The sequence below is a fragment of the Coregonus lavaretus genome (assembly GCF_964263955.1).
Source record: "Coregonus lavaretus genome assembly, chromosome: 3".
Lineage (NCBI taxonomy): Eukaryota > Metazoa > Chordata > Actinopteri > Salmoniformes > Salmonidae > Coregonus > Coregonus lavaretus.
Window position 1 is genome coordinate 22854192 of NC_139990.1, and position 115456 is coordinate 22969647.

Here is a 115456-nt window from a genome sequence, read left to right on the forward strand (position 1 = left end):
AGTCCTTCACAGCGTAGTGTGTTACCAATTGTTTTCTTGGTGACTATGGTCCCAGCTGCCGTGAGATCATTGACAAGATCCTCCCATGTAGTTCTGGGCTGATTCCTCACCGTTCTCATGATCATTGCAACTCCACGAGGTGAGATCTTGCATGGAGCCCCAGGCTGAGGGAGATTGACAGTTCTTTTGTGTTTCTTCCATTTGCGAATAATCGCACCAACTGTTGTCACCTTCTCACCAAGCTGCTTGGAGATGGTCTTGTAGCCCATTCCAGCCTTGTGTAGGTCTACAATCTTGTCCCTGACATCCTTGGAGAGCTCTTTGGTCTTGGCCATGGTGGAGACTTTGGAATTTGATTGATTGATTGCTTCTGTGGACAGGTGTCTTTTATACAGGTGTTCAAACTGAGATTAGGAGCACTCCCTTTAAGAGTGTGCTCCTAATCTCAGCTCGTTACCTGTATAAAAGACACCTGGGAGCCAGAAATCTTTCTGATTGAGAGGGGGTCAAATACTTATTTCCCTCATTAAAATGCAAATCAATTTATAACATTTTTGACATGCATTTTTCTGGATTTTTTTGTTTTTATTCTGTCTCTCACTGTTCAAATAAACCTACCATTAAAATTATAGACTGATCATTTCTTTGTCAGTGGGCAAACATACAAAATCAGCAGGGGATCAAATACTTTTTTCCCTCACTGTACCATAGAAGAAGTAGTAGTATTGATAACTGGTCTCCCGATTTGCTATCAACAACATTGAGTCAATATCAGTCGATACTTATAAATATGTACATTCTGAAAAGGCTTACCTGTACCTATGTTTGTCCTGTACAACTGCAGTCCTGGGTTCGTAGCCAGATGCGATCAGAGGTAAGTTGCACTTTAAATACCTTCTGCCTTTGTAATATTATATTTTTCTGGTATAAAATAAGTATTTCTCAGATATAATTATACTGTTGAAATTGTGTTTGAGGGGAAGTGCAAATCAAATGGCCAAGTAGTGCACTGTGGGGGCTGAAATTCTTACTTTTAATAAAAACTTTTATTGAATACAACCACCGACTTTTTCCTCATTTGTGTTATTCAACTAGCAGCCTTGACATACTAGCTAGCTACATAAGCTGAGATTCAATTTGCACAAACACGTTCGCGTTGAGTTGAGCAACACAAATGTGGAAAAAGTCGGTGGTTAAAAGTATGAATTTCAGCACCCCGCGGAAGGGCCGTAATTGTACAAGACAAACATAGATACAGGTAAACATTTTCAACTGATGGTGATTCAATGTTGTTGCTAGCAAATCGCGCGACCAGTTATTAATACTCAACTCTATATAAAATAACAGAGTTGAGTGGTCCTCAGCTAACACGAATGAGAAAGCAATGGAGTGGGAGGATGCTGGGCTGGACTGACCGGTTGACCTAGCTAACTTTAACTAACTACATGGTTTACACTGCAGCTAGCTAGCTTAGCCAGTTTATCCAGTGGCAAACTAATGTGATAGCTAGTTAACTATTGCCAAACACATCTGATTAATCTGGTCATTCTTTATGCCAATGACAAGGTGGCTATTTAGCCAACAAGCAGAGATCATATGGGGAGCTAAAAACAGGAGATTCAACTTTGTCAGATTCTGGGTTAGCCAAAGCTAGTTAGCTACCTAGCCATTTGATTTGCACTCACCCTCAAACACATTTTCAACAGCAAAATTGTATCTGAGAAATACTTATCTTACTCTAGAAATATGATATTACAAAGGCAGAAGGTTATTAAAGTGCAACTTACCTCTGATCACGTCTGGCTATGAACCCACAAACAAAAATGTCCTCAGGAGTGATGATGTGCACTTCACTTCAAGAGCCGTGGTGGAGATACGGAGTTCGACAGACAACTTTGAGAGCCAATGGACTTAAGAGTTTTGATGACAAGTTATTTTGAATACATTTAATAGGTCAAGGGGTCGTGAAATGTTCATACAGACGTAATGGGGAAACAATAGTATCGATTCATGTACAAAAAAACTAACACCAAATTTGGAGTTATGTTTTCATCCAACAATGACGATATAATAATATAAATCTATGTAACTGAAGTGATTTGTAAAACATATCGGAGTAAAAAGTAAGTTAGTTCCTTCAGAAATTACTTGAGTAAGAGTACAAGTACAGCCCATGTTGACTCTGGCAGCTGTAACCGTTGTACCACAGGCACTGACGCACCAATAAGTTATTTGGCTTATTGCTTGCCTTGAACATAAAATCAAACAATTGATAAAATAAAGTTTTTCCCTAACAAAGTATACATCAACCCCCTACAAATATAAGACTTCACACAAGACGTGCAGGCGTAGCCTAGGATACTTGAACTGACGCCCAATGGACCTAAAGTCCAAGTTATTGGATAGCACAGATTATCCATTATATTGAGCAGATACTCAAGTGGCCACTCTAACAATGAAAATAAATGTCTTAAAAATGGAAGTCAGGAGGCAAGATCAGGTGGGACCATTCTAGTCAATGAGAGTGCAGATACACGTGTGAACAACTCTGATATCTGTAAGTCGCTCTGGATAAGAGCGTCTGCTAAATGACTAAAATGTAAATGTAAATATAAAGTGGGTTTATCACGTGTCTATTACAAAACTTCTATTCGATCAAATAAGCCACACGTACCAAATATTGTTAACCAAATTCGACACCCTCCTTACAAAAACTCCTCGCTTGGTGAGCGGAAAAAATTAAATGTGCCACCTGCTTGACAAGACAGATTTTGGGCCCAGTTATTCCTCTCGCTTCGCCTCTGTGTTCTGTGTATAGCCTACAAACACCGCTTCCAGCTGCCCCCTGGTGGCGATTATGAATATTTAATATTCATTAAACTCCTCCTGCTGCAGGATTATTATCCTCCTGCAACGAAAGGGGTCAAATTAAGATCCAACATCTGTAAATCTAAGCCTCTAGATGGCGATATCTACTAAACTAACATATGGAATTGTTTTAATTTGGTCATAAGATGGACCATTTAGCTATTTACTTTTGAGTTTTAGGACCCGTGTAGTTACCCCCACAAAGAATATTTGATGAAACATTGAATTAGGCCATACTCTTATTAGTCCATAGAAACACATTGAATAATACATTCATCTATGGCAAAAAAGGAAGTATGGTTTGAGGTGTCTGAAATGAATCAAGATTTTTACATCACAGTCACAGATAAGCTTCTCACGATACCTGTGAAAATTGTGGGTGTTGTAGAGCCAAACGGAGAATGGAGACTCAACAGACGTTTTCGTGAGAAGACAGATTTTTGGGATGTCTTCTGGTCTGATAAACACCACTGTAGTTCTACCTCCTTCCACCGCAGATGCAGAAGGCCGACATCCACCCATTCCATTCACTGCAATAAAATACACTTTATATTAATTTGGTGTTGGCTTTAGAGAAAAAAAATTGTGCCAAAGTAAAAGTGGGGTTGGGAGTACTTAGTAGGGTCTGTAGAATATATATATGGTGTTATTTCATGGGGGACTGAATAGTATTGAGTGTTGCTCGCCTTTTACTCCACCCACTCCATTGACTTCAATTCAAATCACTGAATATGAATTACATATTGGCTTATAGACAGGGTTGGGGAGTAACTGATTACACTAATTAATCAGTTACTTGTAATCTGATTACCAAAAAATCAGTTACGTTACCAGCAAAAAATATTGTAATCAGATTAGATACTTTTGAAAAACTTTATTTACTTCTTGGATTACTTTTAAATTCAGAAAGGATGTTTGTGGGGAAAAAACTACATTATGACACCTTTCTGTTTTCTCAATTACATTAAATTCAGCATTGAAAAATGCAAGTTTAAGTTTGTTCCACCTGAGCAAGTCTGACCACAAGTCAGAGACCACTATGAAGACTAAATGTGTTTGATGGATCCTGTTTGTCTTATTCTTTTTTATTATTAATTTATTTACCCCCTTTTTCTCCCCAATTTCGATCTTGTCTCAACGCTGCAACTCCCCAACTGGCTCGGGAGGTGAAGGCCGAGTCATGCGTCCTCCGAAACATGACCTGCCAAACCACGCTTCTTAACACCTGCCCGCTTAACCCAGAAGCACCAATGTGTCAGAGGAAACACTGTTCACCCCTGGGCGCCCAGCCTGCCACAAGGAGTCGTTAGTGTGCGATGAGCCAAGTAAAGCCCCCCCCACCAGCCAAACCCTCCCCTAACCCAGGTAACGTTGGGCCAATTGTGCAGCCGCCCTAAGGGACTCCCGATCACGGCCAGTTGTGATACAGCCCGGGATCAAACCCGGTTCTGTAGTGACGCCTCTAGCAGTGCCTTAGACCGCTGCACCACTCGGGAGGCCCTTTGTTTGTCTTATTCTAAAGCCTATTAAGGGGAAAGTAATCCGAAAGTAACTGAAAGTACAGGTAACTATAACTATAATGGATTACATTTAGAAAATAACCTACCCAACCCTGCTTATAGAGAAAAAACTATTATTTGTGCCGATGTAAAAGTGGGGTTGGGAGTACTCAGCAGGGTCTGTAGAATCTGATTGTCATTTAATGGGGAACTGTGGTCTAAATACCCAGCAGCACTTTCTTCTCTACCCCCTCCATGCACTGCAATGCACTGATTACACTGTATTTGAAACCACAAAGACATTTTGGGCTGTAGATAAAATTAATGTGGGTCTGAAATTAATAAAAATTAAGAACAGTGGTGAAAAAGTACTAAATTGTGATACTTGAGTAAAAGCAAAAAGTAAAAGTAAATGCTATACATCAAATTACATACATTAAGCAAACCAGATTGTTTATTATAAATTAAATATACAGACCGCCAGGGGCACACTCCAACACTCAGACATGATTTACAAGTGCAGTATTTGTGTTTATTGAGTCCACCAGATCAGAGGCAGTAGCGATGACAACGCATTATACTGATAGGTGCATGATTTGGACCATATTGCTGTCTGGCTTGAGCATTCGAAATGTAAGGACTTTTGGTGTCAGGGAAATCTATGGTAGTAAAAAGTACATGTTTTCTTTAGGAATGTCGTGGAGTAAAGTAAAGTAAAGCATAAGTTGTCAAACATATAAATAGTAGAGTAAATTACAGATACCCCAAAAAATTACTTAAGTAGTAGTTCAAAGTATTTTTACTTTACACCACTGCTGAGGACACACGGACACACACGTGTAACAGTATTGCTTCTGTCCCTCTCCCTCGAAGCACCGTTACCCGTCGCCCCACAAAAGCCGGTGCCCTTGCAGAGCAAAGGAAACAACTACTTCAAGGTCTCAGAGCGAGTGACGTCACCGATTGAAACGCTACTAGTGCGCACCGCTAACTAGCTAGCCATTTCACACCGGTTACACATGCACACACACAACAAGCGTGTGTGTATTACTGTGAGGTAGTAACAGCTGAGCATTGGTATTGTGATTTATGTTTATTTGTTCAGAATTTATATTGGTTACCATGGGATTAATACTGGTATGCAGAATAACAACTTTTGCTCCACAGCGCTGCACATCCATCCCCATACAAATGAAAAATGTTATGAATGCAAAACTGGTCAATAAAACACAAATTAGTAGACGTGAGTGTGGTTGTGTGTTTCGCGATGAACAGGACAAACTGGACTTAAACTTTATATTTCTGCAGTGTAGCGAATCCTTGATTGGGCTGAATAAAAACATCTGAGACACACACCAGGGTTGAATTAAGAATGCCTCATAAATTCCAATTCAATTCTTGAATTTTAATTGTAGTGAACAGGTTAAAGAATTGCGATTTGAATTAAAAGGAAATATAATTGAATTCAGTGAAATTCAATGAAATTCAAATACCTCTTCTATTATAATAGGTGTAGTCTATAAAAAATATATACATCTTGTACATAAAACGTCATTATTTACAGTACATGTATATACAATATTGTCAGAAACAATTGATTTTCAGGACAAACGCTTAAAATGAATGATCAAGGAAAATAAACCTGTATGTGAATATTCTAAGCTATTATATTTCATTATTCACTTACATTTAGTTCAATATGGGGAAAATACTCAATATCCCAGAATACAATAGTTTAACCCTCAAGCTGACCCTGAGGCCTCCAAAAAGATGCCAAACAAATGACATGGTTGGTGGAAATATAATTGGCTAGTCTAATGCCGCGTTCACGTGCTATCGGTGTTAAAGGGAGCTCTTAGTTCCCAGTGGGAAACCCTCCAATTCGGAATTACAAGTGGGAGACAGACAAAATGTTGTTACCCAAGTTGCCGAGTTGTGACGTTTCACCACTGACCTTTTACCTTCAACCAAAGGATGACAACAAATCAGTTTTTGACAATTACAACCTTATAATTATGGAGAATGTAGATAGTTTGACCATATATAATAATAATATGACATTTAGCAGACGCTTTTATCCAAAGCGACTTACATACATTGCATTAATTTTTTTTGTGTATGGGTGGTCCCGTGGATCGAACCCTCTACCTTGGCGTTACAAGCGCCGTGCTCTACAAGCTGAGCTACAGAGGACCATGTTAAGCAAGCTAGCTAACTTTACTATTAGCAATGTTAGCTAGCTTATCAAGCTAGCTAAAATCTTATTGATTGAAAAACATTTCTGACTTCAAAGGCACGTGAACACATTCATGTCGGACTTGCTGTCTTCCCTTTTCCTAGTTTCCCATTTCCCACGAGCGCTTGAAGCCACACTAAGGTTAAAATAGTATATGAACATTGTTTCCAGAGAATAGTGATATATTCTTATCTGGAAGTGTGATCTGTCAGATTCATTAAAAAATATGTTCTATGACAGTTGAATTTCTTTGAATTGCACTAAATCACAGATTATCCATTATACTGACCAGATACTCAAGCGGCCGCTCTAACAATGAAAATAAATGCCTTAAAAAATGCAAGGCAGTCGGGAGGAGGCAAGAGCAGGTGGGACCATTCTAGCCAATGAGAGGGCAGATATGCGCGTGAACAACAGGCACAACTCCGATATAAAGTGTTTTTTCTCAAAGTTGCCAGGATGTCAAATGTCCTACTTATATCAGTACACTCGTAACAACTTAATCATTAGGAAACTTCTATTCGATCAAATAAGCCACACGTAGCAAATAAACCATTCCATTTTTTGTTGACCAAATATGACACTCATTGACCTGCAAAAAAAAAAAAGTCCTGGCTTGGTGAGCGAACAAAAACTAACAACCACCACCTGCTGGAGAAGACAGATGTTGGGCCCAGTTATCCCTCTCGCTTTGCCTGTTCCTCTTTGACTGAATTAAATTCCACTTCCTGTCACTCAAACTCAAATTCTACATCCTGTGGGGTGTGGCATTTTAAATTTGAATTTCAACTCATGAGTTGAATGAGAGTCATTTCCAAAATGCAATATTAAGCCCAACCCTGACACACACACACAGGGAGCATCACAATTGCATACTCCATGTCCTCGCTCCCTTCTCAAAATCCATTGGAGGAGAAGGTCAGAGGGGCAGGACCTCTGGCTTTCTCATCCAATGGGTTTTGTGAAGGACGCGAGGCGAGAGAGGACGCGAGGAGTATGCAATTGAGATTTGGTCAGTGCTAATTGGGATCCTAAGGACGTTCATACCCTAAACCCTAACCATTTAAAATGTCAACTTCAATGGGGGGTAGGGACGTCCCAAGGACCCCGGATAGCACAGACCATTGAGATTCTCCCACAGACACACCTCTCTTCCTTTCCCCTCCCTGATGGACAGATAGTGTAGTTGTCGCGCTTTCATTCAGTCTGTGACCTGTTGTAACAATGTGTTACCTGGTAATATTCATTCTCCTCTGCTCCGGAACTCTCCTGTCTATTACACTCATAGACTACTACCAACACCAAAGGTACGTTTGTAATGCTGTGTGTGTGTTTCAACCCAAAAAGTCAATTTAATAATGTATTGTGCTTTTATGTTTTTGGACAGACATCGGTTAATTGATAATTGACAGCCCTCCCATCCATTTGGCCTGCTAATTATGTGCAGGTGATTAAAGGTGTGGGAGAGGCACATGGGGAAGATCTCAATTGCATACTCCTAGTGTCCTCTCTTCTCCTGCTCAAAACCCATTGGAAGAGAAGGTCAGGGGGCAGGAACCTCTGGCTTTCTCATCCAATGGATTTTGAGGAAGAGACGAGGACACGAGGAGTATGCAATTAGATCTTACCAACTAACAATTTTAGGGAGAGAGAATTTTTATTACGTTATCCGTAATGTTCCCTTGATGTTTGAGTGTCCAGTGTTCCATTAGTTAGGGGAAAATTCCATGTATGTTAGCAAAAACTTAATGAGAACCTATTTAGCATGTTTGCCATTAGTTAAGAGAACATTCCGTTAATGTCAAAAATAACTTACCCAGAAAGTGGTTACCATGTTCTCAAAATATCCAATATTAAGGTTCTAGACACGTTTCATGGAACGTTGCAAGAACATTAATGTGTCCAGTTTTCTGATGGTTAGGAGAATATTCCATCAACGTCCCACCAAACATACACAGAACATGATTGCCATGTTCTCAGAATATAAGATATGAATGTGCTAGACACGTTTCATGACCGGGAGACCCATGGGGCGGCGCACAATTGGCCCAGCGTCGTCCAGGGTAGGGGAGGGAATGGCCGGCAGGAGAAGTAGCTCAGTTGGTAGAGCATGGCGTTTGCAATGCCAGGGTTGTGGGTTCGATAAAATAATGTATGCGCTAACTGTAAGTCGCTCTGAATAAGAGCGTCTGCTAAATGACTAAAATGTAAAATGTAAATGTAATGAAACGTTGCGGGAACATTTCTGTGTATCAGTTGTCAAAATGTCACCTGATGGTCCCGAAGAAACATTCTCCCCCTCCAGAGTTTTTTAAAATTACACATCACGACTTGTTACAGAGCCCATCAAGGCCCTGATTGGTGAACCACTGATCCATTCACAGTTCTTTGTCTGTTGGCAAGGTTAGGGAAAACACACAGTGCTTTTAACATAGTGTTTTCAACTTACATATTTGACATACATGATTACATTGTGCATGTTCATTTATACAGTCGTTATTATTCAGCATGTCCTCACCAGGAATTTCAACTCGCTCTGAAAAAGATCTGATGTAATTGGTCAAAAGACCAGGTGCGTTTCTAGGATTTGAAGACATTGTGGGCTTAGCCCAATGCCAGTAGGGGGGTCTGGGGGCCTCCTACCCCGGCAAAAAAAAAAAAGAATTTCAACAGCTAAATGCATGAATTTGGTGCACTTTGAGATGAACACTGAGAGAGTAGATCTTTTTCAGGTAACTTGCACTTTCCACAGCACACACTTCCAGTACTCAATTACAGTAACTACTGTGGGTCTCTCTACTCTGGAACACATATCTACAGTAGAGGTCTTCACGGATCCACCTGTACCTGAATACCCAATTCGGGACCCAAGCGGGTCCATATCCAGAATTCTAAATAATGTCAAGGGTCTGGGTCAGATCTGATATGATGGTCTCGGATATATGTAATTTTAACTGACTTGTCCAGAACGGCCTGCACAGATCCGAACATGACTGCTGCAGTAGAGAGAGATATTTTAGAATTTATGCTGCTGCTCTTGCTTTTCACAAGAGGGAGAGACCAATCATAAGTCATCAAAGCGGCAATAGGCTACAGTCATAGAGCCTCACTGTGTGGCAAAAGTTAGGAGATATCAAATCAATGGAAGATGGAATTAAAATGATGGAGTTAAATGAGAAGGATAGAATACAACGACCAAGAGCCAACAGGTAGGCTGCTGCTTAATATTCTGAATGGAGATGTCGTTATTTGTAACTGTAGGATGAGAGTGCATGCACTGCAGCCTCAATTAGCCTAGCTAGCTAATGTTAGCTAGCTTGACTAGCTTCTCCCGGTTTGATGCAGTCAAGACAGGTATTACGTAATCATTTTTGATGATAAATAACCTAGCTATGACAGCTAATATTCTACTATTGCGCAAGTCGGCTTTGTTGGTTGCTGTCTCTGGTCTCTCCCTCTCTGCTCCCCATTTCACTCGTTCACAGTATGGCCCCTCCCCCGCCCACTAGAGCGGCACCTCAACCTCCCTCTCGCACTTTGTCAGCTCTGGTTAATAAAGTAGCTTAAAAAATGACTTTTCTGCTGCTTCCCTCACTCGGATCAGATCGGACCGGGTCTGGATCCGACCAGGTCTATACGGAACGGGTCTAGTTGTCCTCAGGTCCGTTCGGAACAGGTCTCTATTAAAAAAGCTTGTTTATGCATATTGGGTCCGGGTGGGAAGGCCCCAGGTCCCTTTCCAACTATTTGGACCTGTAAAGACCTCTAATTCACACTGTATTGCCAAAAACCTCCACACCACCCAACAACTTCAAACAGACTCTGACCTGTCCAATGAGACAAACTGATTAAAGGATCCAACAGCACCCAAACACTCTCTCTCTCTCTCTCACTCACACACACACTGTGCAGTAATTAGAATCCATAGAGCAGCTTTAAGTTATATTCTACTGTGTGCTCACCCTTCCTCTGCCTCTCTCCATCATCTCTCTTGTCTACCCCCCCCCCCCATGTTTTACCTTTTTACTGTATTTCACCTGTTTATAATTTGTGCAAATAAATACAACTAATTAGTCTATAGAGCAGCTTCAAGTCATACAGTCTACTGTGTGCTCAACCCACCTCTTCTATCTCTCCCCGTCTGCCCTCTTTTTACTTTCTTTGTGTGTTTGTTGCCGTCTCAGGTTCTTGTCTCCTTTTTCTATCCTCTTCTGTTATATTCTGTTCTTATTGTGTCACTCTCCATCTTATCCTATTATTCTGTTGCTGTCTCTGTGTTTTGTCTGGTGTGTCTCTCTCCATCACTTATTATTCTGTTGCGGTCTCTGTTTCTTGACTGGTGTGTCTCCATCATATCCTCCTATTCTGTTGCTGTCTCTGTCTTGTCGGGTGTCTCTCTACATGATCTACTCTTCTGTTGCTGTCTCTGTCTTGTCTGGTGTCTCACTACATGATCTACTCTTCTGTTGCTGTCTCTGTCTTGTCTGGTTTCTCTCCATCATATCCTCCTATTCTGTTGTCTCTGTCTGGTGTCTCTCTACGTGATCTACTCTTCTGTTGCTGCCTCTGTGTCTTGTCTGGTGTGTCTCTTTGCAATCTAAAACAGTCAAGGGGATGCTGGGGTTGCATAACTTGTTTTGGGCCTTTGTCTGAGTGACCTAAATCATCAACTTCCCTACCAGTTGCCCCTGGCAGCTGCTGTTCTAAGTGCTCCACTGGCCTGCTGTTCTCATCTGTCCTCCTCCTTGGCTCATATGCAAGGTAGCAAGGTAGCAAGGCAACATGTCATTAGTTGGTTTTAAAGGGTGATTGAACTTCCTGATTTGGCATCGTCTTTAGATTTGGTTTATTGAGAAATGCTAGCGGCCATGACTGAATTCAAATGTGAGTTGGTTTCGGGGTGTGGTTTGATGTGAGTGTCTCGTGTGTGGGTGTGTGTTCGCAGGTGGGAAGAGTCAGCCAAATTATTTCAACAATACGTTTTAGCCGGCTGGTGTGCGACCAGACTTTTAATTTGGATGGCCTATCTCGGGGGCTAGTTAGGGGACAAAAATAAATTATACAATGTAAAAGAGATACTATTTTCATGTTGCACACCTTTTAGTTTTCTCATTAAATGCTTTCAATATTTGTATATTAATTTCTACAATTTAGAGTTGGTTGGAGGTTTTTAAGTCATTGAAATTTGGAGCTATTGGAATTTTATCACATTGTCCCGTACATTGTTTAATTTACAGATGGTCCCTAACTAGCCCCATAGGGATATCCAAAGTCAACCCAAATGTACCACATGCATTACAATCGGTTCACGTGCAGCTGCACTTTGAATTGATGATATCTTGTGTGCTGCCAGCTGTGGACATGTGGGTAGGACTGAAATTAACCCAACCTTAATTTACATTGTGATGCAATCACGACCACAAGTCTCACAAAACTCAGTGTTTGACGAGACTGACCTCATGACAAATGTATCCTTTGTAGTCAATTTTGACAGTAGAATAAATGTTTCTGACTCTTATCAATGCCACGGGCTGTTTTCTAAATGGGAAGTTGTTTTTTAGGGGTAGTTGCTCTTTAAAGTTACTGTATACAGGCACGACCAGGGCAACTCAACTGTAAAGAAAAATTCAGATGTCCGCATAACCGAGCAACACAACTCCAAACATGATAGATAAGAAGCTACATAGCCCCTAGGCTATATGAATATAAAGAGACATGAGCCAAAACATTTTACCTGTAGAATGGAATAAGACCGTGACCAGATTTCTATCCAACCTTTTTATGCCTTTTCTGTCTGGCTTCCCCTTTTCTGGCTGCCCTCCCCCTTCACTTCTAAATTCAAGTTTGTTTACTTGTCATATACACATGATATACAGTGCATTCGGAAAGTATACAGACCCCATCCCTTTTTTCACATTTTGCTACGTTACAGCCTTACTCTAAAATTGATTAAATTAAACGTTTTTCTCAACAATCTACACACAATACCCCATAATGACGAAGTGAAAACAGGTTTTTAGAAATGTTTGCACATTTATTAAAAATAAAAAAACATACCTTATTTAGATAAGTATTCAGACCCTTTGCTATGAGACTCAACATTGTGCTCAGGTGCATCCTGTTTCCATTGAGATGTTTCTACAACTTGATTGGAGTCTACCTGTGGTAAATTCAATTAATTGGACATTATTTGGAAAGGCACACACCTGTCTATATAGGGTCCCACAGTTGACAGTGCATGTCAGAGCCAAAACAAAGCCATGAGGTGAAAGGAATTGTCCGTAGAGCTCCGAGACAGGATTGTGTCGAGGCACAGATCTGGGGAGGGTCCGAAAAAATTTCTGTAGCGTTCAAGGTCCCCAAGAACACAGTGGCCTCCATCATTCTTAAATGGAAGAAGTTTGAAACCACCAAGACTTCCTAGAGCTGGACCCCCGGCCAAACTGTGCAATCGAGGGAAAAGGGCCTTGGTCAGGGAGGTGACCAAGAACCCACTGGTCACTTTGACAGAGCTCCAGAGTTCCTCTGTGGAGATGGGAGAACCTTCCAGAAGGACAACCATCTCTGCAGCACTCCACCAATCAGGCCTTTATGGTAGAGTGGCCAGACGGAAGCCACTCCTCAGTAAAAGGCAGATGATAGCCCGCATGGAGATTGCCAAAAGGCACCTAAAGGACTCTCAGACCATGAGAAACAAGATTCTCTGGTCTGATGAAACCAAGATTGAACTCTTTGGCCTGAATGCCAAGCGTCACGTCTGGAGGAAACCTGGCACCATCCCTAGGTGAAGCATGGTGGTGGCAGCGTCATGCTGTGGGGATGGTTTTCAGCTGCAGGGACTGGGAGTCTAGTCAGGATCGAGGGAAAGATGAATGGAGCAAAGTACAGAGAGTTCCTTGACGAAAACCTGCTCCAGAGCGCTCAGGACCTCAGAATGGGGCAAAGGTTCACCTTCCAACAGGACAACGACCCTAAGCACACAGCCAAGACAACGCAGGAGTGGCTTCGGGACAAGTCTCTGAATGACCTTGAGTGGCCCAGCCAGAGCCCGGACTTGAACCCTGTCGAACATCTCTGCAGAGACCTGAAAATAGCTGTGCAGCAACGCTCCCCATTCAACCTGACAGAGCTTGAGAGGATCTGCAGAGAAGAAAGGGAGAAACTCCCCAGATACAGGTGTGACAAGCTTGTAGCGTCATACCAAAGAAGACGCAAGGCTGTAATCTTTGCCAAAGGTGCTTCTACAAAGTACTGAGTAAAGGGTCTGAATACTTCTGTAAATGTGATATTTCTGTTTTTATTTTTAATACATTTTCAAAAATTTCTAAACCTGTTTTTGCTTTGTCATTTTGGGGTATTGTGTATTGATGAGAAAAAACATTTAATCAATTTTAGAATAAGGCTGTAAAGTAACAAAATGTGGAGAAAGTCAAGGGGTCTGAACTTTCCGAATGCACTGTACATGGAGTACACAGTGCAATGAAATGCTTAATTGCAGGTTAACCTGTTGACATGCAACACCAATAGAACAAGTAAGTAGCTAAGTGAAAAAAATGAGTTGTATTTGTTTTCATATATATCAATTTTTTACAAATAGTTACATAGCCTATATGATAATAACAGTCATGAGCCAAGCATGTTTACCTGTAGAATGCAATAGGTTATAAGCCCTCTATGATTAATTTCATTTTGTCAGTTCTACCGCCTCAACATTACCAATTTTTAAACAGGGTTAAATGTCTAGTTGTAGTAAAGTTCAGCTTCCTTCCACAGGGGGGCACTGTGTCACTGTCAGAAGATTGACTGAAGCACATCAAATCAAATCAAATTTTATTGGTCACATGCGCCGAATACAACAGGTGCAGACATTACAGTGAAATGCTTACTTACAGCCCTTAACCAACAGTGCATTTATTTTTTACAAAAAAAGTAAAAATAAAACAACAACAAAAAAAGTGTTGAGAAAAAAAAGAGCAGAAGTAAAATAAAGTGACAGTAGGGAGGCTATATATACAGGGGGGTACCGGCTAGTTGAGGTAGTTGAGGTAATATGTACATGTGGGTAGAGTTAAAGTGACTATGCATAAATGATTAACAGAGTAGCAGCAGCGTAAAAAGGATGGGGTGGGGGGGCAGTGCAAATAGTCCGGGTAGCCATGATTAGCTGTTCAGGAGTCTTATGGCTTGGGGGTAGAAGCTGTTGAGAAGTCTTTTGGACCTAGACTTGGCACTCCGGTACCGCTTGCCATGCGGTAGCAGAGAGAACAGTCTATGACTAGGGTGGCTGGAGTCTTTGACAATTTTGAGGGCCTTCCTCTGACACCGCCTGGTATAGAGGTCCTGGATGGCAGGAAGCTTGGCCCCAGTGATGTATTGGGCCGTACGCACTACCCTCTGTAGTGCCTTGCGGTCGGAGGCCAAGCAGTTGCCATACCAGGCGGTGATGCAACCAGTCAGGATGCTCTCGATGGTGCAGCTGTAGAATTTTTTGAGGATCTGAGGACCCATGCCAAATCTTTTCAGTCTCCTGAGGGGGAATAGGCTTTGTCGTGCCCTCTTCACGACTGTCTTGGTGTGTTTGTACCATGATAGTTAGTTGGTGATGTGGACACCAAGGAACTTGAAGCTCTCAACCTGTTCCACTACAGCCCCGTCGATGAGAATGGGGGCGTGCTCAGTCCTCTTTTTTTTCCTGTAGTCCACAATCAAGTGGTCGTCTGTAGCTCAATTGGTAGAGCATGGCGCTTGTAACGCCAGGGTAGTGGGTTCGATCCCCGGGACCACCCATACGTAAAAATGTATGCACACTTGACTGTAAGTCACTTTGGATAAAAGCGTCAGCTAAATGGCATTATTTATTATTATCAGCCTTTCAAAGCACTTCATGGCTACAGACGTCAGTGCTACGGGTCGGTAGTCATTTGGGCAGGTTATCTTAGAGTCCTTGGGCACGGGGACTATGGTGGTCTGCTTGAAACATGTTGGTATTACAGACTCAGTCAGGGACATGTTGAAAATGTCAGTGAAGACACTTGCCAGTTGGTCAGCACATGCTCGGAGTACACGTCCTGGTAATCCGTCTGGCCCTGCGGCCTTGTGAATGTTGACCTGCTTAAAAGTCTTACTCACATCGGCTACGGAGAGCGTGATCACGTAGTCATCCGGAACAGCTGGTGCTCTCATGCATGCTTCAGTGTTGCTTGCCTCGAAGCGAGCATAGAAGTGGTTTAGCTCATCTGGTAGGCTTATGTCACTGGGCAGCTCACGGCTGTGCTTCCCTTTGTAGTCTGTAATAGTTTTCAAGCCCTGCCACATCCGACGAGCCTCAGAGCCAGTGTAGTACGATTCAATCTTAGTCCTGTATTGACTCTTTGCCTGTTTGATGGTTCGTCGGAGGTCATAGCGGGATTTCTTATAAGCGTCCGGGTTAGAGTCCCGTTCCTTGAAAGCGGCAGCTTTACCCTTTAGCTCAGTGCGGATGTTTCCTGTAATCCATGGCTTCTGGTTGGGGTATGTACATACGGTCACTGTGGGGACGACATCATCGATGCACTTATTGATGAAGCCAGTGACTGATGTGGTGTACTCCTCAATGCTGTCTGAAGAATCCCGGAACATGTTCCAGTCTGTGCTAGCAAAACAGTCCTGTAGCTTAGCATCTGCGAGTAGCCAGCCAGTAGCTACAGAAACAAAACCCATCAAATACACTTTTCTTAATATCATGACTTATATCAACATCCTTAGCTTGCCCATTCACTAAATATACTGTTAAATAGCTCTGACTGACAACCAATAGCTTAAGGATGCTGAATGCTAATGCTAGCTTATTAGCATTAGCCAACCCTTCTGCTGAGGGAGACTAGCTACTTGGCTACCACCAACCCTGCACAATCCTGTGGCTAACGCTGCTGCTGCACTTAGATTTTCTGGCTGAACTGCCCACTCCACCTCATTCGCTGTTGCCTGCTCATGCACAACCTGCTAGCCTTTCAATCAATCAATCAATCAATCAATTTTATTTTATATAGCCCTTCGTACATCAGCTAATATCTCGAAGTGCTGTACAGAAACCCAGCCTAAAACCCCAAACAGCTAGTAATGCAGGTGTAGAAGCACGGTGGCTAGGAAAAACTCCCTAGAAAGGCCAAAACCTAGGAAGAAACCTAGAGAGGAACCAGGCTATGAGGGGTGGCCAGTCCTCTTCTGGCTGTGCCGGGTGGAGATTATAACAGAACCATGCCAAGATGTTCAAAAATGTTCATAAGTGACAAGCATGGTCAAATAATAATCAGGAATAAATCTCAGTTGGCTTTTCATAGCCGATCATTAAGAGTTGAAAACAGCAGGTCTGGGACAGGTAGGGGTTCCATAACCGCAGGCAGAACAGTTGAAACTGGAATAGCAGCAAGGCCAGGCGGACTGGGGACAGCAAGGAGTCACCACGGCCGGTAGTCCCGACGTATGGTCCTAGGGCTCAGGTCTCTCAGTTGGCTTTTCATAGCCGATCATTAAGAGTTGAAAACAGCAGGTCTGGGACAGGTAGGGGTTTCGTAACCGCAGGCAGAACAGTTGAAACTGGAATAGCAGCAAGGCCAGGCGGACTGGGGACAGCAAGGTGTCAGCATGCCCGGTAGTCCTGACGTATGGTCCTAGGGCTCAGGTTCTCAGAGAGAAAGAGAGAACGAGAGAATTAGAGAGAGCATACTTAAATTCACACAGGACACTGGATAAGACAGGAGAAGTACTCCAGGTATAACCAACTAACCCCAGCCCCCCGATACATAAACTACTGCAGCATAAATACTGGAGGCTGAGACAGGAGCGGTCCGGAGACACTGTGGCCCCATCCGAAGAAACCCCCGGACAGGGCCAAACAGGAAGGATATAACCCCACCCACTCTGCCAAAGCACAGCCCCCGCACCACTAGAGGGATATCCTCAACCACCAACTTACAATCCTGAGACAAGGCCGAGTATAGCCCACAGAGGTCTCCACCACAGCACAAACCAAGGGGGTTTTTCTTTCCTTTGCCTTTCTTTCGGGAAGAAGTTCCGAATGTCAATATTTGCTCTGTGTTATACTGCAGGCTCTGACTGAAATTAGAGAGTGAACATTATTTACAATAAGGGTTGCATGGAGAAAATCTGACCTCTTTGTAATGAAAATGGATGGCCTTCCCTTCAGCAAAGTATATATTTACCTAAACGCTTGAAAAAACAAAAATGACCCTCCACTAAACCCAAAATAATAATTAAAACACAAAGTGGATAGCAGAGAACATCCATACCGTTTAACCTCACTTATTTGACAGACCAGAGCCTTATATGCCGTTTTAGAAACTGTTCTTCGTCCTGTAAGCATTACATGGAATTTGAAAAGGGCACAGGGCTGCGGGCCATAAGGTTGTGGGTTCACAGACCACTGTGGACAAGAGTAGGGGTAGAAAGATCTGCTTCTAGTAAAAGCATTGCATGAATCTATCATCGTATTTGCAGGTGCAAGGAAAAAATTGCCTTTTTAAATATATTTCATGCAATTCTGTCATTTTACATATTAGCAGAATATTTTTTAACACCACACAAATTACTGAAATTACAGGCTAAGAATGGACAGAGATAGGCTTATGTGCTCATCTTATCATGTTTCTCCAATGCCAAATCAGTGTGTCGTGTTTGCAAATGATTTAATCTAAGACATCATTAGGAATCTGAGCGTGGTACTTTCAAAAGTTAGGCCTACCTTTCCACCCCAGACAGTAGGACTACTAACACAGAAAAATTTAAGCTTTAACTGCTACTCTTCTTCCGTGGCTTAACCCAAAGAGAGAAGGTCACAAGTGTTTCCCTAAAAGCGGTCTAGGTTTAAACATCTTCTATTGTACAGAAAGTGAATATCTTAATCAATTGCAGCCGGCCGCGACCGGGAGACTCATGGGCAGCGCACAATTGGCCCAGCGTCGTCCAGGGTAGGGGATGGAATGGCCGGCAGGGATGTAGCTCAGTTGAGAGCATGGCGTTTGCAACGCCAGGGTTGTGGGTTCGATTCCCACGGGGGGCCAGTATAAAAAAAATATGTATTCACTAACTGTAAGTCGCTCTGGATAAGAGCGTCTGCTAAATGACTAAAATGTAAATGTAATTGATAGTGACAGATATAGATTACTTCTCATGCAAAGTCCATTTGTTTATCTCCTCGGCTATAGAAGGTTGTAGCTCAGCCTCTGGATGTCAAAGAAATGAAACAATGAAATCCCATATGCATCGGAGTCCTGGATAATTGACAGCTTGATTCTAGCAGAAAGCATTGCGGACCAATAGTCCGGGTGGCCATTTGATTAATTGTTCAGTAGTCTTATGGCTTGGGAAGCTGTTTGTTAAGGAGCCTTTCGGACCTAGACTTTTTGAGTATCTGGGGACCAATGCCAAATATTTTCAGTCTCCTGAGGGGGAAAAGGCATTGTCATGCCCTCTTCATGACTTTCTTGGTGTGTTTGGACCATGATAGTTTTTTGGTGATGTGGACACCAAGGAACTTAACTCTCGACCCTCTCACTACAGCCCCTTCGATGTAAATGGGGGCGTTAACCTAAGAAGAAACCTAGAGAGGAACTAGGCTCTGAGTCGTGGCCAGTCCTCTTCTGGCTGTGCCGGTGGAGATTATAAGAGTACATGGCCATTAAGGCTAGATTGATCTTCAACATGTTCATAGATAACCAGCAGGGTCAAATAATAATCACAGTGGCTTTAGAGGGTGCAAGAAAAAAATGTTTTGATCAGCAAGAGCATGGCAGGGCTCAGGGATGGAATATCCATTGCTGTGTGTAATGCAGCCTAGTTTTATTTACACCATCCCAGTAGCTATCTTAGAAATATACTGTAATCTTGCTCTGTGCGTCTCTGAGCATGCACTTCGTAACCTATAGGCTATGGATCATTTGATTGAGACCACACTAAATAGCCTATAGGCACAGTTCTAGCTTTTTGACTTACTGTATGTTCGTCCAACTCAATCTGCTTAACTAAATCACAATTAAATTGCTTTTGTTTCGATCAGCCTAATGCTTTCGGTCGGTTTCTGTAGGTACAGATGTAGGATCTTAATTTGAGCCAGTTTGCTACAGCAGGAAAATAGTCCTGCAGCAACAGGAAATGTGAATTATTATGTGGATTATAATTAATGGACATTTTTGTAGGGGTTGATAAATTTTTTTGTTAGGACAAATCAAGTCTGAAATTTCAAAGTGGAAATCACAAACTCTAGAAGCCTTTTTAAAACTCAAATGCACTCACTACAAGTTTGCATTTCTTGAAAATTCTGGTGGACTCACTAAACACATACTGTGTGCCCCTGGCAGTCCGTAAATAAATAAACAAGAAATTTGTGTCATCTGGTTTTCTTAATATAAGGAATTTGATGTATAGCTTTTACTTTCTACTTTTACTAAAGTATGACAATTGACCCTTCGCTAAACCCTGCCCCCCTTGGTTACTGTTGCAACCTCGGACAACGCATTCCCTGGAAGCCCATTTCCCCAATACGAACCACTGGCGAAATCCCCTCACAATGATCTCAAACTGTTTTTAGTATTCAATGAAATTAAACACAGACAACCCCTTGCTAATTAGGAGACTCTCAGGTATGTTTTGGTAGACTGTCATGACAATTGCTTCACGGGAATAGTATCCTGATGTTGACAGCAGATGATAGTTGTATTCATAACATGGCTAGCTTAGCTAGCTAACATACATTAAGAAAAAAATAGTTATATTAATTAGCTAGCTAGCATTAGCCACTTTGGGCGGTCAATGAGCTAGCAAACAATGTAACAAAAGTAGAATTTCGGATTCAAAAAATACTCCAGCAGGCTACATTTCAAGAATCACAGTAGCAGCCAAACCTGGTGCACTGTTAAATTATTTAGCCATTTAAACTATTTGTTTTGGATGAAAACTTTGTTATTGCAACGCCCTCAATGGCTTCCATGCATTTAAAACGTGTGCGTGTCCAAGGTGTTGGACTCGACAACGGTTGCTATCCATTGGAGTGCTGCGATTGGTTATCTCAAATTCTGGGGCGGGCTTAGCGAAGGGTCAATTGAGTACTTTTTCCACCACTGTACTTAAGTACATTTAAAACCAGATACTTTTAAACTAAAGTAGTATTTTACTGGGTGACTTTTACTTACTTGAGTCATTTTCTATTAAGGTATCTTTACTTTTACTCAAGTATGACAATTTAGTACTTTTTCCACCAATGTTCCCATGAAACATGTCTAGGACATATCTTATATTCTGAGAACATGGCAACCATCATGGCAACCAATGATCTTTTGGAAACAGTCCTTGTACATCACTGGAATATTCCTATGAAAACCTTAGGCAATGACCTAATGAGACTCTTAAGAGAACATTCTCTAAAGTTGTGGGAACATTTGTTTTTCGCTGGATTCCCATGGTTGTCAGTTTTTAACTTGACCTGTTTTTACGTCTGTATTTATTATATTTATGGAAAATAAAATTCATATTTTGGAGTAAATCCTGTTCCAGTCATATTTCAAACATTGTTTAATGTGAGAAGCATCAATCAGCTTCATTACTGTGGGTGTTTCTCAAAATGCATACTACCGTGCTCCGAGCACGCAAATTGGAGCACGGGAGGGTCGGAGTATGAGTCCAAATCAAAGTATGCGAAACGGAGCACAAAGGGCACTTCTCGAATGCATACTCCGTTTGTACATATTTTGAAGCATGCATCGATGCAAGCTTCATCGTAAAGTATGCAAAGAAATATAATGCAACCACTTAAAAAAGGAATGACAATTTATTGAAATCAATGGCGGCCATTATTTGAGCTGAAGCGAGAGAAAATACAATCAGAATGAAATGTTGCCTATTCACATCTCACATGTTGCCTGACTACAATATTTTATCTTGATACGTAAATGAATACATGCTGTGTTAATTTTGGAATGTTTACCTGCCAACGTAACATAGATCGCAAGCCCATAATAAGTAAATAGGGCTAGCTATTAGTAATGTTAGCTAGCCACAAAGAACTGTTAGCTAGCTACACACAAATAATTGATATCTATCTGGTTAGCTAGAATATTACGATTCACATATCTAGCTGATAATGATGAAGTAAAACATTTGCGTTTTGTATATCTTTTTTCATCTGTTGTTGCCATTGTCCTGGTTGGAAGAAGGTTCAGTGAATGGGGAGGTGAAGCGTGAGGTAATACAGTAGGGGGAGTGCGAGTGCTTCTCAAATGTATTGTTTTATGCATTCGTCACACTCTCATCCTCACAAGAATGTACTCAAGAGAACATGGTCAGAGAATGCACTCGGAGCATTAGTGTGGAGCACGGTAGTATGCATATTGAGAAACACCCTGTGTGTAATGGGGAAATTTAAGAGTGATTTAGTTTAGTGATCAACGCAATGCTTAGCATATTTTGAGTTTCTGTAAAACACATCCTTCTGTTTCACATGTTCACATGTTCTGTTTGTGACACTCAAAGTGCGGGTGTATGGTCACTAGACTTGAAGCTGAATGTTATGGATTATTCTCATATCGTTGATATTGATAGTGATTGATGCAAGACTGGTGGTACAAGGACCGAGGACACACGGATTATTCACTGTTGTATTGATGACATTCTATGAACACTGTGATTCTGTAGCAGCTGACAAAGTCACTACCTTTTCATTTGGGTTTCATACAAGCCTTTCTGGCTGGTGTTTACAGAACATTTGGTGCTGTCTGATTAAGAGGCCATTTTTATACTTTTTTTCTCTGTGCTTGTTTTTTCCTTCTGCTTCTACTTCTCCTTGTTGCAACTTGTATTCAACCGGATTGATTGTCCCCCACGATGAAATCGAGGAGGGGACTGTGGATCTGTCTCCGTCCGTTAGTACATTCGTAGGTTCATTCGTCACACACGATATCTCAGACAGCACTGGCCCGATTTGGACGAAACTTGGGCGAATGATGTGTCCTGACATAGAGATCCGGAATTAAAAAAATACATGGATTGGCCACCTGGTGGCGCTATAACAAGCAATTGAAAATGCTAAGTTTAAAGGTCATGCGCCTCACCCCTAAAGTCCTAAAGTCATGAAATTCTGTACATGAATCTTTCTCCTCACAAGGAACACATTTGCCTCAGGGACACGTAAGGTTCATGGATTTTCCGCTATTTCGAATTTTGTGAAAACTTCAAACGCTATTCCTCTGGCACCAAATGACCGATCTGCACGAAACTTGATATGTGGCATCTACGGACAAAGGTCTCTCAATGCAATATTTTCCAGATTAGTACCTAAAACAACATGGCCGCTATTGACCAATAAACAATTGCGTGGTCTGGTACATAAATGCATATAAATCAGTCCCAGATATTTGTATTGTAACATTTGGTACAGATGTTGCAAACACTGTCAATTCAACATATGCAAGAACATTCATGGTGCTATAACGGGCATATGTTTTTTTTTTTTTTTACTATCAGTATAGTCTAGTTTTAATTGGCCCCAGGGAGGTGGCGCAGCATCATTCGTGGATGACATGTTTACTGTTGCTTTGTTTTTAATTAGCTTCACCAACGACTGCTCTCCTTTGTTCATGGCGCTTGTAACGCCAAGGTAGTGGGTTCGATCCCCGGGACCACCCATACACAAAAAAAAAATGTATGCACGCATGACTGTAAGTCGCTTTGGATAAAAGCGTCTGCTAAATGGCATATTATTATTATTATTATATTATTCATGTGTGTGTGTTTTCATGCTTGCGTGTTGCAGAGATGGGTTCCTGGACTCTGTTCAGAAGAGGTTGCAGTGCAGGAGACTGAGAGAGAGACTGGTGACCATGACTACTATGAAAAAGTAGGTGGAGTTTTGAATTTGAATATTATTAGGATCCCGATTAGCTGACACCATGATGTCAGCTAATCTTCCTGGGGTCAGTGAGTGAGTGAAAGAGTTTCTCCCTTGCCTGACTTGCTTTTACTATGGTTTATGCTCATTCTAGTACATACAGTATAGTTCTGATCAGATCAACATGACAATCCAACTTCCATCCTGATCCAACAAGTTCTCCTCCATCTATATGTCTATGTACATTATGAGTTCTGTGTGTGTGTGTGTGTGTGTGTGTGTGTGTGTCAGAGTGGACATTGCCCTGTTCTCTCAGGAGGTGAGAGAGCTGATGGACTGTCCTTGGAGAATCAACCTCACACACAGAGAACTACACAGGTGAGATACACACCTTGCTCAGTCTTGCGATCTTCTCCAACAAACGTCCTGCCCCCCCCCCCCCCCCCAGGACAGAGTTGTGGTCGTGCTGTAATGCATCTGATAGGCTGATGGTGACCAGACAGAACACCGATCTGAACCAGAGTCTGTCCTACGAGATACAGAGGTGGAGGAAGAGAAAGGTGGACCAAGCACTATGGGAGATGCTGCCTCAGGTGTGTGTGTGCAAGTCTTCAGTTCTCAGACAAAGTTAGTCATTACACGATTGTGGTTTACCAGCATGGTGTGTGTGTATGTCTGTCTGTAGACCGTACCCTGGAGTAAAGGTTCGTTGAGTCGTTGTGCCGTGGTGGGAAGTGGAGGAATCCTGCAGAACAGCAGCTGTGGAGCAGAAATAGACAATGCTGATTATGTCATCAGGTATCAGCAACAACATCAATCAATCAATCAATCAATCAATCAAGCAAGCAAGCATAGATCAATCAATATGTTATTGGTAGTAAACTATTGTAATGTAGTGCTATTGTGTAGTGTTTAATGTTGATATGATGTGGAATGTGTTTGTAATATTGTTTGAATGTCTGAATGTTGTTTTATCCTATTGAAACTGGCACCTCTTTCTGAGTATATCACCCGTTTGTACATGGCGTTCTTTTTCAGTTAATTGTAATGTGAATGTTGTTGTGTCGTGTATTATTGAAGTAATGTCATGTGAATGTTGTGTGAATGTTGAATTAATATTGTGTGAATGTTATTTATAATCTTGTGTGGACGTCGTTGTTTCTAATTTGTGGTGTTTTTGTTGTTGACAGGTTTAACCTGGCTCCTATCAACAAGAGTTGTGATGTGGGAGTGAAGACAGACCTCATAACAGCCAACCCTAGCCAGATCATTAAAGGGTATATACACTACCAACAGGGTGGGGAGTAATTGATTACTTGTAATCAGTTAGATGTAATCTGATTACAAAAAACGTTAATCAGTTACGTTACCATCAAAAATATTGTAATCAGATTACAGATACTTTTGAAAAAGTAGATTACTTCTTGGATTACTTTTAAATTCAGAAAGGATGTTTTGTGGGAGCAAAAAAAAAAGACAACTTTGTTTTCTCAATTACATTCAATTCAGCATTGCAAAAAGCAGCATTCGCGCAAAACTGAAAGCGTGAACCACCGCATTTAACCATGGCAAGGTGACTGGGAACATGGGCCTGTACAAACAGACCAGCTATGCCCTACGTAAGGCAATCAAAGAGGCAAAATGACAGTACAGGGACAAAGTGGATTCGCAATTCAACGGCTCAGACACAAGACGTACAGTGGGGAGAACAAGTATTTGATACAATGCCGATTTTGCAGGTTTTCTTACTTACAAAGCATGTAATTTTTATCATAGGTACACTTCAACTGTGAGAAACATAATCTAAAACAAAAATCCAGAAAATCACATTGTATGATTTTTAAGTAATTAATTTGCATTTTATTGCATGACATAAGTATTTGATCACCTACCAACCAGTAAGAATTCCGGCTCTCACAGACCTGTTAGTTTTTCTTTAAGAAGCCCTCCTGTTCTCCACTCATTACCGGTATTAACTGCACCTGTTTGAACTCGTTACCTGTATAAAAGACACCTGTCCACACACTCAATCAAACAGACTCCAACCTCTCCACAATGGCCAAGACCAGAGAGCTGTGTAAGGACATCAGGGATAAAATTGTAGACCTGCACAAGGCTGGGATGGGCTACAGGACAATAGGCAAGCAGCTTGGTGAGAATGCAACAACTGTTGGCGCAATTATTAGAAAATGGAAGAAGTTCAAGATGACGGTCAATCACCCTCGGTCTGGGGCTCCATGCAAGATCTCACCTCGTGGGGCATCAATGATCATGAGGAAGGTGAGGGATCAGCCCAGAACTACACGGGACCACAGTCTCAAAGAAAACCATTAGTAACACACTATGCCGTCATGGATTAATGTCCTGCAGCGCACGCAAGGTCCCCCTGCTCAAGCCAGCACATGTCCAGGCCCGTCTGAAGTTTGCCAATGACCATCTGGATGATCCAGAGGAGGAATGGGAGAAGGTCATGTGGTCTGATGAGACAAAAATAGAGCTTTTTGGTCTAAACTCCACTCGCCGTGTTTGGAGGAAGAAGAAGGATGAGTACAACCCCAAGAACACCATCCCAACTGTGAAGCATGGAGGTGGAAACATAATTCTTTGGGGATGCTTTTCTGCAAAGGGGACAGGACGACTGCGCCGTATTGAGGGGAGGATGGATGGGGCCATGTATCGCGAGATCTTGGCCATCAACCTCCTTCCCTCAGTAAGAGCATTGAAGATGGGTCGTGGCTGCGTCTTCCAGCATGACAACGACCCGAAACACACAGCCAGGGCAACTAAGGAGTGGCTCCGTAAGAAGCATCTCAAGGTCCTGGAGTGGCCTAGCCAGTCTCCAGACCTGAACCCAATAGAAAATCTTTGGAGGGAGCTGAAAGTCCGTATTGCCCAGCAACAGCCCCGAAACCTGAAGGATCTGGAGAAGGTCTGTATGGAGGAGTGGGCCAAAATTCCTGCTGCAATGTGTGCAAACCTGGTCAAGACCTACAGGAAACGTATGATCTCTGTAATTGCAAACAAAGGTTTCTGCACCAAATAGTAAGTTCTGCTTTTCTGATGTATCAAATACTTATGTCATGCAATAAAATGCAAATTAATTACTTAAAAATCATACAATGTGATTTTCTGGATTTTTGTTTTAGATTATGTATCTCACAGTTGAAGTGTACCTATGATAAAAATTACAGACCTCTACATGCTTTGTAAGTAGGAAAACCTGCAAAATCGGCAGTGTATCAAATACTTGTTCTCCCCACTGTATGTGGCAGGGACTCCAGACAATCACAGATTATAATGGGAAAGCCAGACACGTCGCGGACTAAACACCTCCTTCGCCCGCTTCAAGTAAAACACAGAGCCGCCGCCGCTCACGAGGACTGTGAGCTCTCGTTCTCCGTGGCCGACGTGAGTAAGACTTTTAAGCGTGTTAACCCTCACAAGGCTGCCGGCCAGACTGCATCCCAAGCTGCGTTCTCAGGGTATGTGCAGATCCACAGATGATGCAATCGCCACTACCCTATCCCATCTGGACAAGAGGAATACCTATGTAAGGATGCTGTTCATTGACTACAACTCTGCTTTCAACATCATAGTGCCCTCCAAGCTCATTGCTAAGCTTGGGCCCCTGGGTCAGAACCCAGCCCCGTGCAACTTGGTCCTGGACTTCCTGATGGGCAGACCCCAGGTGGTGAAGGTAGGCAACAACACCTCCGCTACGCTGATCCTTAACATGGGGGCCACAATGGAGAGGTTGAAAATCTTAAAGTTCCTTGGCATGCACATCACTGACAACCTGAAATGGTCCATTCACACAGACCGTGATGAAGAAGGGACAACCTCAGGAGGCTGAAACATTAGGCTTGGCCCCTACGACCCTCACAAACTTCTACAGATGCACCATAGAGAGCATCCTGTCGGGTTGTTGCAACTGCACCGTCCACAACCGCAGGTGTCTTTGCCCCCATGTCACAGGAAGGCTAAGAAGATCATCAAGGACCTCAGCCATCAAGGACCTCAGCCACCTGAGCCATGACCTGTTCACCCCTCTACCATCTAGAAGGCAGAGACAGTACATGTGCATCAAAGCTGGGACAAAGAGACTGAAAAACAGCTTTTATCTCCAGGCTATCAGACTGTTAAATAGTCACCACCAGCCAGCCTCCTCCCAGTACCCTGCCCTAATCTTTAGTCATTGTTACTAGCCGGCTACCACCCGGTACTCTGTCCTGCCCTTAAAGCCCTTGTTTACAGTGAGGGGAAAAAAGTATTTGATCCCTGCTGATTTTGTGCGTTTGCCCACTGACAAAGAAATGATCAGTCTATAATTTTAATGGTAGGTTTATTTGAACAGTGAGAGACAGAATAACAACAAAAAAATCCAGAAAAACGCATGTCAAAAATGTTATAAATTGATTCGAATTTTAATGAGGGAAATAAGTATTTGATCCCTCTGCAAAACATGACTTAGTACTTGGTGGCAAAACCCTTGTTGGCAATCACAGAGGTCAGACGTTTCTTGTAGTTGGCCACCAGGTTTGCACACATCTCAGGAGGGATTTTGTCCCACTCCTCTTTGCAGATCTTCTCCAAGTCATTAAGGTTTCGAGGCTGACGTTTGGCATCTCGAACCTTCAGCTCCCTCCACAGATTCTCTATGGGATTAACGTCTGGAGACTGGCTAGGCCACTCCAGGACCTTAATGTGCTTCTTCTTGAGCCACTCCTTTGTTGCCTTGGCCGTGTTTTTTGGGTCATTGTCATGCTGGAATACCCATCCACGACCCATTTTCAATGCCCTGGCTGAGGGAAGGAGGTTCTCACCCAAGATTTGATGGTACATGGGCCCCGTCCATCGTCCCTTTGATGCGGTGAAGTTGTCCTGTCCCCTTAGTAGAAAACCACCCCCAAAGCATAATGTTTCCACCTCCATGTTTGACGGTGGGGTTGGTGTTCTTGGGGTCATAGGCAGCATTCCTCCTCCTCCAAACACGGCGAGTTGAGTTAATGCCAAAGAGCTCCATTTTGGTCTCATCTGACCACAACACTTTCACCCAGTTCTCCTCTGAATCATTCAGATGTTCATTGGCAAACTTCAGACGGGCATGTATATGTGTTTTCTTGAGCAGGGGGACCTTGCGGGCGCTGCAGGATTTCAGTCCTTCACGGCGTAATGTGTTACCAATTGTTTTCTTGGTGACTATGGTCCCAGCTGCCTTGAGATCATTGACAAGATCCTCCCGTGTAGTTCTGGGCTGATTCCTCACCGTTCTCATGATCATTGCAACTCCACGAGGTGAGATCTTGCATGGAGCCCCAGGCCGAGGGAGATTGACAGTTATTTTGTGTTTCTTCCATTTGCGAATAATCGCACCAACTGTTGTCACCTTCTCACCAAGCTGCTTGGCAATGGTCTTGTAGCCCATTCCAGCATTGTGTAGGTCTACAATCTTGTCCCTGACATCCTTGGAGAGCTCTTTGGTCTTGGCCATGGTGGAGAGTTTGGAATCTGATTGATTGCTTCTGTGGACTGGTGTCTTTTATACAGGTAACAAGCTGAGATTAGGAGCACTCCCTTTAAGAGTGTGCTCCGATTCTCAGCTCGTTACCTGTATAAAAGACACCTGGGAGCCAGAAATCTTTCTGTTTTGAGAGGGGGTCAAATACTTATTTCCCTCATTAAAATGCAAATTAATTTATAACATATTTAACATGCGTTTCTCTGGATTTTTGTTGTTATTCTGTCTCTCACTGTTCAAGTAAACCTACCATTAAAATTATAGACTGATCATTTCTTTGTCAGTGGGCAAACGTACAAAATCAGCAGGGGATCAAATACTTTTTTGCCTCAATGTACATACTGTTTTAACCACTTCATATACTGTATTCTAGTCAAGGCTCATCCTATATAACTACTGCTGTACACACCTTTTCTATTCATAACTGTCCATACTGTCTTTCACACCATTATACAGTGGACACCACTTCAAATTAGTGGATTTGGCTATTTCAGCCACACCCGTTGCTGACAGGTGTATACAGTCGCGCACACAGCCATAGACAAACATTGGCAGTAGAATGGCCTTACTGAAGAGCTTAGTGACTTACAATGTGGCACTGTCATAGGATGCCACCTTTCCAACAAGTCAGTTCGTCAAATTTCTGCCCTGCTAGAGCTGCCCCGGTCAACTGTAAGTGCTGTTATTGTGAAGTGGAAACGTCTAGGCGCAACAACGGCTCAGCCGCGAAGTGGTAGGCCACACAAGCACACAAAACGGGACTGCCGAGTGCTGAAGCGCATAAAAATTGTCTGTCATCGGTTGCACCACTCACTACCGAGTTCCAAACCGCCTCTGTCAGCACAAGAGCTGTTCGTCGGGAGCTTCATGAAATGGGTTTCCATGGCCGAGCAGCCGCGCACACAAGCCTAAAATCACCATGCGCAATGCCAAGTGTCAGCTGAAGGGGTGTAAAGCTCGCCACCATTGGACTCCGGAGCAGTGGAAACACGTTCTCTGGAGTGATGAATCACTCTTCACTATCTGGCAGTCCGACGGACGAATCTGGGTTTGGCAGATGCCAGGAGAATGCTACCTGCACTAATGCATAGTGTAAACTGTAACGTTTCGTGGAGGAGGAAAAATGGTCTGGGGCTGTTTTTCACAGTTCGGGCTAGGCCCCCAAGTGAAGGGAAATCTTAACTCTACAGCATACAATGACATTTTAGAAGATTCTGTGCTTCCAACTTTGTGGCAACAGTTTAGGGAAGGCCCTTTCCTGTTTCAGCATGACAATGCCCCCGTGCACAAAGCGATGGTCCATACAGAAATGGTTTGTCGAGATCGGTGTGGAAGAACTTGACTGGCCTGCAGAGAGCCCTGACCTCAACCCCATCGAACACCGTTGGGATGAATTGGAACACCGACTGCGAGCCAGGCCTAATCGGCCAACATCAGTGCCCGACCTCACAAATGCTGTTGTGGCTGAATGGAAGCAAGTCCTTGCAGCAATGTCCCAACATCTAGTGGAAAGCCTTCCCAGAAGAGTGGAGGTTGTTATAGCAGCAAAGGGGGGACCAACTCCATATTAATGCCCATGATTTTGGAATGAGATGTTTGACGAGCAGATGTCCACATACTTTTGGTCATGTAGTGTACATACATTAGTACAAAACATTAGGAACACCTTCCTGAAATTGAGTTGCTCCTCCTTTTTGCCCTCCGATCAGCCTCAATTCGCCGGGGCATGGACTCTACAAGGTGATGAAAGCATTCCACAGGGATGCTGGCCCATGTTGACTCCCATGCTTCCCACAATTGTCAAGTTGGCTGGATGTCCTTTGGGTGGTGGTCCATTCTTGATACACTCGGGAAACTGTTGAGCATGAAAAAACCAGCAGCGTTGCAGTTCTTCACACACTCAAACCCCACCCACTTGGGAGCCAGGCCCACCCACCTGAGAGCCAGACCCAACCAATCAGAATATGTTTTCTGCCATAAAAGGGATTATGACAGACAGAAATACTACTCAGTTTCTTCAGCTGTCCGGGTGGCTGGTCTCAGACGATCTCGCAGTTGAAGAAGTCGTATGTGGAGGTCCTGGGCTGGCACGGTTACACGTGGTCCATGGTTGTGAGGCCGGTTGGACAGACTTCCAAATTCTCTAAAACAACGTTGGATGCAGCTTATGGTAGGGAAAGGAACATTCAATTATCTGACAACAGCACTGGTGGACATTCCTGCAGTCAGCATGCAAATTGCACGCTCTCTCAAAACTTGAGACATAGTTGGCATTGTGTTGTGTGATAGAACTGCACATTTTAGAGTGGCCTTTTATTGTCCCAAACACAAGGTTATGATCATGCTGTTTAATCAGCTTCTTGATATGCGCACCTGTCAGGTGGATGGATTATCTTGGCAAAGGAGAAATGCTCACTTACAGGGATGTAAACAAATGTGTGCACAAAATGTAAGAGAAATAAGCTTTTTGTGCTTATGGAAAATTTCTGGGATCTTTTAATTCAGCTCATGAAACATGGGACATACACTTTACATGTTGCGTTTATATTTTTGTTCAGTGGGTATATATATTCCTGACTCTGACAATGATCGTTCTGGAATTTCTTGATTTCTGTTTTTATTTTTTGGATTTGTGTGTATTGTTAGCTATTACTGCACCGTTGGAGCTAGAAACATGAGCAAAATATGTGAACGCAACCAATACAATTTGATTTGAAATAGAATTAAAGTGAAATATACCCGACAAGTGTGAGTGGTTTAGGTTAATTTCCCATCCTTTGTGGGCTCTACCTGTCATTCAGCAGAAGGGCGCATTTGCCAATGTACTATTAGCTGATAATGTTTACTTTGCAAGCTACCGATGGAAACTTTTTACAGTTGGCTAAACATAGTTGAAGTAGACTTAATGTACTTTTCTCCAACCAACATAGGCCTACCTAGCGAAGTTAGCTATCTCCTTTTCAACATTGTTTTAAGTCTTTAATCACGATTGCTGCTTACAGACATGATATACAGTGGGGGAAAAAAGTATTTAGTCAGCCACCAATTGTGCAAGTTCTCCCACTTAAAAAGATGAGAGAGGCCTGTAATTTTCATCATAGGTACACACACTATGACAAACAAATTGAGAAAAAAAAATCCAGAAAATCACATTGTAGGATTTGTAATGAATTTATTTGCAAATTATGGTGGAAAATAAGTATTTGGTCAGTAAAAAAAGTTTCTCAATACTTTGTTATACACCCTTTGTTGGCAATGACACAGGTCAAACGTTTTCTGTAAGTCTTCACAAGGTTTTCACACACTGTTGCTGGTATTTTGGCCCATTCCTCCATGCAGATCTCCTCTAGAGCAGTGATGTTTTGGGGCTGTCGCTGGGCAACATGGACTTTCAACTCCCTCCAAAGATTTTCTATGGGGTTGAGATCTGGAGACTGGCTAGGCCACTCCAGGAACTTGAAATGCTTCTTACGAAGCCACTCCTTCGTTGCCCGGGCGGTGTGTTTGGGATCATTGTCATGCTGAAAGACCCAGCCACGTTTCATCTTCAATGCCCTTGCTGATGGAAGGAGGTTTTCACTCAAAATCTCACGATACATGGCCCCATTTATTCTTTCCTTTACACGGATCAGTCGTCCTGGTCCCTTTGCAGAAAAACAGCCCCAAAGCATGATGTTTCCACCCCCATGCTTCACAGTAGGTATGTTGTTCTTTGAATGCAACTCAGCATTCTTTGTCCTCCAAACACGACGAGTTGAGTTTTTACCAAAAAGTTATATTTTGGTTTCATCTGACCATATCACATTCTCCCAATCCTCTTCTGGATCATCCAAATGCACTCTAGCAAACTTCAGACAGGCCTGGACATGTACTGGCTTAAGCAGGGGGACACGTCTGGCACTGCAGGATTTGAGTCCCTGGCGGCGTAGTGTGTTACTGATGGTAGGCTTTGTTACTTTGGTCCCAGCTCTCTGCAGGTCATTCACTAGGTCCCCCCGTGTGGTTCTGGGATTTTTGCTCACCATTCTTGTGATCATTTTGACCCCACGAGGTGAGATCTTGCGTGGAGCCCCAGATCGAGGGAGATTATCAGTGGTCTTGTATGTCTTCCATTTACTAATAATTGCTCCCACAGTTGATTTCTTCAAACCAAGCTGCTTACCTATTGCAGATTCAGTCTTCCCAGCCTGGTGCAGGTCTACAATTTTGTTTCTGGTGTCCTTTGACAGCTCTTTGGTCTTGGCCATAGTGGAGTTTGGAGTGTGACTGTTTGAGGTTGTGGACAGGTGCCTTTTATACTGATAACAAGTTCAAACAGGTGCCATTAATACAGGTAACGAGTGGAGGACAGAGGAGCCTCTTAAAGAAGAAGTTACAGGTCTGTGAGAGCCAGAAATCTTGCTTGTTTGTAGGTGACCAAATACTTATTTTCCACCATAATTTGCAAATAAATTCATAAAAATTCCTACAATGTGATTTTCTGGATTTTTCTTTCTCAATTTGTCTGTCATAGTTGACGTGTACCTATGATGAAAATTACAGGCCTCTCTCATCTTTTTAAGTGGGAGAACTTGCACAATTGGTGGCTGACTAAATACTTTTTTTCCCCACTGTACTACATTGAGTGATGGACCATGTCAAATTGGCTAGCTAGCTAATAACAGATCACGTCAATATGGCTAGTTAACAAGCTAACTTTCTGGGAATAAACTAGATGGCTGTATTTGTTTGCCATCTATAGTGGTGATGACAGTAGTCCGACTGACAGCTTCACCAAGACGAGGACTTTCCAAAAGCCTAATCTCTGATGAAGCAAGCTAAATGACAAATTTTTTGCTTAGCTAGATACATGCCAAATGGATAGGCAACCCTCACATATCTGAACATACTTGATCAATTGATGTTTACTGATCATGAAAAGCATGCAGTTACTTGCTGTATAACTCTGATGATAGCGCTAAATTTGGAATAATCTGAAATATGTAGTTCTGACTATGCTCTTCAAGATGTGACCAAATACAGTGTAGTTCAAAAATGTATTTAACAATCCCTTGTAAATGGCATGAGTTATCAATGGTTTTAGCATAGCTGGGGGCCTCCTTGCCCCCCAGCAGCCAAATCGAATGCTCTGCACCATATTGTGATGTTTTTTTTAAACAATCTATACATTATCAATACTCACCATCATTATACATGATCAGTACTCGCCTGTCTCTGCCTCACACTTGTTCAACATGATTTCACAAACTCAAATTGATTCTTGACGTCAAGTCGATTTTACACATTTGTCCAACTGCCACTAACATCAACTGCCACTAACTCCTCCCCTCACTTTTCTCCTACCTCCGCCCCTCACCTGTCTCCTCCCCTCCCCTGTCCTCAGGTACCCTGACCTCCAGCGGAACCCTGGACCCCTGACAGAAGTCCTGTCAGTCTATGGCCACGCCCATCTACTTCTCCCAGCCTTCTCCTTTGCCTTTGGGACCGCCCCCTGCTTCAAGGTGAGCTGCTACCATGAAATGAGAAGGCGGGGAAATAAGTTTCCCTAAAAACACGCCACTTGGAAACCGCTACGACCGGAAGTGACTTTTTTGTGACAGGTTAGGAGAACTTAGGAGACTTCACGTAGCAGGTTAGGAGAATTAGGTTAAGGTTAGGAAAAGGGTTATGGTTAGCGAAAAATGCTTTCCTAACCTGCTTCAAAAAGTCACTTCCGGTCGTAGCTGCATCAGTGGCGTGTTTTTAGTGAGTCCCAGACAGTGGAGGCTGGTGGGATTAGCTGTAGGAGGACAGGCTCATTGTAATGGCTAGAATGGAATACATGGAACGAAGTCAAATGTGGTTTCCATATGTTTGACTTGTTTGATACCGTTACATTTATGCCATTCCAGCCATTACGATGAGCCCGTCCTCCTATAGCCCCTCCCACCAGCCTCCACTGGTCCAAGATGAGACTAGGTAAAGCCCTGGTAACCTGCCCGGGTAAGGGCCTATTTTTTCATCAATAAGTATTCCACGGGCCGGTCTTGGTAGCATTTTTAAGAATGAAAAATTTGAATACTAACATTTTGATCCTGGGGGAGAGGAGGGCTGGGGAAGGAAGGGGGCTGGGAGAGGAGAGTAAATAGTGATGATGTCATTAATCAGTCTTTGTTCCGTACCAGGTGTACCACGCCCTCCAGAAGACCCGCCCCCAACAGAAAGTGGTGTTCTTCCACCCAGACTACCTGATTGAGCTGGGCAGGTTCTGGCATCGTCGCGGGCAACGAGCCCGACGGCTCTCTACTGGTCTGATGCTGGCCAGCACTGCTTTGGAGATCTGTGAACAGGTAGGTGTGTGTGTTTTGTTTGTTGTGCGTCTGCGTGTGTGTTTCTAAGTCTCTATTTCTCTCTTTCAGGTTCATCTGTACGGCTTCTGGCCCTTCCCTCTGGATCTATCCCACAATCCTTTGCCCCATCATTACTATGACAACGTGGGTCCGAGCCGCAGAATGCACGCAATGCCTGAAGAGTTCCTGCTATTACTACAACTCCACAGCCAGGGGGCGCTACAGCTACATGTTGGACCCTGTACACTCTAACCCCTACACCATAACCCCCACAACCTTGTTACTACAACTCCACAGTCAGGGGGCGCTACAGCTACATGTTGGACCCTGTACACTCTAACCCCTACACCATAACCCCCACAACCTTGTTACTACAACTCCACAGTCAGGGGGCGCTACAGCTACATGTTGGACCCTGTACACTCTAACCCCTACACCATAACCCCCACAACCTTGTTACTACAACTCCACAGTCAGGGGGCGCTACAGCTACATGTTGGACCCTGTACACTCTAACCCCTACACCATAACCCCCACAACCTTGTTACTACAACTCCACAGTCAGGGGGCACTACAGCTACATGTTGATCCCTGTCGATAGCCCCTAGTGCAGGGATAGGCAACAGGAGGCCACCACACTAACTTATATTCACACCCTGATCCCTCAGTCTTTGTGGTGAGACAATACTGTGAACACGACTTGAGATTTAATTTGGACCACAACTTAACAGAGCTAACAGTTTAGAACATGACTTAATTCAGCATTTCCCAAACTTGACCCTGGGGACCTCAAGGGGTGCACATTTTGGTTTTTGCCCTGATTTTAAAATAATGAACTAATCATCAAGCTTTGATTATTTTAATCAGCTGTGCACCTCTTGGGGTACCCAAGACAGAGTTTGGGAAATGCTGACTTAACTGTTCAGAACCAAAAATACTAAATAGTTTGGAACCTAACAAACTGAACTGTTTGGAACATGACCTAAATCATGACTGGTGAATTCATGTTGTTCCTTTACCAGTGGTTTGTTTTATTGTGTTACCAGAAGAATGTCGGAATAAAGAGATGAATACAATATTATCAATGTGTGTGAGAGCGAGAGAGTGACTAGGTGTTTTTTCTTCAGCGTCCAAAATGGCACCCTATTCCCTACACAGTGCACTATATCAAAAGGGTGCCATTTGGGACGCAGTCTTGGGGTGCATTCGTAAATTCACCCTGGCTTACTACTCCGATTTCAGAGCACTCTTGTCTGAGTGTGCCAGAGCGCAGAATTACTGATTTAATTTACGAACGCGCAACACCCTTTGAATATGAACCCGCTATTAAATTGTTACCAGCAGCACAGGTACAGTCACCAATGCTCTGGATAACATGAAAACAGCCAGATGGTCAGTGAGTTGTTCTCTCATTTGTGTCTGGGAGTAGCTAGATAGTTAGCCAACTTTAGCCAGTTAGCTTGGGTGTTTGACTACTGTTGTGAGGTCAGAACGCTTGGATCAACTCTCAGCCAGAGCGTCCAGTGTGCGCTCTGATTGCTCCGAGAGCTAAACGCTCTGAATTTACAAACGGACAATCTGACAATGCTCTGAATTTACGAACGCCCAGGGTGCACTCTTAGCCACTCTGGCACTCCAGAGTGAATTTACGAACACACCCTTAGACTGTAGATTCCACTGCCTGCCTCAGAGCGAGAGTACACCTGTAGTGCTGATTTTAAAGGGCAACTGAACGCAAAAAAATAAATGTCATTGATATTAATCAATCATTAATTCCAGAGCCAACATGGACTAAAAGTGTAAGTAGGATAATTTTGGTCATAAAGTCAGTATATTCCAAAACAGCGTTTTGTGAGATTTGTGTAACTGAGGTCGTCACAATTTACATGAGTTTTGGGTTTTGAGCACACTATCTCTGACCAGAATCAACCTACAACCCACCCAGGCATGTGCACAGATAGGGCTTTACCTGTGCAGAGCACATGCCCCTTTGCCCATCCAGTCTCCAAAGTGCCCTTTTGGGTGGTATACTGTATATTATTTGTATTTAGTTTTTTTTGTCTAAATGTTTTGTCATTGCTGTTTGGAACCCACTGCCCGCAAGTCGTCGTGAAGTCGTCATGTTCGCCACCCCCCACCTGATCCGTTGGTTGCGCCTGTTGGTCTACCCTGTGCAGAATTTGCATGCGCCAGGTTGTGCCTGTTTCCCAGTCTTCCATGTGTGGAGATTGCATGATGAGCCGGGATCCAAACATGCATGGCTTGAGAGATGTGGTCACCACCAGGATTTTGGCGGGATTTGTGTGTCCCGAGTGTATGTGTGGTGTGGGGAGTCTGAGCTGACGGGTTTCCATGACTATGAACGAGCGCCCTGGTTGGTTTGTGTGTAACAGGGTAACTAGGTGCAATGGATTACCTAACACTAGGTGAGTAGAGGAGCTACTAAATAAATATTAAAGGGATACTTCGGGATTTGGGCAATGAGTCCGATGAACTCGTGGATACCATTTTTATGTCTCTGCGTCCAATATGAAGGAAGTTACAGGTAGTTTTGCGAGCCAATGCTAACTAGCGTTAGCGTAATGAATACCATAGACTTCCAGTCATTGCACTAATGCTAGTTAGCAATTGCGCTTTTGCTAGTTTGCAAATTCCTTCAAAAGGCACACAGAGACATAAAAAAGGTATCCACAATTTCATCTGACTCTGGGGAAGTAGATAAAGGGCCTCATTGCAAAAATCCCGAAGTATCCCTTTAAACATCATAAAGTGTATCATGTTGCTATAACTTATTGTTCGGATTTTCCATTATTTAGCCCTCCGAAAAGGCTCACCAGGAAGCACACAATGTCATGACTCGTGTTTTGTCCTTAATTTTATTTTAAATCATATGACCACAGGTCATAAACCTGAATTACAACAAACAAATAATGACAATATATTATTCAAATATATAATGTAAATATTATTCAAATAATATAATAATAATAATGAAAATAATGAAAATCAAATAAGCCGACAACACCATCAAAAATGTGGCTAATCTGGCTTAAAACAGCATTGACTACATCACCCAGAATGCCTAGCACCAGAGGAGCATGCGCACAGCGACTCCGCCGTTGCCACGGATGCTGCCACAGGACACAGAACCCATGCCACCACATGCCTCGTCCAAAGGACCCACACACGCACAAACGCAACACAACGCGGCGCTCCACCATGGATCACCGAACCAAACCACCGCTATCACCACCGCCACCAGAAACCAGCAGAGTGCTCTGAACAATCAGCACAACGCAAATGGCTGATAATGATAGCCTAATGCTATACAGCATCTGGGTCGCTGAGCTACCGCACCCAGCGAGCTACAAGTTACTCCCGGCCAACTAACACCGACACAGTGAGGTAAACGTTCAGTGCTCAAACATATAAGTGACTTAAAAATTAATGCTAGACTGTGAGTAGTTCGCAGTTACATACCAACGGGCTGTGTGCTCCTGATGATTGTCTGTCGTGAAATGATTACCAGGTGCCATAATTTAAGTCTCTAGTGAAGCTGCGCATGCGCACATTACGTAACATATCCGAGCATCTAAGAAACTTAAAGAAATCACTCGTTCTCCATTTAATTGAACACATCAGACGCTTCTCTTTTGTATATTTATATATATTTTTTCTTCTTTTTTTTTCTTTTCCTGAGTGAGCTAGAAGTCTCAACACCTCCCATTTGGCCGACTGATCGAAGATCCAAGGAGGGCACAGTCTCTTGAGTCTCTCAGTGAGAATTTCAAACTAAAGTCCAGTCTTTGTAGGCATTTACAAACAAATATGTATTAACTAAGGAGGTAGGCTCCACCACTTTTCCTCCTTTCCACCATTCCTACTGAGTGTAGGTTTGCCCTTGAAGCACTCAGTTGCCTCTCAGGGTTACCCGCTAGCTAAGCAAAGAACAAAGAGTCACAGTCTTTGGGTACCCATGGCGAGGACTCATCTTACCTCCTCTTGGTCTTCAGCAGGAATCAAGATCACCAACCTCCGCACATCCCTGCGAATGACGATTGTCATGTGCATGGTAGAGTCCTTTCTCCGGGCCCTGGGAACCTTGTGAGCAGGAAGACCCATGCAGGTTGTTATGTCCGCATCCCGGACAACCCCCTTCTCGTCTGGATATGTTGTAGCAACCCGGCCGAGCCGGAACTGCCCCCTTAGAGCGTTCTGGTCCGCAATCCAGACTACGTCTCCAACCTTGATACTTCTCTCTGCTCGGTGCCACTTGTGTCGTATGAACAAGTTTGGTCCTGCCAGAACCTGTCGACTCCAGCCTGGACAGCCCTCAGTCTGCGCCAAGAGCGGGTTTCCATGTCGATTCCGTGTATGTCTCCTCCCTGTCCGGTGCGCCCCAGGATAAGTGAGTTAGGGGTCAAGTACTCCACTGAGTCCTCTTGTTCCTGTGCCCTGGCGTCGATGGGTCGCTCATTAGTCAAGTTGGCTGCAGAGTAGAGAAGGGTCTGGAACTCCCCCCAGGTGTAGCAGCCAGTTGTTCCGCCAAGACTGTTAAGAGCTCTTTTAAGGAGCTTGACAGCTGCCTCTGCTGCTCCATTCCTGTGTGGCGAGTCTGCAGGATGAAAGTCCCATTGCCACTCTGTGCTATTTCTGGCAGCCTCGTCTTCAACGGATGCCTTCTGCAAACAGGCCAGGTGCTTGTGTAGCTCTCTCAGAGCAGGCCTGGCGCCCAAGAAGTTTGTGCCTCTGTCTGACCATAGCTTTTTGGGATGCCCCCTCAGAGCAGTGAACCGGGAGTAGGCCTGAAGAAAGCTCTCAGAAGACTGGTCGTCGACGAGATCAGCATGGACGGCTCTGGAAGTCATGCAGCAATACACGACTCCCCAGACCTTTTTCTTGGTCATTTTCTTAACAGCGTCCCTCACTTCAAAGGGTCCAAAGAGGTCTGTGTAGTATACTCGAATGGGTTTGCTCTACTGGTACGTTCCCGAGGAAGAGCGCTCATCACTTGCTTGCACAGCCGGGCTCTTTGCTTCTTGCAAGTGATGCACCTGTTGACCACCTTCACTGTCCTCCGACCTTGCACAACCCAGGCCTTTCTTTTAGTGTGCAGCAGTGTGGCAGCCACCCCTTCATGATTCGCTTCGTGAGCTTCCCTCGCAAGCAAGGCCCCCAGCCACGACCGGAACAGGATTAAAGGTACAGCGGTTCCGTCTTCATTCCAAGACTGGACTCTACCACCACAAAGTAAGAGTCCATTGTTGTCATCTTTAATCACAACAAGGCGGTTTAAGGTCGTATCCTGAAAGTTCACGCCGTCTTGGGCCGCAAGGGCTAGGTCTTGGAAAGCCGCCGTTCTCTCTCCCACAGACAGCCTGGGGCCCCTCACCTCCCACTTTGCTGAGCTTGAGGCTTGGTAGCTTGTCCTCAGCCAGGATTCTGCAGCTCTTCGAACCCAGGCGATTGTTTCACACAATTTAGACAAGCTACTGAATCGTTCGGGCCCAACAAGGCGCACTAGAGCTACACCCCAGGGCTTCCTCTTTGGCCTCTCTACTGCTGGAGTTGGACCTTGGTCTTTCATCTGCGGTTGCGGTGCGGAGTCTTGCAAGTTTTCCCCAACATCAGTATTGCTGGGGCCTGAGAATTTCTCTGCCTGAGACCTGGTGACTACAGCTGAGAAGGCTCTTCTCTGCAACCTTTTAACGTCATCAGCCACGCTGGTCACTATCTCACTGGCCGTTTTCACAGGCCACTCAGCCTCAGGCCAACTCAGGAATTCTGGGCCTTGTTGCCACTCTAACCCTTCATCGAGTTCCTCAGGAGTTGCTCCCCTTGTGATGATGTCTGCTATGTTCAGGTTGCCCTCAATCCACCTCCAGTCTTCCACTGGTCCAGCCTTCTGGATTTCTCCGATGCGGTTAGCGAAGAAAGTTTGGTAGCCATAGCTATCCTTGTGAATTGCTCCCAGGATTGTTTGGCTATCCACGAAGTGGACCCAGCGTGCGACCTTGATGCGGCAGTGCTTTACAAGGTATTTTCCCAGGCGGATCGAAAAGACAGCACCACATACCTCTGCTTTAATCACGTCTCCTTTCTGGTTGAGAGGGGTAAGCTTTGCTTTTGACTCAACCAGCCTCACTACGACCCCATTCTGCGTCTCCCAACGGAGATAGAGCACCACGCCGTAGGAAGCCTCACTCCCATCTGAAAATGTGACTCCCATTGGATGGCCTATGGTTCCGGTTGGTGTGAGGCTTCTTTCGAACCTGATCTGGGCAAGTCTCACATATTCTTCGAGGAGTCTTATGGAAGCCTCCCGTAGTTTTGGTGAGAGTGGGTCATCCCAAGTGTCCTTAACTGGACTGCTTATACTCGCTTCTTGGTAAGCTTCTCTCACAAGCATCACCCCTTTCTGCTTTGCGGGTGTGGCAAGACCAATGGGGTCATAGAATCCAGCGATCTGGCTTAGCAGCATCCGACGGGTCAATGGGTTTGGAGTTTTACCTCTGACTTCCTCTTCGCGCAAATCGACTCCTGTCCTCATCTTTCCTCTCTTCTTTGAGAAATTTACGGAGGTCATCACACGAAGTTTGTCAGTCTCTGGTTCATAGCCGACTTCAAGTGCTTTGCTTTCTTCGTCCCGCATCTGGTTGGGTAACAGCAGCGTTTTGGGCACACTCACAGTTGTCTTACTGATACTGGCATCAGTTGTGGTTGCGGACCTCCCACTTTGGCCTGATAAGACCCATGGCTTAAGGGAGAAGCCTCCAGCCTTTAAGATATTTTCCACTCCTTTGGTGATTTTCTCCAGTATCCGCAAGTCATTGTGGGACGTCAAGATGTCATCCACATAACTATCTTCTACCACAACTCTGCGCTCCTCAACCATGGCTGCCAACTGGGGCAGGTTGGCTGTTTCTCTCATTGCCACCTGGGCAACACAACCAGCAGGTTTATCGCCAATGTTGACCCTGACGACAGCAAAGACTTCGATCACCTCCTCAGGATTGTCTCTCTAGAGGAACCGATGGAGGTGTACTTCTTTGTCTTCTAGCCAGACAGAGTTGTACATTTTTTTCACATCTCCCAGTTCGGCGTACAACCCAGTCCTGAATCTCAGAAGCACGCCCCTTATTTGATTTAGGACGTCAGGACCCTTGTACAGTAGGTCATTTAAACTTATTCCCATGAATTCTTGGCTACTGTTCCAGACAATTCTGACAGGGGTAGTGGTTGAGTGAGGATTGGGAGCAACTAAATGACTGATATACCACTTAGGTCCCTTCCAGCTCTCCATTTCCTCTTGGGTGACTTTAACGGCAGCCCCTCTTGAGACCATATCGTGGATTTGCTCTCTGTACGCAGCCTTCCATTCCGGCTCCCTCTCCAGTCGTTTCTCAGTGTTTAAAAAGGTCGCTTCCACTGCACGTCGATTGTCAGGCAGCGTTGCGGGGTCTCCTTTCCACGGGTAAGCTGCGTCCCAGTGAGGGGATTCGCTGTGCTTGTCAGCTTGCACGTAGGTGAGACATTCCTTTATTTTCTCCAAGTCTCTTTCCTCTCCTAGGGTCATTTCCTTGCCTCCAGGGGGGCACCTACCGCATCTGCAGCCACCGCACTGAGGCCCACAGGTGGCGCCAATACTGTCCCACTTGAACCATTCAAAAATGTATTTGTTGGTAGTTGCAGTGTTTTCGGAGGATTGCGTCTTCTTCTTCCACCGAAACTCCACTGGGTCCTTCCGTCTTCACGAGAATCTCTTTGTACACCCTTGAAGCTGTTCTCATTGACTTAGCGAAATGTGTATCAGACCTGTGCACTGCTAGGTCTATCACTTCAAAGAGGTCAGGATGCGTTCCACCAACAGTCTTCCCAAGGGGGCCATCCCAGAGGACGAGGTCTCCAACTACTCTGACTGGCTGTGGGACCAGGCGACCCTCCCTGTGGCTAATCAACAGGTCGATCTTTTCAGGCCGGACCAAGTCCTTGAGTGGAACATTTGGAAAGAACTTCTGCAGTTGCTGTGGCATGACAGCCTGGTTCACCATCGCAACATCTTCCAAGCCGTAACAAAGGAGTTTGTGCTCTCCTATTGTACCTTTGGGAGTTTTTACTCTCAGCCTCAGGGTATACTTCTTGGTAGTAATGGTTTTCTCCATCCCTCCAACACCTTGGACAATCAACTTAATGTTCTCACCATTTAGCTTGAGACACTCTGCTGCTTTATTAGAGATATAATTAGTATCTGAAGCAAGATCAATCAACGTACCGACTAGCTGGCCAGAGTTTGTCGTCACATCCAACAGCATCTTTATGACAGGGCACTCTTTTGGCTCACAACCAGTGCTAGCACACACTTTTGTCGTGATCTTATTTGAAAAGGCTTCTTTGAACTCTGCTCACAGCTCTGGAGAAAGTTTGGCAAGGAGCTCCTCCTGTTTGTTGGTTAGTCCAAGCCCCCTTTTCCCCAATTTTGCCTCGCTCTGCTCTCCGCTCTTTTCCTCTTTCTTCTTGATCTGTGGCTTTGGACAGAGCAAGTAATTCTGGTCTGAAGAGCCCTCTTTCTGACAGTCATCCTTTGAGTACAGATACTTTTGTGTGCAGCCGCCATCGTCACCATGAAGGCGCAAGCACTTAAAGCATGCTCCTGCTCTCCTAAACTGAGCCTTCTTGCCTGTCAGATTGAGCTTCTTGAAGACCTTGCAGGTGAACAGCCTACCTCCGTGCTCGTTGTCTCCACATGTGATGCATGAGCTTGGTTGAGAGCCGTTTAGGGTGTTTCCTGATGTGGCTCTTGTGAATGCCCTCCTTTCTTTTTTCTTTTCGCTTGACCTCTCAGTATTGTCTGCCGGGCTAAGCTGTAGCTGGTCTAGCTCCTCGAGAATGTCCTCCTGCTCTTTCAAGTATTGCAGTAGACAGTCGAAGTGGTTGCGTGGTGAAAACCCGCTTCCAGGGTCATTTTTGTGTGTTAACCACTTTTCTTTCAGGGAGTCAGGAAGCTTACTTTCAATCAACTGCACAACCACTCGGTTCTTTACAGCATCTTCCTCCCCTAAGACTTGTAGGTCACGAAGAGCTCTCTCCATGGCTTGAATCAGTTCGATTGTCTTCCTCGGATGGTTTCCTTTGATGGGGAAAAGTCCTTGCACTTCTTGTGCAATCAGCAGCACTATTTTCGGCTTATTTCCGTACTTGTTGTCCAGGAGCCTGAACACGTCGTTGGCGGATCCACAGCTGGACAATACGAGGTCTCTCTTGACTTTTTCATCTAGGCTTCCCAAGAGATGGAATTTCCTCACATTTTCCAATCTATGAGGGTTTCCCAGACGTTGCAAGTCCTCCCATTCAGCTTTCCAGCGGTAGTAATCCCTCATATTACCAGCAAACTTTGGCAAGCGTGCACGTTCTAGGCTGATCTGGGGCCTGTAGTTGTAAGCCCCAACTGGCTCCTCCTGCTCCACAATTTTCACTCTTCCCAGTTTCTCTTCGTCGTCGGATTGAGAACCGCCTTTCCATGCCCACTCATCCCACGGTTTTTCACGCCTTTTCTTCAATTTACGTAACATATCCGAGCATCTAAGAAACTTAAAGAAATCACTCGTTCCCCATTTAATTGAACACATCTGACCCATTTGCTTCTCTTTTATCTATATATATATATATATATATATATATATATATATATATAATTATTTTTTCTGAGTGAGTGAGCTAGAAGTCTCAACACTTATTGTATCATGTTGTTGTTATTAGGTTGAAGTTTGGTGTGCTTTGGTACTTCAGTGATGATGGTCAACTTATATTGAATTCTATGAAATTCCTTGTACTCATTTGCAAGTGCATGTTTTTATGATTCACTGCAACAGTGTTTCATGGCTGCTGCTAATCGATTTGAATATCTGATCAATCTGATTGATAATCTACACTAGTTGATTGATTATCCCCTTATTGATTCCATCATTCTATCAATTTTAGAGGAAAGTTAGTGTATATACTGTATTCTCATTTGAGTAGTTTGGAGGCCTTTGTGCAGATAATAATACGACTTCACTTCCTTTTGAGCTCGTGATGTTGCTGATGTTATTGTGTTTTATATTAATTTAATATTGGTGATATTGATTGTAAATTATTATATTTAATTGATTACTCTGAATGTTTCCTGTCATGTCAAATTATCTTTATCAAGTGGATTTAATAGTGACATTTATCAGATATCTATTTCAATCAATCAGATGCCTGCGTTGGGAGGCCCAGTTCTGTTTGTCCAATCAGATGTTAGGGTTGTATCAGATAGCTGATAAGTGTCGAGCAAAAGAGAGCCTAGGACAGAGGACTGCACTGAGTCCTCCACTGGCCTCCCTAAGTCTCTGGAGTAGAGTTTAGAGCCACGTAACATTCTGCTGATTTTTATTGGGCCATAACTTGGCACTAACATGGCTGCCGTTGAGTTATGTGAAGTTGAGGGAACATAAACGTTTTTAGTTTGAATTCTGACAGGTTGTAACCATGGAAGAATCTGACCAGCTAGCACCATACTATTCACACCTGTCCCACCACCGAGATAGGGCTGGTTCTTCTGATCTCACAGGAAACGAAGAGGAAGTACTTCCTGTGATGTCAGTGTGGGTGAACCCGTGACCCATGCTGGGTCAAGAAAAGTCAATAGGATGTACAATCTATTCCCAATGCATAAGCACAGTTAATGATGGATAGCTTAAGAAACTGAAAGATTATGCAACATATGGTGTGTTTTTCCCAGTCTGTCAACAGTTCCTGCTATTACTAAAAGGGTATGGCTGACTTATGCTGGATAGAGAGAGAATGCCCTCCAGTGTTCAACCTGAGCAGTAGCACACCTATGGCCTTCAGAACAATAGTCTCCCCCCAAAGATGCTGTGTGACGGAGATACAGCATCTGTGAGAAGAGACTACTAATTCCATTTGTTTGGGAAACTCTAATCTCACATGTCAGACTTTACAGGACTTTTATGCTAAATTCAGACACACTGGTCTGGCTCTGTGAGATAAGAGAAATTCTGCAAAGTGGCTGCAAAGCCAATTTAACAATGAAGTTACATTGTTAACACTCTTACACTTAACTGTGGAATAACACAAATCTTAATTCACAATCTTAAACAGCTATTATAAGGGTATGAATATCATATGACAGACACTGTTATGACTGTCGTATGAAGGCACTTCATACTTCAAATGTCTTGTAGAAGCCTTACATGCATACATACAGTGCAACATTAGCAGAAACTTTCACTTTGCCTTGGGGCAGTGTTCCTTCTATCATAAACGTTCACCTTGCCTCAAAGCAGTGTTTCCTCTGTCAAATGTTTCCCATTGTAGATTAAATTGCAGCATTTGTACCCTCAGGACTTGAAGGGCTTAAATACTGTAACTAAATTAACATGAAAAGTTGTTCAAACAGTGTCAAAACACGACAAAACAAAGTTTGTATTAAAATGACAATGCTGTATTTCTATTTCACTTTGGTATATAGTAAGCATTACAAGAGCAGCACTTCTTTTTACAAAAAAAAAATAATACAATTACAACAATAATAGAAATAACAATACCCATAAAATAGCCACATTTAGTAATTACACACATTTTTTAAATGAAATAGTTAATTTATTTATGGAATGATGTACGTTTCCTGTTTTCATTCATGACAGGTATGAATGTGGTCAAATGTAGAGGAACATGACATGGGTCTCAATGGTTAAAGCATTGGTTGAGGGGAGATGTAGGGGGGTAGATATAGCACTATGGTAAGCAGAGCCATAGATGGAGCAGAGTGCTATGATGAAACTGGCTCTCATGAGGACCGCCACAGGACAATGACCAAACACACCTCCAGGCTGTGTAAGGGCTATTTGACCAAGAAGGAGAGTGATGGAGTGCTGCATCAGATGACCTGGCCTCCACAATCACCTGACCTCAACCCAATTGAGATGGTTTGGGATGAGTTGGACCGCAGAGTGAAGGAAAAGCAGCCAACAAGTGCTCAGCATATGAGGGAAATCCTTCAAGACTGTTGGGGAAGCATTCCAGGTGAAGCTGGTTGAGAGAATGCCAAGAGTGTGCAAAGCTGTCATCAAGGCAAAGGGTGGCTACTTTGAAGAATCTCAAATATAAAATATATGTTGATTTGTTTAACACTTTTTTGGTTACTACATGATTCCATATGTGTTATTTCATAGTTTTGATGTCTTCACTATTATTCTACAATGTAGAAAATAGTAAAAAATAAAAATAAAAACTTGAATGAGTAGGTGTGTCCAAACGTTTCACTGGTACTGTATATTTAATGTTTGGTCAAAAAAGACTACAATCACCTGGAATTAAGCAAAAAAAAAATGTTTAATTTAGAAAATCTGTTCTGAAGTATTCCCATGAATAAAAGAGATGTGGTCATGTCTCAATGTAATCAAAGTATGAAATTACTGTTATTTTCAAATACAACCTCTTGGGTTTAGTTGTGTTCAATTTGCACTGTACAAATTATTATAATTATGTTCCTGCCCCCCCGACCATCCGCTTGTTAGGGTGTACAGGGTCCAACATGTAGCTGTAGCGCCCCCTGGCTGTGGAGTTGTAGTAACAGCAGGAACTCTTCAGGCATGGCGTGCATGCTGCGACTCGGACCAACGTTGTCATAGTAATGATGGGGCAAAGTATTTTGGGATAGATCCAGAGGGAAGGGCCAGAAGCCGTACAGATGAACCTGAAAGACAGAGATAGAGACTTAGAAACAAACACACAGACACTTAATCTCTTAAGGTAGCAGATTGCATCCAATGATTACCTCTACTGCTTGTGGGTTCACTGTGGACACAGGCCCACCCACTGGGGAGGCAGGCCCTGCAGGCCCATCCCAATCAAATTGAGCAAAAACCCCAAAATAATATATTACTATTACAAAAATACTCCTCATTAAAAATGTATTCAGGCCCACCCACAAACGAATTTCTGGCAACGCCAAAGCCTTCGACAAACTAAACCTTGAACTCCTTTGGAAGATCCTCCTGCAGTATGGCTGCCCTGTGAAATTTGTCAACATCCTGTGTCAGTTGAATAAGGGGGTGATGGTCAGGGTAACAGTTGGCGGTCAGGAGTCTGAACCCCTTGGAGTAGGCACTGGTGTGAGGCAAGTGGTGTCTGCTTGAGCCAGTCCTATGTCTTCCGCCTTTGTGTCCCAACCTTACTGCACAAGGACATGGATAATGGAGAGTGGGGTGACCCTAGACTTCAGATTGGACGGGAACCTCTTCTGAGGCAACACACACACATACAGACACACACACACACACCTGTTCACAGATCTCCAGAGCGGTGCTGGCCAGCATCAGACCAGTAGAGATCCGTGGGGCTCGTTGCCTGTGACGACGCCAGAACCTGCCCAGCTCAAACAGGTAGTCTGGGTGGAAGAACACCACTTCCTGTTGGGGGCGGGCCTTACGGAGGGCATGGTACACCTGGGACAGAACAAAGACTGATTAATGACATCATTACTATATACTCTCCTACCCCAGCCTTCCTCCCCCCCAGGATCAAAATGTTAGTTATCCATTTTGTAATTCTTAAAAATTATACCCAAGCTCGGCCCTTGCCCTAGTTATTGATGAAAAAATTGACATGTACATAGCATCGTGTCGTGTTGGGCCCGTGCCGGGTCACAGGCTTCTATCTAGTCTCATCTCATGGTTGTACTCCTGAGTGGCGCAGTGGTCTAAGGCACTGCATCGCAGTGCTAACTGTGCCACTAGAGATCCTGGTTCGAATCCAGGCTCTGTCGCAGCCGACCGGGAGACTCATGGGCGGCGCACAATTGGCCCAGGGTAGGGGAGGGGATGTAGCTCAGTTGATAGAGCATGGCGTTTGCAACGCCAGGATTGTGGGTTTGTTTCCCACGGGGGGCCAGTATAAAAAAATATGTATTCACTAACTGTAAGTCGCTCTGGATAAGAGTGTCTGCTAAATGACTAAAATGTAATGGTAGCAGCTCACATTGAAGCAGGAGGTGGTCCCATAGCCAAAGGAGAAGGCTGGGAGAACTAGATGGGCGTGACCGTAAACTGACAGGCGATCCGCCATGGGTCCAGGGTTCCGCTGGAGGTTAGGGTACCTGAGTACAGGTGAGTTAGGAGACGGGGGAGGGGGAGACAGGTGAGGGGATGAGTGAGAATATGGGTGAGGGGAGGAGTTAGAAGACAGGTGAGGGGAGGGGTTAGGAGACAGGTGAGGGGAGGGGTTAGGAGACAGGTGTGAAGTGGAGTTAGGATACAGGTGAGGGGAGGAGTTAGGAGACAAGTGAGAGGCAGGTGTTAGTGGCAGTTGGACAAACGTCTAGAATCGACTTGACATCAAAAATCTATTTGAGTTTGTGAAATCATGTTGGACAGGTGTGAGGTGGAGACAGGTGACAATTGATCATTTATATTGATAATGTACACCACCAGTCAAAAGTCTGGACACACCTACTAATTCAAGGGTCTTAATTTATTTTTACAATTTTTTACATTGTAGAATAATAGTGAAGACATCAACACTATGAAATAACACAAGTAGTAACCAAAAAAGTGAAACAAATTTGAGATTCTTCAAATAGCCACCCCTTGCCTTGATGACAGTTTGCACACTCTTGGCATTCTTACAACCAGATTCATGAGGTAGTCACCTGGAATGCATTTCAATTAACAGGTATACCTTCTTAAAAGTTTGTTGAATTTGTGGAATTTCTTTCCAATCAGTTGTGTTGTGACAAGGTAGGGGGGGTATACAGAAGATAGCCCTATTTGGTAAAAGACCAAGTCCATATTATGGCAAGAACGGCTCAAATAAGCAAAGAAAAACAACAGTCCATCATTATTTTAAGACATGAAGGTCAGTCAATATGGAACATTAAGAACTTTGAACGTTTCTTCAAGTGCAGTCGCAATAACCATCAAGCGCTATGATGAAACTGGCTCTCATGAGGACCGCCACAGGAATGAAAGACCCAGAGTTACCTCTGCTGGAGAGGATAAGTTCATTAGAGTTACCAGCCTCAGAAATCGCAGCCCAAATAAAGCTTCACAGAGTTTAAGTAACAGACACATCTAAACATCAACAGTTCAGAGGAGACTGTGTGAATCAGGCCTTCATGATCAAATTGCTGCAAAGAAACCACTACTAAAGGACACCAATAATAAGAAGAGACTTGCTTGGGCCAAGAAACATGAGCAATGGACATTAGACCGGTGGAAATCTGTCCTTTGGTCTGGAGTCCAAATTGGAGATTTTTGGTTCCAACCGCTGTGGTTTTGTGAGATGCAGTGTGGGTGAACGTATGATCTCCGCATGTGTATTTTCCACCGTAAAGCATGTAGGTGGAGGTGTTATGGTGTGGGGGTGCTTTGCTGGCGACACTGAAGAATCTCAAATATAAAATATATTTTGATTTGTTAAACACTTTTTTGGTTACTACATGATTCCATATGTGTTATTTCATATTTGTGATGTCTTCACTATTATTCTACAATGTAGAAAATAGTAAAAATAAAGAATAACACTTGAATGAGTAGGTGTGTCCAAACTTTCGACTGGTACTGTATATACAGTCAGGTCCATAATTATTGACACCCTTGATAAAGATGAGCAAAAAATACGGAATATTTTATACTAATACAGTTGCACAGATAAAGAGATTTTGGTCTCTGCCTGGTAAAATATCAGATAGCTATCCAAGCTAGCTAACTTGGTAGCTACATTAGCTATCATACTGGAAAAAACAGTGTAAAACAATGCATTTTGACTATCATAGCTCTGCGTTCACGGAACATTACTTTGGCTTTGGCATGCATTGGTAGTCCTTTAGCCTTCTGACAATACTGGGTATGACCCCATGGATTTTCGAGAGCTCTATGGTGGTCTGTAAAGGCGTCTGCATGCTTCCCAGCCGAAACAGTTCGGAAGATTTGGTGCATATAGTATGACAACATGTTGTGTCATTCTTGTTCGTTTTGGACTATGGTAAGGGTTTTTTAGGCTTTTCAGGCACACAAAAAATTTTCTCAAGGCTTGCCGAAGTCAGTCGCCAAAGTCTACGCCCCTTCGTCAGTGATTGGTCAGCAGTAGGGATTCTTCAATAACATCTCTGTTGTCATTCAACAAGAGATGACTCGTTTTCATGTACATTTCTTCATTGAGAAATACTGCACTAAACATCTTAGTTAGACTGAACAAAAATGCAACATGCAACAATTTCAAAGATTTTACTGAGTTACAGTTCATATAAGGAAATCAGTCAATTTTTAATAAATTCATTAGGCCCTAATCTATGGATTACACATGACTGGGAACACAGATATTAATCTGTTGGTCACAGATACCTTAAAAAAAAAAAGTAGGGACGTGGTTCAGAAAACCAGTCAGTATCTGGTCTGACCACCCTTTGTCTCATGCAGCACGACATATCTCCTTCGCATAGAGTTGATCAGGCTGTTGATTGTGGCCTGTGGAATGTTGTCCCACTTCTCTTCAATGGCTGTGCGAAGTTGCTGGATATTGGCGGGAACTAGAATGTGCTGTCATACACGTCAATCCAGAGCATCCCAAACATGCTCAATGGGTGATTATGCAGGCCATTGAAGAACTGGGACATTTTCAGCTTCCAGGACTTGTGTACAGATCCTTGCAACATGGGGCCGTGCATTATCATGCTGAAACATGAGGTGATGGCGGCAGATGAATGGCACGACAATGGGCCTCAGGATCTCATCATGGTATCTCTGTGCATTCAAATTGCCATCGATAAAACACAATTGTGTTTGTTGTCCGTAGCCTATGCCTGCCCATACCATAAACCCACCGCCACCATGGGGCACTCTGTTCACAACGTTGACATCAGCAAACTGCCTGCCCACACGATGCCATACACGCTGTCTGCCATCTGCCCGGTACAGTTGAAACTGGGATTCATCCATGAAGAGCACCCTTCTCCAGTGTGCTAGTGGCCATCGAAGGTGAGCATTTTCCCACTGAAGTCTTTCATGATGCCGAACTGCAGTCATGTCAAGACCCTGGTGTGGACGACGAACATGCAGATGAGCTTCCCTGAGATGGTTTCTGACAGTTTGTGCAGAGATTCTTTCATTGTGCAAACCCAAGGTTTCATCAGCTGTCCGGGTGGCTGGTCCCAGACCATCCCACAGGTGAAGATGCCAGATGTGGAGGTCCTCGGCTGGCGTGGTTATATGTGGTCTGCGGTTGTGAGGCCAGTTGGACATACTGCCAAATTCTCTAAAACAACGTTGGAGGCAGCTTATGATAGAGAAATTAACATTCAATTCTCTGGCAACAGCTCTGGTGGACATTTCTGCAGTCAGCATGACAATTGCATGCTCCCTCAAAAATTGTGGCATTGTGTTGTGTGACAAAACTGCATATTTTAGAGTGGTCTTTTATTGTCCCCAGCACAAGGTGCACCTGTGTAATGATCATGCTTTTTAATCAGCTTCTTGATATGCCACACCTGTCAGGTGGATGGATTATCTTGACAAAGGAGAAATGCTAACTAACAGGGATGTAAACAAATTTGTGCACAACATTTGAACGAAATAAGCTTTGTGTGCATATGGAACATTTCTGGGATTTTTTATTTCAGTTCATGAAACATTTGACCAACACTTTACATGTGTCGTTTATGTTTTTGTTCAATATAGATGTAAAATTGCGCAACTAAGATCTCCTCAGCAAAAATGTCCACTGAAGTCTGTTATGATGCCGAACTGCAGTCAGGTCAAGACCTTGGTGAGGACGATGAGCACGCAGATGACCTTACCTGAGACAGTTTGGGCAGAGTTTCTGACAGTTTGGGCAGAAATTCTTTGGTTGTGCAAATCCACAGTTTCATCAGCTGTCCGGATGGCTGGTCTCAAACGATCATGTTGCGTTTATATTTTTATTCAGTGTAGTATACCCTGTGTCGCACAACCCATGTGGAATTCTTGATGTCCATCAGCGTTTGAAACTGCCGAGTTCATCTCAGCCTGTGCTGCCCTTTAGTCCCTAGACTTTTTGGCCCTGGCGGAGTCCGAGAGCATGTGGTGGCACAGGGCTACTCATTGCTCCTAAGTGGAGATCTTCTCTTTTCTTTCTCACTCACTTGTCCATCTCCTCATTTGAATTCCATGCTGTCAATGTCACTTGTCCACTCAAGCTTAACATTTTTGTCATCCATCGCCCACCAGGCGCCCTTAGAGAGTTTCTCAATGAGCTTGACACCTTGATAAGCTCATATCCTAATGATGGCTCACCGCTCATCGCACTGGGTGACTTCAACCTCCCGACATCTGCCTTCAGTTCATATCTTTCCACCTCTTTCTTTCCCCTCCTTGCCTCTTTTGACCTCACCCTCTCCCAGTCCCCTCCCCCTCACAAGGCAGGCAATATGCTTGACCTCATCTTTGCTAGAGTGTGTTCAACTACTAATCTCACTGCAACCCCCCTTCAGGTCTCTGATCAATACTTTATTTCCTTTTCTTTCTCCTGCTCCTCCAACCCTACCCACTCAACACCTACCAGATGGCCATGCGCCGTCGCAATCTTCACTCTCTCTCTCCCACTACTCTCTCCTCTATTGTGTCATCTCTCCCTTCTGCTAAATCCCTTTCCCTCCTGATTCATCAGAGCGCAATGTATGTTGAATGCTGAACGCTAAATGAGAGACCACAGTTTATTGTTTTTCTAAAGTTGTGACAGTGTTTCCTTGTAAAGTTTGATTTGATATACTTTTTGATTTTGGATCCCGCGACTCAGCTGGGCTCAGTTGCTGTGAACTCTACTATCTGTCCCGGGATCCTGACAGATTCCATGTAAAGAGAGAGACACAGAACCCAGCTGGCTCAGCAGTCTCAAATGGAGGTCGCGATTGAACGTTTTCAATGCTTCAGGAGCTGTGTTTATTTTGCTCTATTCCGGGATGTGGACCACCCAGATTTTCAATGTAGCAACTGTTTGCTTGCAGAGGACTACAGGGGCGAAGTGGCTACTCTTAGCAAACAAGTATTGAACCTACACAAGCTACTGGGGAATCCACGCCCGCCTACCTTTTCTTTTTCTTCTACCCCAGTAGCCGGACGCCGCTCTGGTCTGATGGAAGTGTCTGCTGCCATGTCGGCTCTCCACAGCCGACTGGCCGGTACTCTGCAGGGATCCCTCCCCGAACGGGTCTCCCCCTTCCCTGGAGAACTGAGCTAGTAGGATGATCCTGGATGACTTGGGGGATGTTCCTGTTCTCAACCCAACCAACCAGCCATAGAGATATGTCACTAGCCGTGGAAGTCAAGAAAGTGTCCTCTGGCAATGGGGAGATGTTAAGCCTGGACCAGACACAGACCAAAAACGGCTTTGCCACCCTGGATCCAAAGGTTCCAGCGCATTATTCCCTAGGGGCTTCCGATTCGAGATCGGATCCGGAGGTACCTGCGCCTTCGTCCTCTGTTCTGTCTCCCTCTCCCATGGCTTCTACGTCGGGTTCAGATCCTCAGAGCTCCCACCCTCATCAGACCGTGAGGGTGCCTGAAAGACCGGCCCATTCATCAGCCATGATGGATACTACAGCCGGCTTGGGTCCATCGGGCCCACCGCCCTTCGGTCCTCGAGGGGGTTTGCGAAACCACTCGAGGTGAAAGAACAGCCGGACCTCCTCGGCAATTGCACCAGCTGTCGTCATCGGCAGCTCTATTGGAAGAAGAATCTTGGCTCCCGGGGCAAAAACCCTGTGCTAGCCAGGAGCATGAGTACAGGATGTTACAAGGCTGTTTCCGACCATTCTACGACAGATGCCTGGAGCTGACGCTGTCATAGTCCATGTAGGGTCAAACGACATCAGGAGGGCTAGCTCGGAACCTCTGAAAATTGATTTTCAAGATCTGATTCTAGCACTAAAAGCACCAATCATTTCAGGTCCGGTACCATCGCTGGGCTGCAGGTGTGAAAGATTCTGCAGGTTATTGGCATTACACACCTGGCTAAAAGACTACTGTAGCTCTGTTGGAATCACTTTTATAGATAACTTTAACAACTTCTGGAAACAGAAGATACTTTACAGGAATGATGGAGTCCATCCAAATCGTCTTGGCTCCTGGACTCTGTCCTCGCATTTCAAGGCTGTGTTGGGATAATGACTTATCAATGACCAAAGACCAGCTCAGTTAATCCCTACCATTGTGATGCTGAGTTGTCATAATTCTGCATCAAATGTACATTATCCCAGGGGCATTGGCAGACAATGTAAGTAAATTAATTTATGTCCCCCTCACCGCTCTGAATACCTCTGTTGATCCTACATCTATTGTATGCAGTAATCATGTGCCTATGAACCAGATTTACACTGTTAGCACTGAGGCCCTAGTAGGAATTCCACTGTGTGCAGCTCACCGTGCACTATCAGCTTCAATATAAATACATGAGCAAGTCTACTTCTGATAAGCTTCCCTCCCAGTAAAGCATTAAAAACAATCAAGCAACCCAGAAAAGTGCTAAAAATAGCCCATATTAACATATGTAGCCTAAGAAACAAGGTTCATGAAGTCAATAACTTGCTTGTAACAGATGACATTCATATTCTGACTATCTCTGAAACTCACTTATATAATACCTTTGATGATACAGTGGTAGCAATACATGGTTATAACATCTACCGAAAAGACCGAAATGCCAATGGGGGAGGTGTTGCGGTCTATATTCAGAAACACATTCCTGTAAAGCTTTGAGAGGATCTCATGTTAAATACTATTGAAGTAAAATGGCTACAGGTTCATCTGCCTCACCTAAAGCCATTCTTGTGGGAAGCTGCTATAGACCACTAAGTGCTATCAGTCAGTATCTGGATAATATGTGTGAAATGCTTGATAATGTATGTGATATCAAAAGAGAGGTATATTTTAAGGGTGATTTAAATATTGACTGGCTTTCATCAAGCTGTCCACTCAAGAAAAAACTTGAAACTGTAACCAATGCCTGCAACCTGGTTCAGGTTATCAGTCAACCTACCAGGGTAGTTACAAGGAATTAAATCATCACCATGTATTGATCACATCCTTACTAATGCTGCAGAAATTTGTTTAAAGCAGTATCCAAATGCATAGGATGTAGTGATCACAATATATTAGCCATATCTAGGAAAACCAAAGTTCCAAATGCTGGGCCTAATATAGTGTGTAAGAGGTCATACAATAAGTTTTGTAGTTATTCTTATGTTTATGTTTGATATTTTCTGGTCTGTGGTGTGTACTGAGGAGCAACCAGACACTGCACTTATTCCAGTTACTAATAAGCAAGCACCCATTACAAAAATGACTGTAAAAACGGTTAAATCCCCTTGGATTGACGAGGAATTGAAAAATGTTATGGTTGAGAGGGATGAGGCAAAAGGTATGGCAAATAAATCTGGCAGCACAACCGATTGGCAAACGCACTGAAAATGTAGAAATCATGTGACTAAACCAAATAAAAATTAAAATAAACTATACTATGAAACAAAACAAAAAATTATATTAAGAATGATTAAAAAAAAGCTTTGGAGAACATTAAATGAAATTTTGGGCAAACTCGGCTCCATCATTTATTGAATCAGATGGCTCATTCATCACAAAACCCACTGATATTGCTAACTACTTTAATGTTTTTTTCATTGGCAAGATGAGCAAACTTAGGCATGACATGCCAACAACAAACGCTGACACCACACATCCAAGTATATCTGACCAAATTATGAAAGACAAGCATTGTACTTTTGAATTCTGTAATGTGAGTGTGGAAGAGGTGAAAAAATGATTGTTGTCTATCAGCAATGACAATCCACCAGGGTCTGACAACCTGGATGGAAAATTACTGAGGATAATAGCAGATATTGCCACTCCTATTTGCCATATCTTAAATTTAAGCCTACTAGAAAGTGTGTGCCCTCAGGCCTGGAGGGAAGCTAAAGTCATTACGCTACCCAAGAATAGTAAAGCCCCCTTTACTGGCTCAAATAGCCGACCAATCAGCCTTAGTAAACTTTTGGAAAAAATGGTGTTTGACCAGATTCAAGGCTATTTTACAGTAAACAAATTGACAACATACTTTCACCACGCTTATAGGGAAGGACATTCAAAAAGCACAGCACTTACATAAATGACTGGCGATTGGCTGAGAGAAATGTATGATAAAAAGATTGTTGGGGCTGTTTTTTTAGACTTCAGTGTGGCTTTTGACATTATTGATCATAGTCTGCTGCTGGAAAAATGTATGTGTTATGGCTTTACACCCCCTGCTATATTGTGGATAAAGAGTTACCTGTCTAACAGAATATAGAGGGTATTCTTTAATGGAAGCCTCTCCAACATAATCCAGGTAGAATTAGGAATTCCCCAGGGCAGCTGTTTATGCCACTTACTTATTTCAATCTTTACTAACGACATGCCACTGGCTTTGGGTAAAGCCAGTGTGTCTATGTTTGCGGATGGCTCAACACTATACACGTCAGCTACTACAGCAACTGAAATGACTGCAACACTTAACAACGAGCTGCAGTTAGTTTCAGAATGGGTGGCAAGGAATAAGTTAGTCCTAAATATTTTCAAAACTAAAAGCATTGTATTTGGGACAAACCATTCACTAAACCCTTAACCTCAACTAAATCATGAAATGAATAATGTGGAAATTGAGCAAATTGAGGTGACTAAGCTGCTTGGAGTAACCCTGGACTGTAAACTGTCATGGTTATAACATATTGATACAACAATAGCTAAGATGGGGAGAAGTCTGTCCATAATAAAGCGCTGCTCTGCCTTAACAGCACTATCATCAAGGCAGGTCCTACAGGCCCTAGTTTTGTTGCACCTGGACTACTGTTCAGTAGTGAGATCAGGTGCCACAGAGAGGGAAAATTACAATTGGCTCAGAACAGGGCAGCACGGCTGGCCCTTAAAAGTACACGGGGAGCGAACATTAATGATATGCATGTCAATCTCTATGGGGGTGCCACAGGGTTCAAATCATGGGCCGACTCTTTTCTCTGTGGACATCAATGATGTCGCTCTTGCTGTTGGTGACTCTCAGATCCACGCAGACGACACCATTTTGTATACATCTGGCCCTTCATTGGACACTGTTTTAACAAGCCTCCAAACGAGCTTCAATGCCATACAAAACTCCTTCAGTAGCCTCCAACTGCTCTTAAACACTAGTAAAACTAAATGCATGCTCTTCAATCGAACGCTGCTGGCACCTGCCCACCCGACTAGAATCACTACTCTCGACGGGTCTGACCTAGAGTATGTGGACAATTAAATACCTAAGTGTCTGGTTAGACTGTAAACTCTCCTTCCAGACTCACATTAAGCATCTCCAATCCAAAGTTAAATCTAGAATCGGCTTCCTATTTCGCAACAAAGCCTCATTCACTCATGCTGCCAAACATGCCCTCGTGAAACTGACTATCCTACTGATCCTTGACTTCGGCGATGTCATTTACAAAATAGCCTCCAACACTCTACTCAGCAAATTGGATGTAGTCTATCACAGTGCAATCCGTTTTGTCACCAAAGCCCCATATACTACCCACCACTGTGACCTGTACACTCTTGTTGGCTGGTCCTCACTACATATTTGTCGCCAAACCCACTGGCTCCAGGCCATCTATAAATCACTGCTAGGCAAATCTCCGCCTTATCTTAGCTCATTGGTCACCATAGCAACACCCACCCGTAGTATGCTCTCCAGCAGGTATATCTCACTGGTCATCCCCAAAGCCAACACCTCCTTTGGCCGCCATTCCTTCCAGTTCTCTGCTGCCAATGACTGGAACGAACTGCAAAAATCTCTGAAGCTGGAGACTCTTATCTCCCTCACTAACTTTAAGCATCAGTTGTCAGAGCACCTTACCGATCACTGCACCTGTACACAGCCCTTCTGAAATTAGCCCACTCAACTACCAAATCCCCATATTGTTATTTATTTTGCTCATTTGCACCCCAGTATCTCTATTTGCACATCATCTCTTGCACATCTATCATTCCAGTGTTAATACTAATTGTAATTATTTTGCACTATGGCCTATTTATTGCCTTACCTCCATAACTTGCTACATTTGCACACACTGAATATATATTTTCTGTGGTATTTTTGACTTTATGTTATGTTTTACCCCATATGTAACTCTGTGTTGTTGTTTTTATCGCACTGCTTTGCTTTATCTTGGCCAGGTCGCAGTTGTAAATGAGAACTTGTTCTCAACTGGCTTACCTGGTTAAATAAAGGTGAAATAAAATAAAATCTCTCATGGCTCAAAGTGGAAGAGAGATTGACTTCACCACTACTTGTTTTTGTAAGAAGTGTTGACAACCTGAATGTACCAAGCTGTCTGTTTAAACTATGAGGTAGTCACCTGGAATGCATTTCAGTTAACAGGTGTGCCTTGTTAAAAGTTAATTTGTGGAATTTCTTTCCTTCTTAATGCGTTTGAGCCAATCAGTTGTGTTGTGACAAGGTGGGGGTGGTATACAGAAGATAGCCCTATTTGGAAAAAGACCAAGTTCATATTATGGCAAGAACAGTTCAAATAAGCAAAGAGAAACGACAGTCCATCATTACTTTAAGACATGAAGGTCAGTCAATACGGAACATTCCAAGAACTTTGAAAGTTTCTTCAAGTGCAGTCGCAAAAACAATCAAGCGCTATGATGAAACTGGCTCTCATGAGGACCGCCACAGGAAAGGAAGACCCAGAGTTACCTCTGCTGCAGAGGATAACTGCACCTCAGATTGCAGTCCAAATAAAGCTTCACAGAGTTCAAGTAACCAACACATCTCAACACCAACTGTTCAGAGGAGACTGCATGAATCAGGCCTTCATGGTCGAATTGATGCAAAGAAACCACTACTGAAGGTCACCAATAAGAAGAAGAGACTTGCTTGGGCCAAGAAACACGAGCAATGGACATTAGACCGGTGGAAATCTGTCCTTTGGTCTGATGAGTTCAAATTTGAGATTTTTGGTTCCAACCGCCGTGTCTTTGTGAGATGCAGAGTAGGTGAACGGATGATCTCTGCATGTGTGATTCCTACTGTGAAGCATGGAGGAGGAGGTGTGATGGTGCTTTGCTGGTGACACTGTCCGTGATTTATTTAGAATTCAAGGCACACTTAACCAGCATGGCTACCACAGCATTCTGCAGCGATATACCATCCCATCTGGTTTGCGCTTAGTGGGACTATCATTTGTTTTTCAACAGGACTGTGTAAGGGCTATTTGACCAAGAAGGAGAGTGATGGAGTTCTGCATCAGATGACCTGGCCTCCACAATCACCCGACCTCATCCCAATTGAGATGGTTTGGGATGAGTTGGACCGCAGAGGGAAGGAAAAGCAGCCAACAAGTGCTCAGCATATGTGGGAACTTCTTCAAGACTGTTGGAAAAGCATTCCAGGTGAAGCTGGTTGAGAGAATGCTAAGAGTGTGCAAAGCTGTCATCAAGGCAAAGGGTGGCTACTTTGAATAATCTAAAATCTAAAATATATGTTGATTTGTTTAACACTTTCTTGGTTACTACATGATTCCATAGGTGTTATTTCATAGTTTTGATGTCTTCACTATTATTCTACAATGTAGAAAATAGTAAAAATAAAGAAAAATCCTTGAATGAGTATGTGTGTCCAAACTTATACTGGTACTGTACATTGTAATATTGTTGTATGGTGGCATTATACATTTTGTATTGTAGATATATAGTGGTGTAATAATGTTATATGATGTACCTTTTTATAATTTATTTTATATGTAATGTAATGTTTGGACCCCAAGAAGAGTAGCTGCTGCCTTGGCAGCTAATGGGGATCCCTAATAAATACAAATACTCTCCCCCCTTTCCGCATCCTATGACTCGCACTGTCCCCTTTCCTCCCGGCCGGCTCGGCCCTCCCCTCCTTCTCTGTGGCTAAGTGACCCATTATTAGTTTACAGAACAGGGCTGCGGCAGCTGAGTGATGATGGAGGAAAGCTGAATTTGCGGAGGACCTATCATCCTTTCACTCCCTCCTCTCTACCTTTTCTTCCTCTGTATCTGCTGCTAAAACTACTTTCTATCAATCTAAATTTCAGGCTTCTGCTTCTAACCCTTTTACAACTTCTCCTCCCTCCTTAATCCTTCACCCCCTCCCTCCTCCCTCTCTGTGGATGACTTTGTCAACCATTATGAAAGAAGGTTGACGACATTCGCTCCTCATTCACTCAGGATGACTTTGTGAACCACTTTGAAAAGAAGGTTGATGACATCTGCTCCTCATTCACTCAGTGTATTGAGTCCACTGGTCCCACTCACACAGAACTACCCTACGCCTTGACCTCTTTCTCCCCTCTCTCTCCAGATGTGAAGTTTGGCCGCCCAACAAACCTGCCCGCTCAACCTCATCCCCTCCTCCCTTCTCCAGACCATCTCTGGAGTCCTTCTCCCATTCCTCACTTCCTTCATCAACTCACCCCTGATCACCCAGATGCGTCTCCTCTAACTTCAAAATGGCCAGAGTCGCTCCCCACCTCAAGAAACCAACACTCGACACCTCTGACATCAAACACTACCAGTATGCCTTCTTTCTTTTCTTTCCAAACACTCAGAACGATCTTTTTGACAATAACCAGTCAGGCTTCAAGACAGGTCACTCAACCAAGACTGGTCTCATCTGTGTCACGGAGGCTCTTCACATTGCCAAAGCTGACTCTCTCTACTCTGTTTTCATACTCCTAGATCTATCTGCTGCCTTCGACACCGTGAACCATCAGATCCTCCTCTCCACCCTCTCATCAGGGAGTCTCAGGCTCTGAACACTCTTGGATTGCATCCTAACTGGCTGGCCACTTCTACCAGGTGACGAGTAGAGCGTCTGTGTCTTCACCACGTACTCTCACAACTGGTGTCCCCCAGGGCTTGGTTCTAGGCCCTCTCCTCTTCTCTCTATACATCAAGTCACTCGGCTCCGTCATATCCTTACATGGTCTCTCCTATCATTGGTATGTGGATGACACTCAACTACTTTTTTCCTTCCCCCCTTCTGACACCCAGGTGGCGACACATGTCTCTGTGTTCCTGGAAGATATCTCAGCTTGGATGTTGGCCCACCACCTGAAGCTCAACCTCGACAAGACAGAGCTGCTCTTCCTCCCGGGGAAGGCCTGCCCGCTTCAAGACCTCTCCATCATGGTTGACAACTCCACAGTGATCCTAGACAACACCCTGTTGTTCTCTGCAAACATCAAAGAAGTCACTCGCACCTGCAGGTTCATGCTCTACAATATCCGTAGAGTACGACCCTACCTCACACTGGAAGCGGCACAGGTCCTAATCCAGGCTCTTGTCATCTCCTGTTTAGATTACTGCAACTCGCTTTTGGCTGGGCTCCCTGCTTGTGCCATCAAACCCCAGCAACTCATCCAGAATGCCACAGCCCGCCTAGTGTTCAACCTTCCCAAGGTCTCCCATATCATCCCGCACCTCCGCACACTCTGCTGGCTTCCAGTCGAAGCTCGCATCATTACAAGACCATGGTACTTGCCTACGGCGCAGCAAGAGGAACTGCCCGTCCCTACCTTCAAGCTATGCTCAAACCCTACACCTTAACCTAAGCACTCCGTTGACTCTTTAACCCCCTACTAGCACTGAATTTGCTAATAGCTACTCTATTGAGGAAAAATGTATTTACCATGACTGAGATATGTGACCGACCGCCTTGATTTGGTCTTATGTTACAAAATTTGAAATTGTGTTTTTTACATTGGATAAAAGCAGAGACAAAGAGCTACAAAATGGTATATCATACACTGCATTCAAGGTAACAATAGGAAAGTATACTTGATGCATGCAATATACCAAAAAAATATACCAAACAACAGGCCAGCTGACCAGAGTAGGCGCGTAAACAAGATGGCGTATTGAATAGAAATCGGTACAAAACACCTCAAGATAAAAACATAATATTCAAAATCAGTAAGTTAGACTAAATATTAGCATTTCATATATTCGCAGTTAATATAATTCAATCTGGATAATAACAGAAATAAGATCATAAGGCTAGAGAAATATATCGACAAATATTACTACAACAAGCAACACCCAAACATGACTGAAGACAAGCGTGGAGAGCCGATCCCCAAAAGAAAACGCGACTCATCGACAGATACAGATGATATATGCTTTTCACCACTAGGTATGGTAAGTGTGGAAAGCGACCTGTTGAAGTCGATAAATGACAAATTGGGCATATTAGAACTGGTCAGTAAAGACGTAAAAGAGTTGAAAGCGAGTCTTCAAATGAGTGACGAAAAAGCTTTGGTAATGGAGAAAGAAACCAAAGAAATAAAAGTGACAGTCTCTAAAATGGAAACGGACGTTAGGGAATTAAAAAAGGAGAACAATCTTCTGAGAGAAGCCTTACTAGACATCCAAACTAGATCGATGAGGGAAAATCTAGTACTTACGGGTATTCAGGAAAAGGAGGGAGAAATAACAGAGAATATTATGAAGGACTTCCTGCATACAGCGCTGCAAATCCCACTCGAGGCTGTCGATAAAATCCAACTCGAACGTGTACATCGTTTCGGAAAAAGAGGACAGAAATATGAGCGCCCAATCGTTGCCAAATTTGCTTTTTTTAAGGACAAAGCTATGGTGAAAAGCCTGGGAAGGAGACTTGCTGGCACGAAAATAGGCATGAATGATCAGTTCCCGAAGGAGATTGTAGAAAGGCGCAAAGTTCTGTATCCAATCTTCAAGGAAAACAGATTAAAAGGGAAACGTGTTGCACTAGTGGTGGATAAATTATATATTGACAACCAAATGTTCAGAGACACAAAGACTACTCCATGGCTATTCTAAAAGTTGTAATGGAGGAGTCAAATATTGGAGCACCTGATACTAGCAATGATAGGGATTGTAATATTAAATAACATTTATAGTAAGTATAGTATTTTATAAATGGATAAAACGATATAACAAGCAGAATAATACATCTTTATATACAAATAATTAGAACATGGCTTTTTTGGCGGGAGGTTGTTGTTTTGGCGGATGGTTGTTGTGGTTGGTCCTGTGTTCTCTCTGGCGTCCTTTCCCCCTTGCAGCAGATGTGGATGCGGGTGCGTTTGCACGCTCGGCCCATTTCTTCCGCAGTCAACCATGTGGTGTGCATTTTTGTGTTTGAAAAGGTACGGCGTTAAGTGAGTGAGAGGGGAAATAGTTGCATATCCCAGAGCCGACCGGGGGTCTATGAACAGGGGTAGTGAGAGAGAGAGCTTTCAATGTTGTGTAGATGAGGGATATACATTTTTAAATATAGTAAACATCTAATCTAATTATTCATTGTCCTATCATGATGGAAAGATCCCTAACCCTATAACCTGGACACCCACCTGAGCGACCCATACACCAAAGAGAAGTTCCCATCTATTTTATGGACCTGCTGTGAATATGCAGCCTAAATAGAGAAATAAATGCGGTCAGAGACCTACTTGAGCAGCACCGCCCCCTCAAGATTCTGAGCCTGCCTGGCAGGGTTGGTCCTACAAAGCCAGAGCCCCCTGATGGGAGAGCATAATATACAAGGAAATTCTCAAAGCTGCTAATGAGAACCTTGACGACCTTTTACCTAGCCGGTGGGGATTCCGGTGGGGTACTCCCACCCAGGTAGTGGCAGTGCTGGCAACACTGGCTGCAGTAACCCATGGGGAGGGGGTCACACTCGGACAATCAGAGAGGGGGTTTATCATTGTGGCCCAGGTGGCACAAAATAATCAAAGGTCTGACCGCATGGAGATGCTTGGGAAAATGGTTACAACAGAGGATCAGAGTGTTTGTGTCTCAGGTGAAGAGGGTGGATCTGATCTCCATCACCTAGGACTTGACATAGATTAAGTAGATTAATCAAATCTCACATTGTTGTCAATTTCTGCTCATTCTGCATGCTTTATCAATCAGCTGTAACTGTATGTGCACTCGTAGATCAAGTTATTTCTCGGGTTGGGCTCTGGGATATAACAGCCGTTGAGTATTGGATTTTATGGTGGATTGTGGAGGAGGGGGGTTGAGTGTGTTGGAGTATGTGAGTATGTGCGTGTGTGCTGGTCTGGCATCTGTTGTGGGGGGGGTGGGGATGTTGGGGGGGGGGGTATGGGATGGACCGCGGGAATTATTTGCTAGGATAATAATTGCTTGTCAATGAATTAAATGTAATACAATGGCAATCCTGGTTATATGTTAGAATCCTATGCGTGAACTGCCGACATTATTACGCATATTAATTGATAATGATGGAAAATAGGATATGCATAATAAAATAAATAAATAATAGTTATATAGATATATATATATAGAGGTGAAAGCATTGGAAATGCTTTTGGCGGTTAACCTGCTTCTGTTTTGTGGGTGGCACTGTGTGCTGTTTTCGATGGATGGGTCCTGGCCTCTCAGGGCCTTAGGGATACGGAGGGACGTGGGGGGGATGCTGATCACTGGGATGACGGCTCAACTTGGGATGGGGAGGGGCTTTAGCGGGGGAATTAGTGGAGAACAATTGAAGGGTTACTCCGTAGCAATGCAAATATCACGGTACAGCTATATGGACACTCAATCATTACGCTATTTTTTATTGGTAAATTTACAAACATATATAATGATAAATAGACTTGAAACTTGTATCTCATTATGGTGTATGGTGAAATAAGTATAGCCAGTTATAATTGTAATGGCTTAGCTGATAATAACAAAAGAAGAACAATATTTACATGGCTCAAAGAGAAGGAATATAATATCTATTGTATACAGGAAACTCATTCAACAATTCGAGATGAAGTAGCGTGGAAAAAAGAATGGGGGGGGGAAATATACTTCTCCCATGGGCAAAGAAATTCAAAAGGGGTGATGATATTAATTAATAGTAATTTCGATCCGAATGTGCAAATTGTCCAAATAGATACGCAAGGTAGATGGATTATTTTAAATATGGTATTGGACAATAAACAGATATGGCTCATTAACCTTTACGGACCAAATAATGATGATCCACAATTCTTTGACAATATATATAATAAATTATCAAGCCTGCAAGCAACTCAAGACAATATTATTATGGTGGGGGATTATAATACTGTTTTAAATAGCTCAATGGACCGAAAAGGAAATCACACCACAAACAATCACCCACATGCTCTTAAGGAAATTGTGAATGTCATGGATACATTAGAACTAGTAGATATATGGAGGCTTAAATATGCTGATCTAGTGAGATATACATGGCGGAGACTGAATCAAGCTAGTCGTCTTGACTTCTTTCTTATCTCATTCTCGTTGGCACCAAAAGTAAAAAAAAGTGTTGATAGGGGACAGAATGCGGTCGGACCATCATATAATAGGCATATACATTACTCTGACTGAATTTCCACGTGGGCGAGGATATTGGAAATTTAATCAAAGCCTATTAGATGATAATTTATTTATAATTAGAACAAAGGAATTTATAACTGACTTTTTCCAACATAACTTAGGTACAGCGAATCCCCTTATTGTATGGGACACCTTTAAATGTGCCTTTAGAGGCCATGCAATTCAGTACTCATCTCGAAAACAAAAGCAATTTAGGTCAAAAGAGTTTATACTAAGAAAGGAAATAGAAAGTCTAACAGAACAGATAGATGGCAATAAAAACTGTAACATAGAGGCTCAGAATAAATTAGAGGAAAAACAAAAAGAAATGGAAAAACTTATTCAAGAAAGATCAAGTGTAATATATTATAAAAATAAAGCAAACTGGATGGAATATGGGGAAAAATGCACAAAATTCTTTTTTAATCTTCAACATAGGAATGCTACCAAAAAGAACTTAATGAAACTGGTTACAATTGACGGAGTCACCCATAATTCACCTAATGATATTTTGAAGGAAGAAACAAAGTATTTTAAGCATATGTTTTCTTTTCAGTCGCCTCCATCTCCTCTAACTGAAGCTAATTGTAGAGATTTTTTTCCTATTGATAATGTCAAATTAACAGCCACACAGAAAGACTCATGTGAAGGTGAAATTACAGAGGAGGAACTTCTGGATGCAATTAAAGACTTTAAGTCCGGGAAAACTCCAGGGTTGGATGGCATACCAATCGAGGTATACCAAACCTTTTTTGAAATACTAAGAGGACCGTTATTAGCATGTTTTAACCACTCCTATGTAAATGGTAGATTATCTGACACTCAAGAAGAAGGTCTGATCTCATTATTACTGAAACAGGATACAAGTGGAAAATATAAAGATCCAGTCCATTTACAAAATTGGAGGCCCCTTACACTTCAGTGTTGTGATGCAAAAATCCTAGCAAAATGTATAGCGCATAGAATTAAAAAGGTATTGTCGGATATTATTCATTCTAATCAGACAGGTTTTTTACATGGAAGATACATTGGAGACAATATAAGGCAAGTATTGGAAACAATAGAACACTATGGAAAATATGGGAAACCAGGCCTGCTATTCATAGCAGACTTCGAAAAGGCATTTGATAAAGTTCGACTGGAATTCATATATAAATGCCTGGAGCATTTCAATTTTGGAGAATCTCTTATAAAATGGGTCAAAATCATGTATAGTAACCCTAGGTGTAAAATAGTAAATAATGGCTATTTCTCAGAAAGTTTCAAACTGTCAAGAGGAGTGAAACAAGGTTGTCCACTATCGGCATATCTATTTATTGTGGCCATCGAGATGTTAGCTATTAAAATCAGATCCAATAATAATATCAGAGGATTAGAAATACAGGGCTTAAAAACAAAGGTGTCATTGTACGCAGATGATTCATGTTTTCTTTTAGATCCACAACTAGAATCCCTCCACAGCCTCATAGAGGATCTAGATACATTTTCTAACCTCTCTGGATTAAAACCAAATTATGACAAATGTACTATATTACGTATTGGATCACTAAAAAATACAATTTTTACATTACCATGTAGTTTACCAATAAAATGGTCTGATGGTGATGTGGATATACTTGGAATACATATCCCAAAGGAAATAAATGATCTCACTTCAATAAATTTTAATAGAAAGTTAGCAAAAATAGATAAGATCTTACTACCATGGAAAGGAAAATACCTGTCAATTTGTGGAAAAATCACCCTGATTAACTCTTTAGTATTATCCCAGTTTACCTATTTGCTTATGGTCTTGCCTACGCCTAGCAAACAGTTTTTTAAATTATATGAGAAAAAAATATTCAATTTTATTTGGAACGGCAAGCCAGACAAAATTAAAAGAGCATATTTATATAATGAATATGAATTCGGAGGACAGAAATTATTAAATATTAAAGCATTAGACCTATCACTAAAATCTTCAGTCATCCAAAAGTTATACTTAAATCCGAACTGGTTCTCAAGCAAATTAGTAAGATTGTCTCACCCACTGTTCAAGAAAGGCCTTTTTCCCTTTATTCAGATTACAACCTCTCACTTTCAGTTATTTGAAAAGGAAATAATCTCCCAAATGTCACTATTTCTAAAACAAGCCATAGAAAGTTGGTTACAATTTCAATTTAATCCTCCAGAAACGACAGAACAAATAATGCAACAAATATTGTGGTTAAATTCAAATATACTAATTGACAAAAAACCTATATTTATTGACAGAATGTTTAAAAAAAGGTATAATCTTCGTAAATGATATCATCGGTAGGACTGGTGGAGTTATGTCGCACATGCAGCTAATAAAAACATATGGAAATGTCTGCTCTACCCAAAATTACAACCAAATAATTGCAGCCTTACCGCAAAAGTGGAAGAGGAAAGTTGAAGGGGGAGAAAGTAAGGAACTTGTCTGTCGGCCTTGCATTAAAGAACATAATTGGTTAAGGAAAACTGTGATAAATAAAAAAGTATATCAGTTTCACTTAAGGACCAAAGGATTGACAGCAGTCCCATATAGATTGCAAAATAGTTGGGAAGAGATCTTTGACGTACCGATCCCATGGCATAGTGTTTATGAAAAAAAAAAAAAAAAAAAAAAAAAAAGAATAGGAAAGTAATTATGCTTAGAAATGTTATAAATTTGTAATCTCACTTTTGAGAAAATGGCCTTTGAATGTTTTAGGTACATACTGAAGAGCTCTTCTTTGTCAAAACCCATTCAGCATTGTTCACACCCTCTTAAGCTTTAGCCCCACCATCTCATTTCGCTCTCGGAGTGCTCAGAGCGCACACTTGACGCTCTGGCTGATGAGTAGGGTTGATCCGAGCGTTCTGACCTCACATCCGCGGTCAAGCACCCAAGCTAAATTTAGCTAGCTTGCTAGCTACTTCCAGACACAAAATTGGGATTATGGTTCATTGTTTACGTCTGGATAACATGAAAACAGCCTAACCAGCACCCCACTGACCATTTTACTCACCCTAGCAGAGCTGGTTAGGCTGTTTTCATGTATTCAGAGCGTTGGTGACTGTAACTGTGCTTCTGACAACAATTTAATGACGCTTTTTTGCCGATGTTTACTGACACAGGCCATATCCAACGTGTGTCATGTGTTCGTAAATTAAATTAATCAGTTATTCTGCGCTCTGGCATACTCAGACTGAATTTACGAATGCACCAAAATGGTTACTTGCATAGTGGAGTCTTTTGTTAAGACACATAGCTAGCTAGCAAGGTAAACAATGAACCAAGCTAGGTAAACAACGTGTCAAATCATACATGTAACGTTAGCTAGCAAGCCAGCCAGCTAACGTTAGCTAGCTAGCTAAACAATGAACCATAATCCCAACTCATGACGTTACTACCCTGCATGAATCTGCAGGTAGCTAACCACCCAGGTTCAATGTTATAATAATATCTGAAAATGTAGCTAGCTAGACTATTTTACCCGCATACATCATGCATGATGGACGTGACTCCCTGTCACAGATTCCATGGTTGCCCTTAGTTTGAAGATGTAATCTGGAGACAGGTGTTTTCTCCATCTCGTTAGCTACCATACTCTAATTCCACTGATTTCAAAACTCGATCCTCCAGAAAGTGGAGAGCAACACTTATGCAGCTGCACTACACAATACATTTTTTAAAAAGCCGCGTTAGACAGGATTACCTAAACATACTGACCAGCTCAAATGGCAGACCAATCCGAACTCCTCTCTCGGCATGTCCAGCCCACTCATTATCTCAGCCAATCATGGCTAGTGGGATGGTTGCTGTGTTTTTCTGTAGCTTAACCAGCTAGGCTCGTAATTGAACAATTTTATTCGTATTTACAGATGGCATACAAGTTTGTTATTAAGGCACAAGAAAGTTCACATGTTCCAGAAGGCATTTCTGCCAAAAAACGCATTATGATTTTTTAAAAAAAGTTTACGTTCAAATGGCTCTGCTGTGAAGAAGTGACCCACAACATACGCCTAGTTTCCTGAAACTAGTCACATATGTGGTTGTCCCACCTAGCTATCTTAAGATGAATGCACTAACTGTAAGTCACTCTGGATAAGAACGTCTGCTAAATGACTAAAATGTCAAATGTAAAACAGTTGAACACTTTCCACAATTACACTGTACTTTATTCTTCATTTGGATCCCAATTACAAAAAATATTCAATTTGGTGACATCTTTAAGTCGTTTTTTGTGATTTTGTTTCGGTGGTCTGGGTGATAGCTTTGAAGATGGCGCTGTAGTGGATAGCTGCCGTCTTACGGGCTCCTGACCAATTCTGCTATTTTGTGTGTTTCTTTACGCTGATCTAACTTTTGTTGTACATTATGTCTCCGCTATCATTTCCTATGAACGAAAACTGAACATCAGAACAGCAATCACTAACCTCGATTCGGATTAAGATTTCTACTTCAACGTGTCGGCAGCTCTGGATGTTCTCCTCGGACCAGGCCCTGATCATCGGCGAACATGCAGACCGCTATTTTCTTCTATTTTTTGTTGGCAAACGTGCAGTCAGTGGAGAACGAACTTGATGAGCTCCATTCGAGACTATCCTATCAACGGGACCTGATAAATGGTAAAGTCCTATGTTTTTCTGAGTCGTGTCTGAACGAGGACATGAATATACAACTCGCTGGTATTTCTATGCATCATCAAGACTGGACGGCAGACAAGAGGGGGAGAGTGTGTTTCTTTGTTAACAACAGCTTGTGCGTGAACTCTAATGTTAAGGAAGTCTCAAGGTTTTGCTCACCTGAGTTAGAATACCTCATGATAAGGATGTTGCCCCATAGCACTCACATCTGTAGCCATGAAATGCTTTGAAAGACTGGTCATGTCTCACATCAACACCATCATCCCAGACACCCTGGACCCACTCCAATTCGCATACCACCCCAACAGATCCACAGATGACAAAATCTCAATTGCACTTCACACTGTACTCACCCACCTGGACAAAAGGAATACCTGTCTAAGAATGCTGTTCATTGACTACATCTCAGCATTCAACACCATAGACCCCTCCAAGCTCATCACCAAGCTCAGGACCCTGGGACAATAACAAATTGGAATTCGTAACATATCATAGGTTTAGCAAATTCATGCATATTGTACATTTTGCAAATTCGTAACATATTGCACAAATTGCTATTTGTACAATATGTTACGAATTGCAATTTGTACAATATGTTACGAATTTTCAAAATGTTATGAATTCTAATTGTTGTTGCTATCATTAGCTAGGTGGCTAACGCTAACGTTAGCTAGCTCTAGGGGTTAAGGTTAGGAGTTACGTTAAAGGGTTAAGGTTAGGGGAAGATTTATTTATTTGTATACATTTTTTTAATAAAATCACGTTTGGCAGCGATGACATCAAATCACATTTTATTGGTCACATACACATATTTAGCAGATGTTATTGCGGGTGTAGCGAAATGCTTGTGTTCCTTGCTCCAACAGTGCAGTAGTATCTAACAATTCACAACAATACACACAATCTAAAAGTAAAAGAATGAAATTAAGAAATATATAAATATTAGGACGTGCAATCTCAGTGGCATTGATGAGAATACAGTAAAATACAGTATATACATATGAAATGAGTAAAACAGTATGTAAACATTATTAAAGTGACCAGTAATTCCATGTCTATGTACATAGGGCAGCAGCCTGTAAGGTGCAGGGTTGAGTAACCGGGTGGTAGCCGGCTAGTGACAGTGACTAAGTTCAGGGCAGGGTACTGGGTGGAGGCCGGCTATTGATGGCTATTTAACAGTCTGATGGACTTGAGATAGAAGCTGTTTTTCAGTCTCTCGGTCCCAGCTTTGATGCACCTTTACTGACCTCGTCTTCTGGTTGATAGCAGGGTGAACAGGCTGTGGCTTGGGTGGTTGATGTCCTTGATTATCTTTTTGGCCTTCCTGTGATATCAGGTGCTGTAGGTGTCCTGGAGGGCAGGCAGTCCACCTCCGGTGATGCGTTGGGCAGACCGCACCAACCTCTAGAAAGCCCTGCAGTTACGGGCGGTGCAGTTGCCGTAACAGGCGGTGATACAGCCCGACAGGATGCTCTCAATGGTGCATCTGTAAATGTTTGAGGGTCTACCGCTGTTGCGCCTTCAGCACTCTGTCTGTTTGGGTGGACCATTTCAGATTGCTTTACCACTTCTCCACTGCTGTCCCGTTGATGTGGATGGGGTCGTGTTCCTTTGTTTTGTTGACGTTGAGGGAGAGGTTATTTTCCTGGCACCATTCCGCCAGGGCCCTCACCTCCTCCCTGTAGGCTCTCTCGTTATTGTTGGTAATCAGGCCTACCACTGTTGTGTCGTCCGCAAACTTCTTGATTGAGTTGGAGGCATGCATGGCCACGCAGTCATGGGTGAACAGGGAGTACAGGAGCAGGCACCCTTGTGGGGCCCCTGTGTTGAGGATCAGCATAGTGAAGGTGTTGTTTCCTACCTTCAGCACCTGAGGGTGGCACGTCAGGAAGTCCAGGACCCAGTTGCACAGGGCGGGGTTCAGACCCAGGACCCCAAGCTTAATGATGAGATTGGAGGGTAATATGGTGATGAAGGCTGAGCTGTAGTCGATGAACAGCATTCTTACATAGGTATTCCTCTTGTCCAGATGGGATAGGGCAGTGTGCAGTGCAATGGCAATTGAATCATCTGGAGATCTGTTGGGGCGGTATGCAAATTGAAGTGTAGGGTGTTAGGTAAGGTGGTGGTGATATGATCCTTAACTAGCCTCTCAAAGCACTTCATGATGACAGAAGTGAGGGCTACGGGGTGATAGTCATTTAGTTCAGTTACCTTTGCTTTCTTGGGTCCAGGAACAATGGTGGACATCTTGAAACAAGTGGGGACAGCAGACTGGGATAGAGAGAGATTGAATATGTCCGTAAACACTCCAGCCAGCTGGTCTGCGCATGTTCTGAGGACGCAGCTAGGGATGCCGTCTGGGCCAGCAGCCTTGCGAGGATTAACCCGCTTAAACGTCTTACTCACGTCGGCCACGGAATACGAGAGCCCACAGTCCTTCGGAGCGGGCCGTGTCGGTGGCATTGTGTTATCCTCAAAGCGGGCAAAAAAGGTGTTTAGCTTGTCCGGGAGCAAGACGTCAGTGTCCGCGACGTGGCTGGTTTTCCCTTTGTAATCCGTGATTTTCTGGAGTCCCTGCCACATACGTCTCGTGTCTGAGCCCTTGAATTGCGACTTCACTTTGTCTCTGTACTGACGTTTTGCCTGTTTGATTGCCTTACGGAGGGCATAACTGCACTGTTTGTATTCAACCATATGCCCAGTCCCCTTGCCATGGTTAAATGTGGTGATTCGCACTTTCAGTTTTTGTGCGAATGCTGCCATCTATCCACGTTTTTTGATTTGAGTAGGTTTTAATAGTCACAGTGGGAACAACATCTCCTATACACATCCTGAAGAACTCAGTCACCGTGTCAGTGTATACGTCAATGTTATTCTAAGAGGTAACCCGGAACATCTGCATGATCAAAAAAATCTTGAAGAATGGATTCCAATTGGTCAGACCAGCATTGAATAGACCTTAGCACGGGTACATCCTGTTTGAGTTTCTGCCTATAGGAAGGGAGAAGCAGAATGGAGTTGTGGTCTGATTTGCCGAAGGGAGGGTGGGGGGGGGGGCCTTGTAGCCATCCCGGAAGGGAGAGTAACAATGGTCGAGAGTTTTTGAAGCGCGAGTACTACAGGCAATGTGTTAATAGAACATCGGTAGCGTTTTCCTCAAATTTGCTTTGTTAAAGTCCCCAGCTACAATAAATGCGGCCTCAGGATATGTGGTTTCCAGTTTGCATTAAGTCCAGTGTAGTATTTGACTATTTTCCCAGAACCCTTACCATGGTGAAATGCGGTGGTTTGCACTTTCAGTTTTGCGCGAATACTGTCATCTATCCACGGTTTCTGGTTAGGGTGGGTTTTAATAGTCACAGTGGGCACAACATCACCTATACACTTCCTGATAAACTCAGTCACTGTTTCAGTGTATTCGTCTAAATTATTTTCGCAAGCTACCTGGAACATATCCCAGTCCCCGTGATCAAAACAATCTTGAAGCATGGATTCCGATTGGTCAGACCAGCGTTGAATAGTCCTTAGCACGGGTACTTCCTGTTTGAGTTTCTGTCTATAGGAAGGGAGGAGCAAAATGGAGTCGTGGTCAGATTTGCCGAAAGGAGGGCGGGGGAGGGCCTTATAACCATCCCGGAAGTTCGAATAGCAATGGTCGAGGATTTTAGCAGCGCGAGTACAGTGAAGTTCTTTGAGGGCCGTCGTGGTATCGGCTTGAGGGGGGATAAAATGACAAAAATGTAAAATGGATATACACGGCCGTGACTATAACCGAAGAAAATTATCTTGGGAGATAATACGGTCAGCATTTGATTGTGAGGTATTCTAGGTCGGGTGAACAAAAGGACTTGAGTTCCTGTATGTTACTACAATTACACCATGAGTCGTTAATCATGAAACACACACCTCCGCCCTTCTGCTTCCCGGAGAGATATTTATTCCTGTCTGTGCGATGAACTGAGAACCCATCTGGCTGGACCAATTTCTAAAGAATATCCCCAAAGAGCCATGTTTCCGTGAAACAAAGTATGTTACAGGCCTTGATGTCTCTCTGGAAAGAAATCCTTGCCCGGAGCTCGTTGACCTTGTTAACTAGAGACTGAACATTAGCGAGTAGTATACTTGGAAATGGTGGGTGGTGTGCGCGCCTCCTAAGTCGAACCAGCAGGCCGCTCTGAGTGCCTCTCCTCCACCGGTGATGTTTTGGGTCAGCCGCTGGAATCAGTTCAATTGCCCTGGGGAGAGCAAACAAAGGATCTGCTTCGGGAAAGTCGTATTCCTGGTCGTAATGCTGGTGAGTTACCGCCGCTCTGATATCCAAGAGTTTTTCCCGGCTGTATGTAATGATACAAAACACTTTCTGAGCTAATAATGTACAAAATAATGCATAAAAAAAACAAAATACCGCAAAGTTTCCTAAGAGCTAGTCGCGAGGCCGCCAGGAAGTCCAGGACCCAGTTGCACAGGGCGGGGTTCAGACCCAGGATACTGTAACAAAGGATCCGATTCGGGAAAGTCATATTTCTGGTCGGAATGCTGGTGAGTTACCGCCGCTCTGATATTAAAAAGTTATTTCCGGCTGTATGTAATAACACAAAAAAACGTTCTGGGCTAATAATGTAAGACATAACACAAAATTATGCTAAATACATCAAGTTGCTTAGGAGCTAGAAGCAGAGATTCCATATCTGTCTGCGCCATCTTACAGTGAGCAGTGAGTCTTTCTGGGTAAGTCTCTAAGAGCTTTGCACAACTGGATTGTACAATATTTGCCAATTATTCTTTTTAATTCTTCAAGCTCTGTAAAATTGGTTGTTGATCATTACTAGATAGCCATTTTCAAGTCGTACCATAGATTTTCAAGCCGATTTAAGTCAAAACTGTAACTAGGCCACTCAAGAACATTCAATGTCGTCTTGGTATGCAACTAAATATATTTGGCCTTGTGTTTTAGATAATTATCCTGCTGAAAGGTGAATTTGTCTCCCAGTGTCTGTTGGAAAGCAGACTGAACCAAGTTTTCCTCTAGGATTTTGCCTATTCTTAACTCCATTCGTTAATTTTTTTTCCTGAAAAACTCTCCAGTCCTTAACGATTACAAACATACCCATCCAAAGTGTAATTAAAATCTGAATCATGCTCAAAGAGATATTCAATATCTGTTTTTTTATTTTTACCCATCTACCAATAGGTGCCCTATTGCACACAGAGTCCATGCAACTTATTATGTGACTTGTTAAGCACATTTCTGCTCCTGAACTTATTTAGGCTTGCCATAACAAAGAGGTTGAATACTTATTGACTGAAGACATTTCAGCTTTTCATTTTTTATCAATTTGTAAACATTTCGAAAAACATAACTCCACTTTGACATTATGGGGTATTCTGTGTAGGCCAGTGACAAACAAAATCTCAATTCAATCCATTTTAAATTCAGGCTGTAACACAACTAAATTAGGAAAAGTAAATGAATGTGAAACAAACCAATGCCTGGTGCAGTCTGCTAGCTAACAAGCTAGCTAGCTGCTAACGTGGCTTGAAAACACAAATAATCCATAGTATGTAACACTCGCATACATATTTACAACTAAAAAGCAAACGCGACACATCACTTTATCTAGCTAGCAAGATAGCTAGTTACATTAACTACTGTATGTCTTACCTTTTAAGCAGATCGGTTTTGAATCCCTTAGCTAGCTAGCTGTCTCCAATTTGTGAACGCAAATACAACTTTTACTCTTGACACTCATCTTGGCCCAGGCTCTATCGTTTACCCTTTTTGCCTATTGGCTCTCCAACGTTCCCTGTTTCTTTAGGTTAGTATTTTACCATTGGTGTGAGTTACTTTTAAGCATATGCTTTGGTTTTTCAACGCCAAACCCACCACTGGTGTGCGTGGCCAAAGAGCTCTATTTTCATGTAATCTAACCATAGCACTGACTGATGTTTGATAAATGGCATTGGCACTAGGATTGGAACCGGTGCTTCGGTCAGATTACATGAAAATAGAGCTCTTTGACTGTATCTGATCATGTGTATTGATAAGTATATACCCTTTAATGATCTGGGAAGGGTTGGCTGTTATGAGGTCTGTCTTCACTCCCACGTCACAACTCTTGTTGATAGGAGCCAGGTTAAACCTAACAACAATAACAATCACACATCATTACAAACAACTACGATCACACAAGATTAGAAACAACAATCTAAACAACAACATTCACAGAACATTAAATCAATATTCATACAACATGACATCAACATTCACACAACATTCACATTACATTACTTCAACAATACACGACATAACAACATTCACACAACATTACAAATAATAACTGAAAAGAGCACCATGTACAAACTGGTGATGGACTCAGAAAGAGGTACTGGTTTCGATAGGAAAAAATTAAATTCATACAACATTCAAAAACATTATAAACAACAATATTCACACAACATACAGTTGAAGTCGGAAGTTTACATACACTAAGGTTGGAGTCATTAAAACTTGTTTTTCAACCACTCCACAAATGTATTGTTAACAAACTATATTTTTGGCAAGTCGGTTAGGACATCTACTTTGAATGATGCCACAAGTAATTTTTCCAACAATTGTTTACTGACAGATTATTTCACTTATAATTCACTGTATCACAATTCCAGTGGGTCAGAAGTTTACGTACACTAAGATGACTGTGCCTTTAAACAGCTTTGAAAATTCCAGAAAATTATGTCATGGCTTTAGAAGCTTCTGATAGGCTAATTGACATAATTTGAGTCAATTGGAGGTGTACCTGTGGATGTATTTCAAGGCCTACCTTCAAACTCAGTGCCTCTTTGCTTGACATCATGGGAAAATCAAAAGAAATCAGCCAAGACCTCAGAAAGAAATTGTAGTCCTCCACAAGTCTGGTTCATCCTTGGGAGCAATTTCCAAACGCCTAAAGGTACCACGTTCATCTGTACAAACAATAGTACGCAAGTATAAACACCATGGGACCACGCAGCCGTCATACCGCTCAGGAAGGAGACGCGTTCTGCTTTGCTGCAGGAGGGACTGGTGCACTTCACAAAATAGATGGCATCATGAGGAAGAGAAATTATGTGGATATATTGAAGCAACATCTCAAGACATCAGTCAGGAAGTTAAAGCTTGGTTCGCAAATGGGTCTTCCAAATGGAAAATGACCCCAAGCATACTTCCAAAGTTGTGGCAAAATGGCTTAAGGACAACAAAGTCAAGGTATTGGAGTGGTCATCACAAAGCCCTGACCTCAATCCTATAGAAAATGTGTGTGCAGAACTGAAAAAGCGTGTGCGAGCAAGGAGGCCTTCAAACCTGACTCAGTTACACCAGCTCTGTCAGGAGGAATGGGCCAAAATTCACCCAACTTATTATGGGAAGCTTGTGGAAGGCTACCCGAAACGTTTGACCCAAGTTAAACAAATTAAAGGCAATGCTACCAAATACTAATTAAGTGTATGTAAACTTCTGACCCACTGGGAATGTGATGAAAGAAATAAAAGCTGAAATAAATCAGTCTCTCTACTATTATTCTGACATTTCACATTCTTAAAATAAAGTGGTGATCCTAACTGACCTAAAACAGGGAATTTTTACTAGGATTAAATGTCAGGAATTGTGAAAAACTGAGTTTAAATGTATTTGGCTAAGGTGTATGTAAACTTCCGACTTCAACTGTACACACAACATTCCCAGAATATCCACACAATGTTCACACATGATTATAAACAGCAACAGTCACACATCACATCAATGTTGTACACTACACAACAGCTTGATAGATAGATAATGTTGTTACTTATACCTTATGACATAGTCAGCATTGTCTATTTCCGCTCCACAGCTGCTGTTCTGCAGGATTCCTCCACTTCCCACCACGGCACAACGGCTCAACGAACCTTTCCTCCAGGGTACAGTCTACACACACACACACACACAAGTACCATGCTGGTAAACAATGCTCGTGGGATGAATTTTCGGGGGAAATGAAAGACCTGCGCGCGCGCACACACACACACCTGAGGCAGCATCTCCCATAGTGCTTGGTCCACCTTTCTCTTCCTCCACCTCTCTGCATCATAAGTCAGACTCTGGTTCTGATTGGTGTTCTGTCTGGTCACCATCAGCCTTTCAGATGCGTTACAGCATGACCACAACTCTGTCCTGGGGGGGAAGGACATTACATTTGTTTGAGATAATCGCAAGACTGAGCAAGGTGTGTGTGTGTGTGTGTGTGTGTGTGTGTGTGTGTCTCACCTGTGTAGTTCTCTGTGTGTGAGGTTGAGTCTCCAAGGACAGTCCATCAGCTCTCTCACCTCCTGAGAGAACAATCTAATGTCTACTCTGACACACAAGAAACACACACACACACACCAGCAAGGTCACTCCAGATCCAATGCAATGTTTGATGTTTGTCCAGATCCCCACGACGTCGCTATTACCATCAAGTAGGCTTGCAGCAATGGGGATGGCGGATGCTAATTTTGTAAATATTGTTTATACCCTATCCCAAACCTTAACCCTTAACTTAATGCCTAAACGGAACCGTTAAAACAACCTTTGGACAAACGTGGACAAACAGAGAATACTGAAGTCAGACCGTGTCAAACCGTGAGATCTTGTTACACACACAGACACACACACAACTCATAATGTAAATAGACATATAGATGGAGAACTTGTTGGATCAGGATGGATTGTCTGGTTGATCTGATAAGAACTATATGTACTAGCATGAAACATAGTAAGAGCAAGTCAGGCGAGAGAGAAACTACACCTCTCTCTCTCTCGTTAGATTAGCTGACGTCATGGTGTGAGCTAATGGGGATGCTAATGAAATTCAAAACTCCACCTACTGTTTCATAGTAGTCATGGTCACCAGTTTCTTTTGCAGTCTCCTGCACTGCAAACTCTTCTGGACGGAGTCCAGGAACTCATCTCTGCAAGACACACACGTACGTATGCAAACACACATTTATCAAGACTCCAATGAACGTTCAACCATTTTAGCACCAAAAACCGTCCCAGCACAGAGAGCAAAACACAGTTGCGAACTTATATAATGTATGAGTATTAGTGGAGGCTGGTGGGAGGAGCTATAGGAGGATGGGCTCATTGTAATGGCTGGAATGGAACGGAGTCAAACATGTAGTTTCCATATGTTTGATGTGATACCGATCCATTAATTCCATTCCAGCCATTACAATGAGCTCGTCCTCCTATAGATCCTCCCACCAGGCCTCCACTGGTGAGTATGTTTTTTCGTCAAGAACGCATATTGGAAGAGAGTCCTCTGATGGCTGCTAAACCAAATAATGTTTTATAGAGTCAGAAAACAGGTCACCTGAGAGATCACCTGACTTGGAAGCCATCTTAGTTCAGGAAGTTGTATCAATCTGGCCAAAAAGTTCTGAATCTTGTCATTCTTGATACTTTATCATTGTTAATGGTTACATTGAAAAATTCGAAATAATTTGTTTGTTCATTTTTTTAACAGTTTTTTGATCAACAGAGACCACATACACACACACACACACACACACACACACACACACACACACACACACACACACACACACACACACACACTTTCAATAATTGATTTGAATCCACAAATCACATTACACTCCAGAAGGTTTTAAACATTTCAAAGGTTGTTGTATGCATGGACACTTAAGGATATAGAAAGCAACTTCTACTCCGAACAGCTAGGCTGCCCATAACAGCTGAAACAGAGTAGTATCCAGCCAATTGTTTTGCTTTATCTGGAGGCCATGTACTGTAAGCCTATGTACATGGCCGAGACTGCCAAATGTGACTTGTTTCAGGAACCTAGGCATATGTCGCGCGTCACTATTTCACAATTTTTTTGGCAGAAATGCCTTCTGGAACATGTGAACTTTCATGTGCCTTAATAACAAACTTGTATGCCATCTGTAAATACGAATACAATTGTTAAATTACGAGCCTAGTTGGTTTAGCCACAGAAAAAGACTGCAACCTTCCCGCTAGCCATGATTGGCTGAGATAATGAGTGGGCTGGACATGCCGAGAGATGAGTTCGGATTGGTCTGCCATGTAACACGCTTCTGTCTATTTGAGCTGGACAGTATGTGGAGGTAATTCTGTCTAACAAGGTAGAACTGCATAAGTGTTGCTCTCCACTTTCTGGAGGACCGAGTTTTGAAATCACTGTAATTAGTGTATGATAGCTTAGGAGATGGAGAAAACACCTGTCTCCGGATTACATCTTCAAACTAAGAAGAAGAAGTAAGAAGAACAGCGCCGGAGAGAAGATGGCTGCCGTTTTACAGCCCTCTAATCAACCCTCTAACCAATTGTACTATTATGTGTGTTTTTCCGCGTTATTTGTAATTTATTTTGTACATAATGTTTCTGCCATCGTCTCTTATAACCAAAAAGAGCTTCTGGATATCAGGACAGCGATTACTCACCTCGCATTGGACGAAGATTTTTTCTTCAACGAGGCGGCCGCGAAGGATATCATACAGACACCCGACAAGGCCCAAATCCCCGTCATTCGCGTGAGGAAGAGACGGAGATATCGCGGACGCAGATCCGGGTGCCTTGTAAGGATCCGACGGCGAGCGAGTAAACTGCCTCTTCCATCAATCCTATTAGCCAACGTTCAAGCTTTTGAGAATAAAATGGACGATTTAAGATTACGGTTATCCTACCAACGGGACATTAAAAACTGTAATATCTTATGTTTCACGGAGTCGTGGCTGAACGACAACAATGATAACATTCAGCTAGCAGGCTATACGCTACATCGGCAGGACAGAACGGCTGACGCTGGTAAGACAAGGGGTGGCGGTCTGTGTATATTTGTAAACAACAGCTGGTGCACAAAATCAAATACTAAGGAAGTCTCGAGGTTTTGCTCGCCTGAGGTAGAGTATCTTATGATAAGCTGTAGACCACACTATTTACCAAGAGAGTTTTCATCTATATTTTTCATAGCTGTCTATTTACCACCACAAACCAATGCTGACATTAAGATTGCACTGAATGAGTTGTACAAGGCCATTAATCAACAGGAAAACGCTCATCCAGATGCAGCGCTCCTAGTGGCCGGGGACTTTAATGCAGGGAAACTTAAATCCGTTCTACCTAATTTCTACCAGCATGTTAAATGTGCAACCAGGGGGAAAAAAACTCTAGACCACCTTTACTCCACACACAGAGACGCATACAAAGCTCTCCCTCGCCCTCCATTTGGCAAATCTGACCATAACTCTATCCTCCTGATTCCTGCTTATAAGCAAAAACTGAAGCAGGAAGCACCAGTGATTCGGTTAATAAAAAAGTGGTCAGATGAAGCAGATGCTAAGCTACAGGACTGTTTTGCTAGCACAGACTGGAACATGTTCCGGGATTCTTCAGACAGCATTGAGGAGTACACCACATCAGTCACTGGCTTCATCAATAAGTGCATCGATGATGTCGTCCCCACAGTGACCGTACGTACATACCCCAACCAGAAGCCATGGATTACAGGAAACATCCGCACTGAGCTAAAGGGTAGAGCTGCCGCTTTCAAGGAACGGGACTCTAACCCGGACGCTTATAAGAAATCCCGCTATGACCTCCGACGAACCATCAAACAGGCAAAGAGTCCATACAGGTCTAAGATTGAATCATACTACACTGGCTCTGACGCTCGTCGGATGTGGCAGGGCTTGAAAACTATTACAGACTACAAAGGGAAGCACAGCCGCGAGCTGCCCAGTGACACAAGCCTACCAGACGAGCTAAACCACTTCTATGCTCGCTTCGAGGCAAGCAACACTGAAGCATGCATGAGAGCACCAGCTGTTCCGGATGACTATGTGATCACGCTCTCCGTAGCCGATGTGAGTAAGACTTTTAAGCAGGTCAACATTCACAAGGCCGCAGGGCCAGACGGATTACCAGGACGTGTACTCCGAGCATGTGCTGACCAACTGGCAAGTGTCTTCACTGACATTTTCAACATGTCCCTGACTGAGTCTGTAATACCAACATGTTTCAAGCAGACCACCATAGTCCCCGTGCCCAAGAACTCTAAGATAACCTGCCTAAATGACTACCGACCCGTAGCACTGACGTCTGTAGCCATGAAGTGCTTTGAAAGACTGGTCATGGCTCACATCAACAGCATAATCCCAGAAACCCTAGACCCACTCCAATTTGCATACCGCCCCAACAGATCCACAGATGATGCAATCTCTATCGCACTCCACACTGCCCTTTCCCACCTGGACAAGAGGAACACCTACGTGAGAATGCTATTCATTGACTACAGCTCAGCATTCAACACCATAGTGCCCTATAAGCTCATCACTAAGCTAAGGATCCTGGGACTAAACACCTCCCTCTGCAACTGGATCCTGGACTTCCTGACGGGCCGCCCCCAGGTGGTAAGGGTAGGTAACAACACATCTGCCACACTGATCCTCAACACGGGGGCCCCTCAGGGGTGCGTGCTCAGTCCCCTCCTGTACTCTCTGTTCACCCATGACTGCATGGCCAGGCACGACTCCAACACCATCATTAAGTTTGCCGACGACACAACAGTGGTAGGCCTGATCACCGACAACGATGAGACAGCCTATAGGGAGGAGGTCAGAGATCTGGCCGTGTGGTGCCAGGATAACAACCTCTCCCTCAACGTGACCAAGACAAAGGAGATGATTGTGGACTACAGGAAAAAAAAGAGGACTGAGCACGCCCCCATTCTCATCGACGGGGCTGTAGTGGAACAGGTTGAGAGCTTCAAGTTCCTTGGTGTCCACATCACCAACGAACTATCATGGTCCAAACACACCAAGACAGTCGTGAAGAGGGCACGACAAAGCCTATTCCCCCTCAGGAGACTGAAAAGATTTGGCATGGGTCCTCAGATCCTCAAAAAATTATACAGCTGCACCATCGAGAGCATCCTGACTGGTTGCATCACCGCCTGGTATGGCAACTGCTTGGCCTCCGACCGCAAGGCACTACAGAGGGTAGTGCGTACAGCCCAGTACATCACTGGGGCAAAGCTTCCTGCCATCCAGGACCTCTATACCAGGCGGTGTCAGAGGAAGGCCCTCAAAATTGTCAAAGACTCCAGCCACCCTAGTCATAGACTGTTCTCTCTGCTACCGCACGGCAAGCGGTACCGGAGTGCCAAGTCTAGGTCCAAAAGACTTCTCAACAGCTTCTACCCCCAAGCCATAAGACTCCTGAACAGCTAATCATGGCTACCCGGACTATTTGCACTGCCCCCCCACCCCATCCTTTTTACGCTGCTGCTACTCTGTTAAGTATTTATGCATAGTCACACAACTCTACCCACATGTACATATTACCTCAACTACCTCAACTAGCCGGTGCCCCCGCACATTGACTCTGCAACGGTACCCCCCTGTATATATAGCACTTTTTTTGTTGTTGTTTTATTCTTACTTTTTTTGTTTAAAATAAATGCACTGTTGGTTAAGGGCTGTAAGTAAGCATTTCACTGTAATGTCTGCACCTGTTGTATTCGGCGCATGTGACCAATAAAATTTGATTTGATTTGATTTGATTTGATTCAAACTAAGGGCAACCATGGCATCCGTAACAGAGAGGGAGAAGCGTCCATCCATGTATATGGCTAAGATAGTCTAGGTAGCTACATTTTCAGATATTACACATATATAATTTAGTCAGAAAGTAATTTTCATTTAAAGTTAAAGTGTACTGTTAGCTAGCTAGCTAACGATAGCTGGCTGGCTCGCTAGCTAACATTACGTGTATGATCTGTGTAGTAATATTATTCGTATCTCAGAGCCATTTGCTTTGCTAGTTATAGCCTAATGTTAGCTAGCTAACATTGAACCTGGTTGGTTAGCTACCTGCAGATTCATGCAGGGTAGTAACGTCATGAGTTGGGATTAGGGTTCATTGTTTAGCTAGTTAGCTAGCTACATGTCTTAACAGAAGACTCCACTATGCAAGTATCCATTTCGATAGAATGTTCATGATGTCACTGCGACAGCTGTTGATAGATGTAGATGGTAAATTCGCTCTGGCTATCTACTCTGATTTCAGAGCACTCTCGTCTGAGTGTGTCAGAATAACTGACACATTTACGAATGCTCAACACCCGTTGATTATGACCGGTGTCAGTAAACGTTGGCAAAAAAGCGTCAATTGGTGCCAGCAGCACAGTTGCAGTCACCAACGCTCTGGATAACATAAAAACAGCCTAACCAGCTCTGCTAGGGCGAGTAAAATGGTCAGAGTGAACTGTTCTCTCATTTGTGTCTGGAAGTAGCTTGCAAGCTAGCCAACATTAGCCAGTTAGCTTGGGTGCTTGACTGCTGTTGTTAGGACAGAACTCTCGGATCAACCCTTAAAGAGATGAGTGGGGCTAAAGTGTGTGAATGATGCTGAATGGGTGTAGACAAAGAAGAGCTCTCCAGTAGGTGTACCAAAACATTGAAAGGCCATTTTCTGAAAAGTGAGGTTACAAGTTTATCAACTTTCAAAGCAGAATTACTTTCCCATTGTTCCTCAACTGTAGTGTATGATATACCATTTTCTAGCTTTGAGTCTTTACTTTTATCCAATGTAAAAAACACAATTTCAAATGTAGCTACATAAGACCTAATCGAACCGGTCAGTCACAAATATCAGTATTCCTAGCTTGCACCTATATCTGAGCAGTGGTGGCCTGTCCATTAGTGTGTTAGGGGCGGTGCCCCACTTGTGATTTGTCAAAAAAAAAAAAAAAAATATATATATATATATATATATAACATTTAAAAAATGTATTTGTATTTTATTTTTTTGTGCACTGAGTGTACAAAACATTAGGAACATCTTCCTAATATTTAGTTGGATTTAACAGGTGACATCAATAAGGGATCATAGACTGACCAGGTGAATCCAGGTGAACGCTATGTCATGGAAAGAGCAGGTGTTGCAAATGTTTTGTACACTCAGTGTATATTATATAATTTGAGGATTATGATTAAAATGTCCATAAAACTGTGGTTAATTTGTGTACATTTTGCGGTTTCAAAACTATATTTTTCAAAACTGTCACACCCTGGCTCTGGGACTCATTATGTTGAGCCAGGGTGTGTTAATTTCTATGTGTGTATTTCTATGTTGGTGTTCATTCTAGTTTGTTGTATTCTATGTTTGCCTGAGTGACTCCCAATCAGAGGCAACGAGAGTCAGCTGTTGGCTGGTTGTCTCTGATTGGGAGCCATATTTAAACTGTATGTTTTCCCTTTGTGGTTGTGGGTTTTTGTTCCGTGTTCGGTCATTGATACCGTGGACGTCACGAGTCGTGTTTTGTATTTTGACGCTTTAACTAATTAAAGTCATGTTTGTTCATAATGCTGCGCCTTGGTCTACTCCTTACCTCGATCGTGACAGAAAAACCCACCATGCAACGACCAAGCAGCGTGTCCAGGGGCAGCCCTTGGGGTGGACATGGGAGGAAGCGCCGGGAAAGGCCCTGGCAAAAGAGGAGCACCGTGTCCAGGTGCAGGCAGCCTGGACATGGGAGGAGATATTGGACGGTAAAGGGTCCTGGACTTGGGGGGAAATCCTGGCCGGGATGGATCGCCGGCCATGGAGTGAGACGGTGGAGAGGCGACGGAGAGAGGAGCAACGGCGTGATCAGGGTCGTCGTCGGACGGTCGTGAGGCAACCCCAGAAATGTTTTAGGGGGGGGCACACGGCATGGACGACGGGGCTGACGGAGGAGAAAAGGGGGCAGATCCAGAAGGCCACCAGGCCAGGGGTTCACCGCCCTGTACGTCCTGTGCGGATGCCTCACACAGAGTGTGTGAGGGTAGGCATTCAGCCAGGACGGGTGGTGGCCGCTCTTCACTCCAGGCCTCCTATCCGTCTCCACAGCCCGGTTCGGCCTGTCCCTGCTCCACGCACCAAGCCTACGGTGTGCGTCGCCAGCCCAGCCCGGCCTGTCCCTGCTCCACGCACCAAGCCTACGGTGTGCGTCGCCAGCCCAGTCCGGCCTGTCCCTGCTCCACGCACCAAGCCTACGGTGTGCGTCGACAGCCCAGCCCGGCCTGTCCCTGCTCCACGCACCAAGCCTACGGTGTGCGTCGACAGCCCAGCCCGGCCTGTCCCTGCTCCACGCACCAAGCCTACGATGTGCGTCGACAGCCCAGCCCGGCCTGTCCCTGCTCCACGCACTAAACCTACGGTGCGCGTCGCCAGCCCGGTCCGGCCTGTTCCTGCCACCCGCACCAAGTCTATGGTGCGCGTCGCCAGCCCGACCCGGCCTGTTCCTGCCACTCGCACCAAACCTACGGTGCGCGTCGCCAGCCCGGTCCGGCCTGTTCCTGCCACCCGCACCAAGTCTACGGTGCGCGTCGCCAGCCCGACCCGGCCTGTTCCTGCCGCTCGCATTAAGCCAGGGGTGCGAGAAGTCAGCCTGGTAAGGCCCGTCCCTCTTCCACGCACCAAGCCAGGGGTGTGAGTCGTCAGCCTGGTAAGGCCCGTTCCTCCTCCACGCACAAAGCCAGGGGTGCGCGTCGTCAGCCTGGTAAGGCCCGTCCCTCCTCCACGCACCAAGCCAGGGGTGCGAGTCGTCAGCCTGGTAAGGCCCGTTCCTCCTCCACGCACCAAGCCAGGGGTGCGAGTCGACAGCCTGGTAAGGACCGCTCCTGTTAAGTCCAGTCCTGCTCCAGCCGGCGGGGCCAGACTGGACCAGGGGCGCTATGGGGGGTGTATTGGAGGGTGGTGGTCAAGGCCGGAGCCAGAACCGCCGCCGAGGAGGTATGCCCGCCCAGCCCTCCCCTGGTTTGTTTAGTTGAGGCGCGGTCGCAGTCCGCGCCTTTAGGGGGGGGTACTGTCACACCCTGGCTCTGGGACTCATTATGTTGAGCCAGGGTGTGTTCATTTCTATGTGTGTATTTCTATGTTGGTGTTCATTCTAGTTTGTTGTATTCTATGTTTGCCTGAGTGACTCCCAATCAGAGGCAACGAGTGTCAGCTGTTGGCTGGTTGTCTCTGATTGGGAGCCATATTTAAACTGTATGTTTTCCCTTTGTGGTTGTGGGTTTTTGTTCCGTGTTCGGTCATTGATACCGTGGACGTCACGAGTCGTGTTTTGTATTTTGACGCTTTAACTAATTAAAGTCATGTTTGTTCATCACGCTGCGCCTTGGTCTACTCCTTACCTCGATCGTGACAAAAACAAGCTGTTCATTTACCTACTGCTCTGCCATCAGCAGACCCACCACCCAGCGCTTGGATTGATGGCACTAAAGAGCAAATTGCAATGAACTTGGAAATAAATAATCATGACAGTCCATTGGTAGCTTGGGCCCTGAACCAGACATCCATATCTATATGTCAAAGGACAGAGCGATACAGTAGATAGAACCTTCTCGCCCTCCATGGCTCTGTATCGAATTCGCAACAATGTTCTGTAAACACCAGCCCGAGAGTCTTGTATAAAACCCAAATAAAAAGGTAGTGACTTTGTCAGCTGCTACAGAATCACAAAGTGTTCACAGAATGCCATCAATACAATACAACAGTGAATAATCAGTGTGTCCTCAGTCATTGTACCTCCAGTCTGGCGTCAATCATTATCAACAGATAAGAGAATAATCCATAACATTCAGCTTCAAGTCTAGTGACCATGAACCCGCCCGCACCTTGAGTGTCACAAACAGAACACTAGAAATGATATGTATTACAGAAACTCCAAATATGCTAAACATTGTGTTGATCACTCTAAACTAAATAACTCTTAAATGTCCCCATTACACACACGCACATACACAGCATTACAAACGTACCTTTGGTGTTGGTAGTAGTCTATGAGTGTTATTGACAGGAGAGTTCCGGAGCAGACCAGAATAAATAGAATCAGGTAACGCATTGTTACAAAAGGTCACAGACTGAATGACAACTACACTATTGGTCAATCAGCGAGGGATAGAGGGAGGGAGGAGAGAAGGAGGCTGAGGGGAACGGAGGAGAGGTGTGTGTTTGTGTGTGTGTGCGTGAGTGTGTGTGACTCAGATGTTTTTATTCAACCCAATCAAGGATTTGCTACACTGCAGAAACATGGGGCCAATTGTAACTACGGATTGCCAACTGATATCTTGTTAAATTTGCACTATGCAGAAATCGCTCCGCCATTTCCTGGTTGCTAAAACTCTAATAGTTAGTCTAATTTCAGTTTATGTGACAAAATAAGCTATTATAGTGTAGATAATCATTGTACCATCTAAACCGCTGTGAAATATATTTTCCGTAACCAAAAATATTGTTGTTTCAGCTGTTTGAAGCTGGTGTACAAATCCGAAAGTAAAAGACAGAAAAACAAAACTTAAGAACGGGAAGCATGGAAATAGCGCACCTAGAACAGATCTACCGCTTCTTAGACTTGTTTAAAGTAGAATGATAGATCTATAACTCACATTTCTATGAAATAGGATTTTATTGAGCTGATCATCACCTTGAAAGGCTCTGAAAAGCAACCGATTATCTCTGGCCCTGTGTCGTCGCTGGGTCGCATCTGCGAAAGGTTCAGCAGGCTCTTAGCTTTTCATATCTGCCTTAAAGACTACTGCCACTCTGTTGGCATAACTTTTATTGACAATTTCGACACTTTTGGGAAACAAAAGATGCTCCATCTAGGAGCCTGGACACTCTCTTCATATTTCAAGGCCGCGTTAAGATATTGACTCAGAGACAGACCAAGCCCCGCTCAGGTAATACTATATCAATATCAACCATCAGGCAGGGCCTGCAACTGCCTATTGAACGTAGCTTGTTTGAGTTAGACTCCATGTGACTTTAAAAATTGTAAAAGACTTGGGTTGATGCATCTGAACATTAGGAGCTTACTTCCTAAACTGGATTACATCAAGATCTGGGCTATACAGACGAATCCGGACATTCTGGTATTGACTGAAACTTGGATCTCTGGGGACATTCTGAACTCTGATATTAATTTTGAGGGTTATAATGTGTTCAGAGCTGACAGACAGGGTAGAGGTGGAGGAGTGGCCATTCTTATTAAAAACAATTTCTCAGTGTCTTTACTGAAGAAATAAAAAATTCAGAAACTATCTTTAAGCCTTTGTCTGGGGAAACATTTATGCATAACTGTTATAGGGGTCTACCGTCCTCCCTCGGCTAACCTTTGTGCACTCAAGGAGTTAAATGGTTTGTTGTCTTCTTTTACTTAATCAGAAGTTATTTTCCTTGGTGACCTAAATTATGATTGTGAAATGCAGGCTTCAGACAATCTAAAAGACATGTAATGATCTAAACCTAACCCAGCTGGTGACTAAGCCTACACAGCCCAACCCTAAAGATCCTTCAAAGTAAACTCTGATTGATCTTATTCTAACGAATACACCAGAGAAATATGTTTCTACTGGTGTCTTTGCCCAACCTATTAGTGACCATTGCCCAGTTGTTTGTGTTAGAGATGGAAGAATACAAAAATCTAATCCTTGTGTCATCACAAAGAAGAACTTTAAAAGCTTCAGGGAACAGGCTTCTTTACATGATTTGATTTTAGTGACATTGATTGTATTTCAGCTATACCTGAACCTGATTTAGCTTTGAGCCTTTTTTGAGATGTCTTCAATACTATTGTGGATAATCGTGCTTCAAAAAATTAAGGGTTAAAGGTAGGTTGAATGCCTGGTACACTCTGGAATTATCAGAAGTCATTCATAAAAGAGATGATGCTTGGGTCAAGGCCAGGAATCAGAAAGGCTAAATCTGATTATTATGTAACTGCTCTTTCGGATTGTAATGGGAACCCAGCTAAATTCTGGAAAACTGTGAAATCTCTGAAGGGTTCTACTTCCTCCACTCTGCCACAACAAAATTAATTCAGACACTGGCCTCATTATGGAAAACAATGCCATTATTGATGCATTTAATCACCATTTTATTTCAGCTGGCTATCTCTTTGAAATAACTTCTAAACCTATTCACAATGAGACTGGGCTGGATGCTGATAGGGAGAAATAATAGTCAAAGCCTTTCTTTTAGTGTCACGCCCTGGCTCTGGGGACTCTTATATGTTGAGCCAGGGTGTGGAGTTTCTATGTGTTATTTTCTATGTTGTGTTCTAGTTCGTGTTTTCTATGTTGGCCAGGGTGGTTCCCAATCAGAGGCAGCTGATTCTCGTTGTCTCTGATTGGGAACCATACTTAGGCAGCCTTTTGGCACTAGTTTATTGTGGGATCTTGTTCCGGAAGGTTTGTGTATTTAACCTAGGACTTCACGTATCGTTTATTGTTTTGGTTCGTTGTGTGTACACTAATAAAAGTATGTACGCCTATCACACTGCGCCTTGGTCCGCTTCATCATGTGTCAACGATCGTGACATTTAGGCTATTTACAGAAAAATAAGTCCTGGATGCTTTGCTAGCAATAGACAACTTTGCTATTTTTTTCTAAGAGGTGTATTTTGAATATAAACCAAAAAGGGTTTAGGCCTGGGCATAGCACTATTACAGCAACCACTTTAGTTGTTAATGATCTTGTCAATGCTTTAGACACTAAAATGAAATGTGCTGCTTTGTTTGTGGACCTGCCAAAAGATTTGATACTGTTGATTATGATATTTTATTGAAGAAGTTGTCCTCGATAGGCCCTGACGCCTGTTCATGGTTTCATTATTATCTTAGTGACCGAACTCAGGCCATCGTGATTGATGGGGCTAAGTCTGAATAAAGGTTTAACACAGGGGTCGATTTTGGGACCGGTTCTTTTCACTATTTATACGGAAGAAAAATATAAACGCAACATGTAAAGTGTTGGTTTCATGAGCTGAAATAAAAAATCCCAGAAATGTTCCAGATGCTCATAAAGCATATTTCTCTCAAATTTTGTGCACAAACTTGTTTACATCCCTGTTAGTGAGCATTTCTTCTTTGCCAAGATAATCCATCCACCTGACAGGCGTGGCATATCAAGAAGCTGATTAAACAGCATGATCATTACACAGGTGCACCTTGTGCTGGGGACATAAAAAGGCCACTCTAAAATGTGCAGTTTTGTCACAAAACACAATGCCACAGATGTCTCAGTTTTTCCTGGCATGCTAACTGCAGGAATGTCCACCAGAGCTGTTGCCAGAGAATTTAAGGTTAATTTCTCTACCATAAGCCATAACGTTGTTTTAGAGAATTTGGCAGTACGTCCAACCGGCCTCACAACCGCAGAAAACGTGTATGGCGTCGTGTGGGTGAGAGGTTTGCTGATGTCAACTTTGTGAACAGAGTGCCCCATTGTGACGGTGGGGTTATGGTACGGGCAGGCATAAGCTACGGACAACGAACACAATTGCATTTTATCGATGGCAATTTGAATGCACAGAGATACCGTGACGAGATCCTGAGGCCCATTGTTGTGCCATTCATCCGCCGCCATCACCTCATGTTTCAGCATGATAATGCACGGCCCCATGTCGCAAGGATCTGTACACAATTCCTGAAAGCTGAAAATGTCCCATTCTTTCATGGCATGCATACTCACCAGACATGTCACCCATTGAGCATGTTTGGGATGCTCTGTATTGACGTACATGACAGTGTGTTACAGTTCCCGCCAATATCCAGCAACTTCACACAGCCATTGAAGAGGAGTATGACAACATTCCACAGGCTACTATCAACATCTTGATCAACTCTATGCGAAGGAGATGTGACGTGCCTCATGAGGCAAATTGTTGTCACACCAGATACTGACTGGTTTTCTGATCCATGCCCCTAACTTTTTTTAAGGTACAGTGCTTTGCAAAAGTATTCATCCCCCTTGGCTTTTTTCATATGTTGTTGCATTACAACCTGTAATTTAAATGGATTTTTATTTGGATTTCATGTAATGGACATACACAAAATAGTCCAAATTGGTGAAATGAAATGAAAAAAATTATTTGTTTCAAAAAATTATAAAAAATTAGTAACGGAAAAGTGGTGCGTGCATATGTATTCACCCCCTTTGCTATGAAGCCCCTAAATAAGATCTGGTGCAACCAATTACCTTCAGAAGTCACATAATTAGTTAAATAAAGTCCACCTGTGTGCAATCTAAGTGTCACATGATCTGTCACATGATCTCAATATATATACACCTGTTCTGAAAACCCAGTCTGCAACACCACTAAGCAAGGGGCACCACCAAGCAAGCGGTACCATGAAGACCAAGGAGCTCTCCAAACAGGTCAGGGACAAAGTTGTGGAGAAGTACAGATCAGGGTTGGGTTATAAAAAAATATCAGAAACTTTGAACATCCCACGGAGCACCATTAAATCCATGATTAAAAAATGGAAATAATATGGCACCACAACAAACCTGCCAGGAGAGGGCCACCCACCAAAACACACAGACCAGGCAAGGAGAGCATTAATCAGAGAGGCAACAAAGAGACCAAAGATAACCCTGAAGGAGCTGCAAAGCTCCAGATTGGAGTGTCTGTCCATAGGACCACTTTAAGCCGCACACTCCACAGAGCTAGGCTTTACGGAAGAGTGGCCAGAAAAAAGCCATTGCTTAAAGAAGAAAATAAGCAAACACGTTTGGTGTTCGCCAAAAGGCATGTGGGAGACTCCCCAAACATATGGAAGAAGGTACTCTGGTAAAATGAGACGAAAATTGAGCTTTTTGGCCATCAAGGAAAACGCTATGTCTGGCGCAAACCCAACACCTCTCATCACCCCGAGAACACCATCCCCACAGTGAAGCATGGTGGTGGCAGCATCATGCTGTGGGGATGTTTTTCATCGACAGGGACTGGGAAACTGGTCAGAATTGAAGGAATGATGGATGGCGCTAAATACAGGGAAATTCTTGAGGGAAACCTGTTTCAGTCTTCCAAAGATTTGAGACTAGGACAGAGGTTCACTTTCCAGCAGGACAATGACCCTAAGCATACTGCTAAAGCAAAACTCAAGTGGTTTAAGGGGAAACATTTAAATGTCTTGGAATGGCCGAGAATCTGTGGTATGACTTAAAGATTCCTGTACACCAGCGGAACCCATCCAACTTGAAGGAGCTGGAGCAGTTTTGCTTTGAAGAATGGGCAAAAATCCCAGTGGCTAGATGTGCCAAGCTTATAGAGACATACCCCAAGAGACTTGCAGCTGAAGTCTTCTGTTTTTTTGTCTTATTTCTTGTTTGTTTCATAATAAATAATATTTTGCATCTTCAAAGTGGTAGGCATGTTGAGTAAATCAAATGATAGAAACCCCCCAAAAATCCATTTTAATTCCAGGTTGTAAGGCAACAAAATAGGAAAAATGCCAAGGGGGTGAATACTTTCGCAAGGCACTGTATCTGTGACCAACATATGCATACAGTGGGGAAAGAAAGTATTTAGTCAGCCACCAATTGTACAAGTTCTCCCACTTAAAAAGATGAGAGAGGCCTGTAATTTTCATCATAGGTACACGTCAACTATGACAGACAAAATGAGAAAAAAAATCCAGAAAATCACATTGTAGGATTTTTAATGAATTTATTTGCAAATTATGGTGGAAAATAAGTATTTGGTCACCTACAAACAAGCAAGATTTCTGGCTCTCACAGACCTGTAACTTCTTCTTTAAGAGGCTCCTCTGTCCTCCACTCGTTACCTGTATTAATGGCACCTGTTTGAACTTGTTATCAGTATAAAAGACACCTGTCCACAACCTCAAACAGTCACACTCCAAACTCCACTATGGCCAAGACCAAAGAGCTGTCAAAGGACACCAGAAACAAAATTGTAGACCTGCACCAGGCTGGGAAGACTGAATCTGCAATAGGTAAGCAGCTTGGTTTGAAGAAATCAACTGTGGGAGCAATTATTAGGAAATGGAAGACATACAAGACCACTGACAATCTCCTTCGATCTGGGGCTCCACGCAAGATCTCACGCCGTGGGGTCAAAATGATCACAAGAACGGTGAGCAAAAATCCCAGAACCACACAGGGGGACCTAGTGAATGACCTGCAGAGAGCTGGGACCAAAGTAACAAAGCCTACCATCAGTAACACACTACGCCGCCAGGGACTCAAATTCTGCAGTGCCAGACGTGTCCCCCTGCTTAAGCCAGTACATGTCCAGGCCCGTCTGAAGTTTGCTAGAGTGCATTTGGATGATCCAGAAGAGGATTGGGAGAATGTCATATGGTCAGATGAAACCAAAATATAACTTTTTGGTAAAAACTCAACTCGTCATGTTTGGAGGACAAAGAATGCTGAGTTGCATCCAAAGAACACCATACCTACTGTGAAGCATGGGGGTGGAAACATCATGCTTTGGGGCTGTTTTTCTGCAAAGGGACCAGGACGACTGATCCGTGTAAAGGAAAGAATGAATGGGGCCATGTATCGTGAGATTTTGAGTGAAAACCTCCTTCCATCAGCAAGGGCATTGAAGATGAAAACGTGGCTGGGTCTTTCAGCATGACAATGATCCCAAACACACCACCCGGGCAACGAAGGAGTGGCTTCGTAAGAAGCATTTCAAGGTCCTGGAGTGGCCTAGCCAGTCTCCAGATCTCAACCCCATAGAAAATCTTTGGAGGGAGTTGAAAGTCTGTGTTGCCCAGCGACAGCCCCAAAACATCACTGCTCTAGAGGAGATCTGCATGGTGGAATGTGCCAAAATACCAGCAACAGTGTGTGAAAACCTTGTGAAGACTTACAGAAAACGTTTGACCGGTGTCATTGCCAACAAAGGGTATATAACAAAGTATTGAGAAACTTTTGTTATTGACCAAATACTTATTTTCCACCATAATTTGCAAATAAATTCATAAAAAATCCTACAATGTGATTTTCTGGATTTTTTTTCCTCATTTTGTCTGTCATAGTTGACGTGTACCTATGATGAAAATTACAGGCCTCTCTCATCTTTTTAAGTGGGAGAACTTGCACAATTGGTGTCTGACTAAATACTTTTTTTCCCCACTGTATCTGTATTCGCAGTCATGTAAAATCCATAGAAAGTTTTGCATTTTGCCTTTATATTTTTGTTTAGGATTTATAAACACCATTGGTCAATCTGTAAAAAAAAAAAAAAATCTATATGCGGATGAAACTATTATTATTATTATTATTTATTTTATTTCACCTTTATTTAACCAGGTAAGCCAGTTGAGAACAAGTTCTCATTTACAACTGCGACCTGGCCAAGATAAAGCAAAGCAGTGCGATAAAAACAACAACACAGAGTTACATATGGGGTAAAAAAAAACATAAAGTCAAAAAATACTACAGAAAATATATATACAGTGTATGCAAATGTAGCAAGTTATGGAGGTAAGGCAATAAATAGGCTATAGTGCAAAATAATTACAATTAGTATTAACACTGGAATGCTAGATGTGCAAGAGATTATGTGCAAATAGAGATACTGGGGTGCAAAAGAGCAAAATAAATAACAATATAGGGATGAGGTAGTTGGGTGGGCTAATTTCAGATGGGCTGTGTACAGGTGCAGTGATCGGTAAGGTGCTCTGACAACTGATGCTTAAAGTTAGTGAGGGAGATAAGAGTCTCCAGCTTCAGAGATTTTTGCAATTCGTTCCAGTCATTGGCAGCAGAGAACTGGAAGGAATGGTGGCCAAAGGAGGTGTTGGCTTTGGGAATGACCAGTGAGATATACCTGCTGGAGCGCAGACTACGGGTGGGTGCTGCTATGGTGACCAATGAGCTAAGATAAGGCGGGGATTTGCCTAGCAGTGATTTATAGATGGCCTGGAGCCAGTGGGTTTGACGACGAACATGTAGTGAAGACCAGCCAACAAGAGCGTACAGGTCACAGTGGTGGGTAGTGTATGGGGCTTTGGAGACAAAACGGATGGCACTGTGATAGACTACATCCAATTTGCTGAGTAGAGTGTTGGAGGATATTTTGTAAATGACATCGCCAAAGTCAAGGATCGGTAGGATAGTCCGTTTTACGAGGGCATGTTTGGCAGCATGAGTGAAGGAGGCTTTGTTGCGAAATAGGAAGCCGATTCTAGATTTAACTTTGGATTGGAGATTCTTAATGTGAGTCTGGAAGGAGAGTTTACAGTCTAAACAGACACCTAGGTATTTGTAGTTGTCCACATACTCTAGGTCAGACCCGTCGAGAGTGGTGATTCTAGTCGGGTGGGCGGGTGCCAGCAGCGTTCGATTGAAGAGCATGCATTTAGTTTTACTAGTGTTTAAGAGCAGTTGGAGGCTACTGAAGGAGTGTTGTATGGCATTGAAGTTCGTTTGGAGGTTTGTTAACACAGTGTCCAACGAAGGGCCAGAATTATGAATGCTATTGCACTGACTATATCCGTCTTATCAAACTTTGCTGTTGAAGTATAGACACCTGAGTTGCCTAACAGGACTGGTTAACTCTCGAGGTTCCTAGGGTCTCCACCAAGCTACGTAAATCTGCTGTTAGTCTTAAAGCACCGTATTGGTGGAACAAAATTCCAAATACATTTAATCTTAATATTCTGGTACCGTTCGAGCAGTTTAGAGTATTGATTGGGGACTTATTTGTGGAGGAATTTAACTGTTTTTCTGGGTGATTTGTTTTACTTGTGCTTCCCATGACTGTGTTTTGTATTTGAATGTGTATATATATATATACACTGTATGTATATTTTGTGAATAATGTGTATATTTGTGCTGTATTGTGCAGGGCACATTTGAAAAAGAGACCTAGGACTCAATATGTCTTCCCTAGTAAAATAAAGGTAAAAAAATAGTAAATGGGAAAGAGTGGTACACAAAAAGGGCTAATTTGTTACAGGAGGAGGAAGAGGTGATGCAGCATGTCAGACAAAACCATTACTAACCTGCCACCCCTCAGACAGGTCATAAGAATAAACAGAGGTAAAGTGAACTTTGAGATTGATAACTGGCTATAGTGTAACACTAATGTCTAAAAAAAGCTGACATGCTAGGTGTAGCCCAGGTAGAGGTAGAACACAAGGGAATAGTCAAAAAGCTGACAGTAGTCGTGGTTCCAGGGTTAAGGCCAAACCTGCTGGGGCGAGGGTGGATTACAGAGTTGAATGTGGACTGGAGAGCAATGAACAAGCTGGTTGATAGCCAAGAAACACTGGAAGGATTGTTAATCAAACATGAGCAGGTGCTCAAGGAGGACATGTCCACATCCCTAGAAGGGGGGAGTAATACAGTAAGCTAGACATGAGCCATGCTTACCAGCAAATAGTGCTAGATGAGCACAAAGCATTAGGAACACCTGCTCTTTCCATGACATAGACTGACCAGGTGAATCCAGGGGAAAGCTATGATCACTTATTGATGTCACTTCAATCAGTGTAGATGAAGGGGAGGAGACAGATTAAAGAAGGATTTTTAAGCCTTGAGACAATTGAGACATGGATTGTGTGTGTGCCATTCAGAGGGTAAATGGGCAAGACAAAATATTTAAGTGCCTTTGAACGAGGTATGGTAGTAGGCGCCAGGCACACCGGTTTGAGTGTGTCAAGAACTGCAACACTGCTGGGTTTTTCACGCTCAACATTTTCCTGTGTGTATCAAGAATGGTCCACCACCCAAAGGACATCCAGCCAACTTGACACAACTGTGGGAAGCATTGGAGTCAACATGGGCCAGCATCCCTGTGGAATGCTTTCAACACCTTGTAGAGTTCATGCCCAGGCGAATTGAGGCTGTTCTGAGGTCAAATGGGGGTGCATCTAAATATTAGGAAGGTGTTCCTAATGTTTTGTACACTCAGTGTATGTGACGATAAATACTCATAGGGGAATGTTTACGTATAACCGCTTGCCTTTTGGGGTGGCCAGAACACAGTGAAGGGCAGAGTTACAGTAGCTCCTTACAGACAGAGACAGCACGAGCTAAGCGTCCAGGACTGATGTGCTTTGAGGAGCTTGCGTCATCATTCCATAGAGAGGGTGCACATCAATGATGGAAAACTGCACCAGTCACACCCCGGAATGACTTGGATGAAAGGACTGGCCAGGAGCTACCTATGGAAGGTAAAGTCATGCACCACATGCCAACAGCACAGGAAAGCACCTGCAAGTGCACCACTCCATCCCTGGGAGTGGCCAGACAAGCCATGGAGAAGGCTACACATTGACTATGCAGATCCTTTCATGGGCAAAATGTTTCTGGTGATAGTAGACACACACTCAAAGTGGATGGGCGTTTATCCAGTTAATACAGCTGCAGTCACCATTGAGTGCCTGAGGAAGAGCTTCAGTACACTTGGTCTTCCTGAAATGTGTGTATCTGACAATGCGAGACGTTTCAAATAATGAATGTCTAGGAATGGAATCACTCACGTGGCATCGGCTCCATTCCATCCATCGTCAAATGGATTAGCCGAGAGGGCGGTGCAAACATTCAAAGAGCTGATGAAAAAGAGCTCAGGAGACAGCAGTGGAGGCTGCTGAGGGGAGGAAGGCTCACAATAATGACTGTAACGGAGCAAATGGAATAGCATCAAACACATGGAAACCATGTGTTTGGTCTATTTGATACCATTCCACCGATTCCGCTCCAGCCATTACCACGAGCCCGTCCTCCCCAATTAAGGTGACACCACCCTCTTGTGCTAAGCAGAGCCTTATTTAGTTATAGGATCACTGCAGTCAACTACAGGACTGTCACCAGCAGAGATGCTGCAGGGTAGGAAGTTGAGATCAACTTTAGATTTGATTCACCCAGATCTAAAAAGCAAATTGAAAGCAAAGCAAACAGTTCAGAAAGCTTACCATAACAGGTACGCCAAAATGTGTAGCTTGGGAGTAGGTGATGCTGTAAGTACCAAGAACAACAGTCTTAGAAAAAAGGGTTCTATATAGAACCTTTTGGTTCTTTGGATGAGATTAAGAACCCTTTACTAAGAAAAGGTTCTATATACACTCACCGGCCAGTTTATTAGGTACACCAATCTAGTACCCCCCCCCCCCCCCCCCCCCCCCCAAGATGTCAGAAATGTTCCACGGGGATGTTGGTCCATGCTGACGCAATGGCATCAGATTGGACAACGGTAGATTCATGCTGAGAACAGCCCATTCCATCTCATCCCAAAGATGCTCTATTGGGTTAGGTCAGCAACAATGTTCAGATACGCTGTGCCATTCAATTGTTGCTAAATTGATATCAAGGGACGTAACATGTGCCAGGATAATATTTCCCACACCAATACACCACCACCAGCCTGTACTGTTGACACAAGGTAGGATGGGTCCATGGACTCATGCTACTTATGACAAATCCTGACACTGCCATCAGTATGATGCAACAGGAACTGGGTTTCGTCGGACCAGGCAATGTTTTTCCCCTGCTCAATTGTCCAGTGTTGGTGATCGCGTGCCCACTGTAGCCGCTTCTTGTTATTTTTAGCTGATAGGAGTGGAACCTGGTGTGATCGTTTGCTGCAATAACCCATCCGTGACAAGGATCGACGAGTTGTGCGTTCCGAGATGCCGTTCTGCAGACCACTGTTGTACTGCACCGTTATTTGTCTGTTTGTGGCCCGCCAGTTAGCTTGCATGATTTTTGCCATTCTTGTTTGACCTCTCCTATCAACAAGCTGTTTTTGCCCACAGGACTGCCACTGACTAGATGTTTTATGTTTGTCGCACCATTCTCGGTCAACCCTAGACACTCTCATGCATGAAAAACCCAGGAGGGCAGAGGTTTCTGAGATACTGGATCCGGCTCGCCTAGCACCGACGATCATACCACGCTCAAAGTCGCTTAGGTCACTCGTTTCGCCCATTGTAACATTCAGTGGCACAGTAACTAAATGCCTCAATGCCTGTCTGCCTGCTTAATATAGAAAGCCACTGCCACGTGACTTACTGTCTGTAGGAGTGACCCATTTTCGTGTACCTAATAAACTGGCCAGTGAGTGTATATACCCAGTGAAGGCAAAGAACCTTGAGGGTTCTATCCTTAACCCAGAGTGTAATGTGGATTTTAGAAAACAACAGCTAAAAGCTAACCCTGTCATATCAAACTCTGAAATGACAGCTAACATTCCCTTTTAATTTGTTTCAGCTGTTTTGCATTGACATTCATATCCATATTAATGATGTTGCTGCATGATTCCGCCTGGTCAAAAAAATGGCTAGCTGACATCTGACACTGTTAGCTCTCTGTGGCAGGGGGAAGATCAAATTCATATTTTGCAATATTGTTGCTGAGGTCTGAGTGGCAAACAGCCAGGTTCATATAAACCTGTGCTGTTGCAAACTAAATGCTAGCTAGAAGCAAGAGGAAATGTGTTTAGTAAAAGTATGCACTTCGATAAAACTTTTGTTAAATTCAAAATGTAATTGCCATTCTGATTGAAAAACCAACTGCCATTCCAGTATGATAATGCAAGAGGATGGTGGTTGAACCAAATTGCAAGTAGCCTACCAATAAGCACATTACTTTTCAACTTATTAAGGTAAGCAAAGTTGATTATTTAATTCAAATATATGAAGCCAAAGTCATATGATAAACTACAGGCTAGATAAATAAAGTTGAAATGCTATTAGAATTTGAGCACGTTTGTAAGCTAGCTAAAAAAGCTAGGCTACTTTCATTAATCACTTTACAAGCTAGCCAACCAACTCTTTCAAATAAACATAATTTGTATTATGGGATATGCCAAATAGATCTACAGACCCAGCCTGACATTGGCAATTAGCTAATTGTGACTTTTATTTCAGTATTTCAATGTGTAGTCAATTGAGGGAACTATGTTTCACGAAGCCATTTGAAGACTGTTGCTGACTGAGAGGAGGTATGTACATGTATAAATTATTTATAATAAATTACATATAATAAGTCTTGGTGATTCAATAGCCTAGTTACTGATTACATGACTTTTAACACACTATCTCTATGTTTTGCTCAGTCTGGCAGTAACCCAGAACTATCGGAGGCTGAGGATCTCTCTTTCGGCTGCTGCTGAAAACTGCATGTAAGTTGTTCTACTACATCATAATAATTATGTCTGCATAGCATTTTGTCTTAATTTTGGCAGATTAACTCATGCTTATTTCTAAAGATTAACTAATTGCTCCTTTTTTATTCTCTGGAATCAGTCAGGCAACAACCCATACTGTACTGGTGGAAGGTAGCCCAGGAGCTAAGGAGTTGGACCTGTGGCAGGAGTTGTATTTATGGCCGAAAGGTGGCCGGTTTAAATCCCAGGCCGGGTGCTGGAAAAACCGGGCGGAATTGATCTGACAAGTGGAGGGCTGCTGGGTTCACATCCTCTAAACATTCCCCTACCGTTGGGCTCTTGATCAAGTCCCTTAACCCCACAACATGCTCTCCATCCAGGGATGCTGCACTGCAACTTGAACCTGTGCTGGTCTCAACTGTATGTGTGAGGTCTGCTGTTTGGGGGGGTTGAGAACGGAGCAGAAGCCACGTTTTTGTTGTTTGCTGTAACTAATGGATGAAGTTGTATTGTAAAGATGTCAGCCAGAGTTGACGTGGGCCATTGTTCAAATAAAGAGATGCCTCCCTGGCCAACAATGCACATTTTCCAAACTGTGTTTGCATATAATGGTAATAAATAAATAAAAAATGATGGTATACTTTTGTCCATTATTGAATTGTTTATAAAATTATATTCTTAGCAAAAAATATGACCTATATAGAACTTTTACGGGTTCCATATATGAAGCAACCCTTTTTGGTTCTATAAGGAACTTTTATTTTATAAAAGTGTATGGTCATAGTCCTAAGTGGATCCCAGGGTTGATTCAGGAAGTTACTGGTTCCATGTCGTACACAGTGCTACTGGGGATGGCAGAGTTTTGTGCAGGCACATTGACCAGCTGTTAAGCAGACAGGAGAGGGACTTTCCTAAGGCAGCTACCCACCACACAGAGGAGGACAACAACACAGAGTGCAGCTCAGCAGCCAGTACTCTGCCACAGGACACAGGTACCAACCTGACACACAGACAATGCACTTCCTGTTGAGGAAACCAGGAAAGAGAAGGAGACGGTAACAGACTAATCGGGGGTTCTGTCAGAATGAAATTGTGATAAAATAAAAAGAAACCCACCAGAACACCTGAAGGAGTTCACCTAGTGAGGGAGATTTAGTCTCATAAGCAAGAATGCACACTACTCTGACCTTCCATAGCAAAATACAATTCAGTGGAGAAAATAACTAAACTAACTAAGAACAGCCATTGTTGTTTTGTTGGCTAAAGTTTAAAGACAATACAAAATAAATGAAATATACAATGTTATGATGATTAAAATGGTTTGTTCAGTTGAAAAGAAGCACGTACAGTGGGGAAAAAAGTATTTAGTCAGCCACCAATTGTGCAAGTTCTCCCACTTAAAAAGATGAGAGAGGCCTGTAATTTTCATCATAGGTACACGTCAACTATGACAGACAAAATGTGAAAAACTAATCCAGAAAATCACATTGTAGGATTTTTAATGAATTTATCTGCAAATTATGGTGGAAAATAAGTATTTGGTCAATAACAAAAGTTTCTCAATACTTTGTTATATACCCTTTGTTGGCAATGACACAGGTCAAACGTTTTCTGTAAGTCTTCACAAGGTTTTCACACACTGTTGCTGGTATTTTGGCCCATTCCTCCATGCAGATCTCCTCTAGAGCAGTGATGTTTTGGGGCTGTCGCTGGGCAACACAGACTTTCAACTCCCTCCAAAGATTTTCTATGGGGTTGAGATCTGGAGACTGGCTAGGCCACTCCAGGACCTTGAAATGCTTCTTACGAAGCCACTCCTTCGTTGCCCGGGCGGTGTGTTTGGGATCATTGTCATGCTGAAAGACCCAGCCACGTTTCATCTTCAATGCCCTTGCTGATGGAAGGAGGTTTTCACTCAAAATCTCACGATACATGGCCCCATTCATTCTTTCCTTTACACGGATCAGTCGTCCTGGTCCCTTTGCAGAAAAACAGCCCCAAAACATGATGTTTCCACCCCCATGCTTCACAGTAGGTATGGTGTTCTTTGGATGCAACTCAGCATTCTTTGTTCTCCAAACACGACGAGTTGAGTTTTTACCAAAAAGTTATATTTTGGTTTCATCTGACCATATGACATTCTCCCAATCCTCTTCTGGATCATCCAAATGCACTCTAGCAAACTTCAGACGGACCTGGACATGTACTGGCTTAAGCAGGGGGACACATCTGGCACTGCAGGATTTGAGTCCCTGGCGGCGTAGTGTGTTACTGATGGTAGGCTTTGTTACTTTGGTCCCAGCTCTCTGCAGGTCATTCACTAGGTCCCCCCGTGTGGTTCTTGGATTTTTGCTCACCGTTCTTGTGATCATTTTGACCCCACAGGGTGAGATCTTGCGTGGAGCCCCAGATCGAGGGAGATTATCAGTGGTCTTGTATGTCTTCCATTTCCTAATAATTGCTCCCACAGTTGATTTCTTCAAACCAAGCTGCTTACCTATTGCACATTCAGTCTTCCCAGCCTGGTGCAGGTCTACAATTTTGTTTCTGGTGTCCTTTGACAGCTCTTTGGTCTTGGCCATAGTGGAGTTTGGAGTGTGACTGTTTGAGGTTGTGGACAGGTGTCTTTTATACTGATAACAAGTTCAAACAGGTGCCATTAATACAGGTAACGAGTGGAGGACAGAGGAGCCTCTCAAAGAAGAAGTTACAGGTCTGTGAGTGCCAGAAATCTTGCTTGTTTGTAGGTGACCAAATACTTATTTTCCACCATAATTTGCAAATAAATAAAAAATTCTCGATTTGTCTGTCATAGTTGACGTGTACCTATGATGAAAATTACAGGCCTCTCTCATCTTTTTAAGTGGGAGAACTTGCACAATTGGTGGCTGACTAAATAATTTTTTTCCCCACTGTACCTGATGTAATAAACTTTTAAATGAGTTAAGGAAATGAATGTTTTATGAACCTACCTGAAGTTGATGAGTTAATGGTTACTGAGTTGAGAAGTTTTGATTAATTAGAAAAATGTATAACTAACAGGGTAACTTCAGATTTAAGAGGGATTTGAAAGAGTGCAAACGCCATGCTCTACCAACTGAGCTACATCCCTGCCGGCCATTCCCTTCCCTACCCTGGACGACGCTGGGCCAATTGTGCGCCGCCCCATGGGTCTTCCAGTCGCGGCCGTCTACGACAGAGCCTGGATTCGAACCAGGCATACAAATTTCCTTCCTCCACTCCTCCATAGGTATAATTATGTGGGACTTATTCAGATAATGGGTCGTCCCTACCCCATTGAAGTTGAAATGTAAAATGGTTAAGGTAAGGGTTAAGGTTAGGGTTATGTAAGGGTTATGGTTATGGTTAAGGTTAGGGTAGGGGTTAAGGTTAGGATTAGGGTTTAGGGTAGGGACGTCCCAAGGAACCCGAGATACACTGCATGACCAAAGGTATGTTTACATCTGCTCTCTAGCAAGCTGCTCTATCAGCACTGATTGGTGAAGTTATTTAATGTCGAGCTAAATGTAAACAAACATACATTTCAGAGGTTTAAAAAGGAACAGAAAGGACTGGTATAAACTGTAACTTTTTGGGGTTCGAACCGGTTTAGAACTTTATGTTGCTGGTCGGAACAGTGGAACGGAATGAAAAAAATATGCTTCTGTTCAGAATGAAACGATTGGAAAATAATTTTGGTTCCAACCACTGATTTATACTGGTAAAGCCAAAAGGAGACGGCAGTTGGTTTTTAATCTTTGTACAGAATTCCATGCTTTTGATGCGGATGCAGGGGAGATGCCCTCATGGCAGGTTTCCATCTCTATGGTCACGTGAGGACAGTGGGCGCTCGTGGCAGGTATGAGGGCGCCTTCATTTTTATATATTTTTATAATATTAGTATTTTCTTTTCTTTTTTCACTACTTACAGACGCACACAAACAAGGACTACATCTCATCTGCCCAGACCCGCCTTATTGCTTACCAATTGGCCTTAAATTGTATCAATACATTTTTCTCGGTCACCCATGCTATTTCAATATTTCAATAATAAATAATTTGATTTTTCCATTGTGTTAATGATGGCCCATTGACTCGTTTCCGCATTTTTAGTATACGTTTTTTCAAGATGAGTGATGAGAAGAGAATCGTCCAGCCCATTGTTTATCTCCCTACAGCTCCGTATGCAATGTCTTGCAGACAGACAGATTAAAAGTATGTTTACATGGTAATATTTGACAGCCAACTTTCTAGCTCCGCCCACAACTTCCGGACTTCATAGCATTCCCAGAAAGCATGGATTATTGCGCCGTTATTAGTTGTACATTTATGGCATGACTCTGCCATTGTGCTGTAGAATTTGTGGATTGTCTCTTGTATAATACATTCTATATATTAGTTTACACTGGTTTAAGCATACATTTTCGTTAACTGCATTTTCGCTAGTTATGCTCCAACATTCCCTTCATCTTGTGCCAGCATCAGTTATTTTTAAGTCTTGTTTCCAAAAGTTTTTTTGATTTTTTATAAGAGATTTTCTGTTGGATATACTCTACAAGGTTTTGTATATCTTCCCTATCATATTAACATTATTTTCTGACTCAAATAAGATTCCCTCAAAGTTGCTCTGATGTCCAAAATATTTCAAATCGACATTTCGTGATTTTAATATTATTTGCATGTCAGTCTAAAATTACTTTTTAATTCTGTTATGAAAATATTCTGAAAAGCTATCCAAGAATTTTTCAATAAGATTGTTTTTTTAGGGAGTGATATTGGTTCTTGTAGAATACATTTCATTTTCTTCAATTTTGTTATAGTGTTTATAACTATGAAATTATTAATGTTCTTAGCTTTATCCTTTGAAAATAGACACCTAAAAATGTCCAGGGGATGAGCCTGCGCACCCATTGTTCCTCTTTAGTGCATTTAACAAAATGTATATGTCTCAAGTAAAAGCCTTGAGTAGCGAGTTGATACAATGCCAAGTATGGAATGTTAAAACCACCCTTAGATTTAGAAAGTAAAACGTTCCTTTTTATTCTATGAATTTTATTTGCCTGTATACTTTTTTAAAGAATGTCTTCGGTGGGGTAATTGGTATTACCGAAAATAAATGCAAAATCTTTGGCAGCAATGCCATTCTAAAAAGGTTTATTCTACCTGTAAAATGTATGGGAAGATTATTCAATATAATAGATCTGCATTCATATTGTTGAGTAATGGAATAAAGTTATCTTTATATATTTGTTGTTTGTTGTCACTTATTAAGCATCCTAAGTACAGCGGGGGGAAAAAAGTATTTAGTCAGCCACCAATTGTGCAAGTTCTCCCACTTAAAAAGATGAGAGAGGCCTGTAATTTTCATCATAGGTACACGTCAACTATGACAGACAAAATGAGAAAAACTAATCCAGAAAATCACATTGTAGGATTTTTAATGAATTTATTTGCAAATTATGGTGGAAAATAAGTATTTGGTCACCTACAAACAAGCAAGATTTCTGGCTCTCACAGACCTGTAACTTCTTCTTTAAGAGGCTCCTCTGTCCTCCACTCGTTACCTGTATTAATGGCACCTGTTTGAACTTGTTATCAGTATAAAAGACACCTGTCCACAACCTCAAACAGTCACACTCCAAACTCCACTATGGCCAAGACCAAAGAGCTGTCAAAGGACACCAGAAACAAAATTGTAGACCTGCACCAGGCTGGGAAGACTGAATGTGCAATAGGTAAGCTGCTTGGTTTGAAGAAATCAACTGTGGGAGCAATTATTAGGAAATGGAAGACATACAAGACCACTGATAATCTCCCTCGATCTGGGGCTCCACGCAAGATCTCACCCCGTGGGGTCAAAATTATCACAAGAACGGTGAGCAAAAATCCCAGAACAACACGGGGGGACCTAGTGAATGACCTGCAGAGAGCTGGGACCAAAGTAACAAAGCCTACCATCAGTAACAAACTACGCCGCCAGGGACTCAAATCCTGCAGTGCAAGACGTGTCCCCCTGCTTAAGCCAGTACATGTCCAGGCCCGTCTGAAGTTTGCTAGTGTGCATTTGGATGATCCAGAAGAGGATTGGGAGAATGTCATATGGTCAGATGAAACCAAAATATAACTTTTTGGTAAAAACTCAACTCGTCGTGTTTGGAGAACAAAGAATGCTGAGTTGCATCCAAAGAACACCATACCTACTGTGAAGCATGGGGGTGGAAACATCATACTTTGGGGCTGTTTTTCTGCAAAGGGACCAGGACGACTGATCCGTGTAAAGGAAAGAATGAATGGGGCCATGTATCGTGAGATTTTGAGTGAAAACCTCCTTCCATCAGAAAGGGCATTGAAGATGAAACGTGGCTGGGTCTTTCAGCATGACAATGATCCCAAACACACCGCCCGGGCAACGAAGGAGTGGCTTCGTAAGAAGCATTTCAAGGTGCTGGAGTGGCCTAGCCAGTCTCCAGATCTCAACCCCATAGAACATCTTTGGAGGGAGTTGAAAGTCTGTGTTGCCCAGCGACAGCCCCAAAACATCACTGCTCTAGAGGAGATCTGCATGGAGGAATGGGCCAAAATACCAGCAACAGTGTGTGAAAACCTTGTGAAGACTTATAGAAAACGTTTGACCTGTGTCATTGACAACAAAGGGTATATAACAAAGTATTGAGAAACTTTTGTTATTGACCAAATACTTAATTTCCACCATAATTTGCAAATACATTCATAAAAAATCCTACAATGTGATTTTCTGGATTTATTTTTCTCATTTTGTCTGTCATAGTTGACGTGTACCTATGATGAAAATTACAGGCCTCTCTCATCTTTTTAAGTGGGAGAACTTGCACAATTGGTGGCTGACTAAATACTTTTTTCCCCACTGTATTTAATATTTTTGTGGTCCACTTAAAGGATTGCTGTAGATCGTGAATTATATATATATTTTTGAGTATTCTGAAAATGTTTTTAGCAAAGGGGGCATTGAATTTTCAATATTGGTCATGTATATTAGGAGATCATCCATAAATAATTTAGTTTATATTCATGTTTTCCTATCGGTCCTAGACTATGGCTACATCACCTGTTACATTTGGGTCCTGTCGAATTTTTTCTACCATCTTGAATGGCCTTTTCTATGCAACCTTTTAGAAGCTTTCAACTTTCCAGCTGAAAAAATGAATGTAATCAAAAGGTTGTATAAATGTCCTAAAGCAAAATTATACAAAAATAATACATTCTCTGATTAAATGGATTTAGAAATGGTCACAAAAGAGGGATGTTCCCTCTCCCCCTTCCTGTTTGCGAGGATGCCTTCTTTCAATCCATGTCCTTCAACCAGACAAAGCTGAGTAGTTGAGCACGACAAACAACTCTCACAAACAACAACCAGTATAGGCCCTGTGTAGCTCAGTTGGTAGAGCATGGTGTTTGCAACGCCAGGGTTGTGGGTTCGATTCCCACGGGGGGCCAGTATGAAAATGTTAAAAAAATAAAAGTATGCACTAACTGTAAGTCACTCTGGATAAGAGCGTCTGCTAAATGACTAAAATGTCAAATGTAATTGAAGTGTCAGTACAAGCCTTTTATCTTATAAGATAAGAAGAGGATCCTCACCATTGCTTTTTTTGTATAGTTCATATTTTGTTAAGATAACATCCCTGTCCCGGTTTGGTTCCTGTGGTACATCCTGAATCCTTATTTACCTTCAAACCTGTTAAACTTGAATCAGATGACAGTCAGGGGTCAGTTCTCTGATAAAGATGTGTGTGTGTGTGTGTGTGTGTGTGTGTGTGTGTGTGTGTGTGTGTGTGTGTGTGTGTGTGTGTGTGTGTGTGTGTGTGTGTGTGTCCGTGTGTCCTCAGATGTCCTTTACTGTTCCACTTGTCACCTGTTATACCTGCATCATCACAAGGTGCCTTCAGAAAGTATTAACACCCCTTGTCTTTTTCCACATTTTGTTGTGTTACAGCCTGAATTTAAAAATGGGATAAATTGAGATTTATTTGTCACTGGCCTACACACAATACCCCATAATGTCAAAATGGAATTATGTTTTTACGTTTTGTTTTTTGTTTTAACAACGCAGTCAAAAAGCAATTTTGAATCTATTGATCTGTTCTCTTTGGTACTTGTAGTGTTAATGATGATTTATTAATAATTGTTGTACTTTTAGTGCATTGCCTTTGTTATTCTAACTAGGCCTGCTTTATGGCTATGCTTGCTACTAAACGTATCTGTTTTTTATTGTTTGCTTGCCATACTATGCTATGTAGCCATTGATAAATTAGCCTGCGAAAGCTTCGGCCTACCATGCCGCATGCTATTGCACCTCCTTTCTGGCCATTCATTGTATAATGCTACTATGTTTGTGCATAGGTTTACCCATTTATGTTTATTGCATTAGCACATGGTCATTGATTATGGCCACTAACAGCCAAATAATTGTGTATGCTGTTATTACTATGCCATTCCTTTTATTGCCCGTTATTATTTGCACCTTTGTGTCACCTTTTAGATAAACCATACTCCATACAAAGCCAACCAAGTCTCAATTTAAGACAAGAGTCTCATGTCAACAACTGTCAATCATTCCCTGCTATGTATCATCTCTATTACCTGAATCTCTCATTTTATGTATTTTATGCGGTGGCATGTACCGGTACCCTATAGAACGGGGTCATGGACTCTTTGTCAAAGGTAAGCTTCCATGGGGACTGGCAGGTGTTAGCAAGTAGCGACATTATGTCGCTTATTGGCTGGGCAGGGAGTAGCTAGACTGGGGAGTGTTCCTAGTACCTATAAACTCTAGATGAAAGATATTTCGTTAAGACAACAACCCTGTCCTGGTTTGGTTCCTGTGGTACATCCTGAATCCTTATTTACCATCAAACCAGTTCAAACTTGAATCAGATGACAGTCAGGGGTCAGTTCTCTAATAAAGCTGTGTGTGTGTGTGTGTGTGTGTGTGTCCGTGTGTCTTCAGTTGTCGTTTACTGTTCCACTTGTCACCGGTTATTCCTGCATTATCACAAGTCATTAAGTTTGTTTGTACAGCGCCTTCAGAAAGTATTAACACCCCTTGACTTTTTTCACATTTTGTTGTGTTACAGCCTGTATTTAAAATGTGTTAAATGTAGATTACAAGACCACTGTTACAAGACCATGGTGCTTGCCTATGGAGCTGTGAGGGGAACGGCACCTCCGTACCTTCAGGCTCTGATCAGTCCCTACACCCAAACGAGGGCATTGCGTTCATCCACCTCTGGCCTGCTGGCTCCCCTTCCTCTGCGGAAGCATAGTTCCCGCTCAGCCCAGTCAAAACTGTTCGCTGCTCTGGCACCCCAATGGTGGAATAAGCTCCCTCACGACGCCAGGACAACGGAGTCACTCACCACCTTCCGGAGACATTTGAAACCCCACCTCTTTAAGGAATACCTGGGATAGGATAAAGTAATCCTTCTACCCCCCCCCCCCCCCCCCCCAAAAAAAAAAAAATGTAAAGTGGTTATCCCACTGGCTATAAGGTGAATGCACCAATTTGTAAGTCGCTCTGGATAAGAGCGTCTGCTAAATGACGTAAATGTAAATGTAATCTGTAAGGTCCTTCAGTCTAGCAGTGAATTTCAAGCACAGATTCAACCACAAAGATCAGGGAGGTTTTCCAATGCCTCTCAAAGAAGGACACATCCAGAAAAAAAAGCAGACATTGAATATCCCTTTGGGCATGGTGAAGTTATTAATTACACTTTGGATGGTGTATCAATACACCCAGTCACTACAAAGATACAGGAATCCTTCCTAACTAAGCTGCCGGAGAGGAAGGAATCTGCTCAGGGATTTCACCATGAGGCCAATGGTGACTTTAAAACAGCTACAGGGTTTAATGGCTGTCATAGGAGAAAACTGAGGATGGATCAACAGCATTGTAGTTACTCCACAATACTAACCTAATTGACAGAGTGAAAAGAAGGAAGCCTGTACAGAAAAAAATATTCCAAAACATGCATCCAGTTTGCAACAAGGCACTAAAGTAATACTGTAAAAAATGTGGCAAAACAATTAACTTTTTGTCCTGAATACAAAGTGTTATATTTTGGGCAAATCCAATCCAACACATTACTGAGTACCACTCTTCATATTTTCAAGAATTGTGGTGGCTGCATCATGTTTTGGGTATGCTTGTAATTTAAAAAAACAGTATGGAGCTAAGCACAGGAAAAATCCTAGAGGAAAACCTGGTTCAGTCTGTTTTCCAGTTTTGACTTAAATCTCCATGAAAAGATTTAGCAAGACTTGCAAATTGTTGTCTAGCAATGATCAACAACCAATTTGATAGAGCTTGAAGAATTTTGAAAGGAATAATGGGCAAATATTGTATAATCCAGGTGTGCAAAGCTCTTGGAGACTTACACAGAAAGACTCACAGCTGTAATCGGTGCCAAAGGTGATTCTAACATATATTGACTCGGGGTGCGAATACTTATGTAAATTAGATATTTCTGTATTTTATTTTCAATACATTAGCAAACATTTCTAAAAACATATTTTCAGTTTGTCATTATGGGGTATTTCAGTGCATTCGGAAAGTATTCAGTCCCCTTCCCTTTTTCCACATTTTGATTTACGTTACAGTCCTTATTCTAAAATGTATTGAAGAAATACAAATCCTCAACAATCTACACACAACAGTGCCGATTTTAGCATGTAAATCTTGATGGGACAAACTCCCCCAAATGTTTGTTGATGCATGCCAGCAAAGCCACTACACAACACAATACTAAACAATACATGAATTGCACTATAACAGTGACAAATGGTGCCCACAAACTGTTAGGGCCTACATAAAGATGTCCCAACAGCAGAGCGTTCTTTTCAGCACCATGGAGTGAATCCTTACCACTGCTAGACATTGCTATCAGCGGAACCTTGTCTGGCAGCGAAACAGTTCATTCAGCCTCATTTACTGCCCTTAAAAAAAACATAGCTGATATGGCTGACTTGCTTAAACAAATGAGGTTTCTACTGACAATTGAGATGTACAAACTATGGCATAAGGGGACAACGAGCGGATAAGAGGCAATCCGCAATTTCGATTAAGACATTAATGAGCGAGTGAGCTAGGACAGACGTAGTCAACATAACTATTTGTTCAGCACTTCAATGATATTCTTACTATTATAAAATCATATAATATAAAATAACGGCATTTATTTTCTGCTAAATTAACAAGTCTACAGCCTATGGCATGGCGCATAGCCAGATAACATACAGTAGGCCAACTCATATTCTGTTCTTCTGAAATACATTTTCTTCACATCATAATGTTTCTTTAGACCTGCCTAAAATAAATAATGGATTTATTGTGATGGTGTATATTCAGTTGATTTATTAGACTTTTTTTTATGTAGATGTTCCAAAGTGTGGAGCCTGGAGATCTAAATGTGTTTATGGTAATTAGCGGTCAATTACCCGTGAGACCAGAGGCTTTTGCATGACAATAAGCTGCTGACAAAATAGGGCTGACCGCCACAGCCCTATGTCCGTGCTTACAAAAAACTGGGCATCTAGATAGATGAAAAGCTGTCTTTAAAAAGCATATTGATGAGTTAGTTAAGAAGCTGAGAATAAAATGGGCTTCTTCTATAGAAATAGGTCCTGCCTCTAGCTAAATAGTAGAAAGCAGATTATTCAGTCGATGTTCCTATCGGTCCTAGACTATGGCTACATCATCTGTATGAAAGTAGCTGCCCCTTCATTAAAGCCGTTAGATGCAGTTTATCATAGCGTACTGCGCTTTATTACTAGTGACAATTTTAGTACTCATCACATTCTCTACCAGAAAGTTGGTTGGCCCTCTTTGATGTCATGTAGGTTGGTACAATACTATGTTTTCATTTATAAAGCCCTTTTACAAAAAGTCCCAATGTACCTAACATCATTACTAAACTTTAGACATATGTTACCACTCCAGGTTTCAGGGATGGCTAACTCTGGAAATTCCTTTACCCGAGTTAGGTAAATCAGCTTTTAGTATTCTTGCACCTTATTTGGGGAACAATCTTCAAAATGTTCTTACATTTGATGTTCTGGTGCCTCTAGGGCAATTCAGAAAGCTGATTGAGGACCTTATTACTGATGGATGTGTTTGTTTTTTATGACCGTGTTTTTCTTTCTACTTGCATTTTGTATTTATATTTTGATGTATTTTCTGTAATTTGTGTAATTCAGGGCTCATCTGTAAAAGAGACCTTGGTCTCAGTATGACTCCCAGTAAAATAAAGGTTAGAAATAAAAAAGAAATATGCAGACCTAAGCTCGTCGCCTGCCTTCCTGCCTTTGGGACAATGACTCCCATTGCTGGGCGGAGACGTGAGAAACTTCTCATTATATACTGTACATACTCTGGTTTCAGGCAACCACTTGCAAATTGGAAAGGAAAGTTGCCGTGTACACAGTGTACTGTTCAGATGCTGGCTTCCCCTATAGTAAATTTATGTTTTGCCAAAATTACATAATTACTCCTGTCTAAGTAAAATCATTCAAAATACTTCACCAGAGACCATGACTTAGCCACAGAGTATCATTAGCTTATTTGGGTTTGTCAGTGAAAAGCATCTAAAATATGTGTGAAGATAATGTGCCTTGAGTATAATTTAAAATGTTGAGACAAGAAGAATGGTACAGTTGTGTGGCTAAGATATGGTGCATCTCTCTCCAGAATGCATGCACTCAGCTCTCCAGAATACACTCAGCTCTCTCCCGACAATTCTTGCGCATTCCTTGTACTATTGTGTGAATGTTTTGCCCTGTGATTGTTCATTTTCATCAATTCCCACTACATATGTCTAAATACACTGTTAATCCCCGTCATTTGGTTACATTGATTTTTGTTAATGCAAGCAATTACAGTCATTTAACATTCTCAGAGTGAAAGGGTTTACAGACGTCACAACCAGCAACACTTGTGAGAAACAAGTTTTGGTTTATTTCATAAGCATCATATACGAATTTTGTTAATTTGTTCATTGTCTTTTATATATGCCATATAGCAGACGCTTTTATCCAAAGCGACTTACAGTCAT

General features: G+C 42.9%; 2 protein-coding genes across 2 annotated transcripts; one reads left to right on the forward strand and one right to left on the reverse strand.

Annotated features, from left to right (window-relative positions):
- Window positions 1–7827: 7827 nt before the first annotated feature.
- On the forward strand, window positions 7828–35578 carry LOC311112628 (alpha-2,8-sialyltransferase 8E-like; the record flags this gene model as incomplete). The annotated part of the gene is made up of 9 exons (XM_084155775.1): window positions 7828–7910; window positions 23405–23488; window positions 23771–23857; window positions 23928–24072; window positions 24165–24277; window positions 24670–24756; window positions 34381–34498; window positions 35162–35326; window positions 35396–35578. 9 exons carry the CDS (start codon window positions 7828–7830, stop codon window positions 35576–35578), a joined length of 1065 nt encoding a protein of 354 aa, XP_084011901.1.
- Window positions 35579–47882: 12304 nt separating this feature from the next.
- Window positions 47883–89342, reverse strand: LOC311126290 (alpha-2,8-sialyltransferase 8E-like; the record flags this gene model as incomplete). The annotated part of the gene is made up of 9 exons (XM_084158502.1): window positions 47883–48065; window positions 48652–48816; window positions 49349–49466; window positions 77469–77555; window positions 79245–79357; window positions 79459–79603; window positions 79697–79783; window positions 80296–80379; window positions 89260–89342. The coding sequence occupies 9 exons, from the start codon at window positions 89340–89342 to the stop codon at window positions 47883–47885; spliced, it is 1065 nt and encodes a 354-aa protein (XP_084014628.1).
- Window positions 89343–115456: the final 26114 nt, after the last annotated feature.